The 136334-nt window shown below is 46.3% G+C and overlaps 3 protein-coding genes and 1 long non-coding RNA gene across 6 annotated transcripts; 1 reads left to right on the forward strand and 3 right to left on the reverse strand.

Annotated features, from left to right (window-relative positions):
* Positions 1–22472: 22472 nt before the first annotated feature.
* On the reverse strand, positions 22473–27495 carry CD24 (CD24 molecule). Its single transcript, XM_072738207.1, has 3 exons — positions 27421–27495; positions 26569–26768; positions 22473–24158 (listed from the first exon to the last, which is right to left on the reverse strand). The coding sequence occupies exons 2-3, from the start codon at positions 26635–26637 to the stop codon at positions 23991–23993; spliced, it is 237 nt and encodes a 78-aa protein (XP_072594308.1). The 5' UTR covers positions 26638–26768; positions 27421–27495; the 3' UTR covers positions 22473–23990.
* A 10657-nt stretch (positions 27496–38152) lies between these two features.
* On the reverse strand, positions 38153–59563 carry LOC140595599 (uncharacterized). Of its 2 annotated transcripts, none has more exons than XR_011997312.1 (3): positions 59397–59563; positions 57134–57231; positions 38153–42536 (listed from the first exon to the last, which is right to left on the reverse strand). It is a non-coding gene; the product is annotated as an uncharacterized lncRNA (long non-coding RNA). The 2 variants fall into 2 exon arrangements; XR_011997315.1 differs by lacking the exon at positions 38153–42536 and adding an exon at positions 52426–52802.
* Positions 59564–59748: 185 nt separating this feature from the next.
* Positions 59749–75275, forward strand: MTRES1 (mitochondrial transcription rescue factor 1). Of its 2 annotated transcripts, none has more exons than XM_072738225.1 (4): positions 59749–60008; positions 68081–68559; positions 70394–70466; positions 74750–75275. In XM_072738225.1, exons 2-4 carry the CDS (start codon positions 68093–68095, stop codon positions 74927–74929), a joined length of 720 nt encoding a protein of 239 aa, XP_072594326.1. In that variant the 5' UTR covers positions 59749–60008; positions 68081–68092; the 3' UTR covers positions 74930–75275. The 2 variants fall into 2 exon arrangements, with proteins under 2 accessions (XP_072594326.1, XP_072594331.1); XM_072738230.1 differs by having other exon boundaries at positions 59749–59972.
* Positions 75276–86363: 11088 nt separating this feature from the next.
* BEND3 (BEN domain containing 3) lies at positions 86364–120856 on the reverse strand. Its single transcript, XM_072738218.1, has 4 exons — positions 120590–120856; positions 104157–104204; positions 103449–103651; positions 86364–89974 (listed from the first exon to the last, which is right to left on the reverse strand). Exons 2-4 carry the CDS (start codon positions 104191–104193, stop codon positions 87719–87721), a joined length of 2496 nt encoding a protein of 831 aa, XP_072594319.1. The 5' UTR covers positions 104194–104204; positions 120590–120856; the 3' UTR covers positions 86364–87718.
* Between the last annotated feature and the right edge of the window lie 15478 nt (positions 120857–136334).

The raw sequence follows: 136334 nt of genomic DNA on the forward strand, positions 1-136334 counted from the left end.
TCTTGATTTCATCTCAGGTCATGATCTCAGGGTCATGAGATCAAGCCCCAAGTCGGGCTCCACATTGAGTATGGAGCCTGCTTAGGATTCTCTCTCTCCCTCTGCCTTTGCCCTTCCTTCTCACCCCCTGCTCATACTCTCTCTAAAGAAATGAAAAATAGAAAATAAAATAAATAAAAATAAAAATTTCACAGCAATTGCCAATTTAAAACCAAAGTTTATAAAATATCAATACAGGGGCATGTGGGTGGCTCAGTGATTGAGTGCCTGCCTTTGGCTCAGCGTGTGATTCCAGAGTCCTAGGATCGAATCCCACATCAGGCTCCCCACAGGGAGCCTGCTTCTCCCTCTGCCTATGTCTCTGCTTCCCTCTCTGTGTCTCTCATGAAAAAATAAATAGAATCTTTAAAATAAAATAAAATAGCAATAGAAAGGTGTTCTAAACATGACAAATTATGTATTTATTGTAGTGTGACATTTAATATTAATATATAAGAATCATTTCCATAAATATAATGAATAAGGCAAAATGCTCTATTATTTAATCTTGTAAAAGTTCTGGCTAAAATAATTAGAAAAGAGAAAAAAGAGGTATAAACTATTGGAAATAAAGAGACAAGGCTGTCATTTTCAGATGATGTCATTTTCAGAAAATATGACAGACTTGTTAGTATCATTAGGTGTTAGAATCATTAGAGAGTTGTATTAAGTGGTCAGGTTCACATAAAAACAAAGCTTTCTCAATTATACCTCAATAAAGCTGAATTTAAAGAAAAAAACACAAAACTTCTTATATGCTGACAACAACCAAGTAAAAAATAAAGGAAAAAAGATACATAAAACAGAAAGAAGCTAAATAAATAATCTGCAAATTAAATAAAAACTATAAAACACCAAGGAGCACAGAAGATATAAATAAATGAAGAGAAACACCTCGCTCACGCATGTGTACTGCACATCCATTGTGTCCTCATAATTGTTACCAACTCCCCCATCCCAATCCATGCCCATGTTCTAGAACAGCTACTGAGTCCCTTTCTCTGGGTTTCCTGCTCATTGTGTGCATTTTTCTTGAGACTATCACCCAAAGTGTCCTGCCCATCTCTAGCCACAGGATAGCAAGCTAGCCAAGCAAGGATCATTACATTCTCTTTCAGAATCTAAAACTTGAGCAAAATGCCTCAAAGATAGCTGGTGGAGCTAAGGGCTGTGAATGAAGTTGCATCAGGCTGGCGTCAGGTACCTGTAGCTGCTTCTTTTCATCCCCAAATCTACTCCTTTGGCTTCCCTTCACATCTGTGAGCCACCTCAAATCCTTTCAGAAATTCCTTTATTTTATCTTTTTCTCTGAGGCAGCCAAAGTCTGTTTCTGATTTTTTCAACCAAAGCAACTGTAACTGAATCAAATAGAAAGACATAGTATCATAAAGATACCAACTACCTCCAAATTAATCTATAATGCAATACAATACAGATCAAAACAATAAGAGAAATGGAACAAAATAATTTTCAAGTTCATTTCGTAACGTGGTACTCAACTTTGGCTCCACATTAGAATCATTTAGGGAGGTTTACAGCTCTGTGTTCCAGACTGCACCCCAGAACAATTAAACCGGGACCCCTGGGAGTAGGATGGTGTTATCAATGTTTATGAAATTTCTCTTTTAAAAAAATTATATTTATTTATTCATTAAAGACACAGAAAGAGAGGCAGAGACAGGCAGAGGGAGAAGTAGGCTCCTCATGGGGAGCCTGTGGGAAGCTTGATCCCAGGACCCCGGGATCACCACCTGAACCAAAGCCAGATGCTCAACCACTGAGCTAGCCAGGTGACTCTATGAAATCTCTTTCAGTGATTATGATGTGCTGTCAAGATTGAGAGCTACTTCTCTAGAAGAATAAACATGTAAGAATAGCAAGAAATTTCTGGGAAAAAGAAAAGAAAAACAAGATGGTTTGTCCTATCACAAACTGAAATACATTATCAAGCTATAGTAATTAAAACAGTATAGTACTAGCACAGAACTGAGAGACAGATCAACAGAACAAAACACATACTCCAAAAAAGAGTCAAGTATATACAATTTAAAAATATAATAAAGGTAGGGATGCCTGGGTGGCTCCGTGGTTGAGCATCTGCCTTTGGCGCAGGTCCTGATCCCAGGGTCCTAGGATCGAGTCCTGCATCCAGCTCCCTGTGAGGAGCCTGCTTCTCCCTCTGCCTGTGTCTCTGCCTCTCTTTCTGTGTCTCTCATGAATAAATAAATAAAATTTTAAAAAATAAAATAAAATTGGTGGAGAAAAGATGGACTACTCCATTAATAATGTGTGACAACTAGTTAACCATTTGAAAAAATTTTAACTATTAAAATAGATTCTAGATTAATCAAATATGAAAATGCAAAAAGTAAAACCATAAAAATATGTTTGGCTATATAGTATATACTTATCATTTTGGTAATGAGGCTGAAGATTTGGGGTGGGGGGAACCACTCATCTGCAATTTTCAATCCATTGGAATGGGAGTTAAAATAAAAAGATAGGGCAGCCCTGGTGGTGCAGCGGTTTAGTGCCGCCTGCAGCCCAAGGTGTGATCCTGGAGACCAGAGATCAAGTCCCACATCGGGCTTCCTACATGGAGCCTGCTTCTCCCTCTGCCTGAGTCTCTGACTCTCTCTCTCATTCTCTCTCTCTCTCTCTCTCTCATGAATAAATAAAAAAATAAAATCTTTTAAAAAATAATAAAATAAAATAAAAAGATAAAAATATATTAACCCTCCCTAGAAACTAAATAATATAATAAAAACAATGAGATATCACTTGTGGACCATCATATTGGCAAAGTAAAAATGTTTCTTGGCGATATCTGCTCTTAGCCTTAGTGTGTGGAGGTTAGACACTCTCAGAGTACGCATGGAAGGAAACATGGTAAACGTATAGACCCTTAATCCAGCAACTCAACTTTTGATAATATAATACAAGCTTATAATCAGCCACAACCACAAAGAGGTACACACAAAAATTTAATTGATGATAGTTTTGCTTCCATGGTGAAAAACTAAAAAGAAACTAAATGAGTGTCCTTTGAGAGGGTAAGATCTCTAAACATGTGTTGACATTAGAGATTTCCATGACTCTTTGTCTTCAGTAGGATGGCCATTATTGAACACACGCACACATACACACAGAGGTGTTGGCAAGGACGTGGAAAAACTGGAACCTTACTATGTACTGTCGACAGAAGTATAAAATGATGCAGCCACCTTGGAAAATGCTAAGGCATAGAACTATCACATGATCCAGTATTTCTACTTCCTCTTTGAGTATATACCCATAATAACCAAAAGCAGTAACAGATCTTTGTATTGCCACATTCATAACAGCAGTATTTACAAGGGGCAAAAGATAGTAGCATCTCAATTGTCCATCAGTGAGTAAATAAATAAGCAAAATGTGGTGTATACGTACAATGGAGTATTTATTATTCAGACTTCGAAAGAGAGGATATTCTGACACATGTACCACATGGGTGTCCCTTGAAATAAGCCAATCACAAATGAACAGTTTTTGTATGATTCCATTTATATGAGGTGCTTAGAATAGTCAAATTCATAAACGCAGAAAATGGAATGGTGGTTTGCCCAGGGCTGGGGGAAGAGAGTCAGGAATAAGGAGTTATTGGTTTATGGGTAGTTTCAGTTTTGCTAGATGAAAGAGTTCTGGAGATGGATGGTGGTGATGGTTGCAGAACGATATAAATGTTCTTAATGCCATAGAACTGTACCGTTAAAAATGCCTAAGATGGCAAATTTTATGTTGTGCCTATTTCACTACAGTAAAAAAAAAAAAAAAAGAGAGAGAAGCTTTCCTTATTTATTTTGATTTCCTCAAAGTTTCTCTTTATCATTATTGGCTGGGAAATTTGCTCCTAGGTTGAGTCACTCAAGAATGGCTCTGAAACACATCTCGCCAATATGCGGGAAAGTTTCCTAAATGTCATTCTTCATGGTTGCTTTTATAGTTTGTGATCATCAATCCTTTTTATGTGTAATCATTGTTTATAAAATAGGAAAAGCCCCCTCAAAAAAAGAGCAAAGCCTTTAAAAAACATCAAAGAAGATCCTGACACCAGGTCAATCACAAATGCAATTATGAAAAACCAGGTGGTGACATCATATCTTAGTTTACAAGTCACTTCTTTGTGGGGTAATTTTCCATACGGGAATTTTGTTTCACATTTTCTCAGCAGTTCCATTTCATTCCCAGAAGCTAGCTGCTCATAAAGAAACTAGTGGCCCAATCATGCATGCCAGGGACCCAAAATCTGAAAAGATTCACTTGGCTAGCCAAGAACACTTAACTAGAGGCGATCTGGTTTCTTTCTCAGGGCTGGAACCAAACAGCGAAAATATTTCCACTCAAAATAGAAAATGCAATCTAAAAGAAATCCTGTTCCTTCTCTTTTAAAACACGAACATAAGCGGAAACATGGAATGGAACTTTGGATTGCCTGACGTCGTGGTTTAAGACAGCAACTGCAGCATGTGTAAAACAAAATCTTAACCTGGCACTAGACCATATGACAAATACTTCATTTGAAATCTGTATCTACCAAAAAAAAAAAAAAAAGAAAGAAAGAAAAGAAAAGAAAACTGTATCTAGTGCAGCTGCTTAGTATAGAAGGGAAATAATGCCAACTTCTTGTCAGAAAATCAAAACACTGAGCCATCTGAAAGCAGATCAAATACCTTCCCTTAATGTCCATTTAAATATGTACTGAGGTTTTTAGACACAAAAGGACCATTGTAAACACAGGATAGGGCCATATGTAATCTGATCCCAGGGACTAGCTGACTTTGATAAAGGTCCCTGCTTGCAGCCACACTCAGCAAAGTTGTTCAAAAGCAATACCAGAAAAACAAGAAAATTCCTGGTACTAAAACCAGTTATGACGGTCTCCTCTCTGACACGTTGTGTGTCATTCTAATACAAAGTCTGTCTTCCTGAGGACGTCACATCCTCTCTTGCTGAGGTTCATGTGGACTAGTTTTGGTGATTTCCTGCCAAAGCTGTTTAACTCTGTTTGCTTAACTCTGATATTTGGGGAGAGATTTCCCAAATAAAGGGACATGATACATTCATATTTCTGAGATTTTAAAGCTATTTTCAAATATGACACCGAAGTACTACATCACAAAAATACTAGCCGAGGTCTGCTCTACTCTCATTCTTGCAGATGATTATAAATTATTCATTCTAGTCATTCCGCTGTACATGAGCATGTATTTAGAACTGGAGTAGCACACTGACTCTAACAAATGCCAGTCCTTGCTAAGAAACCTTAAAAATCCATCCAACAGCAATCTGGAGCTCAGTGAAGGCAATGCCAATAAATCAGTTGACTAAAATAATCAATTCTTGCTAATCTAGTAGCTGAAAAGGAGTGTACCTTCACAACCCAGCACCTCTGTAACTAGGAATAAACTCTGAATAATAAATGCACAAGGAGACATGTACTAGAATGTTCACTGCAATAATGTTTGTAGTAGCATAACTGGGAAAACCCTAAAAGTCCACCAGCAAGAAATTGGATGTATAAATTATTAAGTAATTATATAACAGAATACTCTTGAAGTTAATTACCATTTTTGCTAACTTAGACAGCTCTTAAACACATAATTTTAGTGGCTAAAAGCAAGTTGCAGAATATTTCAGTCAGTATCTTATCATATATATAAATTTTAAGGACATATAGGCAAAACAATCAAAATCTAGAAATAAACTTATTGTCCATAAAGAGAGGACTGGATAAATCAAAACAATATATTCATACAATGAACAGTATTGTTTAAATGATAGGATAAAGCTCTACTGTAAACAATGAAAAGGTCAACAATATTGATGTTATTTTCTTCATTTTGCTAAGGGAAAAAAGCAATATGTATATGATCAGCTGATTTTTGTTTTCAGAGAAATTGTGTGCATATACCTAAAAATTAACTCTGGCTATTTCTAGTTAGCAGGATAACTGATAGGCTTTATTTTCTTCCTTAAACTTTTCCACATTTTTCTGATTTTTTTTTCAATTAGTATTACTTTTACAATCAGGAAAAAAATTGCTACAAAAAAGTAAGAACAAGAGCACCATATGACAGATTTTATTTCCAAAGATGGCTGCACCAATGTACATTTTCCTCCCTTTGGACATTGACGCTGCTCCACAAAGACGAGCCCGGGGTTCCTGCCCCCTGAATATGGGCCGGCCTTTGTGACTTGCTTCTAACTAATAGAAATGCAAAATGCCTACATTCTTTCCAAGGGTGGTGCTTAAAAGATGATACAGCTTCTGCCGGCTTGTTCTCTTTTCTCATTTTCTCTCTCATTCTCACTCTCCAACCCCCCCACCCCCTTGGAACCCAGCCACCATGCCATGAATTAGCCTAGGCCCCATGGAGGGGTTTCACAGAGATGGTTTGGCCAACAGCCCAGCAAAGAGCTCAGCCAAGAGCCAGGATCAACCAGCATCACCAGATATGGGGATTGAGTCCACCCCAGCTTTGAGTCTTCCAGCCATGGCCCCAGACACCTCCATGAGCATAATAAACAGTTGTTTTGTGCTACTGTATTTTGACATAATTTGCTACGCAGTCCTAGAAGCTGGAACACACACAACAAGCAATATTACACATTGCTAAAGGCTACCTATGTGGTAAGAGCAAATCAGCTGCCTACAATAACCAGTTCTTGCTATCTAGTATAGCTGAAGATGAGCATGTCCCTGAGACCCAGCAACTCCATGTCTACATATAAACCCTGAAAAAATAAATGTGCAATGAGATATGTATGAGGATGTTCACTGCAACACGATAGTAGGATCATTTGAAAAAACCTAAAAGTCCATTGACAAGAAATTAGATACACAAACTACGATGTAATTGTATAATAGAATACTCATAGAAGGTAAAATAAGCAAATTATTCTATATATGAATATAGTGTGGATTAGAATCACCAAATTCTTTATAATAATTGCTTCTGGGAACATGGGAGGAGAATGGGACCAGAGACAGAGGGCCCCATGGGATTTTAGTGATGTGTGGTATTTTAATAGTGAAAGGTAAAAAGAAAAATAAATTTTTTTAAAAATGGAAAAATAAATTTTTTAAAAAATATATTGTTTTGAGGCACATATGATAAAACAGTAACACTTATTTATTCTGATTATGAAAACTCAAGCGATCATAATTGCCCATGTATTTTCCTGTATTTACTTTCTCCCCACCACACCAAAAATAAATCTAGTATTTAAATTTTAGCGGGTTTTTGGGTTGGTCTTTCTTTCTTTCTTTCTTTCTTTTTTTTTTTTTTTTGTTGTTGTTGTTGTTGTTGCTGTTTCCCTTTCTGTTAGAAACAACAACATATGTCCTTATTAAAAATTCTTCTAGGAAAAAAAAAATTCTTCTAGGGAAACCTGTGTGGCTTAGTTGGTTAAGCATCTGCCTTCAGCTCAGGTTATGATCTCAGGGTCTTAGGATGGAGTTGCAAGTTGGGCTCCCTGCTCAGTGAGAAGTCTGCCCCTCCCACCGCTTCTGCTTGCCCTCTTACTCACTCACTCTCTCAAAAAACTAAATAAAATATTTTTTAAAATTTAAAAAAAATAGGGCAGCCCCAGTGGCTCAGCAGTTTAGCGCCGCCTTCAGCCCAGGGCCTGATCCTGGAGACCTGGGATCGAGTCCTACGCCGGGCTCCCTGCATGGAGCCTGCTTCTCCCTCAGCCTGTGTCTCTGCCTCTCTCTCTCTGTGTGTCTCTCATGAATAAATAAATAAAATCCTTTAAAAAAATTTTTTTTAATAAAAAAGATTCTTCCACACAAAACTAATCATTTAAGAGTCCTGCTTAAAATCCTTGACAATTTTAAAATCTTGACAATCCTTGAAAGCTTTTTATTTGAAGAGGATTGGCTAGGAAAGTCACTTTAAGAACTCAAGGTATAGGGACATCTGGCTAGCTCAGTTGATGGAGCATGCAACTCTCAGTCTCCGAGTTGTGAGTTCAAGCTCCATATTGGGTGTAGAGATCACTTAAAAATAGAATCTTTAAAAAAAATTTTAAGTCCAGGTGTAAATTGATACTATAATTATTTGTAAAGATCTTTCTGGATAATAATAAATCAAATTCATTTAAAAGCAACCAAGTTTTTAAATTTCTTCTATGATAAATTGAAAGTCTACTTCTCCAGTCCGTATTCCATATGAGGAACCAGTGAGCTTTAGGACAGTTTATTTCACTGTAGACCATGGTTTTGTGTGTATCATCCTGGGGAGAAATCCACCAGGTGTTTCATGAGGTACTCAGTACAGCCTACTGAGGCTCCCTGGAAGCCTGTCCCCAAACGTGCCTCCATTCAGGACCACTGGAGTCCTTCCGCAAATCAAGAGAAGGACCAGATATTGTGAGAGGGTAAATTCGGGTGTCATGGAGGGTTCACTACCTTTATCTTTACCTTTAATCTTCCATATGAACCAAATGCACAATTCTCTGTAACAGGCAGGGCCCTAAACACGGATGGCACACAGAAAGGGTGTAACTGAGCTGGACCTAATGAAGGAATTATTTGCAAAAACAATGGCAGGGTCAAGGGAACCAAAGAAGGAAGGTGATGCACACAGTCCAGCAACAAGAAGAAGCCCGGACTTCCACGAGGCTTCGGGTGTCACTTAAGCAGGCAAAGGCCACATGGAAGAGAGGCACCTCACAGGGACTGTACACAGGGAGGCAGTCACTACAGTAGAAAAGCCTGAGTTCTGAGGAGGTAAACACCTCAACCCTCTCCTCCTACCTTCCATTCTCCTGCCAGTGCTTCCCAATAACTGACCCAACCAGCAGCCCGCAGCCAAGGGCATCAGGGGCTGCACCCCATACAGGGCAACACGCCGGACACAGAGTAGGGCAGAGAAAGGCAGAGAAGGAATCCGGGGGCCAGAAGATTAACCATCACGTTTTCCCCTCAGAGGAAACGGAAAGATGAGGTTATCCTAGATGCTAAGAGCATAGTTGGATTGCCAAAAAAAGTATAAGTGGCAGAGAATATGAGTGAAGATCAAATATCTTAAACCCCTAAACTTCATGTTTTGTAGATGCTAACAAATACAGACCAGTTCGTGTCTAGGAAAACCTGGTAACTTAGGAAAACATTTGAAATAATGTTTGAAGTAAACTGTAAGTTAAATCACTTAATGTTTGGGCATTCTTTGGATCATAGTTCTATTAATTATTCTGTGTGTTGATTGATGACAGATGCATAGATACACAGAGATAAGGACACTGGGACATATATATAGATACATAGAATGTATCCTACAAATAGAGAATATATAGGATTATATATTTTATATATGTATATATGGAGAAAACATCATATGTATGTGTGTGTATATATATGTATACATATTTCTATAGATCAAAATATTAATGGCTATAGATGAGTAATTGCTAACTTCTGTGTCACAAAATTTCCAAGCTAAAATTACTGCATGCTGGTGGGAAAATAAATCGATATGACCTTTCCAGCAGACATTGAGACAATATATCATCAAAAGCCTTAAAAATGTGCAGAGCAAAATTTTTAAAAATTGATAATGCCCAATGCAGGTACTCTTACAGGCTGTTAAAGGAAGTGTAAATTGGTACAACTTCCTTGGATGTCAATTTGGCAGTACCTGTTAAAATTTTTCAGGCAAATAAATAAATAAATAAATAAAATGAAATTTTTCAGGCATATACACTTTGTTTTAATTTTTTTTTGGCATATACACTTTGAACTATTAACTTCATTCTTAAGGAATTTAATATATATACAAAATACATGTATATGAAGAATGCTTATTACATAGAAGAATGCTTATAATATCACTAAATGTATGTATATACATGTATATATATACATATAAATATATTTGATATTTAAATATCCATCAGTAAAAGAATGGTTGAGAACCTTATCCCATTTCAGAGATCACCATCCATTCACTCACGCACCCTGGAAACCTAGTAAACAACCGGCCCCCCTCAGTGTCTAGAAGAGAGAGTTGGCTGGCACAAAGTACTTGATCAACAAATATTTTTTAATGACTCCTCCCTCACACAGCATCTCCAATCCATTACAGAGGTGTGTTGATTTTATTTTCTAAATATCTCTCAAATCCATCCACTTCTTTTCTCTGCTGCTAGGAGTGGAGTCTATTTTTCACCCAGATTGTAAAACAGCCTTCTATTTAGTGTCTCTGCATCTACTCTGGCCACCTTCCAATCAATACTCAGCTGCAGTCAGGCCATCTTTCCAAAATAAAGATCTGATCCTATCACTCACCCCCAATCCTTCAGTGGCTTTCTATTTGTGTTAGTTTGCTAGGTTGCCATAAGAAAATACCACCAGCAGAGTGACTTAGACAACAGAATTTTTTTTTTCATAGTTCTGGAGGCTACAAGTCCAAGATCAAAGCATCGACAGGGTTAACTGCTTCTAAGGCCTCTCCCATCTCTCTAGACGGCTCCCTTCTCTCTGTCTTCACATGGCCTTTCCTCTGTGAATGCCTATGTCCTAATCACTTCTTATAAGGACACAAGTCATATTGAATTAGGGCCTACCCATATGACTTCATTGTACGTTAATTATTTTTTTAAAGGCCCTATCTCCAAGTATAGTAACATTCTGATGTCCTAGAGATTAGGACTTGAACATATGAATTTTCAGGGTACACAAGTCAGCCCATATCACCATTGCTCTTAAAATGAAACTAGGCCCGTGCCTGTGCTGGAGATCTTTGGTTTGTCCCTCCACACCCATGCTTCATTTGGCTTTACCCTGTCTGCCGTGCTCCTGGAGGCTTATCTATATGAGCAGCATGGGCTCCTGTGCTCTCCACTTCCAGGAGGGCTGGGCAAATGGGAGGCACTAGTAGATCTGGAGAGTGGAAGGGGGATAAAGTTGAGGATTCTTTCCCCCTGGCTTCCTCTCTACCAGGTCCCCTCAGTAGACCTCTCCACACAATGACCGAGTGGATTCTAGTACCTGTTCTTTCAAGCTTTGGTGGTTAAGGGCTCCTTGCTGGTGCTAGAGTCAAGATGATGTTTATCCTTAGTAGTCTTTACTGCCCACATCTTTGTAAAGTCTCTTCATTAAATTGTCCTCAGATTACCCAATTGGATGTGTCATCTGCTCCCTGCTATGCCCCTAATGCAGCAGTTTACAAAATTTTTGCAAAGTTCTCTGCTCTCATCTTACACTTCTCACTCTCTCTGCTACAACCATCTAGACTTCTTTCAATTCTTCAGATAGGCCCAGCAATTTGAAATATTAACAAGCATATGTTCCTGTTATTTTAAAACTATTTAAAATTACATAAAAATGTATGTCACATTTTGTCTTACATCAAGTTCCCAGGGAAGCAGATGCTGAGAGGAGATTTGTGTGCAGGAAATTTATTGGGGAGTGCCATGGAGATCGACACCTGTGGGGCAGGGAGAGAAGCAGGACTGGACAGAAGGAAACATGGGGCTGGGACACATTGCTAATGAAGGCCTCACCTGATCCTGTGGGAGCTGGAGCTGAGAGGACCCTTCTAAACTAACCAGGATGGTTCCTGGATGAAGACCAGGAGGCTAGGCCTTTGGACCTTCACATCAGCAATCACTGGAAGTGAACTGCTTCTGGGAGGGGACATTACCTTAGGCAAGGCGACTTCCGCCAGCCAACAGTGGTCCTATGAAGAGAATCACTTATAAGCTGCCAATCGTCAAGACCCTCTGAAGCAGGGAAATGAGTCCCCAGGTCCTGAAGGGAGGATCTAGGTGGCATACCACAATATCCACCAAGAAATCCTACTCCTGAGAATTCATTAAAAGGAAATACAGGTGGAAGCAAAGAGCTAGGTACAAAGACGCTTATTAAAATATTACTTATTAAAAAAATAAAATATTACTTATTTATAATTTGGAGAAGATTAGATACAATCTAAATATTTAATAACAGTATGTTGAATAGAGTTTAAATAAAAAATGGGGGAAAGAAAAGAATCCAATAATAGGAAAATAAATATACTATTTCTGAAGAATGTAACACCATGTAATGATTTAAAAGCCCTTTTGCTGATGTGATTAATCATGTGATACATTATTAAATAAAAAAGGAGGTTATAAAACAACTTTGTTGAAGTATATATGCTTGCATATACATATATCTGTAACCATGCATTGGAGAAAGAGACTGGAAAAGACATCAAAATGCAAATTGTAGTCATTGACAGCAGTAGGTCTATAGGTAACTTGTAATTTCTTATTTGTATTTCTTTTTCCATATTTTTAGCAATGAATATATATTGCTTACATAATCAGAAGGAAACAATAAATTTGGGGATTTAAAAAATTATTGTGGTTGTAATGGCAAATAAGAGTAATTTTTTAATTTGTTTTGCCTTGTCATTTTTTGCTTAATTAAAATTTAAATGTAAGCCCCCAAAGGGAAGCATCACCATGGAAGTGTTCTGCTTGGGAGAGGGGAAGATGGGGGAAGACAAGAAAGAGCTGTGGGGCACAGTCTGTTTGTCTCCTTCACCATCTACCCCACCCCATATGCCTTTGTTGGGTCCTTCCATATCCTCCTTGAAAATCGTAGGCCTCTGTGGCCTGCGTCATGGATTTGTTTGACACCCCAGTTGGATATGCCATGGCTGATATCCAGCCCAGAGCAGGCTCCTTTATTTTCATGACATGATGTCCACTTTACTGTATGTTTAAATGTCAAAACGTATGCATTTGCTCTTAAACAGCTAATGGAAAAGCTATACTCTGTGATCCTGTCAGAGAAGATAACCCCAGACTCCGAGAGAGACTGTGATGGTGCAGTTGGCAGAAAGCGAGGGGTCACATGGCATGGGTCAGATACCAGTCTACTACAGGGAGACCTTGGGCAAATTACTAAACATCTTTCTATTTTGGTTTCCTCATCTGTAAAAGGTGATGATGCTACTGGTAGCATTGATGATATAGAAATGCCTTAAGTATTAAATGGATATGGGAGGCCTGGGTGGCTCAGTCGGTTAAGCATCTGCCTTCAGCTCAGGTCATGATCCTGGGGTCCTGGGATTGAGCCCTGTGTTGAGCCCTCTGTAGTGCTCCCTGCTCAGTGGAGATTCTGTTTCTCCCTCTCCTTCTCCTCCTCCTGCCTGCCACTTCCCCTGCTTGTACTCTCTCTCTCTCTCTGACAAATAAATAAATAAAATCTCTTTTAAATAAATACATAAATACATAAATGAAAGGATATATGTATAAGCATTTAGAGTGATTGGTACATGGTGTTTGCCATTATTTTCTGCTCAACTCATATCAAAATCTCAGCTACAAGAAATAATATTCATGGAGAATGTTGTCTATATATTCTTCTAAACATTCAGGGGTTTTTTTTCCCCTACAAATATTCAATTATAGAGCTCCATATTTGGCTAACACCATTTTACCTGCTAGTAAAATTATAGTTGACCCTTGAACAACACAGGTTTGAGCTGTGTGATTCCACTTACACACAGATTTTTTTTATATAAATATTGTATGGTAAATGTATTTTCTTTTCCTTATGATTTTTTAAAGAAAATTTTTTCTCTAGCTTCCTATAAGAGTACAGTATATAATACATATAACATAGAAGGTATGCATTAATCAACCATTTTATGTAATCAGTAAGGCTTCCAGTCCACAATAGGCTAATAGTTGAGGGGATTTTTTTTTTCTAATTTAATTCAGTTTACTATATATATTTTTAATGACGTATAGTCAACATACAATGTTACATTGATTTCAGGTGTACAACATAGTGATTTCACAAGTTTATGCATTACACTATGCTAACAAGTGTAGCTCCCATCTGTCACCATACAGTGCAGTTACAATCCCATTTACTATATTCTCTATGCTGTACCTTTTATCCTTCTGACTTATTCATTCCATAACTGGAAGTCTGTATCTTCCATTCCCCTTCACCCATTTTTCCTATCCCCCCTCACACCCTTCCCTCTGGCAACCATTAGCTTTTCTCTGTATTTATGGATCTAGTAGTTTTGTTTGGGGCGGGGGGAAGGGGGTGGTCAAAAGTTATACACAGATTTTCAACTTCATGGGGCGGGGATAGGAGCCCTAAATTCCCTTGTTATTCAAGGGTCAACTGTACTTATGCTAAAGTATGCTTTGTTGTGTCACTTGTCTTTATGAAAATGCTAAGAAATAGGGGCGCCTGGGTGACTCACTCGATTAAGCATCTGCCTTCGGCCCAGATCATAGTCCCTGGGTCCTGGGATCAAGCCCTACATGCTACCTGCTTGGCAAGGAGCTTGCTTCTCCCTCTCCAGCTCCCACTCCCTCTGCTTGTGCTCGTGCTCTCTCTCGCTCTCTCTCTCTCTGTCAAATAAATAAGTAAAATCTTAAAAAAAGAGAGAGAGAAAGAAAAAGAAAAAAGAAAAGAAGAGAAAAAGAAAATGTTAAGAAATAGACATAAGAAACTTGTTGTCCTGCTCATCACAGGGATGGTGTTAATGATGTTGACCATATTCAACTTGAAGGTGCTTCCAAAGGACCCATACCAAAATCTTTCCTCAGACCTCAGGCCTTCTTGTTTACTCACGTGTTTTAAATGCACAAGCGATTTAACTTCTGTTTCTAATCACGGCCCCTTCCTTCAATTGACCATAGTAACTATTCTGAACCTCATGACAAGCATTCTTGAATCCTGTCCATGAATTCATGGGTTTTTTTCTACCCTTCTTTATCCTCTACTTCAAATTCCCCATGTATTTGTAACCTAGTGTATCATGCATATTTCTAGAAGCTAACTCAAAATCTTTTCTTTTATTAGAATGAGACGGAGACTAAGTAAATAAACAAGTAATAAATGTGTACTGATAAAGACGGTGTTAATGATGAGGCTACAAAGGGAAACTCTGTTTCCTGATTGCATTCACACCCAAGTCTCAGCCAGGGTTGTGTCACTGGTTGAGTTTCACAACCCTTGTCAAACAGTTCGAAGTTGTTGCAACCTCTTTCAAGAAAAACAACAACTATCAGTTAGCCGGTACCAATCTGTCATTAAGAGAAACCTTTTCAGAGTCCTGAAAAAAAGTGGTAGGCTGCAGAATGACAACTAAATAACAGAGCAAATGTATATAAATGCCCAGTGTCTTCTGGAGTAATGACAATGAATTTGCATGAATTGTTGTAGGCTCAGCATGGAGTATTAAGCCTAATTTCTCATGGATGGGAGAGCAAGTTCACAAAAGCTCACAGGAAAGAAAATGACAATACCATTCTGAATCACGGAATTTTTTAAGTTGGATGGAATCTTAGTATTCTAAAACTGTAAAGCATTACCAAAAAGTCCAGCCCTCTTGAAGCCCACAGAGGCTTACAGGGGCCACGTAGCAAGTTTCCAGATGCAGGACTGGGCTCCGGATCTGCTGATGACAGTGTCTCCGGCACTAGGCACTAGGCCCAGATGACTCTAGCATAAATCCACGTGTCCTTTTGGATTTGTGTAGAAATCCAAATGATAGGCTAGAGGAAAGTCACCCTACTTGTCTCCAAGCACGAGCCCCTGTGTGAACACCTTTGCCAGGCACAACGATTTGAAGCCACGGGTCAGGACCAGGTCTGACTCCGGCCCCTGCCAGCCAGCAGGTCTGAGAGCAGAGCTGCCCCAACCCACTCTCAGCCCCGTGCTTCTCAATGAGGCTGGGCTTTAGAATCACCTGCGGACCTTTTAAAAAATACAGATGACCAAACAACATCCAGACCAATTAAGATTTAAGATTTTATTTTTAAGTAATCACAACACCCAACAGGGGACTCAAACTCACAACCCTGAGATCAAGAGTCACATGCTCTCCGGTCTGAGCCAGCCAGGTGTCCCCCCACCCCCCGGGACATCATTATTTTTTTTTAAAAAAGCTTCCCCCAAAAAATAAAAATAAAATAAAAAATAAAAAGCTTCCCAAATGATGCTAATATGCAGTCAGAGTTGAGAACCATTGTTATAAATAAATAAGCAGCTTGCCTATCTGATGAAAACCGAGCAGCCCTGAGACCAGCCGGTTTAGAAATAGTCCTAACCACCTTGTCATGCTTCCCCCATGACCTAATATAGTATCAAAGGTCTGTCCCTCTCCCCAGGTACTCTGGTACTACACTATTGCTGCTGACTCTTACTCACTCAACATTAATTGAGCATCTACTCCCAGTCACATATCAGGATCAGGAGATGATCATGGCACAGTTCCTGCCTTCAGGGAGCTCACAGACAGGTCAACACAACATTCACAGATGAATGGAAGAGAATACTGGCCAATGTTTATCAAAGACATACCAGCAACATACCAGACTCAGCTCCAAAGCTGTGTGTGTGTTGACTCACTTAACTTTCCCAACAGCCTGAGGAGATAGGTACCATTACTATCAAGCCCATTTACAGACAAGACCTGTGGGCCATGGAGAGAATGCTTGTGGTTACCCAAGCTCTTTAGCCAGTCACAGAGAGGCTTGGAGGCAAACTGAGGCAGCCTGGCTTTAGCATCCACACCTTTAGCCGCCACACTGAGTTGCATGAGTGGATATATTCAAAGCCATGGAGACATGAAAAGACATTGACATTGTTCATTCAGAGAGTGGGGAACAATCCATGTGATTGAAAAGTTGGCTTGGGGCCAGACTGTGAAAAGCCTATGCACTGTGAATGGGGGGGTCTCTATTTTCCCTTCTATAGGCCAAGGGTAGCCAGCCAAACTTTTAAAGTGAGGAACACAATGATCAGATCCACATTTTACTTTCCTTTTTTCAAGAATGTATTTATTTAACAGAGAGAGAGAGAGAGGAAAGCACAAGCAGTGGGAGTGGAAGGCAGAGGGAGAGGGAGAAGCAGGCTCCCCGCTGAGCAGGGACCCTGGGATCACGACCTGAGCTGAAGGCAGATGCTTAACCATCTGAGCCACCTAGGCGCCCCCAGATCTGCATTTTAGAGAAGAGGCATGGGGTGGAAAGACTAAAAATGAAGGACAGAGAGGCAGGAGGATGGAGAAAAGAAGCAGGTCACCTAGACATTTCTGACTTAGAAGTGACAGGATTCTGTGGCTGATTGGAGATGGAGAGAGAAGAAGAAGCTCCCAGGCTTGTAATGAGAGAGACTTGGCAGGCAGGTGCTCTGAATAGAAAAGCAGTGGGTCTGTGGAGGCCAGGTAATGAGTTCAGCTTTGGACATGTTCGGTTTCTGCACACCTTAGCACCTGCCAGTTGCTGAGAGGCGTGACAGCAAAGCCACGTCAGACCCTTTGGGCTCACAGAGATATTTCTTTGCAAAATCATAAATATGGAAACTTCCTCAAGGTTCTCAAAAAAAACTGATTTTCAAATTTGGATGTCATTTGAAGAGACACTGAAAAGCCCACCGTGATGGGGACTTCATTGCTTCCAAAGGTGCCATCCAACCAAAATGAGAAAAAAAAAATTCTCTTTATAGTTATGGAAGGAATCAAAAATAATCAAGCCAGCCCCAAATGAAGTTTATGAGAAGTAAAAAGCACATACTTTTCAGCTACCTAAATATTTGAGCTCTGGGTTTTTTGGGGGGGTTATTTGTTTTTTTGTTTTTGAGTTCTGTTTTAAGGACAATGGTGGCACTGGGTGTGTGTGTTTAGAATGCTTAGTTCTAAATAGATTTTTCTCCTCCTAATTTTATGGCATAGTTTATATTCATCTTCTTGTCTCTAAACTGTTTGCTTTTGGAGCACCTGAGTCGCTCAGTCAGTTAAGCGTCTGCCTTCAGCTTAGGTCATGACCCCAGAGTACTGGGATTGAGCCCTGCATCAAGCCCTGTGTCAGGCTCCCTGCTCAGTGTGGAACCTTCTTCTCTTTCCTCTGCCTGCCATTCCCCTCTCTGTTAAATAAACAAAATCTGAAAAAAAAAAAACAAAAACAAAAACAAAAACAAAACAACAAAAAAACCTGTTTGCTTTTATCTACTTTGTTCAAGGGACACCTATAAAATGAATGTTCATTAGACAATTTAGCCATAAGTTATGACTAGTATTTACATGTGAATTTTTAAAGTATAATCCCCAAATACAATTTAGAGTAATTCTCTGATAAATATAACAGCCTAGATTAGTTTGAAATCATTTTCAAAGAATAGTTGGAAAAGTAATTCTATTTCTTCTTCCATAAGCATTAATAATTACTTTTCAAAAGATCTACCCAAATTTTGGATTGCTTTTCTATAAACTTATATTAGATCAAGGGTTGGTGTGATGGTCACTTTTAGGATTTCAGAGGAAAGCCCTGCCATCCTCTGCAGACAGGAACTCTTCCTTGAGAAACAAGCTTTGACTTATCACTGGGCTTTAGTAAAAACTAAATGCTAACCACAGACCACGATGCACACTGAGCTGCCCTTCATGAATTGGGTGTGGTCTAACCCACCAAAACCATAAAGTTGGGTCTACACAGCAACACTCCACTGTCAAATTAAAGTGGCATACATGACATTGGGCTTGAGCAGTCCCTGAAACAACTTACGTGAAGAAGTGGCCCAAATGCCCATGGCCCCTATTCCTGAGACATTACCTTCTCTCTCCCAGCCTGCACCTATGGCTTCATGGGGAGTTCCCTATGACCAGTGGACTAAGGAAGAGAAAATCTGATCCTGGTTTACAGGTTCTGCATATTATGCAGGCACCACCTCAAAGTAGACAACTCTAAAACTCCCTCCTGGGACGTTGCTGAAGGACAGTAAGAAAGGGGAATACTCCAGTGGACAGAATCACAAGAGCACTACAGCTGGTTGTTTATTTTGCTGGAAAGAAATAGCCTTTCAGAGGTGTTGCTCTATACCAATTTATTTGTGGACAACAGCTTGGAAGGAACATGATTGGAAAATTGGTGACAAGGAAGGCCAGGAAAGAGGTCTATAGAGAGACATTTTTTTAATAATAAATTTATTGGGGATCCCTGGGTGGCGCAGCAGTTTAGCGCCTGCCTTTGCGCCCAGGGCGCGATCCTGGAGACCCGGGATCGAATCCCACGTCGGGCTCCCGGTGCATGGAGCCTGCTTCTCCCTCTGCCTGTGTCTCTGCCTCTCTCTCTCTCTCTTTCTCTCTCTCTCTCTCTGTGACTATCATAAATAAATTTTAAAAAATTTTTAATAATAATAATAATAAATTTATTTTTTTATTGGTGTTCAATTTGCCAACATACAGAATAACACCCAGTGCTCATCCCATCAAGTGCCCCCCTCAGTGCCCACCCCCCAGTCACCCCCACCCCCCAGGAGTTATCTCTGAATGGGAAGAGACTGTTAAGATATTTGTGTCCCGGGGTGCCTGGGTGGCACAGTTGGTTAGGCGTTGGACTCTTGGTTTCAGCTTAGGTCATGATCTCAGGGTCATAAGATCAAGTCCTGCAGTGGTCTCCATGCTCAGCAAGGAGTCTGTTTGAATTTCTCTCTCCTCCTCCTCTGCCCCTCCTGCTCATACTCTTTCTTTCAAATAAATCTTAAAAATAAAATAAAATAAAATAAAATAAAATAAAATAAAATAAAATAAAATAAAATAAAATAAAATAAAATAAAAAGATATGTGTGTCCCTTGTGAATATTCACCAAAAGATGACCTCAGCAGATGAGTGTTTTAAAAAAACATAAGTAGATGAGATGGCCCGTTCTTCGTACACCAATCAGCTTCTTTCCCTGGCCATCCCTGTCATCACTCAATGGGTTTATGAACAAAGTGGCCATGGTGGCAGGGATGGAGGTTATGCATAGCCCCAGAAACATGGACTTGTACTAAGGCTGACCTGGCTACAGCCACTGCTAAGTGCCGTCACTGCTGCAGCAGTGAGTTTCCCATATGGCACCATTTCTTGATCAGCCAGGTGGACTGTTGATTACATTGAACCACTTCCATCATTTTGTTCCTCCTGAACAGACACTCATTCTGGATGTGGATTTGCCTTCCCTGCATATGTTTCTGCCCAAACATCTGTGAACTTACAGATACTTTATCCACCATCATGGTGATCCACATACTATTGTTTCTGATGAAGGAACTTGGCCAGTGACGTGTGGGCCCACGTCAGTGTCATTCACTGGTCTTACCATTTTCCCCACCATCCTGAAGGAATGTATTGATAGAATGTATTGATAGCCTTTTGAAAACTCCAGTTACAACTCCCAGCTGGGTGGCAATATCTTCAGGGCTAGGACTTTGAATTCCAGGAAGCTTTATATGCTCCAACTATGGTGTTGTTTCTCCCATAGCCACAATTTGCAAATCCAGGAAACCAAGGGGTGAAGATGGGGGTGGCACCACTCACTATTATCTCTAATATGTGATTCACCAGCAAAATGTATACTTCCTATCCTTGAGATCTTCTGCTCTGCTGGCCCAGAGATCTTAATTCTAAAGGAAGGAAAGCTTCCACCAGTAGACACAGTGGTCAGTCCACTGAACCAGAAGTTGAGACAGTCACCCAACCACTTTGAGCTCCACAAATCTCTGAATCAACAAAGGGAGTTACTGTGTTGTTTGGATTGATCCTGACCCAAGGGAAATTTTGGTTGCTACTACACAATGAAGTTTAGGGAAGAGGATGTCTGGAATAACAGATCTGTTGGGGCATCTCTTAGTACTATATATCCTGTGTTTCAAGTCAGTAGGAAACTACAACCAAATTCAGGCAAAGGTTTAGGTCACCTCTCCAGGTTGAGAACTATGACCAGCTGAAGTGCATGCTGAGGGCAAAGGAAATTATGAAATGGATGATGGAAGGCAGCTATAAATACCAGGTATAGCCATGTAACTGGTTGCTGAAATGAGGACTAAGTTAAGTTCTTCCTTATGTTTGTATATGTACGTACACACACATATATATACACACAGAAATAGAAAATTTGTTTTCTTCCCTCATCGCGTATCATTACGTACTAACGACAGTAAACTTCATATTACATTACTTATGTAGGTCATCAAGAAGAGTGAGCGTGACTCAGCGTTTGCATCCTCTTCTAGGGAGAAGTTTGTTCAGGGTCATATGCAGGAATAGTGCTATCACATCAGATATAGGACCTTGTTAGTGTCCATATTTGTTGATTAAGTATGGTTCAAAGTGGAGTGTGAGTGCCAGGTTGACAAGAGGTGGACTGTATAACCATCAGTTCATGTGTCAACTTGGGTAGTCCTCTTGCTCAGCCAAACACTAATCTAGGTGTTGCTATGAAGTCTTTTGTAAATGTTTTTCATGTGTTATCTGTTGACTTGGATGCTCCTCCTCTGGGTGGCCTAATCCCATCAGCTCAAAGGCCTTAATAGAACTGGTTTCTTGAAGAAATTGTCACCTGTGGACTAGCTCTCACTCATTCCCAAGTTCCATCCTGTCTTTTCTGATAGTCCCTGACCAGCAAAAAAGATGTTAGAGATAGAGTCCAGGAATACACTAGAAGGGTCAAAGAACTCTAGAGTGTGGAAGGAGCAGATGGAAGCCATAGCTTAGGAAACCAAATGACTTGTGGACCATAGTGCAGATGTGAAAATAGTGCCAGTAATTAAAGACTCAGGGACTTACACATGTTCCCTCCATCAGAAATGATCCCCCAGATCTCCGCTCAAGTGCCCAAGACCATAATCACTCAGTCCATGGCCTGTGACTCACCACTCTGGCCACTTTTCCTCACAGCACTAGGTGACAGGATATACTGCTTTATCTGTCATCAGGTGCATGCTCTTTCCCAACCAAAGTAACTTGCCCGGCAAGTTCAGCATTCAATCTTCAGTACCCTGGAATTTAGCTGGCATCCAAGAGCTGTTGAATAACTAGGGGTACTCCCTTCCTTCAGAGCTTAAAGATGACAACTTCCAAATTAACTCTTTAAATAAAACCTCCTGCTAATTGGCAATGCAAAACAGCTGAACTGTAATGTTTTAGTTGATAAGAAAATGTTGATAAGCTCTTAATAGTTTAAATAGACTCCTACAATCATGATAAGCCACAAAGTATTTGCTGCATCAGAAAAAATTTAAAATCTGGGGCACTTGGGTGGCTCACTCAGTTAAGCAGCTGCCTTTGGCTCAGGTCATGATCCTGGGGTCCTGGGATTGAGCCCCACATGGCACTCCCTACTCAGTAGAGAGTCTCCTCTCTCTCACACACAAATAAAATAAAATAAAGTAAGAAAAACTTAAAATTCAGTAGGGGCGCCTGGGTGGCTCAGTTGGTTAAGCATCCAACTCTTGGTTTTGGCTCAGATGGTGATCTCAGGGTCAGGAGGTGAAGCCCTGCACTGGGCTCAGAGCTGGACATGGAGCCTGCTGAAAATCCTCTCCCTCTGCAACTACCCGACTTAAAAAAAAAAAAAAAGAAAAAGAAAAAAAAACTTAAAATTCAATAGATTGCTCTTTCAGCCATTTCTTTTTATTTACAGTTTGTGTTCAATGCAAATCAATTCCATAACATGAGAAGTTACTATGAATCAAAGCATAAATACACAAACACAATATACAATCCAAAACTGATGTACAGCATTCAGGGATGAAACAAAACGTAATGTTCATTCACACACACAGTAGCTTGAGATCTGTTGGATATTGTTGTTCTGGTGTAGGTTCCTAAAGATGGGAAAAATGACTTTGGTTATCAAGACTACTGTGGCCATATTAGATACTGGAACATCTAAGCATCAGTGTGTGACCATGCGAACAAAAGACCTTAGAGTGTCTATTTTTAAAAAGCTTTCTGTGCATCGAGGCAGTTGTGAAAAGATTTACTTTCCAGAATCAAGCCCACTTTAGGCTTAGGACCAGGTTCTAACTATCTAAAAATATTGACTAACAGAAAGTGTTCCAAATGTGGCTATTCTGATTCAGAGGTTTTTTTTTTTTTTTAAAAAAAAGTATTTACAGAAAAAGTATAAAAGTTTTTCCGAATTTAATGTAAGCAAGCTTCCAGTCTTCACTTCCCAAATACTTGATTTATGATTTTTGGCTCCCGCACATATTTTGCCTTTTTTAATTTCAAGATTTGTCGATTTTACCTTCAAAACAGATCATTTTTTAAACTGTTAGAAGTACTCCACCTATGCAGAAATAAGCATTTTGAAATTAGTTGAAGTCAACGTACTTCCACTCTTTGGAATCAGTTTAGCTAAATGAATCTGGCACCCTTGTTCAATAGGAATAAGTGATAAGTATTTAAGCAAAATTTATTCGTTATGCTTCACAATCGGGGGTAGATTCCAATCCATCATTGCCCTGGCACATGTCAATTACTATATAAAAAAATCAAATGCAATGTCAAACCCAAAGCCTCAGAGGAAAGAGTTCAGTTCCCAAGAAACAGTGATAGCTTAACAATGTAAAACTTTTATCTAGAGTACATAGGCATTAAATTAGTACTGCTGAAACAATGCATTGAGGATTTACAGTAACACCTGGAAGTTCCTTCTAATGTACATATAAATAGAATCATTGGGAGCTTTTTGTATATTAACCGTTTTATGGCCTTAAAGATTTAATGAACCGAATGAAAACTGAATCTGTTCACATCCCATCTTTTACATCTCGGTAAGAGAAAATCTATTCTCATTTTCAAGGTAGAATTTTACATGTCCATACTTCTTAAGCCACATTTAAAGAAATTATCTCTTATCTAATCTTGGATGTGGTCTCTTCATCTTGTACATGAAACTCCAGTAGATTTAATAGACATTCATCATCTAGTCAAACCCTTCACATGTTCTTCAAACCAATCAAATTTGGGATCCTCAACATTTTGTGTCAATAAAATAAGGTGTGGAATTAGCAGATTCAATGAAGACCTGTTTATTTTTCCTTGTCACACTGGATGTCTAGACGCCATTTGGATTGGGTTTAGAAGATGGGGAAGTATAGACGTTTCTTGGCCTGAGTCTTTTAACAGTAGAGATGTAGAAGGGAGAACGAGATCACGAAGAGACTGGCTGTTGACAGCAGAGCACCGCCAGTTGGTGTGGTGGTGGTATTTGCTGGATTTGGGGCAGTCGAGGTACTCTGGGAGGAGTTACTTGAAAGTGTTACAACAGTTGTTTGATTTGAATAAATCTAAAATATATAAAAAAGTTACACTGATAAATTTCCACACGTCACAGCTGCCTCCCTGTACACCTACTATGCAATTAGATAGAGGACATGTTCCTAAATTGCTCTTCTCCCATTATTTCCTTACCCCCGCCCTTTTAATTCTGAATTCTTGCTTAGCCCCAGTAAATCATTCTTTCAGTTTCAACACAAACTACCTACAGATGCCTAAATTACTACAAGTGGCAGCAACCAAAACTGTTCCTCGGTAACTGTAACTCTCAAGAGTGTGACTTTATTTTTAATTCTTTTTTGAAGAAATAAAGGACCAAATTAACTAATCTAGTTTTTGTGACCATATTGACTTACTGGCATCACAGAAAGATTTACTCTATTCTCCCAGGAAGTGGAAGATTTTACAGTTGCATGACTCACTGGGATTCTAAAATACTGTACAATTTGTGAATTTGTAAAACGGTCTATCCTGGATTTGCTAGGTAACTTTCCCATACCCACTTAACACAGCCTTGCATTTAATTGAAGGGGACATGGGATACCCTATCTGCTCCCTGAAATCTTGAAATTCTATAGATATATACGGTCCCCGAAATGGCTACAATATGGGTTTTGAAGTGAAAGATTTGAAGCAAAAGACTTCTCCTCCAAACAAAGATTTGAAGCAAAAGACTTCTCCTCCAAACAACAGGAAGTCAGAATGACTTCACAAAAGACACCAAGGAGGTTTGGTGTTGAGTTTTCACCAGTGGCAGCGTCCCTGCCTGGTCATTAAGCCCAGCGCTGTGGCCAAAAACCAGGGTTCCCCCAGTGTCCCGCTGCCTGAGTGGCATCATTCCCCACACTGATTTTTCAAGTCACGAAATGCACAGTCCAGCGGGGCACGTGATAATCTCTCCTTTGTCACAGAACAAAGGCAGATGGGAGATCTCAGCTCTCCCTGCGAGGGAGGGTTTACAAGGGCTTCTGATTACAGGCAGGAGGGAGGATGTGGCAAGGGAGCAGGTCTGGGCCACATGCACATTTCGCTGCCTAGGATCCCAAGACAAATCCATCCTGTAGCACCATCAGCTCCCTTTGTTGTAAAACCCATCATTAGGCAAATATGGGCTTAAAATATGTAAACCCTACCCGCCACCACCACCCCCCCCCCAAAAAAAAAAACTAAAGAAAAATGTCGATCAAGTCAAACATCTTTACTGGGCACCTACTGTGTGCAAGATTCAGCTTGTCCTACCAGGAAATAGCACTCCCACTGAAGGAAAGCATGAATGATGCGGGTAATTATTTAAAGCGGGGCGCCGTTTGGGGACAATACCTGGTTTGGGATGCCCGGGTTATCTGCTCTCATTTATACAAAGACCCCATAGTGCGCAGGTGACCTTGGTCACAGAGCCCAGTGCACCCAATTGGAGAATCTAAAGGTCCTGCTCCACTAACAAAAGAAACTAATGTGAATCTAGGAAATGGGGACATCAGACAGCAATTTCCCCACCCAAACTAGAGGTGCCTCACTAGAGCCTCCCTCTTTGAAATTTCGGGGGTGTGGGGGGGGTGGGAAATCTGGTCGGAGGAGATGGGGTGCGGGTGCGGGTCGGGGTGCGGGTGGGGGTGGGGGGAGCAGCCCGGTTCCCTGCGGCGCGCCCCTCCCCCACCGGGGAACCGCGGAAGGCTCGGGAGCGCAGCCCACCCGCCAGACAATAGGGCGCGGCTGCCCGGCCCGCGGAGGGGAAACTGAGGAGCGGTCCCCGGGGCCGGCGGCGGCTGGACCCCCGGGCGGTCGCGCCCAGCGTGGAGGAAAAGCCCGGGAGACGCTCGTCCCCGGGCCCCACGTCCCCACGTCCCCACCCCGGCCCCCCGGGTCGGACCCTCCTCGCCGCCCCCCGCCCCCTCGGGTCCCCCAGGCCCGGCTGTCCCGGAGCCTCCGCCCTCGGGGCCGCCCCCACCCCCCGCGGGGCAGCGCAGCTCGGACGCGAGGTCGGGTCCCGCAGAACCAGCCGGGCAGGGGGCGGCGGCGGCGGCGGGGACAAAGCCTGGCGGGGGGAGGGGGCTCGGGCCGAAGCGTCCCCCGCCGCCCGCCCGGGGGCACCGAGCGGAGCGGCCGCGGGGCCCGAGGGGGCACGGGGTGGGGCGCGCACCGTAAGGCGGTCCCCGGGGGCGCGGGCCGGGCGGAGGAGCGCGGGCAGCTGCGCCCCGAAGGGCTCGTCCCTTTGTGTGCGGTGCGCGCGGCCGCCCCGGGACCCCGCGAGGTCTCCGCTCCCCCCCACGCGCGGGGGCGCCTCGTCCCCGGGCCGCACGCTGCGGGGCTGCGCGTCCGCGCCCCAGTCGGCGGCCGCGGGGGGGCGGCAGGCCGGGCCCCGGGGCGGCTCCGCCCCCGCCCCCCCAGCGCGGACCCCGAGCCCCGGCGCGCGGGCTTCACCTGCGTGGGTAGGAGCAGCGCCAGGAGCAGCAGCCCCAGTCCGAGCCTGGCCACCATCGCTCTGCCCATGTCCGCTCCGTCGGCGTCGGCGTCGGCGTCGGTGCGCGGCGCGTGTCCCTGGCTGCGGGGCGAGTGCAGGGCGCGGGCGCGGGCGCGGGCTCGGGCGGGCGCAGGCGAGGTGGGGAGCGCGGCGGCGGCACCTTATATACCGCGACGGCCACAATAGCCGTGACGTGAGCCGCCCGCCCACCCGCGCTCCCCCCGCCCCCCCGCCGGGCTCGGGCGCCCCCTCCCCGGCCCCTCCCCTCCCCGGCCCCTCCCCTCCCCCCCTCCTCCCTCCCCCCTCCCGTCCCCGAGCCCCCGGGGGCCGGGCCGCGGCAGGTGGGCGGCGGGGCGCCGGCGCACGCTGCTTTGTGCTCCCGGAGCCGGCTGCGCGCGGGCTGGCACAGGCGCCCGGAGACTCCCACACGGGACCCGGGGCGAACTCGCGAGCCACACACGCCGCTCCCGGGCCCGGCCCAAGTTCCCTTTGTTCCCCGGACCTGCCATCTTCCCCGCCCCGCCCCCCCCCCAGGAGACGTCGGGCCCCCGCGCGGCGAGCCCCCTCGGTCCCGGGCCGGGGCGCACGGGGAGGGGCGCTCGGCTTGGGCTCTCCCAGACCCGCGCCCCAGGGCGGGGCCCCCAGGACGCGTGCGCTCGGGCCCCGCTTTGTGCTCCGAGCCCTGCGCCGGCCTCGCCGCGGAGCCCCGGACCCGCCCCCCAGCCTGGGCCCCGCTCGGCTCCCCGCGCCCCTGTCTGCGGCCGCCCCTCCCCCTCCAGCCCCCGCCCCGCCCCGCCCCGGGGACCCCCCACCTCTCTGGCGGCCCCTCCGGGGTTCCTGGAGGACACACGCCTTGGGGCTCCGTTGCAAAGCACTTGGGCGTCGTCCGCTCAAAGCCTGAGCTTTTGGGGACGGGCCTTGACTTTTCCGTCGCTGCCATTAGGCAATTTAATGAACTGGCGCAAATAGGAAGATTAGTCATTCTGCAGGTTTGAGTGGAAAATATTTTCCAGCCGTTCTACTGCAAAAACTTTAGAGCATCCAGCAGAAGGGGAAGTCGTTTCACCAGTGGAATATTTTTCGGTGTGAATTTTTGTTGCAGGATTTAAGCCTCTCAAAGTTGGCAGGAGCGTCTGAGGGTCGTTAAAGGAGGACAGCAGAGACCCAAGCTAGGAGGGGCGTGGATTTGTTGGGATCTCACCTTTCCCCAGCAGTCCCGTGCCAGTGGGCTCCACCGTGGTGGGTCTTTGGCCCGATGGCTCCGTGCCTCAGTGGTCAGCCTCTAACTCAGTAACTTTCCACATTCGGTATGTGCTTGGGAACACAGGAATTTCTGTCCTGCACCAGGGCTCTCCCATTGTAGAGACATAACCTGTTCGGCTTCTCCACGCCTCCTGCGGTGTGGACGGACCGGGGCTCGGGGAGTGCCTACTTCCAAGGCAGGGCTCCGAGCAGGTGCTCCAGGAGCAGCTTATTGTACTAAGGGGTGGTACTCATAGCATGCCTTTATTTTTATTGATCCCCCCCACCTCCTCCCTCCTCTTATTAATTTAAGGAGCTGGACTAATGGAATGGTTAAGAATACAGACTCTCAAGTTCAAATCCGACTTGTGCCAGAGAAAGCCTCAGTTTCCTCATCTGTAAAATGGAGGTACTAGAACCACTATTAATTGGCTATTAAAGAGTTACTGTAAAAAAAAAAAAAAATAAAGAGTTACTGTGTATAAAGTGTTAGAACAGTGCCTGTCTGATGCCGGAGCTCTCAGGTGGTGTTTGCTCTTGCCCGGAAGGTCCCAGGAACTGGAAAACGACTTAACCTTCTTGGCAGCTGTGACTTGTGAAAGAAATAACAAGCTTCAAAGAGTACCCCAAATTGGTAAGGGACTTGGGATCTCTGCTTTGTGAGCCACTTCATCACCAGCTAATGAGACTGCATAATTCACAAAGCAAGGCCCTTCACATCTGCTTAGCAGTTCCCCTGGGCATCCTATACAGGGTGTGGCCCAGAGCGTTGGCAATTCCCCATTCTGGAGGCTTAGCCCTCCTGGAAAAAGCCCTCTTGACAAATGCCCATTTCACCGGCCCGAACCTTTCCCCTGGGATTCTTTTTTGTCGATGATTTCTTCTTCATGTTTATCTGCTCCTGGTTTCCTGTACTCATTTGTCTGCTTTTCCCCTTAGCCAATAATAACTCACGCTACTAAATTGTGAATCTCATCAGTTCTAGAATTTTTCTTAAGACACATGTCCAATTTCCTTTTTTTTTTTTTTTTAAGTAGGTTTCACATGCAATGTGGGGCTTGAACTCACAACGCTGGGATTAAGAGTCGCATGCTCTGGAGACTGAGCCAGCCAGGTACCCCTCCAATTTCCATTTTTACAGAGAAATTATTTCACGGAATGATCTTAAAACCAGTTGATTCAATAAATTGAGGAATATGTGGAAAGGCATAACTTTATATTTTACTATTTTTTCATGAGATGGCATGTGACCTAACTTTTTGATACTAGTTCTCTTATTAGTAAAACTAAGGGAGCAATACCTACAATTTCTTTTTTTTTTTTTTAAGATTTTATTTATTTATTCATGAGAGACACAGAGAGAGGCAGAGACCCAGGCAGAGGGAGAAGCAGCTTCCCTGCGGGGAGCCCGATGTAGGACTCGATCCCAGGACTCCGGGATCACACCCTGAGCCAAAGGCAGACGCTCAAACACTGAGCCACCCAGGCATCCCATTACCTACAATTTCTAAGTTCAGAACTGTGAGGAATAGTACAGAACCAGACTGGCACACCTTACAGTAGACTCCAGAGTCAGACCTGTATTTGAATCCTGCCTCACCACTCTTTAACAGTCCACCCTACACCCATGAATTCCTCACCTGGCAAATTTTACCCGCTTCACAGGATTATGCACTTAACTGAGATAAGGTGCATGTTTAGCAGTGTCCACCACATAGTAAGAACTCACTAAGATGCCACTTCTGTTGCTATAGGGCATATTCATTATGGGTTGTTTTTTTTTTTTTTTAATATTTCATTTGTATAGCATTTGCTCTTTTTTTCAAGCATCTTTGCATGTGGCATTTTATATGTGCAGCGATGAGATCAGTGAGGTCAGTGACCTTAGTTTCATTTACATTTCTGAGGCAGGAGAAGTAACTTGTGTAAGGCCCCTTAGCCAGTTATGGTGCCTCACCTTGAAGCTAGAGCCACAGCTTCCTGACCCAGGTCCCAGGTATTCTCTACTTCGCCAGCAAGAGCAGAGGCCCTGTCTTCTCCACCTCATAGCCTCTGCACCTAGCATTCAATCAGTATTTGCTGCTTGAATGGACTCACATTAAGGGAGCAGGTTAATTTGCTTTTTAAGGCGAACTAATAAATCCTATTTCTAGGGCAGTAGAAGATATTATTTGACATTTTTAGCACTTCTCAGAAAAATGGATGTGAAATATATTAAAATCCAATCAAAGATATTCCTTCTGTGCTTTATACCAGAAATGGTGGCTGGAATAATCAAATATTTCATTTAAATTCTATTCTACAATATGGTGCTATTCTTATTTATGTTCACAATATTCTTCCCCCTTATTTCATGCCACCCTAGATTTGGCTGGCATTTAATATTTTAATTTATCCTGATTTTTTAGCTAAGCCTTGTTCTGTACTCAGGAACTCCAGTGTGGTTTCAACTGTGAGTTGACAGTGAAGGTAACAAAGTGAATTAGCGCTTCTGACTGAATAGGTTCTGAGTCCCGTGCTGGAGCTGGTTCAATCCGCTGGTGGAGGCTCCCCCTGACTCTGTGGGTACATGCTGCCCCCTGCTGGCCATAAGGACCCCCCTCAGCTCTAACTCCAATAAAACAATAAAAACTCCTTTGTGTTGATTTTAAAAACCCTGAATTTTTGAAGCCCTATAAAGCTAATAAACCACGGTGAACTTCTTTAACTTTTGGTTCTTTTTTTCCCTGCAGAGTCTCTCAAAGAAATTCTCTCAGGTCTTAAGCTCCATCCAAATAAGAAAACAAATGTAAAGTGAAAGAATTATGTGCACAGAATTGCATTTTCAGATGTAAATTGGGTAGTAGGATGCCTACCTCTAAGCATCCGGGGATTTTTTTTCTTAAGGAAATGAAAAAAAAGAAGCAGCAGCACCAACAACTCTTAATCTCCTTGGCCAGATTTTAAATTCAATGTCCCCATTGTGTTAGCAAGGATGTGAGAAAGCAGGCCCTCTCTTCAATGCTGATGGGATTATGGAAAGAAATTTGACATCTATCAGTATTAAAAATACTTTTGCAGAAATCTAAAAGGATATATGTTCAGAGATTTGTTGCAGCACTGTTTATAACCACAAAGGATTGGAAATCAAGTATCAAAGACCCGAGGCCCAGCTATAGAAGTGACAGTATTTTAAGTCATTTAATAGAAAAAAAAAAAAAGAGTACTTATGTACTACAAAGAAAAAGCTCCAAGATAAATTCTTAAGTGAAAAAAAAGAATTTCTGTACATACAGAACAGTACGTACAGTATATTATCTGTGATTAAAAAAAAAAAACTAGACAGAAAAAGACTATTTTCACAAATATACAGAAGAAATTGAGAGCTTGCCACCAAGGAGGGGACCTGGCTGGCCAGGGCAGAAACGTTAAGACCCATTTTTCATTACATACTGGTTTGTACTTTCTGAATTTTGTAACATTATTCATTCACAAAATATTTAAATAAAATTATTTAAATAAATTAATAACCCAATACATTCTAGGGCCTTCCTTCCCAGACTCCCAGAAAACACGCAACTGGAAAGCCCACCTCTGTAGCCCTAGTGGCCTTGGGATGTCCCGCCCCCTCCAGGAGCCCTCCTTCCTTCCATCATTCACAGGCTGTGCGTTTTTTTTTTTTTTAAGATTTTATTTATGTATTCATGAGAGACACAGAGAAAGAGAGAGAGAGGCAGAAACACACAGGCAGGGGGAGAAGCAGGCTCCACGCAGGGAACCTGACGTGGGGCTCGATCCCCGATCTCCGATCTCCAATCTCCAGGATCACACCCTGGGCTGAAGGCAGCGCTAAACCTCTGAGCCACCCAGGCTGCCCCACAGGCTCCTTAACAAAAATTACAGTATTGCCTCATTTCATCCATCCTATGACAAGTGACACCAGTTCTCTCAGGTCCAGGTGACACATGCAAAAAAGCTCTCAGGAAAAATAAAGAACCAAGCTGTAGGAAAAAAAAAAAAAAATGAAAAATCCCCTGGCGAAGCTTCAGTCTCCTTATTTTATCCTCTCTACAGAGCAACCAATTCGGGAGTCTGAAGGGGAAGAAAAGCTTGGGTTTGGGCCTTACTTTTGCCAGGGGAAGGCCTGAGCTGGGTAGGCTCATTCCCTGTAAGGGATCTTTTTAAAATTCCCATTCCGCTCCTGGACAGGAGATGGAGTCAAGGCCTCATAGGGTCATTAAATTCTAGGGTAAATCATTGAAATCTCACTTCTGCCTCACAGAAGAGAATCTCCAGGCCATAAAATGATGCTATACATCATTTGCCATTTGTGTGTGAACCCTCAATGATCCTTTGCATGAAAATAATGCAATTGGAAGAGTGGGAAATATGTGTATTTTTCATACCTAGATGACTTTCCATCGTATTTCCATGTCTCTTTGTTTTTCCTGGTCTTTCACTTTATGTTAGGTTTAAAGCAAGCGGGCCTCTCATGCTCTAAGAGATGACTAAACTTTTAAGTGGCCGGGATAATTGGATTAAAGATTTTTATTAACCAAAAGAATGTTGTAACATATAACACAATGGTATAGTTAATGAAACGTTACTCAACAATCTCGAAAGCAGATGCTGCTTGCGTCTTACCCAACAGAGTTTTAAGATGTCACTCCAAAGAAGAAGCATTCTGTAATAGTAAGCCATTAAAATAAAGCCAGATGAATTTAATTTAATTAGCTAGACTGAAGAGAGATTTCTCTATTGAGAGCCATATATTTGGATCTAGATCTTGGAGTTTTTTTAAAAAAGTTCAGGGATCCCTGGGTGGCACAGCGGTTTGGTGCCTGCCTTTGGCCCAGGGTGTGATCCTGGAGACCTGGGATCAAATCCCACGTTGGGCTCCTGGTGCATGGAGCCTGCACCCTCTGCCTGTGTCTCTGCCCCTCTCTCTCTGTGTGACTATCATAAATAAATAAAAATTTTAAAAATAAAAAAAAATATTAAAAAGTTCAAAAAAACTTTAAGATTTTCTTTTCTTTTTTTTTTTAAGATTTTATTTATTTATTCATGAGAGACACACAGAGAGGCAGAGACACAGACAGAGGGAGAAACAGGTTCCATGCAGGAAGCCTGATGTGGGACTTGATCCTAGGATTCCAGGATCACGCCCTGGGCCAAAGGCAGGTGCTAAACCACTAAGCTACCCAGGGATCCCCCAAGATTTTCTTTTTAAGTAATCTCTACACCCAGCGTGGGGCTTGAATTTACAACCCTGAGAGCAGCAGTCACATGCTCTACTTCACATGCTCTACTGACTGAGCCAGCCAGGCAACCCTCCTCTCAATAATCTTTTATATATTTTTTTCAGATTTTATTTATTTATTTTTAAGATTTTAATTTATTTATTCATGACAGACACACAGAGAGAGAGGCAGAGACACAGGAAGAGGGAGAATCAGGCCCCATGCAGGGAGCCGGATGTGGGACTCGATCCCAGGACTCCAGGATCACACTCTGGTCCAAAGGCAAGCGCTAAACCACTGGCCCCCCAGGGATCCCTTTTTTTCAGATTTTAAAGTAATACATGTCCAAAATACAGGAAAGTATAATAAAGAATATCATCATATTGTACAGCTGAAACTCATATAACACTGAATTTAAAGGAAGGATATTAACATTACCGACAGCTCACTAATCCAAAGTAACCACTAATACATTTTTTAATATTTTATTTTTGCTTCCATCTATCTGTATATTTAGTTTGTTTCTTTGTCTTGCTGAATTATGAGCAAATGTGCATAAGATTTTCTTTTTTTTTTTTTTAAGATTTGATTTATTTATTCATGAGAGACACAGAGAGAGAGAGAGGCAGAGACACAGGCAGAGGGAGAAGCAGGCTCCATGCAGGGAGCCCGATGCGAGACTCAATCCCAGGACTCCAGGATCAGGCCCTGGGCCAAAGGCAGACGCTCAACCACTGAGCCACCCAGGCGTCCCAACTGTACAATATTCTAATTGGACATTTGTTTCTATTATACATAACATTATAAACATCCTTATGCATGTGTTCTGTTTTCATTTCTGCGTGTTTTCTTACGCTATGTTCCTAAAAGTGGAAGTTTGGGTCTTGAAAATAAACTGCCAACTTGTCCTCTAGAAATTTATACTCACAACACTAGTGAGAGTGCCTGATTCACAAACCTTTGCTAAATGTGAGAATTATAGTGTCAACGATATTTTTAAATTTCATCGGAAAAAGATGTTATTTTTATTTGCATTTTCACTGTCAGTGAGATTAAGCTTTTTTTCCAGCTACTTATTAACCACTTGGATTTTTCTTTTTTTTTTCTTTAAGATTTTATTTATTTATTCATGAGAGACACAGAGAGAGGGAGAGAGATGCAGAGACACAGGCAGAGGGAGAAGCAGGCTCCATGCAGGAAGCCCAACATGGGACTCAATCCCGGGTCTCCAGGATCACGCCCTGGGCCAAAGGTGGCCCTAAACTGCTGGGCCACTGGGGCTGTCTGGAATTTTCTTTTTTTTTAAGATTTATTCATTTATTATCTTAGAGAGAGAGTCGGGGAGGAAGGGGCAGAGGAAGAGAGAGATTCTGAAGCAGACTCCATACCCAGTCAGGGGCCCAATGCAGGGCTCGACCTCACAACCCTGAGATCATGACCTGAGCCCAAATCACGAGTTGGATGCTTAACTGACTAAGCCATCTAGGTGCCCCTGCAATTCTCCTTTTACGAATTGTTCTTCGTACATTTTGCCTGTCCACAGAAGTGACATGTCAAGAGTGAGCTCAGGCTGAGGAGACGCTGTATTAGATGTGACTTGATTAGATCAAATACGGTCCATTATTGAAAGGATACAGAAGCAAGTTAGCACAGTCAGGCTTCAAAGCAGAGAACAACCATATTTTCCAGGATAGTTAGAACGTGTTCCTAGCTCCTGAAATCCTCCATGGGGGTGCATAATTACAGATGAAAAAAATCTAGGTGAATGTGGTTGAAATTAGACCTTCAAGAAGCTTAGTGGTCTCTCTCAACACCCAGACTTACATACATAAGGCTAACACAGTTCTGCTCATAAACTCCTCTGAACATGTAGTAGAGGCCACCTCCACTGGTCCTGGAGTTATCTCTTCAATCTCACATTACACTACGCACAGTATGATTATAAGATATGGTACCCGGAGGCATGAACTTGGTTTCCTAAGTCACCTTCAGCCTCAACAGGAAAACACATCCTCGTTCAAGTACATTTGAAATTAGAACATTTATGATAGGTGTCATTTTTCCACATACCCTTGGGCATCAAGCTAGTAAGCCCTTGACTCTGCTCAAAGGCTCATCCTGTTTTGTTCTCATTTTATTGTCAGAGCTTTTTATTTGTTTTTACTTTTTAAAGATTTTATTTATTAATTCATGAGAGACACAGAGAGGCAGAGACATAGGCAGAGGGAGAAGCAGGCTCCCTGCAGGGAGCCCGATGTGGGACTCAATCCCAGAACCCCAGGATCTCATGACCTGAGCCAAAGGCAGACGCTCAACCACTGAGCCACCCAGGCACCCAGAACTTTTTATATATTAAAACAAAACAAAACATTTGCAGGGGCACCTGGGTGGCTCGGCCAGCTAAACCTCTTGATTTCAGCTCAGGTCATGAGCTCAGGGTCATGAGATGGAGCCCCATGTCCAGCACTACACTGGAGGGTGGAACCTGCTTAAGGCTCTCTCTCTCTCTCCCCCTCCCTCTTCCCTTCCCCTCACATCTCAAAAAAAAAAAAAAACAAAAAACAAAAAACATTTGCTCACTAGAGATTCATTTGAGTGAGGTTCTTACATGTATGCATATGACTGACCAGAATCAAATTAAGGATAGGACTGCCAAACAGTACCAAGTAACCAATCTACAAAGAACTCTACAGGATCACAAAAAGTAAAATGAGAAAGACAATGTTTTATTTATTGATTTGTTTCTTTATTTATTAAAGATTTTATTTGTTTGAGAGAGAGAGAGCATGAGCAGGGGGAAGGGGCCGAGGGAGAGGGAGAAGATTCCCCACTGAGCAGGGAGCCCAATGCAGGGTTTGATCCCAGGACCCCAAGACCACGACCTAAACCCAAGGCAGATGATTAACCAACTGAGCCACCCAAGTGCCCCAGAACGTGCTTTACTTAAAACTCTCCTCTCTAGAGAATTTTATATGCGGTTTGAAGAAATATTTGATAGATACTTGAATGAAATAATATCAAAACTTTTAGCCTGTTTTGTTGTTTGTTTTGCTGGTTAATTGGCTTGAGATAGTAGAGGACGTGTTGAGTGGCACTGCCACAGAGAGTTCTTCCTTCTTCCCGAAATTTCTCAAACTCTCCTCTACAGGAAGGTACAAATATTTTAAACTAATATGGTTAAAGGTATACCAATTAGTTGCTCTACCCAGGGCACCCAAATGTCTTGGTTACCTTTTAGCCATGCTCAGCAACCTCCTTTTCTTTGTCCCAGCACCCTGGAGGGTTAGAACAACCTAATAGCTCAATAGCTCTGGACAGCAACAATTCCCTGGGGAGTTGCATGGGCGCACATGCCTGGAGGAAATCAGACCCTTCAGAGGGGGTATGGTTTGCAAGAGTCTCCTAGGGGCACCCAGCTAGCTCAGTGGTTCAGTGTCTGCCTTTGGTTCAGTTCGTGATCCTGGGGTTCTGCAGGGAGCCTGCTTCTCCCTCTGCCTATGTCTCTGCCTCTCCTTCTCTGTCTCATGAATAAATAAAATCTTAAAAAAAAAAAAAAAAAGTCTCCTAAAATAACTAGCTACAGCATTTTAGCTTTTTTTTTTTTTTTTTTTTTTTTTAAGTAGGCTCTATATCTAATGTGGGGCTTGAACTCATAATCCTGAGATCAAGAGTCACATGGTCTACTGGCTGAGCGAGCCAGGCACCCTGCATTTTAGCTTTATTAATTAGCAATAAAAGAGGTAGCATAAGTTGTAAAGCATTAATCAGTAAATGGCACACATATGACACAATGAGTAAACAAATAATTCAAAATAATTAGCATTTATTCCCTGAATGTGTAGCTGCCATTGCAAATAAGTTTTAAAAATCGTGCTTGATTTGCAATTGTTTTTTTCCCTTTAATTGCATCTGCCACCTGCTCTTAATTTGAAACAAATTAAACCCTGAAGGCAGCATCCAAAAGTAAGAAGACTAAGCAGATTTCACCTTGGGGCAAAAATTATACAACAGTTTCCCCCATCTCCAAAAAAGAGTGAATCATTCTTTTCCAGAAGTGATAGATTATTTTCCATTTCAACAGCATACCCCGGTAAGTGACAGGGTGATGCTAAGGATGTAACAACCGGCTCTCTCCAGCATGCTGGACTGCATAAACTACATGAAATTCTCTCTTTGGAGTTCTATGCCAGTGCTGTCCCACATAAATATAATGCAAGCCACATATTTTAGTTTTTCAGTTTTCTTTTTTTTTAATATTTTATTTATTTATTCATAGAGACACACAGAGAGAGGGGCAGAGGCACAGGGAGAAGCAGGCTCCATGCAGGGAGCCTGACGTGGGACTCGATTCAGGGTCCCCCAGGATCAAACCCCGGGCTGCAGGCGGCGCTAAACCACTGTGCCACGGGGGCTGCCCAATTTTTCAGTTTTCTAGTAGCCATGTTTAAAAAGTGTTTTTAAAGAAAAGGTAAAATTCTGTCTCTGTCTCTCTCTCTGTGTCTCATGAATAAATAAATAATCTTAAAAAAAAAAAAAAAGGGCAGCCCGGGTGGCTCAACGGTTTGGGGTTGCCTTCAGCCCAGGGCGTGACCCTGCAGACCCAGGATCAATTCTCACGTCAGGCTCCCTACATGAAGCCTGCTCCTCCCTCTGCCTGTGTCTCTGTCTCTGTCTCTCTGTCTCTCATAAATAAATAAATAAATAAATAAATAAATAAATAAATAAATCTTTTAAAATAAATTTTAAATAAATTTTTAGAAATTTAAAAAGGTAAAATTAATTTTGGTAAAATATTTTATTTAACCTAATATATCCAAAATACTATCATTTTAACATATAGTCAATATTAAGCTATTATTGGAGTGCCTGAGTGGCTCAATTGGTTACGTGTCTGACTCTTGATTTAGCCTCAGGTCATGATCTCAGGGTCATGAAATGGAGTCTGGTGTCAGGCTCTGCACACCAGGTGTGGAGCCTACTTAAGATTCTCTCTCTCCCTCTCCCCCTCTCTGCCCCAATCTTTCTCTCTCACTCTCAAAAAAAAAAAAAAATTACACAATTATTAATGAGATAGTAGACGATCTTTTTTGGTTCAGTAGTCATCTATTGTAGCATTATAAATCACTACAAACAGCAGCTTACAAGAACATATTATCTCGTAGTTTCTGTGGGTCAAGAATCTGGACATAACTTAGTGCACCCTCTGTTTCAGGGTCTCTCAGGAGGCTGCAGTCCAGGTGTGAGCCAAGGCTGGGATTTCCCCTGAGGCTCAAATGGAGGAGTATCCACTTCCAAGCTCATAGAGTTATTGGCAGGATTCAGTTCTTTGTGGGCTACCAGACTAAGGGACTCATCTTGTTGCTGGCTGCCAGCTGGAGGCTTCCCTTAGTTCTCTGGGGTGGGTTACTTCATCAAAACCACCAAAGAAGTCAACAGAAGGAATCTGCTAGCAAGATAGAAGTCACAGTCTATGTAATGTAATTGTGGAAATGACACCCCATCACTTTTGCCATATTGTGTTAGAAGCAAGTCACAGGTTCACCCATATACAAAGGGGAGGAGATTCCATACAAGTGTGAAACAAAGATTTTTGAGTGCTCAGAATCTGTCCACCACATGTACTAAAACTTTGAGATCCACTGGGTGTTTTATATTTATAATACACCTCAAGTCAGACCATGATTCAGGTTCTCAGTGGCAGTTGACCAGTGGCTACCATATTGGACAGCACTTTTCTGTAACAACTAAACACCGAGATACTAGAATTACAGGATGTCCAAATACCGGTGTAAGGCATCATGTGTTTGTATAGAGAATTCAAAGTCAAAAGAATTGGAAGCATAAAAACACAGATTGAAAATATTTCGTTGTTCTTAATAGGTAAAGAGCTTAGTACTATCATTTAAATCTGGATCCTCAAAGCAAGGACAGGCTAGACAATAAGTTTTGCATTTGTTTTTACAACTTCACATTTGCCCTGGCTGATTGGGAAAGTCCTATAGGCTGAGAGAAAGAATGAAAGGCAATTTGCAGGAGGGCTAGGTGACCATAATCCCAGAGGGCTCCCAGGAAGATATCTTGGTAAGTTATCTTATACTCTTCCCCGCAGTTCTTAGCAGGAAACCACGTTAGCCAGTCAACACAAAGATTCAGTCTTCTCCTTGCATGACACTTTGCCAGAGCAGGAGGCTCGAAGGAGGGTGGAAGATGGGAGTATTTTCCAAGAAATTCTCCAGTTTCCCACTGACTGCTATGTGAAGAGAATCTGTTCCCTCTTAAATTAATTAAACAGGAGGCCATTACACTGAGGTGGCTCTAATGCCTTGGCAGCCTACATATGCAAACCAGAACCTAAGCCTATACATGCCTCAAGGTTATGAAATTGAAATCTAAAGACAACCAATCACAGACAGCCAACTAGTCTTTTCCCAAATAAGAGAACTGCTTAAGCTATAGCCCATCGAATGATTTCCTTGCTTTGCTTCCACATGAGTCTTGCCCCTACCTCCTCTCAGTGGGGTGCTCTTAATCACTTCCCATTTGGGGTTGCCCAACTGGAATGGATGTTTGCCCAAATAAATGCTTCATCATCTTAATGTGCCTCAGTTTATCTCATCACACCCCTGAGTGTGAGCTGGAGTCCAAAGAGGAGTGCGCAGATGGACTGTTTGCTTCACTAAAGCCTGAGTATCCCACGTACAAGCCAAGGGGCCCACTCCAGCTCCTCCCCGCTTTCTGTGCTACACAGCACTCAGTTCAAACATCAATTATATATGCAAATGTGCACTTGCTTCAGTTGTTCATGTGTTACGTTCATGCATCTGTTCTCAGGCCTTCCCCTTGCCACCCAAGAGCAGCCCCAAGCCCATCCTGACTTTTGGCTGAAATTTCTAGTCCCATCTCCCCAAACGCCTCCTGGAAGTTTCTTTCTGAATATTACCCTTTTATCTTCAATTCAACCTATCTAATAACAAATGTTAAGTGCTGGGCCAGGGGCTAGTAGGCCTGACCAGGGGCTGGGGGCATTTGGTGGAGCAGAAGCCAGGGATGTCAAAGGCAAGTCCCGTGCAGATGCACCGCCCAAGTCAGGATTGTTTCCACACAGTAGAGTGGACCCTGTGAACCTGAAAGAGGTGGTTTAATCTTCTCAGATCCAAATGAATTATCTTGACTCTGGTAAGCAGGGGGGACTTCCATTAGGATGTCTCAGGCAGCCCAAGGTACCCCCTCCCCACCTCTGCCATTTCACAGCAAGACTCCAGGGACATCCCCAGTCCTGCTGAAATGGAACAAAGAAGCTCCCAAGTAATGGTTCCCCTGGTGACCGTAGCGGATAGTATGAAAATCGTGTCCTAAATCTACATCTGTGACTCACAGACGAAATGTAAGATTCATAAAATATATATTGGAACCAGGGTGGAGAAATGATAGTGCCTAATGTGATTTTATGTCAAGTTAGGTAGTGGGAAGGACGATGTACTTACAAAAATGTCCTCATTCATTAAGTTCTCGTAGTAGAAAGAGTGACATCATTTTTAAAATCGTGTGACACCGAGTATCACGCTGTTATGACACCATCATTCTCCCCCACTCACTCATCTTTTACAAACAATTCTAAGAGGCTACGGTTTCATTTATCACCTAGATCTGAGGTAATATATTGGTAATAAATAAAATTCCAGGCCAGGAAGTTATAGACTGAATGTGTCTCCCTCAAAATTCATATTGTAGGAAAGGATAAAATTTCTTTTGAGGTTTTTGCCTAGGGCCCTTGTAACAAAAGGCAGATTAACAAGAGAAAAACCAAAAAAAAAGTTTTGTTTTGTTTTGTTTTTTAAGATTTGATTTATTTATTCATGAGAGACACAGAGAGAGAGAGAGGCAGAGACACAGGCAGAGGGAGAAGCAGGCTCCATGCAGGGAGCCCAACGTGGGACTCAATCCCGGGTCTCCAGGGTCACGCCCTGGGCCGAAGGCGGACACTTTTAACTGCTGAGCCACCCAGGGATCCCAAAGATGTTTGTTTGTTTGTTTGTTTGTTTGTTTGTTTGAACATGGATACTTCATGGATATATGGGAGACTCTCAGGGAAAAATCAGTAACTCTCAAGGAGGTAGCTTCAAATTCAGGCTTAAATACCATCTTCAGCTACATTAAAAAAAAAAAAGAAGAAGAAGAAGAAAGAAAAGAAAGGGTGTTGGGGAGGCCAGTTACAGGGCACCTTCTCCAACTGGTCAGTCTCTTGTGATTTAGAGACAACCTTCTCTTCCTGGTGCAGAGAGGGAGTCACCCTCACAATTGGGATTTCCTGTATAAATGTAAGTTTCCCTTACAAAAGTCTAATTTCTGCTCCATTTTTAGAGCTTCTCCTGTGTCTGCCGTTTCTTAAAATAATCACCTCAAAATAATCCTTATGCCTAAGAGGCATATTTTGGGGTGGAATATCCTGTCATTCTTCCGTAAACTGAAACCTAATCCCCAATTTGATGGTATTTGGAGGTAGGGCCTCTGGGAGGGGATCAGGAGAGGAGGGACTCGTTTCTTTACAAAAGACTTTCCAGGAGCACCTGGGTGGCTCAGTCGGTTGGACATATGCCTTCAGCTCAGGTCATGATCCTGGAGTTCCAGGATCAAGTCCTGCATCAGGGTCCCTGCTCAGCAGGAGTCGGCCCCTCCCTCTCCCATTGCCCCTCACCCTGCTCCTACTGTCTCTCTCTCTCTCTCTCTCTCTCTCTCTCTCTTTCTCTCACTCACTCTGTGTCTCTCAATGAATAAAATCTCTAGGGAAAAAGAAAAAGGGCTTTCCAGAACTCTCTCACCCCCTCTACCATGTGAGGATGCAGTGAGAGGGCTGTCTGTACATTAGGAAGCAATCTTCACTAGACACTGAATCTGCATGTCACTGAATTTCCTAATCCTGAAATTCCTAGCCTATAAAACTATGAGAAATACATTTGTTGATGAGTCACCCAGTCTGTCATATTCTAACAACCAAGACCCAAACAGACCAAGACACAGGGTGTAGACATATCTAGGCCTGGCCTTAGACCCAGGTTAGGGAGGTCCCTGGGACCTTGTGCTACTTGTGCTACTGGGATGCATCTCCTCTGTGACCAGCACTGATCAAGCCCTCAGAAAATGCTTCTCTAACATCTCTTGCCCTTTGCACTCAAGACAAAAGGCACCTGAGTACAAATACCAGGAGAGTTAGTGGGTTGTGCCATGGCCAAAGGCAAAGACAGACATTGTTTCAGGTTGTGGAAAGCATATGAATGGCACACTTAGGTAAGAGAAAAACAAAACAAATTAACTTGTCAATTCTTCCTCTGACATATCGTGAGTGCAGCAGGTTCTTGCATTTCCCAGGGGATGCTGAAGGTCCATTTTCTTGCTTCTCTTCATGTTCTAATTCATGGTTCTGGAGGTTCTGATGACAGGGTGGTATTCAACACAATTGCCTATAACTGCTAAAGAACATTTTGTGATATTAAATATAAATTTGCATACTCATAAATTTGCTGTAATAGGCAGGATACATGATATCCATTTCTTACACTGGACACCAAACACAAGAGTTTAAATGCTTTGTTTTTACTGAATTATTCAATAGCTTTTACTAAATTTTCAAAGAAGATATTTAAAATGTCAGATTTATGGGGCATGTGGGTAGCTCAGTGGGTTGAGCATCTGACTCTTGGTTTTGGCTTTGGTGGTGATCTCAGGATTGTGAGGCTGAGCCTGCATAGGGCTCCGTGCCCAACAGCACCTGTTTGTCCTTCTAACTTCCACCCACTGGCAAGCATAGGCACATGCTTTCTCTCTCTCTTTCAAAATAAATTAAATAAAATCTTAAAATAAATAAATACATAAAATGTCATGTGTATTTACTTTTATTAAAATGTTGATATTGGTTAATAATTTGCTCTTCTTAGTAATTTTGAATATTTTAGAAGAAAATATTTAATATATGTATTTCAAAACGTTACTTTTTTAAAAAAGATTTTATTTATTTATTCATGATAGACATAGAAAGAGAGAGAGGGGGGCAGAGACACAGGCGGAAGGAGAAGCAGGCTCCATGCCGGAAGCCTGACGTGGGACTCGATCCCGGGTCTCCAGGATCACGCCCTGGGCCAAAGGCAGGCCACCCAGGGATCCCCCTTTTTTTTTTTTAAAGATTTTATTTATTCAAGAGAGACACAAAGAGAGAGGCAGAAAAAAAAGAGAGAGAAAGAGGCAGAGACACAGGCAGAGGGAGAAGCAGGCTCCCTGTGGGGAGCCTGATGTGAGACTTGATCCCAGGACCCCAGGACCCCAGGACCTGAACCAAAGGCAGATGCTACTCACCCAGGTGCCCCTCAAAAAGTTACTTAATTTTTCTATGTTTTGTACTTATTTTAATATACACTTGAATGTAAACCTATTCAAACAATATTTGAACACAATTATATTTCTTTTTTAATCCTTTAGATCATTGCCAAAAATCTTGATAACATAGTGATTTTGCTGAAGTAGAAGTAAAAAAACAGATTTGTAGAAATATTTATAAATCATGTGTCTTTCTGGGTCTTCCCAAAAATCAGTAGCTCATTAAAAGGACATTCAGACATGTGCAATAGTCATTAGACTTAGTCATAATTCACCAACTGTCATAGAAAAGCTATTGCTTCAAGCATGTTTTATTTTTGCCATTATGAGGGTTTATTTATCAATGTGGGAAGATAAAGAAGATTTTATTTATTTGTTAGCTTGCTTTATAGTTTTTAAATACTTTGACACTTGGGACGCACCTCTCTGTGTATGCTTTCCCTGCATGTTAGTGACCTAGCATGAATTAGGTGCCTATTACTAATTCCTCAGAATTAAGAGCAGCATTTGCCTGGCACATTTACTCACAGCAGAAATCCCTGCAGTCATTCGGATACAAGAGATGCCCTTTTAAAAATGAAGCTATTCCTGAAAATTCTCCATTTATAATGCTGATAGGATGTCACGGACATCCTTTGTAAAGTTCTATACAGAAAGGTCATATATCATAAAGGAAAGAGAAAAACTTAGCAAGAGAAAGAAAGCAGATAAATTGAAGTAGACATTTTAACTGTTGTTGGAAGGACCATATCAATGAGCCCCTAATAGATAGGAGGATGAGATGTTGTTAAACTTAACAGCCAGGAAAATGTGGGGCACCGGGTGGCTCAGTTGATTGAGCAACCAACTCTTGATTTCAGCTCAGGTCAGATCTCAGGGTTGTGAGATTGAACCCCAGTGGGGCTCCAGGCTGGGTCGAGCCTACTTAAGATTCTTTCTCTCTCTCAGGACGCCTGGGTGGCTCAGCGTTTGAGTATCTGCCTTCAGCTCAGGGCGTGATCCCAGGGTTCTGGGATCGAGTCCCACATCAGGCTCCCCACAGGAGCCTGCTTCTCCCTCTGCCTGTGTCTCTGCCTCTCTCTCTCTGTGTCTCTCATGAATAAATAAAATCTTTTTTAAAAAATCTGTATGAAGAAGACTACCTGAAATGACTGCTAACGCTTAGGGGGCAAAGTTCCCCTCTTGTGCCTACCTGTGCCCACCTGGCCCTGGCACAGCAGCCATTTCATCTCTGTGCTTTGGCATATGCTTTGATGGTGCCTTAGTCCACAGGCAGACTCCTACCCATCCTTGAAGACCTCAGCTCAAATATAACCCTCTCTGAGAAGTCTTGACAAATTCTCCCAGGCCCAGCATGTTTATTTCCTCTTTCTGCTTCCTTAAGGCCCTTCATATCATGACACATATTAAAACATACCATGTTGCATGACAATAGTCTTTCCTTTTGTCTGTCTCCTCTGGACAGTAGGTTCTTAAGGGCAGGGCAATATCCTAGCACCTGTACTATGTCTAGAACATAGTAGGGATGTAATAAAGGCACAATGGCTGAGAGAATAATTAAGTGAACATATATACACGGGTACTATTTACCAGACAATGACATGTGAACAACAGACAGGTAGGCAATTAGTGTGTATCTTGCTTTATACCTCAGTGTATCTTATTTATGTGTTAGTTCAGTCTGCTGGAGACCTGAGCATTATGCTCCGTTTCTTGGCAATATCTTTGAGACACATCAGACAAGTGAATGATTCAAATGACTTTTTTCTTTTTCTAAGATTTTATTTATTCACGAGAGATACAGAGAGAGAGGCAGAGACACAGGCAGAGGGAGAAGCAGGCTCCATGCAGGGAGCCCGATGTGGGACTCGATCCTGGGACTCTGGGATTGCGCCCTGGGCCAGAGGCAGACGCTCAACCACTGAGCCACCCAGGGATCCCGATTCAAATGACTTCTGTATGACACGTGTCAGCTTATAAGATGACAACAATCACTTTAGACCAGTGCATCCGATAGAGCATTCTGCAGTGATGGAAATATTCTGTATCTTCACCCCTTAGAAAGTGGTAAGTGCAAATGATGAACTGAACTTTTAATTTTTTTTTAAAGATTTTATTTATTTATTCATGAAAGACAGAGAGAGAGAGAGAGAGAGAAAGACACAGGGAGAGGGAGAAGCAGGCTCCATGCAGGGAGCCTGACATAGGACTCGATCCCAGGACTCCAGGACCATGCCCTGGGCTAAAGGCAAACGCTAAACCACTGAGCCACCCAGGGATTCCCTGAACTTTTTTTTTTTTTTTTTTTTTATGATAGCCACACAGAGATCCCTGAACTTTTAATTGATTTAAGATACCTGGATGTGATAGTAGCTACAATATTGGACACCATAGCTTTAGACAATCGCTAACCCACAAAACAGTAGGTAAGTTCTACCTCAATATAATTATTCTGTATAATAAAACAAAAACCTGCCACTAACAAGCTGGGTAATCAAGAACCTTCCTTAACCCTTCTTGTCTCACTTTATTCATCTGTAAACCCAACAAGAGGAACTAGTGGATAGAAGACTGACAGCTCAAAACTCCATGAATGCACCTGTGGACTCAGTTCTCTTTCTGCCACCGCAAGCCCTCTGGAAGGGCAGCTGAAGGGAACAGCCCCTCCCACCCTTCCCGAAGTGGGAGGGCAGCCAAATGCTTCTGCGCCCATCCAAGTGGCTTCAGGGGTTTCCGCCAGAGAGTTATAGATGATAGGTTCACTCCAATCTGGGTCAGAAGATCGCACAGAAAACACCTAAGGTCTCTGGGGGAAATCCTAAATGCTAAATCTTACAGAAGAATGGAAAAAGCTCTCATTGGTGCAACGTGATGCCCTTTCAGTTCTTCGGCTGGGGCAGGCCGGGGTAGCTTCCTTCATCAGGGATACGCCACTCAGCTTCTTTCCCTTAGGTCTTTTTGTGCCTGGAGAGTTTGGTTTTGTAAATCCTGCTGTGTTTATAATCCGGTTTACTAAGCCTGATTATCTAATTTTCACCTGCAGAAAGAAAGCATTTTGGAATCTCTCATCTCCAAGGAGAGAAAAAGCCAAATCCCCTCCCCAGGTTCTCTGAGACAATGGGGCTCACGTGGGCATAACAGCTTGGAAAGACCTCAACAGCCCTTCTCTTTCTCTTAAAAGGGATGGTGGTGGGGGGTGGGGGAGAGTTGGCAACAACCACAACACCACCACCACAACACCAACAGCGTGAGGACAGGCAACCCGGGATGGAGAGAAATAGAGGCGGGGGTGGGACAGGAGAGGACAGCTGCTGTAGCTCTAGGCCTGTGCTTCTCAAACTTGACTATCATAATACCGCCCCCCCCCCCCCCGCCCCCAAGGCTTGTTAAAGGATTACTGGGCTCTACTCCAGAGCTTCTGACTTACTACTAGGTCAGGGGCAGGACCCTAGACTGTACACTTCTAAGTCCCTAAGTGATGCTAATGCAGATAATGATCCCACTATCACACTTTGAGAACCATGCTCAAAGTCACTGCTTCAGCCTCCAGCTGTTTTTCTTGCAGTCCCTTACAGGGTTCCAGTCAGTTCCTCAGAATGAGAATATGTGTAGTGTGTGTGCTGATGGGGGGGGGGAGCGGGCTGAGTTCTACTCTTCCCCACTGTCCGCCCCTCACCCCTCACCCACCCTCCACTTCTGTCCAGACCCAAGTGCAACAAGCCCGACTGCATGCATGGTGGCTCTGCCAGTAAGGGGATGGGTGGGAATGTCTGGAAGACCTTTCCATCATCTGTCTCCTTGGGATGGTCATGTGGCCAGCACCCTTGGCTGGAGAGCGTGCTGGCCAAGAGCACACCTATGCACAGAGGGACAGACTTCTCAGAGTATCACAGCGTCCCAGCAGGACACTTGTCAAAGAAAGAACATTCCTAACCGTATTAAGGGCTTTTGACAAAGGTCTGCCTTGGCCATGTGTGAGAGGAAGTTCAGATTTTCACAGAGAAGCCATAGGGAAGGATGACTCAACTCTCTAGTTCATTGAAGGGTGTTAGAGAGACACCCTGTCTGTGAGCAACAATCTGGAGCGCATCTTTTTCTTTCTTTTTTTTTTCTTTTTTAACATTTATAGATTACTTACCAACATGCCATGCACTGTCCTAAATACTTCACATATATTAACTCATTTAATTCTCAGGGTCCTTTAAGATAGATATAGGTTTGTTTGTTTTTTAAGATTTTCTTTATTTATTCATGAGAGACACGGAGAGAGAGGCAGAGACAAAGGCAGAGGGAGAAGCAGGCTCCCTGTGAAGAGCCCAATGTGGGACTCAATCCCTGAGCCAGGATCACACCCTGAGCCAAGGGCAGACACTCAACCGAGGAGCCACCCAGCTGTCCCATACAATAGATATAGTTTTATGCCCATTTTACAGTTAAGGAAACTGAGGCATGAGGTTAAATGATAAGGTCAAAGTCACACTGCTAATTAGTAGAACCAAGATCTGAATCCAAGATATCTGGCTTCAGAATCCATGCTCATAACCATTCTAGAGAATTCTATTTTCTGTTCATCCATTTATTCATTTGTCTTGAGGAAGATTACTGACAAGAATAGAATACTTGTGTGGCCAGCATACACAGTTCCCAAGAGGAAAATCTAGTTGAGGAACAGCCTCAAGATTATCTGTTGCTGGGTAAAAATGGAATCAAGATAAAGTGGGACGCCCGGGTGGCTCAGGAGGTTGAGTGTCTGCCTTTGGCTTAGGGCGTGATCCTGGGGTCCTGGGATCGAGTCCCACATCGTGCTTCCTGAGAGGAGCCTGCTTCTCTCTCTGCCTGTGTCTCTGCCTCTCTGTCTTTCATGAATAAATAAAATCTTAAAAAAAAAAAAAGATAAAAGTGAACTGGAAGATGTCAATGGATCCTGACAACCAGATTCATGCCCCAAGCTCCTCTTGCTAACTGGACAGGAAGATTTGTGTTGACCAGCCAGCCAGTGCTGAAGACATGGCCAACTTTTAAACCAGACTCTTACCTGAATTTCTTTCTTTTCTTAAGATTATATTTATTTACTCATGAGAGACACACAGAGAGAAAGGTAGAGGGATTCCTGGGTGGCGCAGCGGTTTGGCGCCTGCCTTTGGCCCAGGGCGCGATCCTGGAGACCCGGGATCGAATCCCACATCAGGCTCCCGGAGCATGGAGCCTGCTTCTCCCTCCGCCTGTGTCTCTGCCTCTCTCTCTCTGTGACTATCATAAAAAAAAAAAAAAAAAGAGAGAGAGAGAAAGGTAGAGAGATAGGCAGAGGGAGAAGCAGGCTCCCTACAGGAGCCTGATGCAGGACTTGATCCCTAGGACCCCGAGGTCACGACCTGTGCCAAAGGCAGATGCTCTACCACTGAGCCACCCACGTGCCCCTATATTGCTATTTTATAAACCTTGGTTTTAAATTGGCAATCGTTCTGAAATTTTTTTATTATTTTTTTAAATAAATGATTAGAGGGATGCCTGGGTGGGTCAATGGTTGAGCATCTGCCTCTGGCTCAGGTCGTGATCCTGGAGACCTGGGATCGAGTCCCACATCGGGCTCCCTGCATGGAGCCTGCTTCTCCCTCTGCCTGTGTCTCTGCCTTTCTCTCTGTGTGTTGTTCATGAATAAATAAATAAAATTTATTTTTTAAAAAAATAAACGATTAGAGTACTACAAGTTAACAACAAAGCTGTTCTAGAGGACAGATGGCATTTACTGCATTGTAAATTTATACTCTGGAATATCTTAGTTTGAGATTCTTCAAACAGCAATAGTCTTGTTTCTTCATATGACAGTTAAGACTGCCTGACAGTGAATAAGTGAATTTGGCCTGGTTCTTTGTGCTGTTGATCCTTTCAGCTCTGTCTCTGACTCCCCCCAGCATTTTCCCTCAGGTGTTAAAAAGAAGACAAAGCCCATTTAATAGTGTGCCAAAGCATTGGAAGCACCACTGACCTTCCCCCTTCAGACTCCAAGCAAAGGCTTTTTACCTGATCAGACTTGAATGGTTTATCAAAAGTTCAACATTAAGTTAGTTAGTGGCATTGAATTTTAAGGTTACTAAGATAAGACACAACTACCTATGATGGCTCTTTTATTTTCCCCAATTTTTTTCCCTTAGCAGAAAAAGGAGTTTTATGACCATGCCATAGATCTGCTTCTATTCAAACTCTAATTATAAAAGATTGAGCCATTTAAAATTGCTACCTTGTTGGTTAAAAACGATCAAATATCAGCAATCTCATATGGTTCAACCTAATATAAATACACATGGTAATACCTGCCATTTGCAACAATATGGATGAACCTGGAGGACATTATACTAAATGAAATAAGGCAGACACAGAAGGAAAAAAATTGCATGATCTCACTTATATTTGGAATCTAAAAGGTCAAATACACAGAAGCACAGAGTACAACAGTGGTTACCAGGAACAGGAAGGAGGGGAAATGGGGAGATACTGGAACAAAGTTGCAGTTATGTACAGTAAGTCCATGAGAGCATGATGACTATAGTTAATAATACTGCTCTGAGGGCAGACTGGGTGGCTCAGCGGTTTAGTGCCGCCTTCAGTCCAGGGCCTGAACCTGGAGACCTGGGATCAAGTCCTGCATCGGGCTCCCTGCATGGAGCCTGCTTCTCCCTCTGCCTGTGTCTCTGCCCCTCTCTCCCTCTCTCTCCCTCTCCCTCTCCCTCTCCCTCTCTCTCTCTCTCTCTCTCTCTCTCTCTCGCTCTCATGAATAAATAAATAAAATCTTTAAAATAAGAAAAAAAATACACTGAATAAGGGAAATTTACTGCGAGTAGATTTCAATAAATAAAATCTTAAAAAAGAAAAAAAAAAAAAAAGGGATCCCTGGATGGCTCAGTGGTTAAGCGTCTGCCTTCGGCTCAGGGCATGATCCTGGAGTCCCGGGATCGAGTCCCCCATCTGGCTCCCTGCATGGAGCCTGCTTCTCCCTCTGCCTGTGTCTCTGCCTACCCCCCCACCCCAATCCCCGGCTCTGTCTTTCATGAATAAATAAAATCTTTTAAAAAAAAAAAGATTTCAGGTGCCTTCATCACACACAGGAAAATAGTAACCATATGAAATGATATGTTAATTAGCTTGACTAGCAATCATTTCACTCTGTATTATGTGTATCACATCATGGTGTTGTTCACTTCATTTTTATGTGTGTTGTATACTTTAAATACAATTTTTATTTAAAAATAAAATTTTAAAAATACACATGTTATTTTTTTAAAGATTAAAAAATAAACGATATATATAGTTATATATATATAGTTATATAGTTGAGAAACAGCCTCAACTGTATAAGGATCATCCTGGTCCTTGTAACAATAATAACAAAAGATTTTCTAAAGGTTCCTAGTTACCTATACAATATGTACCCAATATAGACCTTAGAAATTGTTGGATACCAGAGAATAAATGGTGGCAAGGGAGTGTTCATGGAAAATTAGAACAAATTATAGATTCAGAGCTTGAACATAATTACACAAAACATGAAAAGCTGCCCCTGAGGTTATTCCACAACACATGGTTCAAAGAACTGAAGATACTCCTGGCTAAGGAACTTTTCCTTTTTTACTTTACTAGTAAGCTATAATTTTTGGTTTGTCCTTCAGGCTAGGGTAGAGAACAAGTAAAAAGCACATTTATTTAAAAAAAAAACTGAAGCATCAGTACCTAAATATATTTGCAGAGGGCTGAAAGAATTTCTCATTTCATATTTTGGATCACTCGCTTCCTTGCATGTTATTGCATTGTCATCCCTATTGACTCTAAGATCCTTTTCACAGTGAACATTATTAGGTTTGTGCAACTTTGAGGGAGTAAGTCATAACTAAAATATGCAATAGATTTACTTTATGTTATGGGTAGAAGGAAAGAAGCCAGCAGTATCTGCTGCAGGTTTTTTCATATCCTAAGGCAATTACTATAGAAATCTATATTTAGATTTTTAGTAAGTGTTCAACAAATTTAGTTTATTCATGATAAATCAATCTAGACCAGTGATCCCAACTGTGATCCAAAGAATGCTACTGAAAATACTTGTGGGATACAGTTAAGCTAGTCCTTAGAGGAAAATGTATACCTCTAAATGCCTGTATGAGAAAATAAAAGAGGCTAAAAGTTGTTGAGCTAAGCATCTAGCTAAAGAAATTAGAAAAAATACAAGGGATGCCTGGGTGGCTCAGTGGTTGAGTGTCTGCCTTTGGCTCAGGGCGTGATCCCGGAGGCCCCAGGCCAGGATCAAGTCTGCACATCTGGGCTTCCTGCATGGAGCCTGCTTCTCCCTCTGCCGATGTCTCTGCCTCTCTCTCTCTCTCTCTATCTCTCATGAGTAAATAAATAAAATCTTAAAAAAAAAAAAAAGAAAAAGAAAAAATACAACAAAATAAACAGAAAGTAAAAGGAAGGCAATGATAAGGAAAAAATAGACCAATTAACTAGAAAACACAAATATCATCAAAGAAATTTCTTAAAAGCCAAAAGTTGGGTATTTAAAAACACTATTAAAACTGACAACCTCTGGAAAGATGGATTAAGAAAAAATAAAGAGGATGTAAATAAGTTAAAATGATAATACATTATCATTTTAAAAAAAAGTATTATTAACAATTTTAAGCCATTTAATTGGGAAACAATGAAATAATTCATGGAAAATTTAACTTAAAACTAATTCAAAAAGAAATAGAAAGTTTGAGTAGTCCTGTTTTTTTTTTTTTTGTTTTTTTTTTTATTCATGAGAAACAGGCAGAGACATAGGCAGAGGGAGAAGCAGGCTCCCTGTGGGACGCCCAGTGTGGGACTCAATCCCAGAATCCTGGGATCATGACCTGAGCCCAAGGCAGACACTCAACCACTGAGCCTCCCAGGCACCCTGCGTAGTCTTATTAAAAAAAAAAAAAAAAAAAATAGGGCAGCCCGGGTGGCTCAGAGGTTTAGCACCTTCCTTCAGCCCAGGGTATGATCCTGGAGACTCGGGATCAAGTCCCACATCTGGCTCCCTGCATGGAGCCTGCTTCTCCCTCTGCCTGTGTCTCTGCCTGCTTCTCTCTCTCTCTCTCTCTCTCTCTCTCTCTCTCTGTGTGCCTCTCATGAATAAATAAATAAAAAATCTTTAAAATAATAATAATAATTTAAGAGCACCCAGGTGGCTCAGTTGGTTGAGCATCCAACTCTTTGTTTCCACTTGGGTCATGATCTTGGGGTCCTAGGATCAAGGCTCATGTTGGGCTCTTCACTCAGCAAGGAGTCTTCTTGAGGATTCTCTCCTTCTCCTTCTGCCCCTCCTCCTCCTTGAACAAGCTCTCTCTCCCCCTCTAAAATAAATACATCTTTTTAAAATAAATAAAAGTAAATAAAAATTATTTAATCAGTAGATTAAAAAATCTTAACACACACAAACCAAGACATACAGATATAATCTGCCAAACTTTAAAGAGCTAACTAAGATTATTCCAATCTTGTACAAATTCTTCCAGATATAAAAAGAGAGGTAACATTCCTTTAACCATTCAATGAGGCTGATATAATTGAAATTCTAAAGCTCTACAAGGACAGTTAAAGAAAGGAAAAAGCCTAATTTTGCCCATAAACATAAATATGAAAATCCTAAGCAAAACATTAGCAAACATGGGGCATCTGGGTGGCTCTGTGGTTGAGCATCTGCCTTCAGCTCAGGGTGTGATCCCGGGGTCCTGGTATCAAGTCCCGTATTAGGCTCCCTGCATGGAGCCTGCTTCTCCCTCTACCTACGTCTCTGCCTCTCTCTCTGTGTGTCTCTCATGAATAAACAAATAAAATCTTTTTTAAAAATAAAAATAAATAAAATAGCCTCTCTCTTCCATTAGTTCCCCCCCATATTTATCTTCCTGCAGTTTACCAACTCCAGAAGCCCAAACCATTTTCCTTTGTCTTGCTACTTCTCCACTTTACATTGCCCTTTTTTTTTAATTTATTTATTTTTTATTTATTATTATTTATGATAGTCACACAGAGAGAGAGAGAGAGAGAGAGAGAGAGGCAGAGACATAGGCAGAGGGAGAAGCAGGCTCCATGCACCGGGAACCCCACGTGGGATTCGATCCCGGGTCTCCAGGATCGCGCCCTGGGCCAAAGGCAGGCGCTAAACCGCTGCGCCACCCAGGGATCCCTACATTGCCCTTTGTTAAGATGATATATGATCCCCTAATTCTAGCCACCCCTTTGAGGTGCTCATCATTGAGTTCTCCTGTGCATATACTTTGCACACATAAACTTTGCAAAAGAAGAAAAAAAAAAAAACCTCTGGGTTTTTTTCTCCTGTTAATCTGTCTTTTCTCAGTTTAACTTGCAAGATCCCAGTTATTGAACATATCAGGATGAAGGAAAAGGCTTTTTCCCTCCCCTATAATTACATTAAAATAAGAAATTGGGATGCTCAGGTGGCTCAGCGGTTGAGTGTCTGCCTTTGGCCCAGGGCGTGATCCCAGGATCCGGGATCGAGTCCCACATAGGGCTCTTTGCAGGGAGTCTGCTTCTCCTTCAGTCTATGTCTCTGCTTCTCTCTCTCTCACTGTGTCACTCATGAATGAATGAATGAATGAATGAATCTTTGAAAATAAATAAATAAAATAAATAAAAATAAAATAAGAAGTCACTGGGGTACCTGATTGGCTCGTTGGAGGGAGCATGTGATTCTTGATCTCAAGGTTAGAAATGTGAGCCCCACATTGGGTGTAGAGATTACTTAAAAATAAAACCTTTAGGGGCATCTGGGTGGCTCAGCCTGTTGAGCATCTGACTCTTGATTTTGGCTCAGGTCATGATCTCAGGGTCATGGGATCGAGCCCCTTTTGGTTCTCTGAGCTCAGCACAGAGTTGGCTTTTCTCCCTCTCCCTCTGCGCCCTGCCCCCTCGCCCTGCTAGCATGTGTTCTGTCTCTCTTAAATAAATAAATCTTTAAAAATAAAAATTTTTTATTTTGTCCAATAAAATTGGACAAAACAGATGAAGAAACAAAAATTGCTAACAAGCAAATGAAAAGATGCTCAACTTCATGAGTAATCAGAGAAATGCAAATTAAGAGCACAATGAGATAGCATTCCACACCCACTAAATTAACAAAAATTAAGAAGCATGACAGTGTAAAGCTGCACTTGCTAGAAAGAATGTGAACCAAATGGAAAGTCTCACATTCTGCTTGGTCAGGTAATAATCATTTTGGAAAATAGTATGGCTTATCTTAGAAGGCTGAACATATGCATACTCAAAATTCCAGTCTTTTTACTCCCAAATTGACACTCTGAAAATTTTGGCTTAAATATATTTGAAAAATGGTTCATGGATACATTTTCCAATATCATAGAAAAAAAAATAGAAAGTAGCCGTAGTCCATCATCAGAAGAATAAAAAATAAATGATGGTGAAGGGATGATGGGAAGTAGGAGACATAGGCTTCCAGTTCTAGAATACATAAGTCACAGGGATTAAAGGTACAGCACAGGGAATATAGTCATGGAATTGTAACAGTGTTGTATGGTGACAGATGGGAGTTACACTTGTGGTGAGCACAGCATAACATATACAGAAGTTGAATCACTATATTAGACACCTGAAATTAGCATAGCATGTGTATCAACTGTACTTTTTTTTTTTTTTAAGATTTTATTTATTCATTCATGAGAGACAGAGAGAGAGAGAGAGAGAGAGGCAGAGGGAGAAGCAGGCTTCATGGAGGGAGCCCAACGTGGGACTCGATCCCGGGACTCCAGGATCACGCCCTGGGCTGAAGGCAGGCGCTAAACCGCTGAGCCAGCCAGGGATCCCCTCAACTGTACTTTGATTAAAAAAAACATACTGGCAGTTCAGCTGCACGTTTTGAAGGTGCCACCCAATGGAAAAAGTGATTCAGGGGAAGGGGAAGCAGCAGTGGCAGTTCTGACAAAAAGGCTCAGGATTCCAAAGGTGGTGGCAATGCAGGAAAGGCCAGACACATTCCATGTGAAAAACAAGGGGAAATCATGGGAGCCATGAAAAAGCTAAAGTCTGTAAAGAGATTCAATGAATGGGGCACCTGGGTGGCTCAGTGGTTGAGCTTCAGTGTTGATGTGAAATAGTCCCATCCTAAAGTTAGTGGAAGAAAACCTTTAAAAAAAAAATTGGATTAATAATTAAATTGTAGACCTCATGGAATATTATGTTGGATTTTTAATTCTTTCCTTTGAATCTATGCAAATAAATACATAACTGATTAAAAAAAAATCACAAGCCCTTTGACTCAGGGCATGATCCTGGGGTCCTCGGATTGAGTTCTGCATCAGGCGCCCTTGCAGGGAGCCTCCTTCTCCCTCTACCTATGTCTCTGCCTCTCTGTGTCTTTCATGAATAAATAAAATATTTTTTTAAAAAAAGAATTCAATGAAGTGGCCGCACAGTATTGTGAAAATAAAGCCAGGCAAAGGGATGACATGGATTGGATGACCAGACATTCCATGGTGGGACCTTTTCAAGAAGCAGTATTTGCCTTGCCTATAAGTGGGCTGGATAAGCCCATGTTTACAGACCCTCCAGTTAAAATAAAATTTGGATATCATATTATTAGGACTGAAGAGAGGAAATAAAATTCTACAAAAGACTGAAAAAAATATATATTGACAAAAACATGGAAAAAAAACATTTTTCTTGTTTCTGAAAAAAACAAAAACAAAAATAATAAATTATGGTAAACTTATGCTATGGAATATTATAAGCAGAAAAAAATGGATGAACTAAAAAAAAGAGAGATGGATGAACTATATAACTCGGAGACAACAGACAAGTGAATCAATCTTAGAACTCTAATATTGAGTGAAAGCACAAGTCATCAACAGATAGTGTATCATGTGTGACCTATAATACATCATTTATGTACATTTCAAGAACAAAACTAATCAATATATTGTTTGGGGAAACGTGCATGTGATTTTTTTTTTTTAAGCTTTTCTTTTTCTTTATTTTTTTTTAAGATTTTTTATTTATTTATTCATGAGAGACACACAGAGAGAGGCAGAGACACAGGCAGAGGGAGAAGCAGGCTCCATGCAGGGAGCCCGATGTGGGACTCGATCCCCGGGACCCCAGGATCACGACCTGAGCCAAAGGCAGACGCTTTAACTGCTGAGCCACCTAAGTGTTCCTTTTTTAAAGATTTTATTTATTTATTTATTCATGAGAGACGCACAGAGAAAGAGAGGCAGAGACACAGGCAGAGGGAGAAGCAGGCTCCCTGTGGGGAACCTCATGTGAGACTCCATCCCTACCCCCCCCCCCCCACCTGGGATCAGGCAGATGCTCAACCCCACTGAGCCACCCAGGCATTCCCCAAATGTATATATAAACACAGAATTAATCTCAAAAATAAAGTGGAAAAAAAAAGTATATCTATTCAATTTTTTAAATTAAATAACATATCTCTCACTTTGTGAGATAACTAGAACACGGTACTTGTTTATATTGCTTGTATGTGGGCCGGAATGATCTGAAAGAGTGAGAAAGATTGATGATTCAGGAAGGGGCAGACAGAGCCAAAAGAATGAGCTCCTTAAGAAGGTGAGAGGAGATGGGGTGCAGAGTGGAGGGATGGGGCTTTGTAATGAATCCATTCTTAAGATATTGTTGGTGATTAGCTAACCTTGAGGCTTGGGATGAGCAAGGTGAGGCAGTAGAAAGGAACTTTCTTCTCTGGGTTAGTTTTTATCCTCTTAAAGAAATAGATAAGCAGTAAATAAACTGTAAGAGAAAATATAAGAAAATAAAAGCCTGTTACAAGGTTCAGAGTATTGACAGTGAAGCTGCTCCTCCTGCATTAAAAAACAACTTTATTTTATTTTTTATTTTTTAAAATTTTATTATTCTTTCATGAGAGACAGAGAGGCAGAGACATTGAGGGAGAAGCAGGCTTCCTGCGAGGAGCCTGATGTGGGACTTGATCCCAGGACCCCAGGATGAGGACCTGAGCCAAACGCAGAGGTTCAACCACTGAACCACCCAGGTGCCCCCAAAAAATAACTTTAAATTTATCCACAGGCCCCAACCAAAGGCACCATCTGATTTATTCAACTCTTTGTGTAATATTAAATATTTGAGCTAAATTAAAATTCTCATCTTGTGGGCAGCCCGGGTGGCTCAGCAGTTTAGCGTCGCCTTCCGCCCAGGGCCTGATCCTGGGGTTTCCTGGGATCGAGCCCCACGTTGGGTTCCCTGCACAGAGCCTGCTTCTCCCTCTGCCTGGGTCTCTGCCTCTCTCTCTCTCTCTCTCTCTCTGTCTCTCATGAATAAATAAATAAAATATTAAAAAAAATTATCATCTTGTGATCTGATGTAGTGTAGCCCTGTTGACTGAAATGGAAATTAGGTCCACTAGGTGGTCTAAATTTGCAAAAACTGCTATCCCCCAAAATGCACTGCAGCAGGAGCTACTGCCCAGGGGAGAATGGGATGTTTCTTTTCTTTCTTTAAAAGTAGGCTCCACACCCAGCATGGGGCTTGAACTCATGACCCAGAGATCAAGAGTCATAGGCCCTACCAACTAAATCATCCAGGCACCCAAGAAAGGGGTTTCTGTGAAAAAAATTACAAATCACAGATATGTGTAACCCCCCCCCCCCCCCCCCCCGCATACTACTTGTTAATCTCACAGCAGTTTTTAGTATTAATTAGCATTTTAAGTTAAAAACTAATTTGGTTTGGGGCACCTGGGTGGCTCAGTCCGCGAAGCCTCTGCCTTCAGCTCTGGTCACATCCCTGATTCCTAGGATCCAGCCCGCAGGGGGCTCCTTACTCAGAGAGGAACCTGCTTCTCCCTCTCCTGGGGGCTGCCCCTGCTTGTGTACCAGCTCTCTCTGTCAAATAAATAAATAAATCTTAGACCAAAAAAAAAAAAAGAACTCAATTCATCTAATGAAATGTTATTGATCGATCGATTGATTGATTGAAAGGTTTCTTTTTTTAATTTTTTTATTTTTATTTATTTTTTTGGTTTCTTTTTTTTAAAGGCCAGTGACCACGTTGCGTCTATGTAGCCTATTATCACTGTATCCTTTTATCTCCTCCTGTAATCTTGCATCATCATACAGTACATTTTGTCAGTCTGTCATACTGATAAACCCCTATTAGTGGCAGGTTTAACAACGTATCCGTAACCTCCTACAAATGACTTAAACTAGTAAATACAACTGCGTATCACCCAATATGTCAACAGTATAAACTAAGTTGACAGTCGTACGAAGTTGTATCATGTCAACATCTGAAACAATTTCTAACTGCTCAATTTCTTATTGTTCAAAATGCAACCCAAGAGCCACTCTGTGGAGCGGCGAGGAAGACTTGGAAAATAAAGTGTGGGAAACTACACACTAGTGGTGGGAAGGTGGGGGGGGGGAGGAGGAAGGAGGAAGGAGGATGCTCTGATAACAAAGAGGATCACATCCCTATTTTTAATTTAACAGAGCGTGTATCCCCATTGGTATTACAGGTTGTCCCTTGGAATTTCTGTCTTTGTAGTTCTTTTTATTTCTTTTATTTTTATTTTTTTTAAATATTCTATTTATTTATTCATGAGACACACAGAGAGAGAGAGAGAGAGAGGCAGAGACTCAGGCACAGGGAGAAGCGGGGAGCCCGACGCAGGACTCGATCCCAGGACCCGGGGTCACGACCTGGGCCCAAGGCAGGTGCTCAACCGCGGGGCCTCCAGGTGCCCCTCTGGTTCATCTTTCCAACGTGGCAAGAGGGCTGTTCCCACAGGTCCCCGCGAGCCCGTCTTTTCGGACGGTCTCGGCCCTCGAGTCCCCGGTGCAGGACCCCTACGACCCTTTCATTGGCTCCTACGACCCTTTCATTGACCCCTACGACCTTTCATTGGCTCCATTCTGGAAAGGATGCTGTGAACTTACCTTACCTCTTACCAGTGAATTCTGGCGGGTGCGGACGCTTTTCTGGAGATAACGTTGTGACTCTCAGAGATGCTCCGAAGGCTTCGTGACCCCGTTAACCCCAGCACGCCGCCTTAAGGTAAGACTCCTTCGGCCACGTGGAAAGGCGCGGCGCGGGCCTCCGGGCAGCCCCCCCCCCCGCCCCCCGCCCCCCGCCCTCCCGCGCAGTCCTCCGGGGCGCGGCCTCCAGCAGGGGTCGCTGCGCCGCCGGCACCGCGCCCGTGCGCCCCGCGCGGCCCGCTCTCCCCGCGGCGGCGCTGACGGAAGGGGCGGGGCCTGGGGGCGGGGCCTCGGCGGGCGGGGGCGGGGCGTCGTTCCGCGCGGCCCCGGGAGGGACTCGGGAGAGGGCGGCGGCCGTCCGTGGTTCGCGGCGCGCACGCGTGAAGCCGGGGCGCGCCGAGCGCCTCCGCCCTGCGTGCGCTGCTGCCCGGGCTCCGCGGGAGCGGCCCGCGTCCTGCCCCGAGCGCGGCCGGCCTCGGGGCGCCCGCCCGGCCGCCACGGCTGGCCCCGAACGCGGCCCGGCGCTCGAGGACGCAGGTGCCCAGCTTCCTTTGACCTTGAAGACCCGGGAAGGTGCGCGGCCCGCGGGGGGGGCGCGGGGGGGCCACGCGGGAGGCCTCCGCGAGGGGCGGCCCCGCCGCCGTCGGCCCCGCAGCAGCCGCCCGGGTCCTCTAGCGCAGGGGACAGGCTCGCGGCCGGCAGCGGCGCCCGGCGGGAGCCCCGCGGGTCAAGGGCCGCCCTCCTGCCCTCCGGCCGTCGCTGTGCTCACGTCTCTGGCCTCCCGAGGATCTCGCCGCAGACCTCCGGGCTTGCAGCCGTCTTCATCTCCGCTGCCCGGCGCACGCCGCTGTCGGGGCACTTCCGTGATGCACGTGCTCGGGGCCAAGTCCAGACCTTGAGGGCAGGGCCTCCGGAGAGCCAGCCTCTTGCCCTGCAGGCCGGCTCCAGCTCGGGGGGATCTTTTCTGGGTTCATTCTGATGCTCCATTTCTCTTGATCTTTTTTTTTTTTTTTAAAGATGTGATTTATTTATTCATGAGAGACACAGAGAGAGGCAGAGACACAGGCAGAGGGAGAAGCAGGCTCCATGCAGGGAGCCCGACGTGGGACTCGATCCCGGGGTCACGACCTGGGTCCCAGGGTCATGACCTGAGCCGAAGGCAGATGCTCAACTCGATCCCGGGGTCACGACCTGAGCCAAAGGCAGATGCTCACCTCGACCCCAGGGTCATGACCTGAGCCGAAGGCAGATGCTCAACTCGATCCCGGGGTCACGACCTGGGTTCCGGGGTTAAGAACTGAGCTGAAGGCAGAGGCTCAACCGCCGAGCCTCCCCGGCGTCCCCATTTCTCTTGGTCTTTACTTTCATTCCACGGCGGCTAGTTAAGCACTCACCTTGTGCCAGGCACTGTTCTGGGCAGTTGGGATTCAGCAGAGGAAAACATACAGGTGAAGAGTCCTGCCCTTTTGGTGTTTATATTCTATTAGGGGAGACGGTCCAAAAAGAAAAAAAAAAAAGTAAACTGATAGGTGAGAGTGCTATGGCCGAAAAAAAGTAGAGCAGAGTAAGGGGAGATTGGGAGGGCAAGATGCTCATTAAATAAAATGGGATGTTGGCTCAGTGGTTGAGCGTCTCCCTTCCACTCAGGCGGTGACCCTCGGGGGTCCCAGGATCAAGTCCCACTTCAGGCTCCCCACATGGAGCCTGACTCTCCCTCTGTGTCTCTGCCTCTCTCTCTGGGTCTCTCATGAATAAATTTTTAAAAAAATAAAATTGGAATGAGCAGACAGCGTTGAGGTGACCTTTGAGTTGAGTTGAAGAAAATGAGTTCCCTATGCTGTTATCTGGGGTAAGCGTCTTCTAGGTGCAGCTGGGACAAAGACCTTACCCAGTATGTGAGGAGCATCAGGAAAGCCAGTGTAGGGGATCCCTAGGTGGCTCAGCGGTTTGGCACCTGCCTTTGGCCCAGGGCATGATCCTGGAGTCCCGGGATTGAGTCCGGCATCAGGCTCCCAGGATGGAGCCTGCTTCTCCCTCTGCCTGTGTCTCTGCCCCGCTTTCTCTCTTATGTCTATCATGAATAAATAAATAAAATCTTTAAAAAAAAAAAAAAAAGAAAGAAAGCCAGTGTGACTGGACCAGAGGGAGCAGAGGTGGAGAGTGGCAAGAGATAAGGTCAGAGAGGAAATGGGGAGACCAGATCACGTAGAGCCGGTAACCTTTTCTCAGTGCTTTTGTAGGAGTGATCCGGTCAGTGTCAATGACTTTTTGAAAGAATCAACTGCTCTGTGGGAAGTAGACTCTAATGGAGCCTTTGTAGTATTACTGTCATCATGTATCATGGTGACCTAAGTCTGTGGTAGCAGTGGAAGTGGTGAGAGGTGATGGGATATGGGACAGGTTTTGAAGATAGAGCCAACATAATTGCCTGATGGTGGATGTGGCTATGAAGGAGAGTCAAGAAAGACTGGAAACTTTTGTTCTTAGCACCTACGAGGGTGGAGTTCTCATTCACTGAGATGAGGAAGGCTGTATAGCAGGAACAGATTTAGGGTTGGGGACATGTCAGGGGACCAATAAAGCTTGAGGTACCTGTTACACATCCACATGGAGGTATCAGGCATTTGCATATTGTGTCAGGAGTCCCCAGGACCACCCCTAGGCTCATGGATTCATTAGGAAGATTCAACAGGACTTGGCTCTGGCTCATGGCTGTGATTTATCACAGCAAAAAGATACAAAGCACACTCAGCAAAGGGAAAAGATGCACAGGACAAAGTGTGCAGGAAACGTCGTGGTCTCCCAAGAGTCCTCTCCCAGTGGACTCTCCTAGGACGTGCTTAAGTCCCCAGCGACAAGTTGTGCTCCCTGGCATGTGCCGAGCTGGTTGGGGATGGAGATGGGAAGGAGGCCCAGTTCCTGCCCTGAAATATCTATCAGGGAGGCTATTAGACTCTTCCTGGGGTGTTGATTGGCTTTAGTCACATAGGCACTGTCTGCCTAGCATGTACCAAAATTCAGGACTCCCAGAAGGAAAGCAGGTACTCAGCCTAAGAAATTGTACAAACAGTTTAGGTGCAGTGAGCGACTCCTGTCCGTTCTGAGAATGGTGCGCATCCTGAAATCCAAGTTTCCAGATGCCAGCCAAAGGCCCACCTTTGCAAGCAGGCCCTTCTAAGGATAGTCTCAAGCCTGCTATGTTAACTCTTTTCTGCACAGATAAACATGTCTGGGATTTGGGAGAAAGGTCTGGAATGGGGCTATAGCTTGGGGATTAGTTGGCAGATGGGCAGTATTTAAAGCCACAGAAGTGATTAGCGTCTTGATACGCATTTGTCAAAGCCGATTGATAAAGTGAATGTAGACAAGAAAGAAGCAGGCCAGAAATTGAGCCCAGGGGCCCTCCAACATTAAGGTATCTGGGAGAAGAGACGGAACAGCAGGTAAAGTGGGAGGAAAACCAAGGGCAAGATGTCCTGGAAACCAAGTGAAGAGGAGGGGAGTGATCGGTTATTTCAGATGCTGCTGAGAAGTCCAACAAGATAGGACTAACAAGTGACCTTTTGGATTTAGAAAATGAGAGACATCAAGGAGAATAGAGACAACACTTTCTGAGGAGTTTTGTTGTAAAGAGGAACAAACAAGGAAAGTTGTAGCTGGTATTTAATGGGATTAAGAGAAGATTGGTTGGTTATTCAGTGAGAGAAATCACAGCATGCTAATGAGAACGGTCCGTTAGGAACTGAAAATCACAGTTATAACTTGCTGCTTCCCCAAGGTTCTGTTTGAGGCCACCTTTGCCATTAGAACTCTTCTCAGGCATCCCTGCTCCAGGCTTTTAGCCTGTGCTAAATCCAGCCTCCTTTGGACGTCAGCTTTCACTTCGGTCCCTGACAGCCAGTTTACTTGCCCCCATTGCCCTCAAATAGCAGTTCCTTGAGGGCAAGAACTGTATGTTTTATACGCAGGCCTCAGCTACCTGGCTGCTTGGTGTATGCAGGCGAATGAGTGAAGGAGGGTCGGATGCAGTGATGGTTAGGATGCCCACTTCATTTCTGGAAAACGAATCTGCAAGTATTCACTGGCTTCTATATGTGCCGAGCTGGTTGGGGAATGGGAATGAGGAAGGAGGCCCAGTTCCTGCCCGGTCACTACCCTTAGAGTTTGGGAGATGAGAATAGTGCAAAAGACACTAGCATTGGTGCAACAGAACTTTGGAAAAGGGCAGTGGAGGGCTGGGAGGGGTTATTGGGTCCTGTGTGAAGCCCGGAAGACAGAGAAGCTGTGCTAAAAGGACAGATACATTTTTTTTTTCCAGTAATAGAATCCTTTCTTCAAATGGACTATAAGGAACCCCAGTATTTGCCAGCACTGCTCTTCTAGTCCAGGAGGGGGTTGAGGCCTGGTGAGCCCTCTCCTCCAACACTCCCCGCTCTGTGGTAGAACCTTGGTTCTCAGACTCTGCCCCGTGGCCCTGGGTGTCCACTGCTACAGATGGTCATCATCTCCAGCAAAAATTAGGTTAACGTGTTTTCTCAATTTTATGTTCATAAATTTTATCTAAACTTCAGCCTGTACCAACGTTTGCCTGCTAGAGAGTGAAGCAGATCACAAAGAGGGAGTAGCTAATAAACGGAAATAATGCAGGGCTTGACATTTTGGTTATGTTAATTCTTTCCATGTGAGTATGATTTTAAATAGTTATTTTGTGCCAGTAAAAGTTTCCTCGCGTAGGTAAATGTGATGTGTTTGTGATACATACAAAGAGCAATATGATGATATCGGGGCATTCCTCACAAAAGGTAACAGTGTGGTATAAAGGCAGGACTTGGGGAAGGAAGTGAGGGGTTCCAGAGACTGCCCTAGGATGGGACAGGACTTCCCCCTCCTAAGGTGTCTCCCTTAGGACTTCTACGTCAGGGCAACGGTTCCTTCCACTCTTCTGCTGCTGAAACTGCCCGTTCTCTCTGGTATTGCAGTTGGTGAAAGTTGGTTTTTGTTCAAGAGAAAAAGAGACCTAAATTTCATGGTGCAGCAGAAGGAACAGAAGACTGGCAGGCAGTTGAGCACGGTGCTGAAGAGCCCTGCCTTAGCCAGGGAGCCTGGGGTTGAATCCACTTAGTATTTGTGTGACCCTGTAACTGAGAAGAGCTGGTTGGAAGGAATAAGTGAATTAACAGGCAGGACCTGACCCATCGTAAACAATGAGCGTTAAGACGACTTGTCATTGAATCCTGGCTGTTCGTACAGATTGTTAAATTGCTCCAAGTCTCCTTTGTGGCCCTCTGTAAAGTGAGGGCCCTGTACAGAGTCCTCCCTGGAGAGGCTGCCCCTTTCATCTCTGTAGATACTTAAGGTTCTGGGAGTGTTGTTAGTTGGGTGGGAACGTGCAGCCAGGTTCTCGGCTCCCAGGCATACCTATGGCCTTTGGCATTATACCTGATAGCAAAGCACAATTTGCTGAAGTCCTTAGACCAGTGTTTTCAAACTTTTTTTTACTGCTATCTACATACACATTTTCCATGGTGACCCAGGGTATATGTGTATATCCTTATATATGTGTATGTGTATTTTTTTTTAAGATTTTATTTATTTATTCAAGAAAGATACAGAGAGGGAGGCAGAGACACAGGCAGAGGGAGAAGGAGGCTCCCTGCAGGGAGCCCAATGCGGCACTTGATCCCAGGACCCCCGGACCACAACCTGAGCCAAAAGCAGATGCTTAACGACTGAGCTACCCACATGCCCCTGATGTACTGTAATATTTTCTATACTTTGCAGTTTTAGTTTAGTTTTGTTTTTTTTTTTAAGATGTATTTGTTTGACAGGGAAAATGTGAGAGAGCATAAGCAGAGGGAGAGGGGGAAGCAGACTCCCCACTAAGGAGGGAACCCAACACAGGGACTTGATTCCAGGACCCCAGGATCATGACCTGAGCTGAAGGCAGTTGCTTAAGCAACTGAGACACTCTGGTGCCTTTAGTTTTAGTTCTAAAAAAAGTAAAAATTTTAATGGCTTATGACCCACAGTTTTAAAAACACCTAAAGATAGGCAAATTATCATCCTCAATGCCAGCCTTTACCTTCCGTGTTACAAGAGCATCTTATTAACCAGTCTGGTCTAGGCCCACCAGTAAGTGGTGATTTCAGCCAGGGCTGTCTTGGCCCATAACTTGGACATCAGCTGGGTAAATTCTAATGAGTCTAGAACTTAGGACCAACACAGAATTTCTGAGGCTGATAGTAGAGAGCTCTGACCGCCTATGGTTAACTTTCCTATGTATTTTGGGAGTGTGGGAAGGTATGAAAGGCTCTGCTTATGAGAGAATTACTTTTCTGAAAATTTTACACTGTGAAGAACATATGTTAAAATGTTAACAATGGTTGTTGTAGAATGGATTTCGGTGGTTTGAATTTTCTTTATATCTTTTTCAAATTTTCTACCATGAAAATATGTTTCACAAATAATCATTGAAATCTTCTTTAATTATGATGAGAAGAGTAGCAACTGCTACTTTATTTATTTACTTTTTAAGATTCTTTTACTCGGGATCCCTGGGTGGCTTAGCAGTTTAGCGCCGCCTTCAGCCCAGGGCGTGATCGTGGAGTCCCGGGATTGAGTCCCACATCAGGCTCCCAGTGCATGGAGCCTGCTTCTCCCTCTGCCTGTGTCTCTGCCTCTCTCTTGTCTCTCATAAATAAAAAAAATCTTTAAAAAAAAGAAAGAAAGAAAGATTCTATTTACTTAGTTGAGAGAGTGCATGCACACGTGGTGGAGAGAGAAGCAGAGGGAGCGAGCAGCAGACTCCCTACTGAGCAGGAAGCCCAATGAGGCTGGATCCCAGGATCATGACCTGAGTTGAAGGCAGACGCTTAGCCACCTGAGCCACCCAGGCACCTCAGCAATTACTACTTTAAAAAAAATTTACATGGCAAAACATCCACCATTAGGCAACGTTTTTGTTTGTTTGTTTGTTTGTTTTTTTGCGGGGTGGGGGTGGTTCTTAAGATTTTATTTAAGTTATCTCTACACCCAGTGTGGGGCTTGAACCCACAACCCCAAGGTCAAGAGTCGCATGCTCCACCAACTAAGCCGGCTAGACGCCCCTTAATTTTTGATTGTCGTGATCCATGAAATACAAAGTCTAGGAACTACTGAAATATTCTGTTTTCTTCCTTAATCCCTGCTTCTATAAAATTTAAGGTTTTTTTTTCTATGCGCAGTTATTATTCATTCTCTATTAGAATATGTATAAAAATTATTTCTCTTTAAGGTGCTTCAAAAAATAATAATAATAAGGTGCTTCAAATAGTTTCCAGTCAGTACGTTAGAGTACTCTGGATTTCATGGCATTTAAAAATTATTTCAAGTTATAGTTATGTTAAAAAAACAACCCTTAAGTTGTGCCTGCTTTATTTCTCAGTTAAATGCAGATTGGGGTCCCAAGAGCAGTGAGATCCAGAGTTGAGCTTGTCTTGTCTGCCTTGTTCATGCCAACAAAAATAAGGCCCCAAATGTTAACAAATATAACTTGGAAGTAGCTAGCTATGTGCTTTTGAGTGGGCTTACAGGTAATTGCTATTGTCAGCTTTGTAATGAATGGAAAGTAGGAAGGAAAAATCATTGAAGCCATCATCAAAGAAATCTGTCTGAAAGTATAGCCTTGGCACCATGGAAAGTCATTCACAGACTCAAGGTATGAAGATACTGACCATATGGCAGCGGTTCTCAAATTACTAAATCGTGGTCTCTAAAGCCATCTTGATGTACTTGGGAAGGTTTGCTACCAATCATAAGATGGTTTCTGCCGCCTTTGAGGTAACATAGGAATTGACTACTCTCTGGCACGTCAGCACCTCAATGCCTCAGGAAACAATTACCTAGTTTGTGGGTCTCCTGGCCCCTTCCTTCTCTGCTAGCTAATGCCTCTGTTAAACAGTAGGAGGAAGATGGAAAAGGAGGTAAAATCCAGGTCTGTCTAAGCTGCTCATTGCTAGCTCTGATTTGCTGGGCTTTGGGGTTGAAATTAAAAGATTCTCGCTGAGTTTTGCGAAGTTGTGACTTGGTGTCCTTCCTTGTCAAAGTCAATATTGTGAGAAGGTAAAGTATGTCAACAAACAAGTCTTTCTCTCCATGAGATGTTTTTCTTTTTTTTAGAACTATTGTTAGGGACGCCTGGGTGGCTCAGCAGTTAAGCGTCTGCCTTTGGCTCAGGGCCTGATCCTGGTGTCCCGGGATCGAGTCCCACGTCGGGCTTCCTGCATGGAGCCTGCTTCTCCCTCTGCCTGTGTCTCTAATGAATAAATAAATTAAAAATCTTTTTTTAAAAAAAAGAACTATTGTTAATATTTTTCAGTAACAATCAGTATCCAAGCTAATTTGGGGGCTAGAGAAGAGGAGAACCAGTGTTTTCATAGATACTAGTATTTAGTTCCACCTTTAGGGCCACCCTATGAGGTGAGCACAGCCGGCAGACTCACCATGGCATATAGTTCACAGCCCTGCGTCCATGCAGACCAATATGGTCTTTTGTAGGGGAGAATAAGTATAGTACTGACAAAGTGTTCAAGGTATGTATGGTTTATGTTGTCAGAATTCCAAGACACTTCGCTTGTGAAATACAACTGAATTATTGTCTGTTTCAGGTTATATGCACCATGGCTATGACTAGTGTCAGATTGCCTGCCAGTGTTTTGAGAAAGCCAGATGCCTGGATTGGACTTTGGGGAGCGCTACAAGGGACACCTCCATATAAACTCTGTGCTTCCTGGAATCGATACTTATATTTTTCTAGTACCCAGTTAAACACATCAAATTGTAAAACATTTTTCCATAACGTTTTCTCACTGAGACTCCCAGGGCTTTTAATATCTCCAGAATATATTTTTCCATTTTCCATAAGACTTAAAAGTAATATAAGCTCTAAAAAATCCACTAAGAAGACTCAGCAAAAGGCCGAAGAGGAAGAGGACTCTGATGAAGAGAGTGATCGTGAGATGAGTGAGCGGGAAGAGGAGCTCGAGGATGACCCCAGTGTGGTCAAAGACTATAAAGACCTGGAAAAAGTAGTGCAGTCTTTCCGGTATGATGTTATCCTAAAGACAGGCCTAGATGTTGGAAGAAAGTAAGTATGATGTGCATTTTATTACAGAATCCTTAGTCTTTTTGTCATTTTAATGCAGTATTTCCGATCACTCAGCCCATATTTTGGTGAGGAGCAGCCACAGATATGAGAGGACCTTCCAGGTCACCTGTTTTCAGTTATTTCCTTCTACAGATGAAAACACTCCGCAGGAAGTCAGGTGATTGCCTGCACATCCCATGTGCCATATTTCCCTGATTCTAAGACACAGTCGACTCTAAGATGAACCACCAATTTAATACCAGCTTCTTGAGGAAAGTAATGACCATGTTAGAGGTAGATAGCGACAGAAAACCACGCCTGGATTTCACAAATGCCACTGTGTAAGAAGGTACCTTTTAGAAGCAACAGAAGCAGTGTGATGTGGTGGTAAAGAATGCAGGCTCTACAGCTAGACCCCTTGTGCCCCGAGTGAGCATGGGCAAGTTCCTTGAATTTCCTAAACTTCAGTTTCCTCATTTGTAAAATGTAAAATAGCACTTACTTTAGAAGTTGGTGCTCCTCTGTCTAAAGCATTTAGTAGATGGAACTAGAGGATATAATGCTAAGCGAAATAGGTCAGAGAAAGACAAATATATGATTTCACTCATATGTGGAATTTAAGAAACAAAACAAGATCATAAGGGAAGGGAGGGGGAAAAGAAGACAAAAATCAGAGAGGGAGACAAACCATAGAGATTCTTAGTCATAGGAAACAAACTGCGGGTCCCTGCAGGGGAGATGGGGGGCGGCTGGGCATTAAGGAGGACACGTGATGAGCACTGGGTGTTATGTGCAACTGGTGAATCACCAACCTCTATCTCTGAAACTAATAATACACTATGTTAATTAAATTGGATTTAAATTTCAAAAATAATAAAGCATTTTAACAGGACCTTATACATAGTAGGTACTCGATACATGTTAGCTATTATGAAGAAAATGCTATGTGTGTTCATACATAGTGCATGAAGACAAGTGGAACTTTCAAGATTTCTTGAGTATTCTTGTTCTCTCTGCTAGGCTAATTATATAAGAATAGTGACCCCCATTGTTCATTCATTCCTTTAGCAGTCATTGTGTGCGTACTGCATGCAAGGTAAGAATCATGGTATAGATAATATATTCAGAAAGATTTCCATGTGTAATTTATACCTTTATGACCTAATTTAATGGCATAGTTTAATTTTTTAAATCCATGAAGCTTAAGGACTCATAAAGGTGACTGAGCCTATAAGCATCCTTGTTGGGATTTACCGAATGTTCTCTAAAATCTGGCAAACTTGGGGGGGGGGGGGCTCTCTCTTCCCCAGAGAAGTAGCTGCTGCTGTTATTATTAAGCAGAACCCCAGATGTTAATCACCTGGAGTCAGAACAGCAAGAGAAGTGCGTACTGATTTTTGTCAGCATCCTCTCCTGGTCTAGTTGCCCTAGCAATTACATTAAGATCAGCAGCTGCTGGATTGGAATTTCCCCAACCTCAGACTAGCAGAGGATTTTTTAATGGCCTCACCGTACGTGTGGTGCCTGGTTTTTCTCTCAGAGCCCAGAGCCCTTTGGTGGTCATGAATCACGGGAGCCCTCGCTTTGCCTGGGGGCGCCGCGGGAGTCAGGTGGAGTACCCCAGGCCCTGACAAAGCTTACCTGCCTGATGATACCAGCAGATCTTTGCAGCGGTTCAGCACGCGCACCGAGCATGGAGATTTTGTGGACAGGCTGGTCACTGTCAGAATAAGCATTAATGGCAGGTGTTTTTCTCAAGCTTGTATATAATTGTTCTGAATATATTTCTATTTCAAAGCATTTGACTCTTTTTTTTTTTTTTTTTTTTTTTAAGCAAAGTGGAAGATGCATTCTACAAAGGTGAACTCAGGCTGAATGGGGAAAAATTATGGAAGAAAAGCAGAACGGTGAGCCATTATGACAGCCAGATATTTTTGTCCGTTGCTGTGCCAGTACTCAGTGCCACCCGAGTTTCCCCTCAGGCTGCTTACATGGGGGCATCAGTGGCTCCTTGTGTGTATCTGTGTTACCCCCTGGGCAACTCCCCATGGGCCTGGTCAAGCCGGTGAGAATCACCAGCCAACTTCAGTCACACAAACCACTTGCTCTTTTGCAGCTTTAATGACTTGAAGATAAAGCTTTCCCTTTTTCTTTAAAATTATAAGATAGGCCACTATCACAACTGGTAAAAATCCATCTAACTTCCAAGTCATTAGCCCCATGAAATGCTAATAATGAGACTGAAAAGAAACAGTTGGTCCATGTAGAAGTTTCTGGACTGCTGTTACCTGAGCAGATGTGTGATTCTATTCAGTTCAGCAGTCCCCACCGCACCCCCCGCCCCCGCATTTGCTATGTGCCCTGCTCTGTGTGCCGAGCAGCTATCAAAAAAGAGATTCCCCATTTTCTGACAGGCCCATAGTAAGACTGTTGTTAAGCGAAAGAAATCAGATACAAGAAAATGTATTTCCAGTATCCAGTGTTGTTACAATAAGTCATACATATATGGTATATGTATATATGTATCATATGTATGTATATATGCGTATATACACTGTTAAAATTACATGTTTTGTCAAATAAGTTGCATATATACATGCATCTAGTATTTTTCTCTGGGGCATCTTATGGGTTATATTTCCTTCATTCTTTGTGTTTTCTGAATTTTTTACAAGTATAAATTACTTTTATAATTGGAAAAATAATAACGATAGTAAAAGTTAAAAGCACAATAAAAAAGCGTATGACAGAGACTCTTAGAAAGTTTGGAAGACACAGACACAGGAGGCATTAGCAGCAGACACAGTCTCTTAGCGTCTAGGGAACAAATGTTCCAGGGAAGTTAGACACACTTGTGGAGATTGCTTTTAAGCTTGTTTCATATTTCACAACCCTGGGGCTGGAGGGCTTGAACTATACATCCTTTTGCCCTGGGACAGGGGGGGAATCTGAGCTGGTGGCCACAGATCCCGGGGAGCACCGAGGCTTTTCAGAGCCCTCGATCTCTGGGATCATACAGGTTTTTCGGGCTAAATGGACAGGAGGGGTTGGGGAACCCGCCAGTTCCTGGCTCACGGTGGAGTCCAAGGTCCACAATCTGGGATGGCACCTGAGCTAGCAGGTTCGGCTTGCCAGTCATTGCTCCTGGGAGCTGCAGGAAATCAGGCACTGATTTCCACACCTGCCTCTGGAGATCAGGCTCTTCTCCGCCCAGAAGTGCTTTTTCCGGGTTGCAGCCCTGCCCCCTCTCCTCAGGCGAGGTGTTCCTAAGACGAGCCCTGCTCTCCATGCACCATACCTCTGTGCCGGGGCCTCATTTACAAACACCACGAATCTATTTTTCGCCCTCTGCTTTGAGATATTGTTAACTACAGTCTAATTGCTGCTGCTTCATTCTGCCTTGGGTGTTCCGTTGTCTCGGCTGCCTTCCAGATTTCTCCTGAGGGTCAGCAGAGGAAGGGGCCAGTGTTAACACTCGACTGCCTTGTTACTAGGAGGCCTGTAGCCATAGTAACTGCAGCTAAGGGGAGATTTGAAATGTAGATATTTGGAACAGCCCGTAATCCCAGCCAGTTTTGCTTTGTGTCTGCTGTGCCGTCTCCCACAGCAGAAAGGACAGGCCCTTGCAGGGAATAAAGGACGCCTCCCCTTCCGTGGCCTGCTGCACGGGGCTGTGCCTCGCTGCTGGCGCTACAGGGTCAGGCAGTTTTCTGATGCCCCGGCTCTAACCCCCCTCCTGTAGCAGAGCAGAGCTTCTCTGTAAGCTGTGAACCAGGTGCTGGGTCTCTGCTGACTTAGACAAAGGGTATGTAGAGCCCGAGTGTGGGGACTGAAGCTTCCTACACTCTTCTCTCCCTGGGATTGACTAGCTAGAGGAGAAACATTCCTTTCCTTTTCTCTGCCTTAGAAGTAAGCTACCAAAGGGATCTGCTGCTCAGCTACACGCTAGCCTGCTTTTTTAAGGGACAGATATTACTCACACAGTACATCTGTGAAGGGATATGAAGGGTTGTGAAGAAGGGTTCCCTTTTCTCTGTGTATCCTTTTGTAACTTTTATATTTTGTATCACAAGCATTTGTTACTTATTAAAAAGTGAATTTTAATGAAATAAAGTCATGCTGATGGGCAGCCCTGGTGGCTCAGCAGTTTAGCGGTTTAGCGCCGCCTTTAGCCCAGGGCGTGATCCTGGAGACCCGGCATCGAGTCCCACGTTGGGCTCCCTGCATGGAGCCTGCTTCCCTTCTGCCTGTGTCTCTGCCTCTCTCTCTCTCATGAATAAATAAATAAAATCTTAAAAATAAATAAAGTCATGCTGAAAAATATAAAGCAGAGTTCTCAAGCCTTGTATTTCTGTATATCTGGACATCGATTGTAAATGTCCACACACGTTGGGCCAAATGGTCATTTTTTTTGTTGTTGAACTCTTAAGAACTACAGGAGGACAGCGCCCCTAGATGATGCCTGGGTCAGCCCATGCCTCAGACCCTGGGGGAGAAGCAGTCTGCATGCCTCCTAGTGGAGTGAGCCTTTCTGCTTCTCAGCCCAAAGGGAGAAAGTTAACGGTTTTTTTGTTTTGTTTTGTTTTGTTTTGCTTTTTAAGTTAACAGTTTATAATCAGCTGCTGCGTGAGTTTCACGTCTAGCTGCTCTAAGCTGCCTGGGTTGACCAGTATGGCATTGTGGCAGACGTGTGTATTCCCATGTCGTGGACGACTGAATATTGAGCCCTTGAATGGGTGACAGAACGAGTATGAGAATGAGCTTGCCCTGGTGAGGTCAGGATGTTTTTTAACAGCATGAGTTTGGGATTGCCTCAGAGAGCATTAATTAGAAAATAAGGTAAAAATGGCACCATACTTCTTAAACAGAAACCCTCCAGTAGGCTTTTTAAATGGCCTTGTGTGCCCACTTAGGGTCTTTGGCCCACACGTGGGGTGGCTTCCCGCCTCGTTGGAAGCAGTGTTGAGTGGTCTGAGATGGCCCCAGTCATTCCTGGCTTGTGTTCTAGTAGAAGCTGCATATGGCATCTCCATCCATTTAGCCCCTTCCTGAGTCACTGGGCAGATCCCCTAGAATCCTGAGCTGTCAGGACCAGGTCTCCACCATGGGCTGTCCCTGCCAGTACTGGTATGACCGCCCTAGGACATATCCCACACTGCTCAGCCCAAGGCTCCTATCTGGGCAAGAATGGGTTTGACCCTAGCCCTTTGAACCCACTAAGTAAGTCAGCATCCAACTTGATCCTCTTTTCTGTGACATTCCACCTTTGTGAATTAAGTCCTGTCTACTTAATGATGTGGCATCACTGGGGTTAATCAGTGTGGAAGAGAAGTTTCTTTACCATTTCTCTAAGAGATACAGCCAAGCGTTATTCCACAGGGACTAATTTTAAACAAACTGCCCCATCCCCAATTATGTAGCTCATCTGGGATGAAATCAATGAAAAGTCATACTGGAAATGGTTGTCTCAGTGCTGGTAATCATTACTATGCACATACTCTAGATTGTGTCCTGTTTGTCTCTTGTCATTGTTACCAAAACAAGTGCCTCCGTGTGTTTCCTTCAATCACCCCGTAGCGGTATTTGAGCCACACCTCACAGGAGCTGCCCATATAGCAGCCAGCTGTCTAGGTCTGATGGAAGGACACAGATGCTACTGGGCAAGGGTGTTGGAGGCATCCTGAGTGAGGCCCTTTCACCTGGAGGCGCTAAGGAGAAGGGACGCCTTCAGAGGAGTTACTGCCTTTTCTCACTTGCTCCTCTGGGTAATGATGGTCCCCTGATAAAAAAAATCAAAGTAAAAGTGTTTAAAAAAAAAAATAAATAAAAGGGTTTGCAGGCCACCTGGCGTGCTCAGTCAGTGAAGCATGCGACTCTTGATCTCAGGGCCATGAGTTTGAGCCCCACGTTGGGTGTAGAGATTACTAAAAAAGTAAACTTAGGGCAGCCTGGGTGGCTCAGCGGTTTAGCACCGCCTTCAGCCCAGGGCCTGAACCTGGAGACCCAGGATCGAGCCCCACGTCAGGCTCCCTGCATGGAGCCTGCTTCTCCCTCTGCCTGTGTTTCTGCCTCTCTCTCTCTCTCTCTCATGAATAAATAAATAAAATCTTAAAAAATAGACTTAAGTATATTTGCATTGGCCTGCGTTTCCCAAGATGCAACAAAGGCTGACTTTTCTTTTAATTTTCAGGTGAAAGTGGGAGATACATTGGATCTTCTAATTGGAGAGGATAAAGAAGCTGAAACAGAGACAGTCATGAGAGTTCTCCTGAAAAAAGTGTTGGAGGAGAAAACGGAAAGTGAAAAGTACAGAGTGGTCCTACGCCGGTGGAAAAAGTTAAAGTTGCCTAAAAAGAGTATGTCTAAATAAATGGATTGCTTTTTACAGATAAGGCTGCTTTCTAGTGATGGGAGAAAGGGCCGGCTTCAAGAGGACATTTTTATCAAAATAAAGTTCTCTTACCTTCACTGGAATCTGCTGAGCTGTTTTAGGGAAATTGGGATCCATAGCTTGGAGACACTGCCCATGGCCTGGATTCTTCTCCAGGGCTTGATTTGTGCTCATTTTGACCTCGTTTTGGCCTCGTGAGCGTGAATGAGATGTGTGCTGAATGAACTAACCCCAGAGAGGGTTTTAATGACTAGCCTGCTGTTTCCCACATTAACTACCTCGGGAGTCTGTGTAAAATAAACTGGCCTTGTTGTCTGTGCTTTCATTTCAGTTTTATCCCTGTTGATCAGCTTCCCTGGGTTCGGGCTTCTTAAGGCAAAACCAAGCAAAGTCAGGGTCACCCGCTGGAAGACTCCTTTCTCCACCAGCCCTTCCGAATTACCAGCACGTGAGCTTCAGTTCCCTTCAGTTTGTCTTCAGAAGTATGGATAAGTAAAGTTGTTCCAACTCATTCCAAGTGGGTTAGTTAGGGCCCATTTAAAATTAATTGCTGAAAGCATTGTTAAAAAAAGGAAGGAATATATGACACAGGCCTTCCATAGCCCACAAAACCTGAAATATTTACTATCTGCCCTTTTACGGAAAAGAATGCGATGACCCCTCCCCCTTGCCCCAGTTTAGGGTAATAAGCTAAGAGTTTAATTTTCAGGTGAAAGATTTTAGTAGTAGATTGCAAGGGAAACAGATTTTATCAATGAAGAGAACAAAGACCAATTCTAATTCTCAAAGTGTTACAAAAAAAAAAAGGCGAGGGGGACACAGCCTAAAAAAATACAGTATTAGGGGATCCCTGGGTGGCTCAGCAGTTTAGCACCTGCCTTCGGCCCAGGGCGTGATCCTGGAGACCTGGGATCGAGTCCTACGTCAGGCTCCCTGCATGGAGCCTACTTCTCCCTCTGCCTGTGTCTCTGCCTCTCTCTCTCTCTCTCTCTCTCATAAATAAATAAATAAAATCTTTTTTTTTTTTTTTAAATGGCACATCATCTAAGAAAAGGGCTTCTGCAGAAATAAATTGGTTTGTAGGAACAGTCTCCTAGCACGAGAAGGGTCAGCTCAAATAGAGACCTGTTAGATAGATGGTGTCATGGAAGAAAGACCGGCAGTGTCCGGGTCCTTTTATTTGCCTTCCGGGAATTCTTGCAAATTCAGGTTAACTGACAGTGAAGGGAGACTTGTGTGGCCCCAAGCACCGGGATGTCTGGGCCCGTGAGTCTGGAAGTCTTTAACACCTTGGATTTCAGAAGACTCCAGAAAATCGATTTTTATTTGAAAGCTTAAGTAAGGTCTCAGGAAGAAATACTACACACAGTGCAGAGCAACAGAGGGAATTTTTCTGTTTTACCGCTTGTTAATTGGGCTTTAGCAGTAAAAACAATATGTTTCGTTTTAACATGAGACAGTTATGAATTATAATGTAGGAGATTCACGTCCTTCCTTTTTCTCATTTCCTTTACTTCTCTGTCCCCGTCTCCCACTGTCTCTCCTTCCCTCCCTCCCTCTTTTCTCTTGACTTCTCTTCGGAAACTTCCAGAAAGCCACGAAGTCCTGTGTGGTGAGGGGCAGTAGGATCTCGTGAGGGCTCAGGGCTCCTGGTTTTCAGGCTCTGTGTTGCCATTAGGAAGTTGGGTTACCTTGGTGACGGTTTGACCTCAATCTCTCGGAGCTTCAGCTTCCTCGTTGGTCAAATGGGGACAAGGGTCCTAATTGCCTTACCTTGTCGAGCGTTCAGAGGAAGGACAAAATCAAAATGCGTTGTGTGAGGTAAGAGGAGTCCTTGCTAGCTACGAAGCAGAAAAAAGCCACTTGAAAGGCTTCTCAAAAGTCTCTGGGTAATCCGTACCTCCGCCCGCTGCTTGCAGTGTTTGGTGGCTCACTCCAAGGCCTCTCTAAGAAATCAAACTAAGGAAAAACACATTTAATGGAGAATGTTGGTTTGGTGACAGCCCGTGCAAAAACACGTCTCAGTTGTCTACAGTGTGAGGGACTTGGTACATATTTATGAAATAGAAACAAAAGCAATTCCTGAAGATTCGTGAAACTCTCGCAAATCACTCATTACTTGACCCGAATGACAATGTCTTTGTAATGTCACCGTGGCGAGGCCTCCTCAGTGGAAATCAAAGAAAATTTGAGAAGATTATGATGAAAAGATTAAAGACGTGCATATTTCTAATGCAGTGGTCCTCAACCAGGGGTGACTTCACCCCCCAACCCCAGGGGACATTTGGCAATGTCCGGAGACATTTTGGTCGTCACGAGGGACAGGGAGACGGGCATGGAATGGATAGGGACCAGTGGTGCCTCTGAACCCCCGCAGTGGCCAGGATGCCCCCACCACAGAGCTCTCTGGCCCCGGATGTCCGGAGGGGACGAAGCTGAGACACCCTGCTCTAAGGCAATGACGAGGTGTTTGTTTGTTTTTTTTCAAGTTCTGACTATTTTGGTAGAGGCTGATCTGGTCCTTCCACCAGCGATGATGGTTAATTCTTTCAAAGAACTAGCTCCCCTCGAGGAAATAGGATGCTAATTGCCTTTCTCTGCCAAACAGCACTTACTGCCTTCCCTGGAAAAATATATAGATGGCCAGGCAACCGTTCCATTACCTTCTTTTTAACATTCTGTAGAGAAAAGTAGACATCTGGGGAATATATCTTAAGTCAGAGTTTATTTGGTCAGCAAGACTGGGGAGATGGAAACCTAACTAGCACTTTCTAAGAAGCTGGAAAGAAATCTAAGATTTCTCGCACATCTAAGATTCCTGCCGGGGTGCTGGCTACAGTCTGAGCCTTCTGAAGGGTGCAGGGGATGTCCGGCAAGTAGAAGGACACTGTCCTGTCATCCTGCCTTATCTTGGTCACCCATATTTTGGCTTTCAAAAAGCTACTGTCACGTTATCAGCCAGCTCACCGACAGTCCCCGGGGAGCCCACTCCAGAGAGCAGAAAGCGCATCCCCCAGGCTGCTTTCAGCGAGTCACACAGGGAGCCCGAAATCCCCCACGGTAGGGTTTTTCACCTTGGAAATCGCAATCGCCACAACTCAGCATTTTATTTTCCCCTTGGAGAGTCATTTGTTAAACATTTACCAGCACACCAGGGGGCGGGGTGGGTAGGGATACACACCCGTCAGGTTTTCCACTGGGAAATGCCCGGGCACAGTAACCCACCCGCCACGTTATTTTTTCTCGTCTTCTGTTCTGTGGTTCTGTGTCCTCCTCCCATACTTGGACCAACCGTGCCAACGCATCTCACTGTGTCTTTCTGTCTGCATGCGTTCTTAAAAAATGTGTTAGGCCGTTCCATGCACACTTTTTTTTTTTTTTTAAGATTTTATTTGGAAAAAAGAAAAAAGAAAAAAAAAGATTTTATTTATTTGGGCAGCCCTAGTGGCTCAGTGGTTTAGCACTGCCTTCAGTCCAGGGCCTGATCCTGGAGACCTGGGATCGAGTCCCACATCGGGCTCCCTGCATGGAGCCTGCTTCTGTCTCTGCCTCTCTCTCAATCTCTGTCTCTCATGAATAAATAAATAAAATCTTAATAAAAAAAAAAAAGATTTTATGTATTTATTTTTTTAAGATTTACTTATTTATTTATTTATTCATGAGAGACATAGGCAGAGGGAGAAGCAGGCCCCATGCAGGGAGCCCAATGTGGGATTCGATCCTGGGACTCCAGGATCACGCCCCAGAAGGAAGGCAGCGCTAAACCGCTGAGCTACCCGGGCTGCCCTGTGCACATGTTTTATTCTTTATTTATTTTGTTTTATTTGTGTGTGTGTGTGTGCACGTTTTAAATGTCATGCCTTGGGCAGCCCCAGTGATCCTGGAGACCCAGGATCGAGTCCCATGTCGGGCTCCCTGCCTGGGGCCTGCTTCTCCCTCTGCCCCTCTCTGTGTCTCTCATTAATTAATAAATAAATAAAATCTTTTTAAAACATTAAAAAAATAAATGTCATGCGTGGCGTGACTATAGAGCTCATTTTGCATCTTGATTTTTTCACTCAGTGGTTAAGACCCACGGACGGCACATCTAAGCGGCGGCTTCTCGCTGCTGCGGAAGGCCTGCGCGTCCCCCACGCCAGGCCTGCCCGTGCCCCGGGCGACCTGCTCCCCGCGCCCGGATGCCCGTGCTGCTCCGGCTCCAGGACAGCGGCAACACACGGAAGGGCCTGGGGACGGAGCCTCGTCCAGCCCCAGCAGCAGCCAGCTCGCTTGCTTTGGCCAGTTGAACAGGTGCGGGATCCGGCTCCAATCCTCTTGGCCTGCTGCTTCGGCCTTTGGTAGCTGCTGCTACGGGACCATGTAGTGCCTGGAATTTCCCTGAAGGTCCTGAAACGGGATGCAGCTTTCTGAGACTGCCCCTGTCCTGTTCCTCTCAAAGGCCGGCTTGTTTGTAAAGGGCTTTTCTTTTGTTGTCCATCATTGGCCAGCAGACCAGGCACATCAAAAGCAGGCTGGTGAAAGTGGGATTTCGCAAGGTCTTAGGGACAGGGATCCCTCACGGTGCACTGGACTCTGCGATAGAGATGTCAATTGTACCCAACGGGCCTTCTATCCTGGTACTTTATGTTTTGGGGGAGAGAGAGAGAGAGAGAGAGAGAGAAAGAGAGAGGTGGGGCAAGCCTTAAGCACACTCCACCACCAGCAGGGAGCCTGGCACGGGGCTTGATCTCATGCCCCTGAGATCATGACCTGAGCCAAAGCCAAGAGCCAAAGCCAAGAGTGGAATGCTTAACTGACTGAACCACCCCAGCGTCTCTCCTGGGACTTTATTCTTTTTTTTTTTTTTAAGATTTTATTTATTTATTCATGATAGACACACACACACACAGAGAGAGAGAGAGAGAGGCAGAGACACAGGCAGAGGGAGAAGCAGGCTCCATGCAGGGAGCCCGATGTGGGCCTCGATCCAGGGTCTCCAGGATCACACCCTGGGCTGCAGGCAGCACTAAACTGCTGAGCCACCCAGGGACCCATGGGACTTTATTCTTGAAGCTGGTGAGGCCCTCCCCAAAGGCAGATAGGTGAAGCCCCAGAAAGTGCAGTCGGGGTGGATGAGCAAGTGTCCAAGGGGGGCAAGTGCTGTTTAGCGGCCTGGACCGCTGTACCCCTTCCTAGAGCCCCGCTCCCAGGGTTACTGTTAGATGCCTCCCTCCCCACACAATACATACCGTTTTGTTTAGGGTTGTAGGGGAGACCCTTGCCCTCTAGATTCCAAGGCAGATGTGCCCAAGGAGAGGCCACGATGACAGCAGCGGTGCCACCTTCAAGCCGCACGGCCGTCAGCCTGAAGAGAGGAGGCTGGTCACTGGGGGTCCTGCCCGCCAGGGGCCCAAGCCCCCCGCGCCCGGGCCGCGCCCGCGCTGAGCCTTCTGCTCCGAACCAAGGAGACGTGGGCTCCACACCGCGTGTCAGGAGCAGCAGGAGGGGTCACCGGGGACCCATGCTGCGGGGCTCTGCGGCCAGCACGCCCAGCCTCTCCCTGTCCGCTTCGGTCTGGAATTCAGCTTCCAGGGAGGGACGGTGGTGTTGAGGGGTTGGCCACCAGAACCTTCTGTCCAAGGCCTCTTCACTACCGACGGATGAGCTTGGGCTTGCTGAGTCAGGGAACGGGGCCCAGGAGCTACCCGGGCTGGCACAGGCATTTTTGCGGAGCCAATGAGCTTCCTTTGGAGGCAGAGAGATGCTTACCGTAGCCTGTTCTGGATCCTGCATCGAAAGGTCTCCCAGGCCATTGGCTCCCGCGGCAGGTCCAGAAGCTCGGGCCGGCCAGTCAGCAAAACCCCAAGCTTTCTAGGCAGAAAGACGGTGGAATTCACCGCAGCCAGCCACCCACGAGGCAGCCCTGAAACCAGGAGCACGGACTCTGGGGTCAGCCTGGCCCCTGCCAGCTGGGACCTGGAGCAAGGCACTCCACCCCTACGAGCACCCCCAGATGTAAAGTGGGGGGTACAAACCGGGTTTCTGTGATAATTAACGCGCATCCAGTCCCTAGAACATTCCTTTTTTTTTTTTTTTTAAAGATTTTATTTATTTATTCATAGACGAGAGAGAGGCAGAGACACAGGCAGAGGGCAAGGGAGAAGCAGGCTCCATGCAGGAAGCCCGATGTGGGACTCGATCCCAGGTCTCCAGGATCACACCCCAGGCTGCAGGCGGCACCAAACTGCTGCGCCAGCAGGGCTGCCCCCTAGCACATTCCTAAGGCATCTCCGGGCTCAGAAAATGGGGATCTTACAAAGACCTGAGCTCCCTGTAATTTAAGGGCCCACTGTCACTTCTGACTACACGGCTGTCACACTCTAGGAGCTTCTGGGTGAGCTGTGGCATTATATGCCCTCAGCCTCTGGCAAGGACACAGTTCACCCTCTGGACTACAAACTTGATTTAGAAGAATGAATGACTTCCTACTCCTTAAATAAAACCAATGTGGGACGCCTGGGTGGCTCAGCGGTTGAGCACCTGCCTTTGGCCCAGGGCGTGATCCTGGGGTCCAGGGATTGGTCCCGCATCTGGCTTCCGGCATGGAGCCTGCTTCTCCCTCTGCCTCTATGTGTCTCTCATGAATAAGTAAATAAAAATGTTAATATATATATATAAATAAATTGATTGCTTAAAAATAAAATAAAATCAATGAACAGGCTTCCCCCTGCAGAAACGCTCGGGCAAAGCCACCACGTTTGGCCGGTGCTCCTCAGCCATGATGCATTAGTGTTTGTAAACCCGCTTCTTCCCACTGACCTGAAAAGCTAAGATCTAGTTTGTTGCTAGTTAAGAAGCAGTTTTATTTGACCACAACGGGAATCCACTTATTTCAGCCCAGATCTATTTTGAATAATCAGAAAAGCACTAAGGCTTCAGTTTTCTGTGATCTACGCAGCCTATTTTGTGAAGTCACGAGTGTGGCCGTGGACCAGCAGCACCTGGCAACTTACTGGAAATGCCAATTCTTGGGCCCCATCCAGGCCTCCTGAAGCCGACTCTGGGGATAGGGCCACTGGTCTGACTTAACGTGGGCTCCGGTGGTCCTGACCCCAGCGGATGCGGATGGAGTCTTCCCCAGGTCCCCTTCACCAGAGCATCCACTCCCTAGCTGCTGAGGGCCAGCTCACCGCTCACAGCAGCCCTTCTGGTGCTCAGCCCTTGGCCATCCGGCCAGGAGAGCTGCCCTTTCCCTGGGGAAGACCTCTGACGAGGACCAACCAGCTCCTCTGCCTCACCTGGGCCTAATTCTGCCAAACAACCCATATTTTAGAACTTTCCAGTATGGGGAATGGAGCTAGGCTGCAGTGGAGACCCTCACCCTAGCTCCTGGCCTTCCTGGCCCTGCTGCCTCCCCGCCCCGCCCCTTCTCCTGAGAGCAAGCCTATAACCTCTCTCTGGCCCCTGCTGCACCCCCTGCCCCCCTTCTCCTGTGAGCAAGCCTACAACCTGCCTCAGGCTCTGCCCCTAGGGAATCTGACCCATGGCAGTTGCTTCCACAAACTCTTCCCACATTTGCTATTCCCAGAACAGGACTACCACAATCACCAGGGAGCTCACACACGGCAATTCTAAAACCAGCACACGCATACCTGAGGCCCGACAAGTTGGAGCTTAGAGGGTGTGGGTACTAAGGGACACCACTGACTTGTGCGTGGCTGTGGCTCTGACTCTGAGTCACGGCTCAGGGGACGTTCAGCACTTGGGATGGCGCGGGCTGTCGAACCAGGCAGGTCTAGACCCTGACACGGCCACCTGGCAGCTGTGCGAACTGGAGCGGGAGGCTACCTGTGGGCGTCCTTACCCCAAAACAAGGAATAAAGGTTCCAAGACACGGAGGTTATAGGAGAATCTGATAGATGGTCTATTCACCACTCAAGGCCGAACCGTACTTCTTTTAATAGGGACAATTATGGGACTTACCTCACAGGGTTTCGGGACGATTATAAGGTAGAGCTCTCAGCAGTGTGGCCGGCGCCCAGCCGCTGCTCCAAGAACGTGGGGTGCCATTCCGGCCACTGGGCGGGGAGTGTTCATCCCTTTCCCACCATTGGTGGTGATGGGGGGTTACACCGACTTAGCAGCTCCCTCTGGAGTCCACGGCACCCCCCCATTCCAGCGATCATTCTAACTAATTTAGCGTGTGGTACTTATCTCCAAGAACTCGATTTTAGAAGTAAGCTCACGTGTGTTGAAATTCTCGGTGACGTACCCACAGCCAGAATTAGAGAATTGAGTCTTCCCTCCAGTCTTGCTCAAACTTGTCCCTCCAGCCCCTGACCAGCCCCAACCTGCTGACGAGGCTTACACACAGAGGTGTCAGGATTCACAACTAAGCAAAGGGTCACTGGGGAAAGGTGTTCCAGTCACAAGCCGCAAGTTTATGTCTTTGGGACCGTTGGCCAAAAACAACGTTTCTCTGCCAGCTGGAGATATTTTTACTACGAGTATCAAGTAATTTATAATTAGCCAAAGGGAAGAAGAAAAAACATGCATCCTTTTGTTATCGGCTAATAATATGTTAGCTTTGAGGAACTAAATCCCATTTGATCCCAAGTGAGGAGGGAAAAAGAAAAATGAGTGAAATGAAGCTCTGCTCGCTTGGCAGAGGGCTGGCCTGGCACCTAACCAGGAAAGGTATGAGAAGGTCAAATGCACCTCCCACTACGTGGCCAGGAAGTGGTTTGTGTAGAAAAGGGCTAGGATTTATTTGGCGACTTCTCAGTCATTCAGCTGTGGCCAACTGAAATCCTGTGAGCGGTGCCCCCGACACCCAGGGTGTGGAAGCCTGAGAGGCCGAGAAGCACCCCCCACCCCGACCCCCCACATTCACATCCTCCCCTGGGAGGCGCTGAGGAGGCCACAGGGAAAGACACGTAGACCAGCGCAGGTTCCGAGAGCCCTGGGCCCTAAGAAAACAAGAGGTTACGAAGACCGTCTTTTTTTTCTATTTTTATAACATTTTATATAACTCATAAAACAGTGCTTGTATAAAAATTCACACAAAGTTGCTAGAGAGCATACAATTTCCAAAAATGTCCTGGGTTTGTTTTGTTTTGTTTTTTTGTTACATTCAGTTTTCTAAGGATGCACTCAAATCAATGGTAAGATGCAGACATTATGCGGTATTTCATTATCTTTGGTAAAACTATGCTCATTATTTTGTCTCCTCACAGTATTAACTCTGATATCCACTTTGTGCAGGGTCTGCTTTCACTAGGATGTCAGAAGAACATTAAGGCTGGATCTACACGAGGCAAGTATTTCCAAATGGCATTAACAGCCCCTCGGCCCCCACCTCCACTCCTACTGCTAGCCACACAGCCGGGCAGGGGGAGAGATCGCAAGGACCTCCAAACGGGGCTCTCAGGACCCCACTGCAATCAGACAAGAAGCAAACATCTGGGGGGGAAGGTGGAAACTGAGGCCATCTCTAGAGGAACCCCAGTGGCCATGCTGCGGCGAGGTCAGGCCAGTGACTTACCATTTAAAGGGCGAAGCCTTTCACCGCTAAGTAGATCCCATTGGTTGGTTGATGATTGCTGCCGACGGTTACCCCCTCCACCCAAACTTAAAAAAAAAGGAAGATCTGGGGCCAACGCTGAAGGGGGAGGGGCACACTAACGCCCATGACACTAGACACAACTTTATTCCCTGTCAAACATTTGTTGTCATGTAGACACAGCCAAAGTGAACTGAAGCAGGATTAGAACACTTAGTACATTCATGACTACCTTCATACATTCTTTTAAGACTTACTAACGGAGAAAACGAGGGTCACTACCACCTATTGTGACTTGCTATTTTACTTAACATCAGAATGTGTCTGTGCTAATTCTTTAGTCCTCTGGATACAAAGGGGAAAAAAAATAATCCAAAAACAAGCAAGTAAAACCCAGAGTTTAGATGGGGAGGAGGATGGGGTTTACCAACACATTTTATGGAAAATAGTAAATTTTGAAAACAAAAGTTAAGTATCTTGTTACTTCTATTGCTTCACATAAAAAACTGCCCTGGAGCCCACCTGTATGGCTGGAGAACTGAGGACACCATACAGACGGACGCAGGAGCTGCAGGTGTTTCCTGATGAGACGGTCCAGAGGGACAGGAAACAACTCCCAGAGTGTGTCCACCTCTCTTCACTGAAAGGGACTCTAAGATTTGGGCCCGGGGAGGGGGGGGGGTGGTAAGTGTGGGGGAGTAGGTGGGGTGAGAGGTGGGTGGGCAGGAGGAGGCAAGGGGCAGGGCGGGGGGGGGGGGGGGGGGGGCGGGGCGGGGTAGCCCTACACAGGAAAGGTATTAAGGAAACCACCAAAATGCAGTTTCCAAAAACTGAACATGCTCTAGGTTGTGAAGAAACACATTTCATTCCTAGAACTTGTTGATTTCTCTGACGTGGGTAGATAGGACTTTTTATTATTAATAAATGATTGTGCTTCTGAAGTTGTAGGGTCATAGTCCACCCTCTAGAAAGCAGGGCAATTTTCACATGGCTTGGAATCCTCTCGGACACATCCTAGAGACCAGGACAAATTCCACGGCACTCTCCAACCACGACAGGGCTGGCGGGCGAGAGTGCCACTGCCGTCTTTGGGTAGGGCGTGTGCACGCACGCGCAAGTGTGTGTTGGAGAGACTAAGGCATAGAGAAAGGCCCAAGTGGGGGTAGGGGGGGAGTTTCCTGGCTGCTCTAGTCCCTTCTTTCCAGGCACAGAGAGGCTGAGCTCGTTATTCATGTAGGTCCCCTTCGTCCCACTTAAGTTTTTTTAGTAAGAAGAAATGTGTGTGCACGTGTGGGTGGGTGTGGGTGTGTGTGTGTGTGTGTGAGAGAGTCATTAAGTCCCTGTGCATTTCTAAATTTCAATAATTTAGGTCTGCAGTTTCAACAGAAATAATCTGTAAATGACATTTAAAAGCAAATTTACTAAAGTCAGATTGGCAACTTTACATTGCTCAAAATCCTGTCATTAAAAAAGAAAGAAAGAAAGAAAGAAAGAAAGAAAGAAAGAAAGAAAGAAAGAAAGAAAGAAGGAAAAAGGCCCTCTGGGTGCAGGCAAAATTCACAGATTGTTTCTATTATTTCTGCATTTTAAGGTAGCAAAACATTAAGCCACTAGGTTATTAAATCTGCAACATTCCACAAGGATTTCAGGATGACCCTGTGTGGTTCAGTTCATATTCTAAGTTTCTGGTATGAAGTGTTCAGTTTGAGTTACACGGCTTCCTTTCCCTCTTAGGGAGCTGGACCCCAAGGTCAGGTAGGTAAAAAGTACTGTTTCTCAGGACTTGACCTGCTGGGGAATTTGCTGACGGGATGTCCTGGAGAGTACGCCACTGGCCTGGAGCAGTCTGACCTTCCCCAGCAGTGAGGAAAGAAGAGAGGTCTGACTCCGAGGCCACGGGACCGGCCAGATGTAGGGCAGCAGAGCTTGGTGGGGGGGGGGGGGTTGTGAGGGGACAGCTGAGTGGACCCTGGGAAGGGACAGGGGAGCCCCATTTGAATGACCTGTGACCTTCCAATGCCAGGTATCCCCAAGAGGGCCCAAGGCCTGGGCTTGCCCTGAGGAACAAGGATGTGCTATTGACGGGAGGGGCCAACACTGAGGCGTGGTGAAGCCACCAGACAGCTCCCAGAACCCGGGTGTTGCACAAATACACACACGGAAAGTAAACAGCTCTGGAGAGCCCAGAGGGGCCCCTCCTTCAAACAAGAAGCCAAATATTCACACACACACTGTTTTTCAAGGAAATGTGTCCGCCCCGCCAAACAGCATCCTTGTGTAGAGAGGGAAGGGGGCAGTGGAAGGACACAGCTCAGAATGACATCGTGTACGTGTTTCCACGTCTATCTACATTCATGTCATCATCATCATCATCATCATCATCATCATCATCATCCAGTGTTCTCGTCTACAGAGAGTGAGCACAACATTCTACCGACGTGGCAACTAGGAATAGGCCAGGTCGCGTGAGTGGGCCCCTTCCTCAGCACCACAGCGGAAGGGAGAATGCAACCATGGTGGGAAAGGACGTCACACTATTCCATCCCCTCTACTGCCATCCAAGGGGCATTTTGACTCTTCCAAAGTCGGATGTAAAAGACAAGGTCAGAAATCGGTCTCTATGCCACCTGGAGCTATTATTAGCCATCATGCAGGAACATGGCATTTCTAAAAATTTCATAAATCTGAAACCATCTTTAAAAAAAAAAAAAAAGAATCCCAGCAACTGAAGTCATCTTACAGTACTTCATCTCCAATATTTAAGAGATAATTTTTCTAAGTAAAGCGGCCCCCAAAGAGCCCACTGATTTCTTTTTTCCCCTTAAAAAGGGTTTCTTTTTAATTAAAAAAAAAATTTTTTTTAATAAAAATGGAAGATGTAAAATGTGGGAAGAGGAACGGGAGAGAGGAGAGCTGCTGAATATGCATTTGAAATCGCAGGGGGCGGGGGACGCCGCCAAGGGGAGAACCCTACTCCTGAGGCCCCTCTACTCTCCGGGCTCAGCGCCCTCCCCGGCTGCGGCTGCCCCGCGGGGACACAGGACAGGAGTCGGGAGGGGGAGAGACCAAGCGCAGGGCCTCGCCCGCCTGTGGCTGGGTGGTGTTCACGTGTGCAAATGGACTAAGCCGCTCCCCACGGACATAAGGTGCGCGTCTGTGGACACCGTCCTCGTGCTCTAAAAGAACCGCCGGTCCCCGGGGTGGGGGTGGGGGGGCCCCCCCGCCGGTCACTTCTCCACTTTCTTGGCTTTCTTGAGGATGTCGCATTTCTTCCTGTTGGGGCGGCGGCACCGCTCGTCGATGCTGGGGATGCACTCGTAGTGCCACACCTCCTCCATCTTCTCCACCGGGTACACGGCCTCCACGTAGTGGCGGATGAGCCGCAGGCGCGTGGGGTCCAGCTGCTTCTTGTTGCAGGCGCCCGAGTGGTTGTACTGCAGCCGCAGGTTCTCGGCCGTGAAGAGTTCGGGGAAGAGCCTGACCAGGAGCCGCGCGGCGAAGTTGCCCACGGAGAGGCTCTGCTGCACGATCTCGCGCACCTCCTTGTCCGACAGCAGGTACGGCGAAGGCACCGGGAAGTCGGGCGAGGGAACCACCAGCTCGTCCAGGGGGATCTTGCAGAAGTCCTTGCTGCTTCTCTCGGGGGGCAGCGGGGGCCCCTCGAACTCCTCTCGGAACCTCTCGGGGTTGATTGCATAGCTCGCCAGGTCCCTGCACTCGGGGCCCGGCACGTGGACCTTGCGCTGCTGCTGGTAGGAGCGCCGCTGCTCCGTGTCCCGGCGCCGGCAGCGCTCGTCCAGCTTGCCCACGAACTCCAGCGTCCAGACGCGGTCGTTCTTGGCGCGCGGGTACAGCAGCTGCACGTAGTGGCGGATGAGCTTGATGCGGGACGGGTCCAGCTGCTTCTTGCCCAGGGAGCCGCTGCAGTTGTACTGTTTGCGCAGGTTCTCGTGCGTGAAGAGCTCGGGGAAGAGGTGCACCAGCAGGCGCGACGCGAAGTTGCCGATGGACAGGCTGCTCTCGTAGATGCTGCGCAGCTGCTCCTTGCTGAGCAGGCGCTCGGCGCCCGGCACCTCGAAGTCGGGCTGCGGGATCTCCAGCTTGTCGAAGTCGATGGGCACCAGCCAGATCTTCTTGGACCGCCGGCCGGGCCGCTCGCCCTCGAAGCTGTCCTCCACCTTGACCACGGAGATGTCATCGGGCAGGCTGGAGGAGTCGTAGCAGTCGTCGCGGGCCGCCTCGCCCTCGCTGCCGCCGTCCAGCGCCAGGCCCTCGAGCTCGTCGTTGAGGCGCTGGGCGCACTGCTGCAGCCAGGCGTCCTCCTCCTGCATGTCGGGGAAGTAGATCTCCGTGTAGTTGCGGATGATCTGCAGCCGCTGCGGGTCCAGCTCCTGCTTGCCGCCGTCCCCGTAGCAGCTGAACTGCTCGCCCAGCTTGCGGTGGTCGAAGAGCTCCGGGAAGAGCCGGTGCAGAAGGAACACGGCGAACTCGCCGGGCGACGAGGCTTCGTCCAGGAACTCGGTCAGGTCCTGCGTGTCCACCACGTGGTCCGAGGCGATGGTGCTGCTCCGCTCCAGGGACAGGGCCTCCTCCTGGTCCTTGCTGTCCAGGAAGTGGCCCGCGTCCACCTGCTCGGCCTCGAAGAAGCCGGCGACCTGGCCGCCGGGCTGACTGTCCTCCATTTCCCGCTGGGCCCAGAAGCGGCTGAAGAAGTCGTTGAGCTGCGGCAGGCACTCGGCCTGCCACACGGCCGTGTCCTTCACCGACGGGTAGTAGACCTCCACGTAGTTGCGGATGAGCTGCAGGTGCAGCGACTCCAGCTTGCGCTTGGCCGCGAAGCCGCACGCACTGCAGCCGCGGGAGAAGTCCACGTCGCTGAAGAGCTCCGGGAAGAGCTGCACCAGCAGGCGGCAGGCCAGGTCGCCGCCCGACAGGCTCTGGTCCACGATCTGCTTGAGCTCCGCCGCCGTGAGCTGGTACTCGGGGGGCGGCTGGAACTTGGCCACCATCTCGCTGGGGCTCACCTGCTTCTTGATGCGGCTCACCTCCAGCGACAGCAGGTCCACCTTGCTGTGCAGCTGGGACATGTTGGAAGAGAGCGTGTTGAGCATATAGAACATCTTCTGGATCAGAAAGTAGATGTTGGGGTCCCCGTCGCTGGCCGCCGCCGCCCCCCCGCCGCCCCCGCAGTCCCGCTTCTGGGGCTCATTCAGGAGCCGCAGCGGGGACGGGCTGTTGCTGGCGTTCGCCTTTTCAAAGAGCTCGTAGGTGCTGAGCCCGTCCCCGGCCGGGGGGTTCTTCTTCTCCATGATCTTGTGCGAGATGCCGTACAGAGGCTTCTTGTAGGACGGGGCAGTCGCGTCGTTGCAGGGCTCCTCGTCGCCGGGCCACCCCACGCCCGGGGCCTTGCCCCTGCCCGCCGGCTCCCCGTTGCCCTGGCAGGGCGAGCTGTTCTCCCGGTTGCGCATGCCCGCGAGGAGCGCCTGCAAAACAAACGGGGTGTTAGGCCGCGTGTCAGGCCGCCCTGAGGTCCTACCTGGCCCAGGGCCCAGGCCCAGAACGGGGGCCCCCGCCTGCAAGCGTGCAGCCTCGGCCCCGGCTCCTTCTGCAGCGCCAGGGCTGCACAGCCCACAGCAACCGCCGCCCCCCCAGTTCGCCCCTGGGGTTCCTGGGGACCCGAAGGCTTCAGCTTCCTGTGGCTTCTCCGACCTGGGCTCCGCGGCTGGCTCTCAGGTGGGGACCGTGAGCCCTGCCTGCAGCAGCTCCGGAAAGGACAGCTCCTGAGGTACCCGGCGGGGAGCACAGGCCCACCCCAGCGCTGCCCGCAGGGACACCTGCGACTGGAACACAGCTGGCCTGGATCGTCCTAGAGCCCGCGCAGCTGTGGAGCGCATGAGGCGACTGGGTCCCCAGGCTTCTAGGTGGCTGTCTGCAGCTGGTCTGGCAGCCACTCTCCAGGGGAGCCCCAGCGTCTTAGGGCAGCCACTGTAGGTAATGAATTAGTGCCTCTCCTGTGCCTCTCCAGGGGTCCTGGCCGGGTACTAGCCAGCCTTGATCAGCAAAGGATGGTGAGAAAACTAAACTCCACAAAACTGAGTTCGGGGACTACCTCCTCAGCTCACCCCAGCACCGCTGGCACACTCTGCAAGTCCACTCCTGCTGGACTCCAGGGCACCCCCAAAATCCCCTTTAAAGACCTCAAAGCTTGAGTCCAAGCTCCAGCACCAGCTAGCAAATCACCTTGGCCCTTTGAGAACCCAGAGTTCTCGTTGCTTTCACCAGTGGTTTCCCCTGTTGCCAGCCCCCACCCCCAACATTTTAAGAGGCTTATTTACGTATATATGGAAAAGTGCTGTTCCACACACGCCCAAAGGCAACTCAATGGAGAAAAGATAATCTTTTCAACAAATGATGCTGAACAATTAGATATTTATATGCAAAAACAAAAACTTCCATCATACGCATACCATATAAAGAAATTAACCCAAAATGGATTGTGGACGGGGGCATCTGGGTGGTTAAGCCTTTGCCTTTGGCTCAGGTCATGATCCTGGGGTCCTAGAATCGAGCCCTGAATCAGGCTCCCTAACCAGCGGGGAAGTCGGCTTCTCTCTCTCCCTTTGTACTCCCACCTCCATGTGCTCTCTCTCTGTCCTTCTCTCTCAAATAAGAAAAATCTTTATTAAATTTTTTTTTTTAAGATTTTGTTTATTTATTCATGACAAGACAGTGAGAGAGAGAGAGGCAGAGACACAGGCAGAGGGAAGAGCAGGTTCCACACAAGAAGCCCGATGTGGGATTTGATCCTGGGACTCTGCAATCACGCCCTGAGCCAAAGGCAGACACTCAACTGCTGAGCCACCCAGGCGTCCCTAAAAAAATTTTTTTAAACCAGAATACAGGGCAGCCCCGGTGGCGCAGCGGTTTGGCGCCGCCTGCAGCCCAGGGCATGATCCTGGAGACCAGGGATCGAGTCCCACATCGGGCTCCCTGCATGGAGCCTGCTGCTCCCTCTGCCTGTGTCTCTGCCTCTCTCTCTCTCTGTGTCGCTCATGAATAAATAAATAAATAAAATCTTAAAAAAAAAGTCTTAATAAATAAATAAATAAATAAAATAAAGAACTCTCAAACTCAATATTGACATACAACCCAATTAATGACTTCAATAACCACTTCAAAGGACATATATAAGTAGCAAATAAACATATAAAGATTATTAAGATATTAATAAGTTGCATGCAAATTAAAACCCACTGGGAGATCCCTCATCATCCCTACCAGAATGGAGACAAACAAAAAGACAACACCCAGTGTCGGAGATGTGAAGGAACTAAAAGTCTCATACACTGCTGGTGGGGACATAAAATTGTATGACCACTTTGGAAAACAGCTGGTAGTTTCTTAAAAAGTTAAATATACACGGACCATATAATCTGGTATTCCATTCCTAGATATTCATTTACCAAGCAAACAGAAAACACATGATCATACAAAGACTTGTACACAAATGCTCCCGGTAGCCCTATCTGTAAACACCCAAAAGCTGGAAACCCAGAATTTTATCAATACACAGATAAACAAACAGTGTTTCATTCATGTAATGGAATACTACTCAGCAGCAGAACTGATACAGTACTCACGAGGACTCTAAAAATAATTACGCTAAAGGAAGCCAAACAAAAGAGGCCATACTGCAGGATTCCATTCATGTAAAATTTTAGAAAATAAAAACCTACCAATACTGTTGGAAAGCAGATTAGGGCTTCCTGGGGGTGGAGGAAGGACGTAAAGGAGCCTATGGAAACTTAATCGTAGTTCGTGATTCATGTTTATTATCTTGATCATGGTGATGGGCTCACACGTCAGAATTTATCAAATGCTACACTTTAAGTATCGTGCCATTCACTGTATTTCAGTCCTGACTTAATAAGACAGCTTAGTAAAGCTGTTTTTGACAGATGTTAAACTTGACCCAAAAACTTACTGGAAGGTGTTTTTGAGGCTTTAATTAAGAAGAGCTAACTGGCGAGCAGCGGTGGGTGCAGGGGAATGACCACACAGGGCTGAAGCACAAAGTGTTTGCTTTCACGGACAGGTGTGTGTGCCGGGCAACTGCAAAATTGATAAAGAACAAAGTGCATCCTTTGGATGTTTCCACACCCAGGGAAAAATGTGGTTGGAAAAACGGTGGCCAAGGCTAGTGCTTCTGAAACCCTAATATACCTATGAATCTCAACTGGAATCTTGCTACAATGCAGATTCTGGTCCCTAGGCCTGCATTTCTTTCTTCTTCTTTTTTTAATTTTATTAATTTTTTTAGTAATCTGAACAACCAACACGGGGCTCGAAGTCCCGACCCTGAGATCAACAGTTGCATGCTCTTCTGATTGAGCAGGCAGGCGTCCCTGGGCCTGCCTTTCTAAAGAGCTCTCTGGCGCTGTGGGCCCTCTCTGAGTAGCCAAGTCCTGGAAGACAGTGTCTGCTCTCACTCTGTCTCATCCAGGCAGATTCAATGTCATGTCTAAGTCTTCGGGGAACTAATGCCAGCACAAAACAGTACGTGACGTGTTTTTTTCTTGTGGCCTAAAAAGGGTAGGGAGGAGAGACAGTCCCAAGAGGCTAGATTTATAATGGCAGGTGAGCAAGACAGTGGTGCCAAGGTCCATCTTGGAAGGCCTTTCTAAAGAGCTCCCCTCCATTCGCAGGTCTAGATGAAAACAGAGACCGAGGCCACATAAACATGTAGGACTTTGATCTCTCTCAACCACCCACATGTTCTATTTCACTTTGTATTTTAAATTAATGAACTACTTCCTGGTCCCTTTTTTTTTCCCCCAGTCTTTTAGATAATGGAATAATCTGACTCACACAGAGACAGGCTGATTTTTCTCCTGCCTCTCTGTTGATAACAACCATGCAAAAAAGAAAAGCTACTTCACTCTGTAAGAACCTGAAGATAGAGGAATTTTAATTATGCCATGGAGCTGGCCAATACTTTCCCTAGGGTTTGTTTGTATAAGCAAATGAGGGTTCAGAGGCACCTGGCCCTCCTACATCCTTCCTCCTTCTCAAGGACAGAGGACCAGGGGCCTGCTGGGGCGGGGGTGGGGGTGGGTGGGGGGGGGGGTGGGGGGGTGGCGGGAGAAGCCTACCCGTGAATGGCCTGCCCTGCCGCCCGAGCCTCTCCCACCTGGGGTCTCCTCACCCCACTGCCTGCAACCTCATCGCACTGTGTGACTGCTGACGTGATGGGAGCAGGCCATTCCCCAGCCCTTCCCCACCCAGCACCTAGCGAAGTGCCTGGGACACAGAATTGCTCGGAACGTTTGTCAGCCACATGCACGGATGGCTAAAGCAGGCCAAGGTGTTCTATCATTCTCACATCCAAGAAAAGGGAGCTGTTCGGATAGGCCACGAGCCTTATGAAGAACACATCTGTAGAGAGGCATAAATAAAAGTGTGGGTGAGATCTCAGCTCCGGAGGTCCTCTGTGACCTGGGCCAAATCAAATGATTTTTTTGTGCCTCGGCTTCTAGACATTCAGGCATAAAGGACAGGAGGTCTCCCGGGGTAGTTATGAAGACGCAATGAGATCAAGCACGGAAAGCCCTGCCTGAATCAGAGTAAGTGCTTAATAAATATTCACTGTTAAAATATAATTATTACTAAGCAATGCTACTCCTGAGCCAGAGCAGAGGTAACACACAGGGCCTTTTATTAAACTAGTTGTAAAGATTACCCTCAGCCAGTACACAAAAGGACTTGCCTACCAGTACAAGGCATCAGGGTAAGTCACTCATAAAAGGCACTTCTCGGGGATCTGTTTGCCCCAAAGGCTGGGGGGAGGGGACGAGTACTGGACACTGAATGAAGGTGGGGTTTTAAGCTCTTTACATATCTTTTGTCCTGCCTTTTTGTCTGCCTTCCTGCAGAAGACAGAGGATTATGAAGGGAGGAAGACACACACACACACACACACACACACACACACACACACACACACCAGAAACCTGGAGAAAGGGAGGGATGGAGATAAAAATCTTTACCCCAAACACAGTATGTCTGGAACGATGGATGGATCGTGACCCATGAGATGAAGTTGATTTGTTGGTTCATAACCAGGAGAAGAAAGAAAGAAAGAAGGAAAAAGGCAGGGAGGAGGAAAAAAAAAAAAGAGAACAGAATTGAAAATACCAGGGTGCACAGCATATAGTAAGAAAACGAGGGAAAGTTCTATTTCGTTTCTGTCTGTGTATTTACGTACAAACCCACGTATGTGAGCTGTATTCCTCTATCAGAATCTGTGACTGTGGGGTCACAAAAGCAGGGCCCTGAGAGTTCAAAGTGCCTTGCTTGCTAATTCCCGTAGGCCGTAAATTAAATGTGAGCAACTTAGTCACCATTAAGTTCAATTACACCAAAGTAATTTTGGAAGTCCTGTGGCTCGTGAGATTACCATGAGGTTTTACCAATATAGAGGAATTTGAGTTTCTAATGGCAATCACTAAAAAAAATCATAAATACATTATGAGTCGTTTTAGAAAAAGGGTCTTCGCTTTACAAGTGATCCCACTAATACATTTAAAATGAGATTCTGGGGACACCCGGGTGGCTCAGCGGTTGAGCACCTGCCTTCAGCTCAGGGTGTGATTCCAGGATCTGGGATCGAGTCCCACATCAGGCTCCTTGCGGGAAGCCTGCTTCTCCCTCTGCCTGTGTCTCTGCCTCTCTCTCTCTCTCTCTCTCTCTGTGTGTGTGTGTGTCTCTCATGAATGAATAAATAAAATCTTTAAAAATAAGTGAATAAATAAAATAAGATTCTGTGCAGAGGTCACCAGAAACATCCAACGCAGCAAAAGTGCCACATTCTAGACAGAGGTCTGCCCCAATTAATATCCAGTAAGGAGAATAAGTACAGGGAAAATTTTCTGGGTGAATGGTCGGAATGCCAATAACAAAGAGAAGTCACCGCTCTCCCCCACGTTCCTACAGCGGGCAGAAGGCCAAAGTGTATCAGAACTGGAAATCCCCTCTAAAACTCTCACTGTTCAGGATCATTAATAAAAATATTTCAGTTTCTACTAAGCATGTTAGAAACACTGCCATCAACTAGAAACATTGTTGGCTAACTTGCTTGAATAAAATATTAAGTTAGAGTCCCAGTAGAGGGCAACATTCCTCACTCCCAGAGACCTTAGATACACAATTCCACACAAAACACAACGGAAGCACCAAAGAGAAGGTTCTTAGATATCCCGGCGCTGGTGTCCTGTCAACTCAGTGTTCCAATTAATTCCGCAAACGCTGCCAAGGCGACAACGGGCTGGCTGCATTTGCTGCTGATGATAAAATCTCTGCTCAGCTGTCTAGGAGTATCAAGAAATCTTTAAATCTGTGCTACTTGGCACTGGGTGTCTGGCTGACACCATTCCCAATTCTCCGAGGCTCATCTTCCAGCCATATGGGAACTCTGCAGCAGAGCTCAGGCTCTGCGGTGCCAGCATCTCTCCTGGGTTGGGCCAGGGCATTTCATTCTACTGCTAGCACCCACCCTCAGGCTCAAGAGGGGATGATGCCCAAATTCCCTCTGCTGGGGAATATGGACAAAAAGAGAGCTTGTTGGGCTCCAAGTGAGGGTAAAGAGGCCACTTAGGGGAGAGTCCATGCGTCCCTGCCCAGCTACATCCCAGGGACTGGGTCACCAGGGAGACGCTCCAAGCATTAAACATCTTGCCTCGTGACTCCAAATCCAAGCCAGTCACTGAATTCAGCTCGACAAATGAGGAGTGGCTAAATGGTGCCCAGAGAGTCGGCAAACTGGAACACCAAGAAAGCAGCACGTCTTCCAGAGAGTACGCAGTAGAGAATTCATGTGGCATCAAGGGCCAACCAAGTGAATGGGCTCCTGGGGGGGTTGGCATACCTCTGCCCCACCCTCCCAGCTCCCACATGAATGAATAACCAAGGCAGAGGTGGTGCTTACCTTTTTCACTTTCAAGAGAATTTTTCTCTTCACTATTACCATCATCAAACGACCAGACACAGTTAGCAATAAGGCCTGGAAAGCTCTCTACCTGCCAGAGCCAGAAAACAAATACGAAGTGCCCAACATCTGGCAGGCACTGTGCAAGGCTCCGGGGACACGGAGGACAAGCCAGACAGTCCCTGACCTCATGGCATTTACCCTGTGGGTCACCCTTATACTGTTAACAGATGAAGAAATTGCCCTGATGCCTGAAGAAATACAAATCTGGGAGATAAAGCAATTACAGTGGAGAAGAGACAGGCCAGGAGTGGAGCAAACCGTCAGGCCAGGACACCTTCAGGGACTTCTCCCCACATCTTACAAACACTGCGCAGCCCTGGGGGCCACCAGCACGGGGTGGAACTGCCCAGTGTGAAACCAAGCAGGCTCGCGAGCACTAACTTTTCTGAGCCTCGAGAAAATGGGAATGGCACAGCACCTCTCTGCTGCGGTTACAGAAATTATTTTGCATCTCCAGCTGGTAGCAGAGCCACTGACGCTTAGGAGGTATTCGCTTAGGAGGTATTCGGTATGTTTGCACTGAATGAGTGAGATGACATTTCCATTCTCCAGTTGGAAAAACAAAACACAGTGACACTCTAGCATTAAAAACAAACAAAGAAATGAAAAACCCCAGGAGAACAAAGCTAACTCCTGCCTGGCGTGCAGCTCTTGACGATTGCCCCCACTTCCGTGAACAAAAAGATGATTACCAATAAAAATGTTGGCTACTCACCTCCCACATCTGCTGTATTTGGCCATGAAGCCTTTTCCAGTGGAGGTGCCAAGTAAGTCTTTATACAGCCTTTTGTTAGGTTTTTTGAGGGAGGTTTTATGTTTCTTCGAAGTATTGTGCTAAATGTCACTCTGAACAAGTCGTCAGCACTGACAGGAATCTGACTGTGATGTACCTTTGGCATCAAGGTGACCACTCAAATCCTACCCTCCACCCTTCATCCTCTTCCCTATTCCTCGGGCTCGGGGGAGAAGATGGAAGGTGGTCTATGTCCTGACGTGGCTGGGGTTCGGAATCAAGGGCACCAAGCCTGGGGTGTCCTAAAGGGTGTCAGATGGTCTCCCTTGGCAATTCCATGCCATTTTGGTTCTGGTAAGTGTGGAGGGAGGCAGGTGAATGCTGACACAAGGGGGAGGGGGAGGCTGGAGATGGGGACTGCGAGGAGGTTCTGAAGGCTGAGCTGGGGCAGGCCCTGTGCTGGGCTCCCTCACACACAAGAAACCAATGTGAGGTAACTACGGACTCTTCGTACAGGCTGGCCCAGAGGAGGTGGGGCTCGCCTCCCCAGGCACAGGGAGTGAGTGATCCCAATCACTCCTGATACTTCGCACCAGGAACAAGGCTGCCCCACTGGATCCTGGCACTTTAATTTCTATGCCTGACTTGTCGCATCTGTCTGGTAGAGCTATTACTTCTCTCATCACTGGTTTGTCTTTTGGATTAAACAAGGAATGGTGCCATTTGTCAAGAAGGCACTCGGTCACTGGTCATAAACTTCTCTTCCACTTTTTTGGGTTATCGCTTGTTTCAGCCTCCTGGATCCTCTTGTTTCACTCCAGTAAAAAAGCCACATACGTTGCCCCCAACCACCACCTGCATCCTGCCACCTTATATGTAAGAAGGATCAGAGAAGATTCGGGGGGAGAAGGATCAAGGGCTATTCACTGTGAATTAGAACTAGTGCCATTTTGAAAAATCAACATATACTAGAATTTCATAAAACTGATGGGATTGTTCTAAAATCCCAAGGGTTCTGAGGCTATTGATTTACTGACACATCAACTCACACAGACTTTTAAAAGGAAATACTGCCTTGAATTTGCATGACACCTTTCTACAAGGACCTCAAGAATTTCAAAAGGTTTGTACTTACATATATTCTTTTTGCAGAACAGGAAGGAGTGCGTGGATATCCACTTTACCTTACGTATAGTAGGGAGAATAAACAAAACTAGTGAAACCCTCAAAATAAAATCCAGACTTAACATGTCTTTTCCAATCTAAAATCTAACAGGTTAGACCTGCCTGCTATATCCAATCTATTGAAAAGTAAACATAAATGCCCAACTAGAATATGTAAATTGGACGAGTGATACTAGAAATATTCAAATACAGTTTGGTTCCCTTTTCTCCAAAAGTGTCAGAGTTCCAGGATGATGCCTGAAGTCCCAGCTGAACCTTGCTGCTTCACCAAACTGACAGGCCTCTGAAACTTTCCCATCGTTTATGCGATGCTCAGGGAAATCCCTCCACCTCAATTGGGTTCCAGCCCAATGCTTCACATACTGAAGGAGTCAACTAAAATACATTATCAGAAGAAGCTTCTCCTTCCCTCTCTGCCCACTCCGTCCCCTGTGATGCCATTCCAACAAAACCATACTGAAGGACAGGATAAAAAGGGCTCCATTGTGCAAGGAGACAATGGGACCACCTCAGACGGTCCACAGAGGCCACACTCCAGCCTCTACACGGTCAGAATCCCTTCCTGGGGTGCTTGTTGTTTCTTACTGTGGTGAACTTTTATAAAAATGACAAGAGCTGGGCAGCCTGGGTGGCTCAGTGGTTTAGCGCCGCCTTCAGTCCAGGGTGTGATCCTGGAGACCCAGGATCAAGTCCCACATCGGGCTTCCTGTATGGAGCCTGCTTCTCCCTCTGTGTCTCTGTCTCTCTCTCTCTCTCTCTCTGTCTCTCATGAATAAATACATAAAATCTTAAAAAAAAAAAAAATGACAAGAGCTACCCTAGCCTTGTGTGAGAGCCTCTCTGCAATATGAGTTTGTTGTTCCTACCGTCGTGGGTGGGGGGAGCCTGTTCTTAGGCCCTCTGTGTCCAGGCTGGCCCACGGGACTTGCTCTGACCAGTGGAACATCAGCACACGTAGTGATGCAAGCAGAGGTGTGAAGAGCATCTGTGCTCTGGAGCCTGGCCTCTCTTGCTCTTACAACTCTTGCATGGTACATGAACAAGCCTGGACTAGCCTCAGGGGACCCGGGGGATGGAGAACATGCAGGAAGGGAAGCTGCAGCAGGCCGAGCAGAGACCCCAGACACGACAGTGGGGCCATTCCAGATCGCCCAGCCCCAGCTGTGTCAGACCAAATCAGGAACTATCAGCCGACCCACAGAACTACAAATATAAGCGTAGTTATTTTAAGCTGCCAAGATTTGGGGTGGTTTGTCACATGGCAAAAGTGAGCCAATACACTCAACTTTGTGTTCCATTTCTTGAACTCTGGCTTTACTTGCAAACTTGAAGGAGTCTACAGAATTGGTCCTAAGTAGAAATGTAATGTGACACACAGAAGAAGACGTTTTCAGGAGTTTCTTTAGGAACCTAACCTAGTGCTTTTCAAACTAACTCGACACTTGCAGGATAACCTCGAGGCATCAAACCCATAGAAAGACTACAGAGGACACTAGGTTTATGTATATGGACAGTCGGTGCGGCACTGCTTACAGTAACACGGGAGTGGGAGACATCTATGTAGCAATTGTTAGGAGAAAGGATAATCAATTATGCTGTAATAAGGACGCCTGGGTGGCTCAGCGGTTGAGTGTCTGCCTTCGGCCCAGAGCGTAATCCGGGAGTCCTGGGATCCAGTCCCACATTGGGCTCCCTGCATGGGGCCTGCTTCTCCCTCTGCCTGTGTCTCTGCCTCTCTCTCTGTCTCTCATGAATAAATAAATAAAATCTTTAAATAAATTAATAAATAAATAAATCATGCTGTGATATAAAACATAAGAAAAAATGGTTACCTGTTTCTCTTTTTTCTTTTAAAGGCTTTATTTGAGAGAGATGAGTGAGAGAAAGAGAGCACACGAGCTGCTGGCAGTGGCGGGGGGGAGCTGAGCAGGAGCCCAACATAGGGCTCGATCCCAGGACCCTGAGATCATGACCTGAGCCAAAGGCAGACATCTAACCCACTGAACCACCCAGGTGCCCTGGTTACATGTTTTTCAAACAAGCTATTCTACTAACCATCTTAGAGCTCTCATTCTACCCGTATGCATCTCACTCTGCCGTCAGGAGTCTGAGATTTCATCTGCAATCAACACTCACTGCACTGAAACCTGCTGTCCACACATAAAACTGTCCCCAGAGTCACAAGTCACACAGCAAGTGGCTGGTGTGGGCAACCAGAGTCAAGGGTGGGATATCCACAATTAATTTACTTAAAATGCTCATATAGTTATAAAAAATTTCAACTTTTTTTTCCTAGGTGGGCATTACTGATTTTTTAAAATGTACTGTTGGAATATGAGTCATGGTTGTTTTGTTTTGTTTTTATTTTATTTATTTATTTTATTTATTTATTCGTAAGAGATACAGAGAGAGAGGCAGAGACACAGGCAGAGGGAGAAGCAGGCTCCATGCAGGAAGCCCGATGTGGGACTTGATCCCGGGACTGCAGGATCACGACCTGAGCCCAAAGCAGATGCTCAATCACTGAGCCACCCAGGCGTCCCTGAGTCACGGTTGTAAGTCAAAACAACCAAAATGTCTTATCAACTGACAAATGGATGAACAAAATGTGGCATATTTACGATGGAGTATTATTTGGCCATGAAAAAGAAATGAAGAATTCATCCAGATGATCCTTGAAAATGTTATGCTGAACCTTGAAAATGTTATGCTAAGTGAAAGACATAAAAGGCCACATATTCTATGATTCCATTTGTATGGAACATCCAGAATAGACAAATCCAGAGGGACAACGTAGACTAGTACTTGCCAGGCACTGAAGGAGAGGAATGGGGAGCGACTGCTACTGGGTACAGGGGTTCTCTGCAGGGTGATGAAAATATTCTAAAACATTATTATAGTAATAGTTGTAAAACTCTGTGAATATACACAAAAAAACCCACTGAACTGCACAACTTAAATTAGTGAATTGCATCGTATGTGAGTTATATCTCAAATAATTGAGGGGGTGGCACCCAGGTGGTGCAGTCAGTTGGGGGTCCAACTCCTGGTTTTGGCTCAGGCTGTGATCCTGGGGTTATGAGACTGAGCCGGACATCAGGCTCTGGAGTCTGGGAATCCCTCTTCCTCTGCGCCTCTCCATCCCTGCTCACTCACTCTCTCAAATAAATAAATAAAATAGATCTTTAAGGGGGAAAAAAAAGCTGTTTGGGGGAAAAAAACCTCAAATAAATAAAGGTATCCCTCAATGATCCATAATATAGAATGTAGGCTGATGCTCATTATAATATAAACATGCATATTTAAATCCTGGTGAGAATCTTAATCTCATTTTGCTTATTATAGTAAATGACAGTTTTACTTATTGAAGACTCACTCACTAAATCTCTAAAATCCATGTACTTCCAATTTATTTGGATTTGCCCTAGCATCTAATAGTTTTTTGGTTGTTTTTTTTTAAGATTTTATTTATTTTTTCATGAGAGACACAGAGAAAGAGAAGCAGAGACCCAGGCAGAGGGAAAACCAGGCTCCTTGCAGGGAGCCCGATGTGGGACTCAATCCCGGGACTCTAAGATCACACCCTGACCCAAAGGCAGACACTCAACCTCCGCTGAGCCACCCAGGTGTCCCTTATAGTTTTAATTCTTTAAAACAAACCAGTAACAACCCAAAGAGTCCCAGGCTGATGCTCCATGGTGTTCTGGCTAATGATAATGAGATTGAAAATATGGGCTCTCTTGGACAGTCAGACAGCAGTTGAATTCCTCTCTGGGTCTCTCAAAGAGCCTGTGAATCTATGTTGGAGAGCTTGGGAAAATGTCCTTCTAAGAGTTTAAGGTGTAGACTGCTGGTCCATGGGGAGGTGCAGAGGTGAAGCATCCTAGGCCAGAACCCCGATACCCCAAGGCTGCCTCTCTCTCCTTGGTCTTAACTGTTCTGTGTATGTGTCTTGTCTCCCACCTGGACTGCTGGTTGCTAGAGGGGGCCACCATGTCCAGTTCTGTTGTCTTTCTCTCTCTTAGAATTTAGCCAAGTTCAGGGTGGTGCAGTTGGTTAAGTGTCCAACTTCCGGTTTCAGCTCAGGCTCATGAGATCGGGACCTGCATGAGGCTCCATGCTCAGCTTAGGATTCTCTCTCCCCTTTCCTCTATCCTTCCTGCTCGTGCATGCAAGCGCACATGCTCTCTCTCTCAAATAAATAAATCGTTTTCTTTTTTAAAAAAGAAATTTAGTCAAGTTCAATGTAACCAGCAGGTGATGAGAAAAATAAAGTGAATTCATACATAAAATCATAGGCTAGAAAAAAAAAAAATCATAGGCTAGGGAGTAACAGGTATGTTACAAAAGAATTCTGCTGGGCAGCCCGGGTGGCTCAGCGGTTTAGCACCACCTTCAGTCCAGGGCGTGATCCTGGAGACCCGGGATCGAGTCCCACATGGGGCTCCCTGCATGCAGCCTGCTTCTCCCTCTGCCTGTGTCTCTGCCTCTCTCTCTCTCTCTCTCTCTCTCTCTCTGTTTCTCATGAATAAATAAATAAAATCTTTAAAGAAAAAAAAAGAATTCTGTTTACAAAAAGATTCTCTGAACAAGTTCTCCTAATATAAGAGATGGGCTTAATTCGGGAAAAGACCTCCCAACCCTCAACTATTCCAGGAATCTGTGTACAGTGTGTACTATGTAAAATGCAGTAGGCTTTTCTTAACGGTCCTTCCTAGCAAGTGGAGCAAAGCAAAACAAAGAACTCAAAAGCAGGTTACACTGTGCAGACTCCCCTAGCCCCATAATGAATCCAGACATATATAAGAATTCTAGCTAGAAAAGACACCTTCTAGAAATTTAAGCCAAGGATGGGACAGCTGAAATGAAAGCTTTCTCGTGCCCAAGGGTTTAGCAGTCGCCTAGATGCCCACAAGTAGAGAGAGAGAGAGAGAGAGAGAGAGCATCTGAGGGTCAGAGCCCAAGCAAACGGCGGAAGGGGCTGGGCCCTCACCTCGGGAATCAGCCGCCGCCTCTTCACGCTGGGGACAGAGTCAGGCTGGCCATCGCCACCCGGCTGCTTTCGCTTGCTGGAATCCTGGAGGGCAGTGAAGACGCTGTCCAGAGGGTGCTTCTCAGAAGACCTGGAACTCACTGAGCAGTCCAGGGCAGCATCTTCGGCCTCTGTCTCCACTTTCACAGTGTTATTTTTTAGAACTGTGGCAGAGAAGAAATAGGGCTCAGTGGGAAAGACCACTGGGCCGCTCGGAGATTAGCAGGGTTCCTGGAGCGGGGGGTACTGGCGGGCTGCCCTGTGACACTCTCACTCAGAAAATAGAGTCTAGTCACATTACAACTGCACTTTCCAACCTAGCGATGTTTATCTTACCGTGTTAGTGCTAGACAGTAAAATGACCCTGCAAGAACTTTTTGGTCAAAACTGGTTTTAAGGTCTTTTTTGGGGGAAAGACAGGAGATGGAGAGAAAGAAACAAATACTATCTTTTAAATGATACTTTAAAAAAAGTAACTCTGGAAAGATACATAAGACATTTACAGCAGGTAAGTACGGGCACAGGGGGATGGGAAGCAAGCGTGAGAGGAGGCTTTCTATTGATTTTTCACTCCGTAACTTTTTATATTTTTGAACCATATCGTGTATGACCTAATAAAAAATATTAAATTAAAATTACTTTTTAAAAAGAAGCTTTTTTTTTTTTTACCTTCTTCTACATCTTCACTGAATTCAGTTGAGTTCATCTTCTATTCCACTAAATGAAAAGACAAAGACAAAGTCTTGATTTATTGCTTGATTTATTTCTTAATTTTCCATACCCATAAGAAATTCCCTTTCCCTCCCAACCCTGGCTCTGGGTAATGGAAGGTTAAGCTGATACTGTTCCCTCACATCATGGAAAACTGCATCCTCTCAGTGTTTGCCTGCAGTCGCTCAGAAGCAGCCAGGCCTCCCGAACACCCTCTGGGGGGACTTCTCCGGAACTTCACGCAGAATGCGTCTTAAAGCATCAACAGAGTCACTTCCAGACCAAGGGGGGAATGTTATTTGAGAAAATCAAGTCTTACAAAAGACCCAAGTTCGGGTGATCTCCTGTGGGTCCCTGCTCTCTGAATTCCAGCCACAGAATGAAAAGGCTGGCTGAGGATGTAGGCCGAGGCTCCTCTGGACACGAGCGGGTCATGAGACTCCAGGTGTTCCAGAAAGACCCACGCCGCCCCTGATGGCAGCCAACAGTCACATGGCTACTGAGGACTGGAAGTGTGGCCAGCCCAAATGAAGATGTGCTCTAAGTATAAAAGTACACTCTGGATTTCAAAGATGTAGCAGAACAACAACAACAAAAAAAAGTAAAATATCTAATCATTTTTTATGCTGATTATATGTTGAAACGATAATGTCAGATTTATTGGGCTAAATAAAACTTTATTATTAAAATTAATTTCACCTTTTCTTGTAATGTAGCTACTGGTGATTTTAAAATTACATAAGTGGCTTACATTCTATTTTTATTGGATGGTACTGGTCTAGCCCTTCCTTCCAAAGCAACAAGAAGAGTCAGTGTGGGTTTTTAAAACTCTCGAGCTCCACATAATCTGGTCCAAACCCTTCTTCTTACCGATGAGGGAATGAGACAGGAAAGGGGCAGGGGCGCCACAAGAGAGCGAGGGGCACTGTAGGGGCTCCAGGGTCCAGTGCAGAGGCAGCCCTGACTCCCACTCCCACTGCCCCAGCCAGAATGGAACGGACACCATGATCACAAGTGGCATTAAGTCTCTGATATTCCCCAAATTACATAACAGCATCCATAAATAGTATAAGGAGTAAATGAGGTAGTGACGTTGGAAAACACGGACAGCCTGCACTATTGCCATTGAGTTGCGGTTCCCACAACTGATTAAGCTGCCTGCAGATACTAAGTTCCCATTTTGCTTAAGCATCAGAGGAGAGCAGGACTAAGAAGTAGCTTTTAAGAAATTTCTAGAAGGAAGAGGGATGCTATCTACAAAGTCCAGTAAACTATTTACCAAATACCCAAAAAATGGTGTGTGGTCCCTTGTTCTAGATGGATGAATGAGGGGGTGGGGTGCAAGAGACAGTGACCGAGTCTAGGTGATCTATGCACGCAATAACAACTTCAAAATTCACTAACAGCAACACACATATAGTGCTTATGATGTGACGTGCTATCCTCAGAATGTCACAATGACCTTATGACAGGCATCGCTACAGGACTAATTTTCAGAGACACAAGTAAGAAAATAGAAGATTTATTTGAAAGTGCGATTACACTGAAAATAATTCCTTTTTTTTTTTTAAAGATTTTATTTATTTATTCATGAGAGACACAGAGAGAAGCAGACACAGGCAGAGGGAGAAGCAGGCTCCATGCACCGGGAGCCCGACGTGGGATTCGATCCCGGGTCTCCAGGATCACGCCCTGGGCCAAAGGCAGGCACTAAACCGCTGCGCCACCCAGGGATCCCACTGAAAATAATTCCTATTTACCAAATTATCTGCTATCTGAAAAATGTAACACACAAGATGATGTTGAGAGAAAACAGTAAGTCAGATTCAAGGGTCTGAGAGCTATTTTACCAACAGTGAATCTTAGCAAATACAATTTCCATTAAATTCAAGGAAAAAAACTTGACATCTTCCCCCAGGGCAGGGGTGGGGTGGGGTATCCATGGGGGGGGGGCACAGGCAGGTAGGCAAAGTGTAGTCTGCAGACAGGAAGGTGGCCAATGCCAGGGAGAAGTTCAAGTGTCCGGAGCCGCAGCCCAGACAGGAGGCTTCCCAAGGGAACACACTTAGGGCCTCACCTGCCTGCCAACCGCCCTTGGAAACCCTGCCACCCGGCCCAGACCCCACTCCCTGAAATCAAGAGCAGAGGTGAGACGCAGCAGAGCAGATGGGCAGGACCCAGTGCGGCTTCTCAGACAGGGTTCGTACAAAACAAATTATTCCCTGGGGAGAAGTGGTGGGAAAGGGAGGAGAAGGCGGACGGCTTATTTGGGGGAAAGAAAGGGTCAAGGTGAAAGAAACCACAAAGACTCGGCTAAGCAGACAGCATTAAAAGGACAAGCAAATCCTGGAGGAAAACAGGTGTCGATGAAAAAACCACAGCACGAGAACCAGAGTGCTGAGCAAGGCCAGCGTGGCCACCTAGTATTTTATCTACCCCACTGCGTTTTCCCAGCGAGCCCCAGGAGCTGGGGCTGGGGCTGGGGCTGGGGCTGCGGGGGGGCAGGAAGGGTATTCTCCAACCCACAGCACGCAACACAGCACCTGCCTTCTGACCATCCCGTGTCAGAAACTGGTGAAGGAAGAGCACACGTCTGAGCCACCCGTGGGTGGGCAGAAAGCCAGAAGGGGAGCTGGCAAGGCTCCCAGTGGCCAGCTTCCTGGGCAATCAAGACACCCAGAGGGCAACTGCTTTGGGGCCGGAGTCACCTTAGACCAGTGACCGATGCTAGGTTAGCCCAGAGGTAACCCAGACCACACAGCACGGGGACCCCTTCCCACCCAGCCAGCAAAAGCAGCCCAGCTCCTCGGGAAGCTGGGGAACCTCCCACTGGCTAAGCCTGAAGAACCCACAACGCATCTGATCGTGTGGCGGGGACAGGAGCGAGGGTCCTCGGTGACACCAGCTGCCCACAAACCGTAAGCCAGACGCGTCGGCCACTTCACGGACGCTGCCCTCTCACCCAGAGCTATTTTAATCCCAATTTTACCAAGAGAGAAACCAAGGGCATACCCCTTAAATACAGACAATGCTTATGTGTCAACTATACCCCAATGAAAACAGAAAAAGTTATTTTTAAATTATCATTTTGGGGTCCCCTGGGTGGCTCAGTGGTTGAGCATCTGCCTTGGGCTCAGGCTGTGACCTCGGGGTCCTGGGATTGGGTCCTGCATGGGACCCGCGGGGAGCCTGCTTCTCCCTCTGCCTGTGTCTCTGCCTCTCTCATGAATAAGGAAAATCTTAATAAAAAATAAACAAAATATCATTTTGATTATGAAAATATACTATTCGAATATCGAAGGGGCAGAGGGGACACAAGGTAGGTGACTTGTCCAGTGTCACCAAGCTGCTAAGTGGCAGGAGGAGGGTTCAAAAAGAATCTACGTGCATCTCCACTCAGCCACCTGCAGTGGAAATCACGAATCCTCCCCCTTCTGTTAAGGGTCTTCCGATGAGGGATCCCTGGGGGGCTCGGCGGTTTGGCGCCTGCCTAGGGCCTGATCCTGGAGACACGGGATCGAGTCCCATGTCGGGCTCCCTGCAGGGAGCCTGCTTCTCTCTCTCTGCCTATGTCTCTGCCTCTCTGTGTGTCTCTCATTAATAAATAAATAAAATCTTTTTTTCTTTTTTTAAAGGCTCTTCTGATGGGCGCTGGCGCCCGTTTCCAACCGTGGATCCCTCTGCCCAGCGGCAGCGGAACACCCAGACCTGCCTTCGCTCGCAGGCAGCTACCTGGAAAACCAGCCCGTCCCATGCAGCGCACAGACTGTACCCCACCGTACAGAAGGGGTGCTCCGGGAGGGGCGTGTGGGCACTTCCCGGCGTCCCGGAGCAGCAGGCACAGTGGCCGTGTTGGCGTCCCGCTGGGTGGACTGGAGAGGGCCGCACACCGCTACCTCCGCACGTGGCCACCTGCCCAGACGATGGTGACAAGGCTGCTCAGGCCGCGTGGACGCCGGGCCTGCCGCAGAAGTTCCGTTTCTCCCATAAGCCCAGGTAACGCAGGAGCCACCGGGCCGCTGGGACTGTGATCCGCCCGGCCTGCGGGGCGCTGTCGCGGGCACACCCTCTCCTTTCCAGGATGCTCTTATTTGTCTCACCACGTCTCACAAACTGCAGCCTTAACGACGCATCTGCACATCCCGGAGAATCAGCTTTCGCCCCCAGTGGGTGGCTGTCCCCTGCCGCGAAAACCCCTGGCCAAACCCAAAGGGACAAGTGTCAGTGGCAGCCAGCTGCCACCTGTGGCTAAAATACCACAGGTTCTAAGGCGTCCATGACCTCTTGGGGGGGGGACTCTCAAACGGAGCCAGTCTCCAGGGGTTAATTTAATTACTGAAAATGTTCATTTCTTTCTCTCTTTTTTTAAACCAAGCAGCCTAGGAAGCCTCAGGCTAAGTGACTGTCATGGGTACAGAAAGGTTTCAATGTTGCACAGCTCGGAAGAGTGTATGTGATTTTATTAAAATGCCTCAGAGCCTCTGCTCTCCTGTCCGGAGCCAGACAGGCAGTGTTCGACTTTGGGGGGCGGGGGGGGGGGCATGACCCCGGCAGAGAAGCCTCCCGTTCACAAGAAGCACAAAAAGGGAGGGTAATTCCCCAAATGTTGAGAAATAACAACACAAAATAAATAAATAAATAAATAACAAGACACTTTAGCCACTGGAATATCAAATTACAAAGGCAAAGTTGCTCAGATTGGCCACATCGATGCACTACACGGACAGGGCCTCTGCAGCTCCTGGGGGGGTGGGGGACAAGAGGGTCTGCGAGGACAGGCAGGGTCTGGGGGGGCGACAAGCGGGAACCAGCACCCCCGGGACAGAACGATTCCAGGAGATGCCACAGAGAAATGCAAACGGGGAGAAGGTTCACGAATTACAGGTCGTCGATGCCCATTTGGGGAGCGCACCTTAAGAAGGGAAGACGCTTGAAGTCCTTTTTTTTTCCCCTCCAAAGACTGGAGAACCGCAGGCACCGGAAACAAAATCCCGAAGTACAAAAGGACATGCGGCTTAAAAGCCCACTGTCCCCGGGTCCCCGGGAGCCTCTGGGCAAGCACGGCCGGTGCTGGGGTGCTGGGGTGCTGGGGTGCTTGGGGCTGCGGTCCTGCTGCAGGGGGGCCGGTCGGCGCCCGCACCTGGGCTGCAGCTGCAGCCTTGACACCACGGACATTGGACATTTTGAAAATCAGCTTGGTCTTTTCTTTTTTTTTTTTTTCTTTTTGGAGAGCCAGTTTACGAGTATATTCAAGACCCTTGGAAGGGTTCCGTGAGATGAGAACTGTTTTTATACCCACTGCGCTCTCGCTGCCCCTTTCCTCTCCCGCGGAGGAGAGCTTTCCAGAGGCTGCAGGACGTGGTATTTTGCAAAAGACTGACCTCCGAGGCCGACAGGCAAATTCAGCTGTCTTCTATCAGGTCCGGTATTAAAGAGAGTTGCCAAGCACGTAAACAGCACAGGGGCGCCTGGCTCAGTGTAGAGATGACTTCAAAAATAAATTTTCTTTTTTTAAGATTTTATCTTTATGAGAGACACACAGAGAGAGAGAGAGAGAGAGAGAGAGAGAGAAGCAGAGACACAGGCAGAGGGAGAAGCAGGCTCCATGCAGGGAGCCCGACATGGGACTCGATCCCAGGTCTCCAGGATTAGGCCCTGGGCTGAAGGCGGTGCTAAACCGCTGAGCCACCTGGGCTGCCCAAAATAAAATCTTTATTTATTTTTTTTTAATTTTTATTTATTTATGATAGTCACAGAAAGAGAGAGAGAGAGGCAGAGACAGGCAGAGGGAGAAGCAGGCTCCATGCACCGGGAGCCCGATGTGGGATTCGATCCCGGGTCTCCAGGATCGCGCCCTGGGCCAAAGACAGGCGCTAAACTGCTGCGCCACCCAGGGATCCCAAAATAAAATCTTTAAAAAAAAAAAGAATATAAACAATACCAATCTTTTCACTAAGTTTTTTTTTGGAGGGGAAGAATAGTTACCTTTCATTAAAATATTAATGTCACCTTTCATAAATTAGGCGCTAAACTGCTGCGCCACCCAGGGATCCCAAAATAAAATCTTTAAAAAAAAAAAGAATATAAACAATACCAATCTTTTCACTAAGTTTTTTTTTGGAGGGGAAGAATAGTTACCTTTCATTAAAATATTAATGTCACCTTTCATAAATTAATAATAGTTACCTTTCATAAAATATTGATCCGTTAAAATAATATTTTATTATTGACACTACCTTTTAATATTATGGTTTTTAAATGATTTTTTAAAAGATTTTATTTATTCATGAGACGCAGAGAGAGAGAGAGGCAGAGACATAGGCAGATGGAGAAGCAGGCTCCATGCAGGGAGCCCGATGTGGGACTCGATCCCAGAACTCCAGGGTGACGCCCTGGGCCAAAGGAAGGCGGTAAGCTGCTGAGCCACCCAGGAGTCCCTGTTTTTAAATGATTTAACAAATATTTAAACACTTCTCCATTTTAATTTCTTTAAAAAAATTTTTTAAAGACTTTCATTTATTCATTTATTTAGAGAGAGAGAGAGAGAAAGCATGCAAGCAGGGGGGAGACGCAGAGGGAGAGAGAGAATCCCAAACAGACTCCGAACTAAGCACGGAGCCCGACATGGGGCTCAATGCCACGACCCCGAGATCACGACCTGAGCGAAAACCATGACTCGGATGCCCAACCGACTGAGCCACCCAGGCGCCCCCCCATTTTACTTCCAGCACAGTAAATATTGACAGATATAACCCATATAGGCCAAGGCTCTTGGGGTCTTCAGTGATTTTTTCAGCATATAAAGAGATGCTGGAACTGGAAGGTTTAGGATCCTGTTCCTTGTTTTTCCACTTAATGTATCATGGAAACTCCTCTATCACTGCCTTTTTCTAGTTCAAACTAGAAACTTCGAACTAGTTTCTAGAAACTAGAAACTGCTTCCCCCCCCCCGGAAGCAGACTGGGTGACAAGGACCCAGAGTGAGTAGCTTCTCTGGGAGGGGACGGTGAGGGCCACGGTAGTGTGCTTCTGTGGGGAAGGAGCGCCCCGTGTACAGGCAGGGCTGAGGGCACTAGAGGGGCGGCCCCCTGTGCCCATCGGGGCCAGCTCCTGGGGTGCAGGCGCACTATGCCATTCCCTGGGACCCCTCTCCCCGCTGCCCGGGGCCCTGCATGCTCAGAGGAGAATCCATACTTTACACTGTGTAGAAGATGCCGCGTGGAAAAAACTTTACAGTAAACTAACTTCTCTAACAATCCTATGAGGTAGGGACTCCTGTTGGTCTCATTTTACACGTTTGGAAACTGAGGCACGCTTTTAGAGACAAAAAGGACCTTGGAGACGATCTCGTTTCCCACGTCTGGGATCCCAGGCTCAGGAAGGCTGGGCACATGCTCAAGCCTCCCTGCCCGGGGCTCCGGGGAGCACACCCCCCACTGTGTGCCAGCGGGGGCACTGTCCTCTGCAGGGGACGACGGACCGCACAGCTTCTCTACAGGGACTGATCGCAAGCAATCCAAGTAGAGACAGAGGGTCTGGATAAGGAAGATGGGACTCTGGGAACCTCTGTCAGAGGGGAGGATGGGTGAACACTGTAAGATAAAAGTAACAGGAAGGAAAGAGCACTGAGAACCCCAAGGTTCGGAGATATTACATTAGGGTTTCCATAACAACCATAACTCACTCAAATCTAGTAAACACGGGCCGCCTGCCACAGCTGTGCAGCCCACCGATGCTCACCGTTTTGCGACCTGGATACAAATAATTTCCAGCTCTGACATACACTTACCAGACTTTTCTCTTTTGCGGGGTGGTAGAGGAGAGAAATAACATTAAAGCAAATTCTAGGGGGAGAAAATCTACTTTGAAAATAACTTTGTGGGGATCCCTGGGTGGCGCAGCGGTTTGGCGCCTGCCTTTGGCCCAGGGCGCGATCCTGGAGACCCGGGATCGAATCCCACATTGGGCTCCCGGTGCACGGAGTCTGCTTCTCCCTCTGCCTGTGTCTCTGCCTCTCTCTCTCTCTCTCTTTGTGTGACTATCATAAATAAATAAATTTAAAAAAAAAAAGAAAGAAAGAAAGAAAATAACTTTGTAAGGGACGCCTGGGTGGCTCCGCCGTTGAGCATCTGCCTTTGGCCCAGGGCGTGACCCCAGGGTCCCGGGATCGAGTCCCACCTCGGGCTCCTGCATGAAGCCTACTTCTCCCTCTGCCTGTGTCTCTGCCTCTCCCTCTCTCTCTGTGTGTGTGTCTCATGAATAGGTGAATAAAATCTTTAAAAAAAAAAGAAAAGAAAAGAAAAAACTTTGTCAATGTTTAGCTGGGCAAATCTTGATCTTTGTCATTACTTTCTGCTTATAAGGGCCTATACCCAAATCCTTCTGTCACCTGCGGAGCCTCAGGCACTTGGAAGTTCTGATGTCCAGCGGCCACACTGAGGAAGGCAGAGGATCTCAGGCCAAGCGCAGGCAGGAATGAGTGTTAGCCTGAGGGTGGAAATCCTGGTGCAGAAGCCCTCCACAGCCATCAGCTGTTATTATTTACTGATAAACACAAAAGTTGCAGAGAAAGTGGGAGAGACAACAAACTGAATGTGACCTGGAATGAGATTCCCCACGGATCACCATTGTTATTGCCGTTATACAAAGTTAGGAAGCCAACTTCCACACATTTTCTCAACACACGAATTCGACATCTCAACTGACAGAAGAGCTGAGCATTAAATTATGTGTAAAGATTCAAAATCAATTGTTCATTACAGGGCCAACCCAGTCAATAATAACATACTTCAAAGTTCGCTGGGGATATGTCAACTGCGTAATTAAAAACTGCCATAAAGCAGCTGGAAGGAAATATGCCAAAATGTTAATCACCTCCAATTAGGAGATTATGGATGATTTTTTTCGTAATATTTCCTTCTATTTTCCAAATGTTCTACAGTGGGCATCCAGTTCTTTGAAAGTGAAAAGGAAACTTTCAAAAATGAAAAAATAAGAAGTATTACAATATGAAAACAGCACAGGGCCAGGCTATATTCTAACTTAGGCCTACAAACAACTAGATGCTAGTTATGTAAGATCAAATCATTTCAACTTTTAAACATTTAAAATGCTGATAATCTAAGAAATGAGAGAACTGACAAATCAGGAAAAACCTTTCATTTCATAACTGTCTCTGAATTATTGCCTCTGAAGGTAGAAAATGCTCCTCAGTGTAGGGAGGAGAAATCAGGAAAAAGTCTCAGCTCATAAACCTGGGTGTGAATAAGAAGGTGAAGAGATCAGTTCTGAACCATAAGGAAATGTCATTTCCTAGCGGGTACATTATAGGCTCTGAGATTTGCCCGATACTTGAAGGGTTTTCAAAATAAGGCCAATTTTATGGGAAGAAAAAAAAAAAAAAACGCAACAAGACCAGAAAACCAGAGCACGGTCTTCTGAATCAGGGATGGAAGGCAGGTCACTGGAGGGTTCGTGGCTGGCTGGGGAAACCAGTGGACCGGCCGGAAGCTTAGCAAGTTCGCCAGGGCAGGGGCCTCCCTTTCGCGGTTTCTGTGCTCCGCATGACAACTGTTAAACGTGGCCCTTTCTTCAGCCTGTTCTCTGGCGTCCGAGAGATGTTCAGACCCGCCTCTGGGACCCTCCTCCCGACTCCTCAAAACTGGCCCCAACTGGGCAAGCAGAGGCCTGCTCTGAGGGGCCTGGCTGCAGGGACAAGCAGCGGGACGTAGAGGGGAGAGGGCAGGTCGGGAGGTCTGCAGAGCTGAGGGGCGGCTGAGCCAAAGGGAAGGTGTGCGGAGGGCACTGGTTCAGGGGGGTAATGAGGACCTGACTTGGGGAATCCTTGTTGAGAGCTGAACACAAGCCACAGCAGGGAGAGCGGGGGTGACCTGGGGTGGGGACTCCGTGCCAAAGCCCCACTGCCTTGACAGGGGCACGGTCTCCTCCCTGAGTGTCCCACAGGTGTGCAAAGGACAACGCGCTCCCGTGCTGCTCAGCCGGGGCTCGGAGTGGCCAGGGGTCCTCTCCAGCACGTTCCTCCCAGAGAATCTGGGCCGTGGGAGCAGGGAGGCGCCGGGCTTGTGGCCCCCAGGGCTCGCACAGGACCAGCGGAGGCCCAGAAATGGGAAGTACTTGGGCTTCCTGAAACCCCGAGGTTCAGGGCGCAGCCAGCTGACTCGGGACTCCGGCCCTCTCCCTCGGAAACGGCCGCAGCAGCGCTGGCCCCGGGCTGAGGCGTGGTCCGGGAAGACCAGGCCCCTGGGGCCCCGACCTCGGATCCTCCGCACCTCCCAAGTCCCGTTTCCAGAGAAGTGAGGCCAACTCTCCCCATCGGAAGGGCTGCTTGAGGGATCCCTGGGTGGCGCAGCGGTTTGGCGCCTGCCTTTGGCCCAGGGCGCGATCCTGGAGACCCGGGATCGAATCCCACGTCGGGCTCCCTGCATGGAGCCTGCTTCTCCCTCTGCCTGGGTCTCTGCCTCTGTGTGTGTGTGTGTGTGTGTGTGTGTGACTATCATAAATAAATTTAAAAAAAAATTAAAAAAAAAAAAAAAGAGAACGTGAGGCCCAGAAGAGCCCTGGGCTGGGAGCCGGACACCCCGCGGCCGGTGGCTCAACAGTCTCGCCTCACACCAAGGCTAAAGCCGAGAAAATACGCTCGGATCCGTTTCGAGGTATCATGCGGAAGACATACTCAGGACTTAAAAAAAGTTTATGACCTAACAAAAACTCACCTCATCCTTTTCACAGCCGTCACAACTGATCTGACTTTGTGACACCCGTCATAGTGATTTTATTTATTTTTTAAGTGTATGTATTTCTTTTTAAGATTTTATTTATTTGTTCCTGAGAGACACAGAGACAGAGAGGCAGAGACAGGCAGAGGGAGAAGCAGGCTCCCTGTGGGAAGCCTGACGCGGGATTCGATCCCGGGACCCTGGGATCACACCCTGAGCCAAAGGCAGATGCTAAACCGCTGAGCCACCCAGGGATCCCCCAAGTGTATGTATTTGAGAGAGAGAGAGCGAGAGGGAGCAGAGCAAGCGAGAACATGAGTGGGGGGGGTGGGGGCAGAGGGAGCGGGAGAAGCAGACTCCCTGCAGGGCAGGGAGCCCCAGGTGGGGGCTCGATCCCAGGATCCTGGGATCAATGACCTGAGCCAAAGGTCACTGACTGAGCCACCCAGGCGCCCCTGTCAAATCGACTTTAAAAATTAAGCACAGGAAAGGAGGACAACAGCTCACATTCCGCGGTGCTGGCTCCTCGGTCTGTTTTACATATTAACCCACGGAATCCTCACAAGAGCCCTCTGATTTTGCAGGTGGAGAAGCAGGGAGAGCAGCGGAGAAGGCATTAGAGAAAGCAAAAAGAGGGAAGGGAGCAGGGTGGACTCAGGCTCCTCATTGGAGCCTTCCAGAAAGAGCCGGACCAAGTGGGGCAGGACCATCCCACACTCTGCCTCCTGCCTTCCCACTGAGCGCCTGTTTGCAGGCTGCGCTCTGATGCTGAGCAAGCCACCTGGCCAGAAGGGCCCTTGGACCACCAGAGTAGGGACAAGTGCAGCTGGTCCCGAAGAAAAGGGAATTCCCTACTGAACTCTAGGGTTAGAAAGATTCGGGTTAAAACCCCGGCTCCGCCTCTGTTCACCTTATTAACACCCGGGACAAGTTGCTTACCAGGCCCTGGTTCTTTCTTCTGTAAAATGGAGCTCAACACACTACCCTACCCCGAGAATTTTTGCAAAAACTACAAAGGAGAAAATGACTGGCACATTGCATTTAGTGAATGTTATCCGATATAAACCTTTAAAAAAAAAAAAAAAAGAAAAGATTTTCAGAGTCATCTTAACAGTGGATATTTTTTAAAGCTGCAAAATTAATATGGCTCAAAGCTTTTAAAAGTTTAGTAACTTAAAATAAAAGTTTAGTAATTTTTCTTTTAAATGAAAGGCACAGCAAAACTAACTGGAAGGGGATGAAATCAAAACGCTCTCCCTAAGGACAGAAGGAATGTTCCCATGCCATCTGCTCTTGCGGGGCTCGGGTCTCTGCGTTTACAGGACCGGCTGGGAGTCCTGGGGCTCTCAGAACCCGGCCCTCTTGGCAGTGGCATCCTGCCCCTGGGACTTGCAGGACATGTTTGCAATTTGTTTTTATTTTTAGACACATCTGCAAATGCAGTCTGAAAAATACCAGTCCTCGCAAAAACCAGGGCAATTTCCCCCGAGTGTTCTAAAGCTGTAATTGTTGCTGCCTTCCTTAGAGCACAACCACGTCTTCCAGCATGCCTGCCTGCGGTCCGGCCTGAGCGTGACTGCGTGTGACGCCCTCCTCGGCTAGGCCATGGCTAGGCCGTTACCGTTAGCACCTTCGTGGGGCCCAGGAGGGGCCCCTTCCTCAGACATCAACCTGTAAGAGGCGCCAGACTTACAACTTTAACCTTGGCACCCAGAAGCCAGGGCTCAAGGAGGAAAAGAGGGCCAGCACACCCCAGCAGTCACCCATGTGACTGACTGTACAGTGGTGACTAATTTTCCTAGGAGGTACAAGCTGAGTTTCCTCTGTACTTCCCACTTTTTCGAGTGCACGGTCTTGTGACCACATGAGCTAATTAGAGGTGGGGCAGAGTCTGGTGTAAATACCCCCCCAAGCCCAAGCCTCCGGCCTTCCATTCACCAGCTTCCATGCTCAAACCCACGGCCCCTGGCCGGCTCCACTGGAGGAGCAGGTGACTCTCCAGCTCCGGGGTGTGAGCTTGAGCCCCATGTTGGGTGGAGACATGACTCCTATAAATAAAAACTTAAAAATTAACCAATAAGTAATTTATTCAAATTGAGCAATCAGTGCCCTTATAGATACTGATGCAACTGCGTTTCACTGCCCACTGATACTGAAAATGAGAGGAGCGGGGCCACTGGTAGAGAACAAAAAACTAAGAGGGCTGACTTCAAAACCCGTGTTTCAAGCTGGATTGAAAATGAGGGGTGGGCAGGTTACCAGGTGAGCTGCTGAGAAAAACTCAGCGCTAAAACAATCATTCGGGGGTGGCTGGGGGCTCAGTCAGTTAAGCGTCTGCCTTCGGCCCAGGTCATGATCCCAGGGTCCTGGGACCGAGCCCCATGTCAGGCTCCCTACCCGGCCAGGAGTCTGCTTCTCCCTCTCTCTCCCCCTCTCCCTCTCCCTGCCACTCCCCCTGCTTGTGCGCGCTCTCTCAATCAATTAAATAAATAAAATCTTTTAAAAAATTAGTAAGTAAAACAAAAGTAAAAGGTCCAATCACTTAGTGACTAACACGCCAGGCATGAACCACCACTCCAAGTAAAATAGCACCTCTCCTGTTTGACATATGGAAGGCCCGATGCCAGCACGGAGCACTCTTAGCATGGCATGTGGGGGTCATGTGTGGCAGCTAGTTCCAGAAACCACATGAGCTGAGCTGAAATAATGTTGCAAGAAATACTGGGGAAGGGGGTGGGGGGGCAAGAACAACTGTCCAATCTGAAGGGGGAAAGAAAAAACAAGACCAAAGTGATGCTCACAAAGCACATAAAATGCCCCATTTGAGGGGGCGTGTGTTTTTATGTGACATTAAATCTTATTAAGGGGCACCTGGGTGACTCAGTTGATCAAGCATCTGCCTTTGGCTCAGGTCACGATCCCAGGGCCCCGGGATCAAGTTCCACATCGCATCTGGCTCTCTGCTCAGCGAGGTGCCTACTTCTCCTTCTCCCTCTTCCTCTGTGCCCTCTCTCTCAAATCAATAAAATCTTTAAAAAACAAAAATATTGGGGCACATGGGTGGCTCAGCTGGTTGGGCATCTTCCTTCAGCTTGGGTCATGATTCCAGGGTCTTGGGATGGAGTCCCACATTGGGCTCCCTGCTCAGTGGGGAGTCTGCTTCTCCATCTGCCTCTCCCCCTGCTTGTGTTCTCTCTCCTTTTCAAATAAATAAGTAAAATCATATATATATATATATATATATATATATATATATATATATATATATATATATATATATCATACACTAAGATTTCCTCTCTGGGAGGAGGGGTGCACAGTTCTGTGAAAGATAACCACATATATACATCCCTGTGACCACCAGCAAGGGGAGGATACAAAGTCCCATCAACCAGAAGATCAATTCTACAAATAATTCCCCAAACTTCCTTTAGCCGGCAAGGAGCACAATGAATAATAAGGGGAGCAACTAAAATTCACCACCTGTCATCACAATCAGGTGCCAGGAAAAAAATGCTACACCCCAACCTCCCGTACACTAAACACCAAGTTATTTTTGCTGGTTGGCTAGCAACCTTCTTGTGTTTCTCCATTATAAAATTCTGAAGTATTTAAAAGACACATCCCCAGATTTTTCATCGTGGTGTCAATTCAATTCATAAAAGCTTCTTGTTTCCTTCCTCATTGCTTCAGGGGTTTTTTTTTTTTTTTTCTTTTTTAAAGTCAGTTCTAAAAAGCGGCAGGTGGGACATGCTGCAGAGATTACATTTTCACCTAATCAAATCTGTCAGGGTTGATTCTAATTTTTCTCTTCGTAATTATTACACACTCTGCAATTCCTCCGCTCCCGCGAAGGATGCTTAGGAACCTGGAAGTGACCAAAAGGGGGACGGTATTAATAAACGGGGCAACGTGGTACAGCCATCAACAGGTTATGGGGAGGATCATCCTGTCTACTAGGTCCTAACTGGTCCCTCTTCTTTGCTGTAACTAAAGGGAAGGTCATAAAACTTTTGTGTTACATTACTTCATGGAGGGAATAGGTGTCTCCAGTAAAATAAATAAATAAGTAAATAAATAATAATAATAATAATAAAACACCCACATTCAGTGGTGGAGTTTTTACGTGACCGATATTAAAAGCTCTGGTTTGACCCGTGAATCTCATTTTCAAGGGCCACGCGGACCCCAGGGGACCCCCCCTCCAGCCCCAGTCCCCTTGTGGAACCCAAGAGGCTCTCCACTCTGGCAAGTGTTTATTGAGCACCTACTGCACCATCAGGCACCGGGTTAGTGGCTGGGGAGGCAACGCGGGGGGGACGCAGGAGTGTGCAGGCGCCTCTGCAGGGAGGGCGCGCGGGCCTGGCGGGGTCCTCCAGGGTGATAGGAAACCGTGAGCTGCGGACGGATGATTAACCAAAACAGGACAAAAACCGAGGGGGTGGGGGTGCGGACAACCAAAGAACCTCCACCTCCACCCAAGCCGGCCCGAGAGCTCGCTCCCTTGCCTCAGTTTCCCGCAGCCACAGCTCCCCGGCGCGGCGGCCCGTCACAAGTCCCTTTGGGAAGTTGAACATTAGCAGCCGCGCCCCGTGCACCTCGCCCGGGAGCCGGTGCGGGATGGGGGGGGGGGGGGGGCCGTGTCCCAGCCGGGCCACCGGGGCCGCCGCCCTCACCCCCGTAAAAACGAAAAACAGCAGAGCCTACGCCGCGGCCCCGAGGCCCCCGGGGGAGCTGCAGCCCAGCTCGCGGCAAGGCGAGGGCGAAGCCTGCGTGGGAAGCCGCGTCTGCAGCGAGGGGGAAGGGGGCGGCGGGCGGCGGCGGCGGCGGGCGCCCGGGCTGCAGCCCCGCGGGCCCGGGAAGGCCTCGCGCCAGGCCGGGTGCGCACACCCAGGGCGCCGGGCCCGCCTCCAGCTCCCGGGCAGCGGGAAGCGCGAACCGCGCCGTGGACGGCCCGGGGCGGGGGGGGGGGGGGGGGCTGCGCCCCCTGGCGGCGGGGCCCGTGCCCGCCCGCTCCCGGCCGCCGCCGCCGCCGCCGCCGCCGCCGCCGGCCCAGCTCCATTTGCAGACTCGGAGGCAGCGTCCCTGCGAACGGGGGCTCCTCCGGCCTCCCGCTCCCCGCTCGGCGGCGCCCTCCAGTCCCCGCCCCCTGCGCCCGCCCCGACACCCCCTCGCACACGCCGAGCCGCGAGCCGCGAGCCGCGAGCCCCGCCGCAGCCCGGCCGAGCCCAGTGCCGGCTCCGCCGAGCCTTCCGGCCGCCGCGGCCGCTCCATCGCGGCGCCGGGCGGGGGTGCGGGGCCCGCGCACGGCGCGAGTGGGGCGGCGGCGGCGGCGGCGGCGGCGCGGACCGTTCCACTCCGCGTCCCCCCGCCCGCGCGGCGCGCGCTGCCCGAACGCCATGGAGCCGCCGCGCTCCGCGCTCCGAGCGGGCACAAAGGGGCGCGCGGCACAATGGGCGCGGCGAGCCCGTGGGGCTCCGGCGGCCCGGCCCGGCCCGGGGGGGGGGGGGCGCTCCCGGCGGGCGCGCTCCGGGCGGCCCCCTGCGCGCCCCCTGCCCTGCCCGGGCTCCGGCCGCGGCCGCGGCCCCCGCTCCCGCCCCCGCCCCCGCCCCGCCGCGGCACGGGCGCCGCAGCCCCGGTCCGCGCCGCACTCACCTGGGGCGCGAGTTGTGCACTTCGCCGAGCGGGCCCGCGCCGCGTCCGGGCGCCACGTGGGGGTGGGGGCGCGGGGCCGGGGCCGGGGCCGGGGCGGGGGCGGCGCGGGCGGGCGGCGCTGGGGCGGCGGGAGGGCGCCGTGTATTTTCCCCTTTGTGTGTGTCCGTGCGCTGCGCTCTCGCGTGACGTGACGGGACTCCGTGTGTCATTTCCGCACAAGGACACAGGAGCCCCCGCTGCAGTGGAACCACAACCCCTCCGCCCCCACCCCGCCCGCCCCTCCCCTCCCCCTCAGCGGGGCACACGCGGGACCGGCGGCGGCGGCGGCGGGGGGCTGGGGCTGGGCCGGGCTGGGCCGGGGCGCGCGCCCCGGGGACCCGGGCGGCCCCGCGCGCTCGTCGGGCGCCGCTGCACGTGGGCCCGCGCGGGGCGGGGGCGGGGCGGGGCGGGGGCCGCGGACCCACGGCGCGCCCCGGGGCAGCGCCGCCGGCAACGTGCCTGCGCGCCGCGTGGCCGCCCCCCGCGAGCCATGGCTCCCGGCGCGGTGGCTCAGCCCCGAGGAGTTGGACCTGAAAAGCCTCTTTTTCCACTTTTTTTTTTTTTTTTTTTTTTTGCCCCTCCGCGGGACGGCGACTGTGCGAGGCGTCTCCTCCCCTCGCGCCCGCGTCCCTGCCCGGTGGGCGTCCCGGCCGCGGCCCTCCCCTCCCCTCCCCTCCCCTCCGGGCGGGGGTTCCCGCGCCGCGAGGCGCACAAAGACCTGGGGGCGCCGGGACCCCGCACCCCACCCCCGGGGGGCCCGGCCCGGCCCGCCTGCAGCCCGGAGGGGGCGCGGGAGGGCGACCCCGGCGCGGGGAGACGCCGGCCCTGGCCCCTCCCCCGGGCAGGGCAGGGGGCCGCCCCCTGGCGGGGAGCCCGAGCCGAGCCGAGCCTCGCAGCCCCAAAGTTTCGGGGCGTTTGAGGCGGACGCGGCCCGAGGCGCCGGAGCGCGCGCTCGCAGCCCCGAGCACGGGGCGGCCGCGGGTGTCGGCGGACACGCGCCCCCTCGCTCGCTGGGGCCGAGCCTCCCCTCCTGCTCCGGGCGCCGTGGGTCGCTCGTTGGCCGCCCCGAAACCTACCCCTCGGGCATTCTCCGAAGTCCCGGGGACTCGCGGGGGGTGTGGCGTGTGAAGGTCAGGGAAGCCCGGTCCAGCAGTCGAAACCACGTTTACGTGTTAGGCAAACAATGAGGATGTAGGTGTGTGTGCGTGTGCGTGGTTTTTTTTTTTTTTTTTTTTTTCCCTTTTTTTCTTAACTCTTTTAATTTGCCGGTCGGAGTAAAAAAATATAAAAAGGAAAATGCAAATGGTCCCATCTGCTGCTCACAGCTGACTGGCTGCAAGGGAGGGCCATGTGGCCCAGCCCCGCGCGGCCACCGAAGGTAGTAGAAGGGATTTTAACAGAAGGCGGAGGCCGGCTCGGTGCAGCCCGGCGGCGGGGACGCCCTGAATGCCGCAGCCTGCGGGGTTACCGACTCCTCCTCCCGACCACTCCCGGAGGGGATTCGGTCATTATGCAAGTTTCCTCCCTCCGGGGTGGAAATCAAAAGACACGCGGTTATCTGAGACCTTGGAGGAACTCCGTGGAACCTTCTGGAGCTGCATTTGGAGTCAGGACTAATTGCTATGCAAAATTAGCAAGCCTCCGGGAGCAGCCGAGCTCTGCGTCCAGGGGGTGCTTTTATAAAAGAATCTATACGTGCTCAGTGTCATTCAAAACAGGATGATGAAAAGAATGGGGCCGAGATAGCAGCCCTTCAAATTCAAAAGGCTCGAGACGCCCTATCTACATTTAAAATAGGGCGGGGGGAGGAAGGGAGGAGGACCGCTCGGGGGTGAATGGTTAATTTATACATTCCCAGAGGACGGAATGGAGGCGCTTCGATTTCTGCCGGGAACTTGACTTTTTTGCACTCGCACATTAAATAACACGTATGATCCGCTGCCTCGCTTGGCTCGCTTAACAGATACAGCAGTTTTAGTCTCACCTTCGATGTAATGTGACAGTTATAATTAGAATTTAAAGAGTATAAATTGCATTTCATTAGTTCGGTTTTCTAGGATTTCCCAGTAGAAGAGTTAGGAAGACTTAAGAGCGGCGTTTAAGCCCACTTTGCATTTTTAAACCGCTCTGCAGCAGTGGTTTGAAAATGTAAAATGACCTTGTTACATTTTTACAAAGGGGATTAGATGAGATATGCGTGGTGAAGAGCTGTGTCTTTGGCCAGCCCTTCCCGGTAGCAAGTGAGGTGTTTAAAGATAAATAATACAACAGTAGAAATAAAATAATAGAAACCAACAGTTCTTTTGTGCATATTTGAAACCAAGGATTTTTTTTTTTTCAAGTGCAGTAATTGTCTTAATAAGTAGCATCCAAGGCGAGCAGAGGGCTTACCTTAGGGCTGACTTTTTAAAGCATCTCTCTTAGGAAAGGACAAAGTGACCTTGAGTGTTATTGTAAATTACGTATCTTAATTTGCATAACTCGGCCGCTCTACTTAACAAAGTAAACTGTTCACTCCAAATGAGTTATTAACTGAAATGGATATCATTGCCATCTAGGAAAGGAAATCGCCCACCTTCAAAGGGTTTTGTAGGAGTTTTGTCCTGTTTTGTTTCCTATGGGAAAATCGTACACGAAGGTGAAAACAGCAGCTGCACTGGAATAGTTGTATCACACTTATTTTGGAGGCTTTAAAAAATAATAGGTCTAAAAAAATTAATAGGTCTGAAAGTGCGAGTGGATGAAAGTGATGCCTTCTGAAAAAATAAGAATGAACATGGAGTAAGATGGGGAGAAGAATGAGGCATGAAAAACCATTCCTGCCCAACACAACCCTAAGAAGTCAGTAGGGGTGACGGTTCCTGGTTGGTGGGGATGTGTATAAAGACCTGAAAAGAAAAAAAAAAAAAAAAACCTGAATTTTAGATATCTGCCTGATTGGAAATTTCTTAATTATAAATGCATTTTTCAAGTTTTCAAATTAGAGTTGCTGCAGTTGATCTAATGAGCTCATTTCCAATTTTACCTGAGTCAAATGCAGCAGGGGGGAATCAGCTACTTGGCCATATAAGGATTCACATAAAACAGTGTAACAACTCAAAAGGAAAATTATTGCACAGCATTTAATGAAGAATGGGATATATATAATGTAAATATATATATTTGAGAGTGGCAGACAGATAGGCATTAGGTTTCAGATATCTTTTAACTGCTATTCTAAAGGTTCTATCATCGCTAAAATATATTTATAGTTGCCAAGACAATATTTAGTAGGGCTTTCTTTTTTCTTCCTCGGTAGTTAAGTCTTAAAACAACGCAACAGATTTCACTGTTACTTGTGAGACATTTCCACTTTATTTCTTGCCTGCTGGATGTATAATTTTGCCAACTTTTCCACTTCAAACACAAGTAGTTGACAGATCCAGTTCCATGAATACTGACAACAGAAAAGTAAGAAGGATAAAAAGTGGGACCACGTATTAACTTTTACTAAATAGAATTTATGGAAAGACACACCTTGAAAAATAACTTGCAAAACTGGCTTTTGTTCGGGGAAATTAGGCTCTGGGAGTTCAGCTTAACCCCTAGTGTGCTGGGGAAGAGGGAAAACTACCCTCCGTGGAATCCAGGGCCGGTAAACGACCCCAATATGGGGGGGAGGGGGGAGCTTAAGTTTTGAATGAAAAAGCTGCAGAGATTTCGTGCTGGGCAGTTCTTCTTCTGTGTTGAAGGACTATTTAATAATTCATAGCAGGTTTGAGATTTTAAGCACCCAACATAGCCATTAAGATCTGATTTTAGTTGAATTTCTGGCTTGCACAGTAGGATTCTGCAGAAAGAAATGTTAGGAAGAGCGAAAATTGCTGTAATCCCGCTCTCGATTTCAAGCCCTTGAGAAAACAAATGCCAATCTGAACTGTAGCTCATTCTCAACCCCGAGTGCTGGCTGGAGGCGGTGCAGCCACCAGGGCCCGCACACCCAGAGGGGCGCCCAAGGGCCTGCAGTCAGGAGTCCCCGCGAGGATCACACAGCTGCGACTGGCAGGAAGCAGGGAGCAAGAGGAGGCTGCTTTCCCAGCCAATCAGAGTCCATCAAAAAAAAAAAAAAAAAGAAGAAGAAAAAGTAGACAAAACTATTCTAGTAACTATTCTAGTGCCAATTTTCAAGAAATTATTTCATGCTCTGGGTCAAGAGTCCTTAAATGAAATGGTGTATATACATAGATACACGCACATATTGGGTCTTATTTGACCTAAAATGTTTTCTGTACAATGAAACACCTCCTAGAAATGAACCCGAAATCCAGTGAGTCTACTTCTAGGAATCCAACCTGGAGAAATACCCAACCAAAGCTACATCTACAAGGATGTTCATTGCAGGATCATACTTAGCACAAAAAAAAAAAAGAGAGAGAATTTGAAAAATTGTTAAATAAATGACATGCTATGACATACTGTGTAGGCTTTAGAAAGAAAAGCACTCTTTTTTTATGGATACAGAAGCGTAGTCTATGCCGTATTATTGAAAAAAGGAAATTTGGAGATCTGTTTGAAAGAGTTTGAATGGGCGGCCTCCATTTTGACCTCAAACTTTCCAGAGGGTTCTTTTTTCTAGTTTGTCTCTTAGCTCAGGGGGAAGACCCTGAGGGCAGAGCATCCCTTGCTGGGAGCCAGAACTATGCCCTGAAGCCATAAGGACCACCCAGAGCCTACAGAGAATTGACTCCAGGACAAGGATCCATTTGACCTTCACTGCCTGCCTGCAGGTGCCCGCCCACTTCTGCCCCACATTTCCCATATATAAACCTTATATAAGGAGTTCTGGCCCTTTGGAGACAGTCTTGGAGAGGCTAGTCCACTTTCTTCCCGCTTTTGGCCTCATTGAAATAAATCCCTTTCTTGTTCAGGGCCCCTGGCTGGCCCAGTGGGAAGACCATGCAACTCTTGATGCTGGGTCATGAGTTTGGACCCCATGTTGGGTGTAGAGATTGCTAAAAAAAAAAATTAAAAAATAATCTTTTCTTGTTCCACCACCACTTGTTTCTCTGCCTTTGGGTTTTGTCAGTGGCAACTGGCTCAGCCTGGCCTGTTTGGGACCCTGGAGCCAGTGCGCTCACATCCCGGTGTGCCAGGCTACATATGTATTATATATTAAAAATTTTTAAAAATATATATATTATATTTCAGTGTAATTGAAAAGATCTGGAAAACATGGGGAGCCCCGGTTTCCCCTGAGGTGCAGGATGGTAGGGAGAAAAGAGGGATGTTTGCTTGTTCGCATTATACCTTTGTGTAATGTTGGATTTCGGATTTTATCCCCCCCCCCTCCCCTGCCCCCCCCACCCCCGCATCCATTGCTTTTACAGCCCTTTACCGCCTCCCGCAGATTAAAGCCTGAGTCGTCACCATGGCCTACAGGGCAAAAGTCACCCTGGAGTAGCTAAAAGTCCTGCAGAGCTGGTGTGAGAGTCTGGATTTACTCCTGTCACCAGGGTCCCCTTTATCTACATGTTCTTATGACTTTGAGGGAAAAAAAAAAAAAGAGAGAGATCTTAATAATAATGCTCCAATAAATAGGGCATTTGGCTACAGAATCCATAGCTCCCTTTCCCCAAGCTTCTGAATTGTCAATCCAGGTGGTTTTGTTTTGTTTTGTTTTGTTTTGTTTTTTTTAAGATTTTATTTAGGGGCACCTGGGTGGCTCAGTAGTGGAGTGTCTGCCTTTGGCTCAGGGCATGATCTCGGGGTCCTGGGATCGAGTCCTGCATTGGGTTCCCTGCACGGAGCCTGCTTCTCCCTCTGCCTATGTCTCTGCCTCTCTGTGTCTCTCATGAATAAATAAGTAAAATTTTTTTTAAAAGATTTTATTTATTTATTAGAGAGAGAGAGAACGAGTTGGGGGAAGGACAGAGGGAGAGGGGGAAACAGACTCCCCATTGAGCAGGGAGCCCAACAGGAGACCCAGGGCTGGATCCCAGGACCCTGGGATCATGACCTGAGCCTAAGGCAGATACTTAACTGAGCCACCTAGGCGCCCTCAACCCAGTATTTTAGAGAAGTAACTGTGAATATATCTAAGGATTTCCCTAGAATCATGGCACATTAAGGTCTGAGAAATAATAAATGCCAACTTCTTGATTATACCAATAAGGAACCTGAGGCAAAAAAGGAGAGGTGGCTTGCCTGAGGCACGTTGGTTTCTGGAACCATGTTTTTGGGTTCCTCTTTCTGACTCCTACCAAAGGCCAAACAGATTTAAAAAAAAATCAGAGGCCACAAAAAAGTGAAATATCCAAGGTTTGTGCTTCACGGAGTATATTTATTCAGAACAGCAGCCCCTGCTTCCAGCCTCATCCTTCCATTAGCAACTTGGATCTCTTCCTCGAGGGGCCTCGCCAATCCAGGTCCAGCCAAAAGGCCCCTGCTCTCTCCTTCCATGGTGCCTTTTCTTGCCCTGTCATAGCAACTGACTCTGATCTCCCCCCCAAATCCATGTGTTGAAGTCCTAACCCCCAATATACTTCAGAAAGTGACTGGATTCCGAGAGAGAATCTCAGAGAGGTAGCTAATGTTAGACGAGATCACATGGGTGTGCCCGGGTCCAGGGACTGGTCTTCTCAAAAGCAGAGGGAGAGTCACCAGCCATTCACATGGAGAAAAGGCCATGAGGGGACAGGAAGGGAAGGTGGCAATCTGTTAGCCAGAGAGGGGCCTCAGGAGAAACCCAACCCTGCTGGTACCCTGATCTTGGACTTCCGGCATCCAGGATTATGAGAAACAAAGGTCTGTGGTTTGGGCCTCTGGGTCTGTGATGGTTTGTTAGGTAGGGCAGCCTGAGCTAAGAGGGACACCTGTGCACAGAGAGCTCTAAGTGCCTTTCTGTGGCTCCTGGAGGGCAAGGAGGGCAAGACCATGTCCCAACACCCCGTCTCCCGGCGTCTGGCTCTGTGCCTGGGCCAGTCGATTCTCAACACAAGGATCTGCTAAAAGGATAAATGAATTGCTGTTAGAGACCATGTTCCATTCCTCATCCTTTCTTTTTTCTTTTCTTTTTTTTTTTTTTTTTTAAAGTTTTGATTTATTTATTTGAGAGAGAGACAACCACGAGCAGGGGCAGGGGCAGAGGGAAAGGGAAGAGCAGACTCCCTGCTGGGCAGGGAGCCTGGATGATGTGAGGCTCCATCCCACAAGTCCAGGATCATGACCTGAGCTGAAGACAGATGCTTAACTGCGCCACTAAGTCATTCCTTTTTTTTTTTTTTTTTCCCACCACATCCTTTTTTTAATAGATGAAGAAACAAAGGGTCAAGCATTAGGAACAGGATGAGTCCTACAGGGTCTATATGAATGGTGCCTCCTGGAAATGTTGCTGTACCTTCTATGGTGTTCTAAGGCAAGCAGCTGGTTCACAGTAGGATCTCCACCACAGGTCTGAACCCAGCCCCCAGCCCCAACCCAGAGCTCCGTGAGGCTCATGGTCATACGGTTCTTCCCGTTGTTGCCTCGGTCTGCTCAGGCCGCCACAGCAAAATACTAGGGGCCCTAGGGCCACTAGGGGCCCTCGATGACACATGTTTATTTTCACCCATTTCTGGAGGCCGGAAGCCTGCGATCGGAGTGCCAGCCTGGCTGGGCTCTGGGGACAGCTGTCTTCCCGGTTTGCAGACGGCTAGCTACCTTCCTGCTGTGTCCTCACCCGGTGGACAGGCAAAGAGCAAACTCCCTGGGTAGTTGTTCTTAGAAGCGCAGGGGTCCCCTCACGAGGGCCCCACCCTTAGGACCTCATCTCAGCCTCATCACCTCCCAAAGGCCCCATCTTCAAACAGCATTACACCGGGGGTTAGGGCTCCAGCATAGGACGGAGGGACACAGTTAGTTCATAGCAATAGGAGTGGAACAGGTATATCGCCTCCTCCCAACTCTTCCCAGGTTTTTTTTGTTTGTTTGTTTGTTTGCTTGTTTGTTTGTTTTAAAGATTTCACCTATTTATTCAGGAGAGAGAAAGAAGCAGAAACATGGGCAGAGGGAGAAGCAGGCTCCCTGCGGGACTCGATCCCAGGACCCCGGGATTACGACCTGAGCCAAAGGCAGACGCTCAACCACTGAGCTACCCAGGTGCCCCAATTCTTCCCGTCTTTTTTTTTTTTTTTTAATTTTATTTATTTATTCATGAGACAGACAGACAGACACACACACACACACACAGAGGCAGAGACACAAGCAGAGGGAGAAGCAGGCTCCATGCAGGGAACCCGATGCAGGACTCAATCCTGGGACCCGGGGTCACGCCCTGGGCCGAAGGCGGCGCTAAACCGCTGGGCCACCTGGGCTGCCCAATTCCTCCCTTCTTTAAACAGATTTTTTAAAAAAATGTCCATAGAGATTACATGGTTTGTAACTCATTCTTTCATGTAACAAATAATTATTGCAGACCTAGGTTGCGCCAGGCTCTAGGTGCATGGGTAGCAACTGGCACAACCTGCATTACATCCTAAGTGCTAATTCTTCTGCTGTTTTCCAATTAAGACTAGTCATCTCCCAGTTGAATGATGCCCACCAAAAATAGTGTTGAGTAGCTTAGAATTTAATATTTTCCTTTCAGAAAATTCCATTCCACTCTAAGGCACATAGGAGTGCTAGGGCACCCCCTTCCTGCTCAGGCTGGGCATTTCTACCTCCTCTGCTGGTGCTTTTTTTTTTTTTTTTTTTAAAGATCTTATTTAGGGGGATCCCTGGGTGGCGCAGCGGTTTGGCGCCTGCCTTTGGCCCAGGGCGCGATCCTGGAGACCCGGGATCGAATCCCACATCGGGCTCCCGGTGCATGGAGCCTGCTTCTCCCTCTGCCTGTGTCTCTCTGCTTCTCTCTCTCTGTGACTATCATAAATAAATAAAAATTAAAAAAAAAAAAAAAAAAGATCTTATTTAGGGATCCCTGGGTGGCTTAGCGGTTTGGCGCCTGCCATTGGCCCAGGGCACGATCCTGGAGTCCCAGGATCGAGTCCCACGTCCGGCTCCCGGCATGGAGTCTGCTTCTCCCTCCTCCTGTGTCTCTGCACCTCTCTGTCTCTCTCTATGTCTATCATAAATAAATAAATCTTTAAAAAAATTTTTAGAAAAATAATAAATAAATAAATACAGATCTTATTTATTCATTAGAGACACAGAGACACAGGCAGAGAGAGAAGCAGGCTCCACACAGGGAGCTAGACGTGGGACTTGATCCCAGGGCCTCTTTGATCATACCCTGGGCCGAAGGCAGGCGCTAAACCACTGAGCCACCCAGGGATCCCCCTGCTGGTGCTTTTGAGGCTTCTGTAGTCCCCTGGCAGTGCCTGTTCTTCCTTCAAAGCTTCCTCTGTTGTGTTTTCACCACCCTCTTCCCTGCCAGAGGTAGTAGCACCCAGGTCTATGCTCCCACCTAGGCCTCATTTGCAGACAGCCCTTATCTCAGCCTAACTGGTCGTACTTGGTTGTACTGTTATTCACGCCTTCCATGCCACGCTTGTACTGGACTCCACGCTGCTTTAGAATGTGTGTCACACCTTCCGTGGCCTTCCACAGTAGCTATCGCAGGTGGCTCTTCCCGGCTGTGACCCTGACACAGGCACTGGATATTCCGGCTGACTGGACTGGGGGCGAAGGTTCGAAATGTGAGTTCAAGGCTGCATGGGGATGATGACGCCAGGCCTTCCTGGGGGCCCCAGACCTGCTCAAGAGGAGGACTCTGAAGTGCATGATGACAAAGCCTCACAGCCGATTCTTCTCTTTTAAAAAGTATGCAGAGGGGGCGCCTGGGTGGTTCAGTGGTTGAGCATCTGCCTTCAGCCCAGGGTGTGATCCCAGGGGCCCAGGATCAAGTCCCGCATTGGGCTCCCTGCGTGGAGCCTGCTTCTCCCTCTGCCTGTGTCTCTTCCCCTCTCTCTCTCTCTCTCTGGGTCTCTCATGAATAAATAAATAAAATCCTAAAACAAAACAAAACCGAAAAACCCAGCAGTGCAAGTGATCTGGTGAGTAACCCTTGGTGGCCATGTAGGGACAAGGCAGGGCCTGGGGGGCCTCTGACAAATTCGAGGCTTCGGCCCCCAGCGAAGGCAGGCAGCTGCCTGGTGCCACTCAGGACTGCACCCAGGAGACCAAATGCGCCAAGGATTTTAGAGAAACCCCAAACCTGGGACTTCATGTGACGTTGCCCAATTGCTTGATGTGAATGACTGAAATCCTTGGTCGAGCCAAGTGGGATCCGGCCCACAGGCCTCCAGCCCGTGGCCATGGCTCAGGGGCATCTCCTCGGGCCGGGCCTGCCCCCAGCCACCTTCTGGAAAGCTCCCCCAGCCCCGCTCCTGCCCGCTGCCCCTGCCCCGGAGCCTTCTGCTTCCACCCCAGATATTTTGCCCATGGCTCATATCATCCCCTTGCGGGGGGCTCCTGCCTTGGGGAACAAAAGCTTGGGGGCGATTTCAGCTTTCTGTTCCATCTCCCTCCTGCCCCAAGACGACAAACCCAGATGGGAACTTCTGCTGGGAGGCGGGGAAGAGAAAGGGGGGAGACAATAGGAGAATAAAAACAGAGATTAATCTCTCAAAAATACAGTCTTGCTCAACATTCTGATTTGAGGTTATTGATAAAGCGGTTTCAGAATTTCTGTGGCTTCTAAGGAAGCGCTAGGAAGGTCTCCTAGGAAGGAAATCCCAATTCAGCCAATTAGATTCCATTTTTTCACAGTAAAATATCAGTATCGAACAGTGTCTTATTTTATTTTTTTAAAGATCAATATATAACTGACCACATTTCTTTCTTTCCTTTTTTTAAGATTTATTTATTTATTTATTTATTTATTTATTTATTTATTTATTTATTTATTTATGAGAGACACAGAGATAGAGGCAGAGACACAGGCAGAGGGAGAAGCAGGTCCCACACAGGGGACCTGACTGGGACTCGATCCCGGGTCTCCAGGATCACGCCCTGGGCCGAAGGCAGACGCTCAACTGCTGAGCCACCCAGGCGTCCCCAGTGTCTTCTTTATAATACTATAATTAACATTTACTAGTATAGTACCTTGTTTTCCTGATTCTGCCATTGGCAATTTCTGAACTCAATAATACTTTTTTTTTTTTTTTTAAGATTTCATTTATTTATCCATGAGCGACACACACAGAGCGAGAGGCAGAGACACAGGCAGAGGGAGAAGAAGGCTCCATGCAGGGAGCCCGATGTGGGACTCGATCCCGGGTCTCTAGGATCAGGTCCTGGGCCCAAGGCAGTGCTAAACCGCTGAGCCCCCTGGGCTGCCCAATAATAAGTTTTTTGGAAAAAAAAAAAATATATATATATATATATATGTAGTATCTTGAAGGTTTAGCCATTGAGTTAATGTAAACACCCGAGACTAGTTATTACTGAGCTGTCGTTGGTTTAAAGGACTAACGTTATTACTGAGCCATTACTGGCTTAAAAGACTAAAGCAATACAACCCTTGTTCTCTGGGAAGATGATAAATTTGGGGGCAGAAAGTTCAGACTCAAATCACCTTTGTTTCATCATTTTCTTGGGTGGTAGGAGAGAGATGCTGGTCTCACTGTGATACTGATTTGAGTGGGCAGGAGTGGGGCAGGAATATTAGAAATACGCCAGATGAAAATCCTTCACATAAACGAACTTATTACCCTCCTGACCTATATAATCAGCATGGAGCAAAGAGGAATCATTGCCCTCTGGAACTCGCATGTGTGAATTTGAGGGGAAAGGGACCAGAGGAATCCGATAAGCTACATTACCTGCTTCCCTCTGAACATCTCATAGTAGAAATCAGAGAGGCATGAGGTTACTTTTCTTTAATAAAATTAAAAACAGGTTTTTTGTTTTTTTTTTTAAGAAGGAAAGTATTAGCACCAGTAGAAATGTAGAAATAAGTGGCATATGCACGGTGGCAGGGAAACTCATAACAAGTTTTGGGACAGATAGGGCACTTATGTTGTGATTCTCTAAGACTCAAACATTTGGTGTTTCCTGAATCCTCTTTCCGGAGATACTGAAGTTTTCAAACGGTATCTATCACAAAATATGTTGCATCCAAGTTGATACCCAATGGTTTAATAACATTTAAAATGTTAAGAAATTAAGACACACCAGAGGTACAGCTTCTGTGGCCATGCAAAATCTCTGTATGATGCTTGTTGCAACCCCAGCTTTGAGCAAGTAAACTTTGTACTTGTGGCAACTGCCATTTATTCGGCCTTGACATTAGGTAAGTAAATTATTTCCGTGCCAAAGGGATCTCTCGTCTAGGCTGGAGTAAGTGAATGTGTTTTCCCAATGGCTACGTTCCCAGAGAATTTTTGCAGGGACAGAATTTGGCTGATATCGATTGTGGAGAGAGGTAGGGGAGGCCATTTAGTACCTAAATTAGGGTTGCACACCCATGCAGTTGGCAGGAGGTGAGAACTCTTTGGAAGGTGGCCCGACTGGTTTCAATGTGACAAAAGCATTCAAAATTCGACAGATGTTTATTGAACACCTACACCTGCAAAGCTTTGAGTCCTCTGGGGAATTAAAAAATGGATAAGTCAAGCCCCTGCCCTCACAGAGATTTCAGTCTACCCAACGAATCGACGGGGGGACCTTGAGAACTATAATACAGAGCAGCCCAGAGGGAGACTCCGGGGATGGATGGGTGAGGAGGAGCAGGCCCAGGAAGGTTCCCTGAAGGACAGGCTGGCCAGAGAGGCTGCAGGACGGCGGAGGGTGGTTGTGACCCAGGCGGGCCCAAGTGAGAGAAGCGTGGGCAGCAGCGCAGCAGGGCACAGCAGGCCGGATTTGGGAAACTAGAAATAGCCTTTTTGAGCAAAACACAGAGAGCTGGAAGTTCGAGTCCAGGCAGAGGTAACCGGGGAGGCCTGAACCACAGGTAGCGGGCAGGTGGAGGCCTGCGCTGGTGCGCACCACCAACCTTCGGGGGCCCCACGCCCAGCTCGGTGCTGGACAGTTTCATCAATGACACAAGTGACCCCTGGCAGCCACAGGCCAAGAAGAGCCTGATCTCCAGCAGCTAGCTCAGCTGCTCTGGGCGGCGTCGGGCTCTGACTCGGGGCTAGTGACCCAGCCGAAGGATGCCAGGAAGAGTGCCGGGGACACAAACAGAAACAACCGGTAAGGGACCACCACCCCTTTACCGACTTGCACCTCCACAAAGATTTTTTTAATCAATTTTTAAAAATATTTTATTTATTTATTCATGAGAGACACACACAGAGAGAGGCAGACACACAGGCAGAGCGAGAAGCAGGCTCCATACAGGGAGCCCGGTAAGGGACTCGATCCCAGGACCCCGGGATCATGCCCTGAACCAAGGGCAGACGCTCAACCACTCAGCCACCCAGGCGTCCCCTCCACGCAGATTCTGAGAAGCCAGTTTGTGTTTTCAGGGGGCACATCTATAATACTGGAACAGGGCCACATGTTTCTATAAGGAAAGGCTGCCCACCCCCCACCCCAACCTGAGAAATTTAACAAAGACATAACCAAAGTAAGTTCTGAACCTGTTGGGTAACTAAGAGATCATCGACAAAAGGCAACCATAAATTTAAATTTTCATGGCATACGTATAATAGGGTTAATATTCTCCAGATGAAAATTTCTCCCTTTGCAGGTCTTCCTTTTTTTTTTTTTCCCCCTGCTTGAATTTCAATTAGTCTCAACCTAATAAAGGCTTTTTATAGCCAACCAGAAACACTTGCGGTAATCAAAGGCTTTAAAGAACATAGTGCTACTATGCTGTAAGCATTCAGGGGATCCTTCATAAGCACAGTAAAACCCCGTGATAATGCACTCAGCAAAAGCATAATTTTAGATATAACACAGAATTGGCAACTGGCTCCTATTCTGGGCTGAGCGAGCGCCAGTTTGAGAACAGGACAAGGATAAGAGTCAGGGGTGGGGGTTAAAGTTGTATGCGGGGGTGGGGGTGGGGGAAATAGGGGTCTTGGAGTGGACGCCAAGGTCATGAAGGTGAAGGAAAGGCATGCAGACTTGTTTCAGAAAAAGAGGTGAAGAGCGAGTCTCTGGTCCTCAGTATTCTCCAAGGTAAATCTCTGAATCTGGTCAACTACCTGGGACCTTTCTGGAATCCCTGATGCTATCCTGCTGCCTCTGGACTCAGAATTGTCCCCAACGATGTTTAAATTGGAGCCAACCACCACCACCAGGTGGCACCAAATCACAGCTTTGTCTGGATGAATTTAGCTATGGCAGCTGGACTCCCAGAATTCCTCACCAGCTAGCTCCACACTGGTCGTTTTGTTGTTAACCTCACAAAACACTGTGACCTGACTTTCACATTTTTGAATTCTTTGGCTCTCACTTATCCAATTACAGTAGGGTTTTACTGAATTAATTCATGATAACCAATAATCAGGGCAGGTACTCTCTTAATAGACTGCAGATCAAAGGAGACTACGTTAGACATTGCACTGGTGTTTTACATACATTAGCTAATTTAATCCCCTCAGCAACCTGTGACATTTGAGTAATATGAAACCACCACACCTATGGGCCAAAAGTTGTCAACTCTGTACATCTTCACATAGTTTAATCTGATAGTTATTATTAAAGTATTCCTTGAGTGCTGAGTTCTATATATCTCATAGCTTGAGCTTATTAACTGCATTATTTTTTTAAAAAGATTTTATTTATTTATGACACACACACACACACACACACACACACACAGAGGCAGAGACACAGGCAGAGGGAGAAGCAGGCTCCACACAGGGAGCCCGATGCAGGACTCGATCCAAGGTCTCCAGGATCACGCCCTGGGCTGAAGGCAGCGCTAAACCACTGAGCCACCCAGGCTGCCCTATTTACTGCATTATTAAAGAGTTTCAATAAGTTTATATGCCTGATCTATCAATTTCTGAAATGTGTGGCTAAAATCTTTTAACTATAAGATTTATCCATTTTTCCCAGAATGTTTAAAAAGTTGTTTCTTTGTATATTTTGAGGTTGTATTGTTAGGTGCATACATGTTTTTGATGTTCATAGTTTCTTGCTTTATTCCTTTAATCAGCATATAACATCCTTCTTTGTCTATTTTTCCTAATATTCTAAATTGTCAGCTATTAATATTTTTTTCTCTTTTTTCTTTTGGTTCATATTTTTTTCCATCTCTTATTTCAAACTTTTTGTGTCTTTTAAGTTTCTCTTTAGACAATTTATTATTGGATTTTACCTTTTAACCTAATCTGAGTGTTTCTGTTTTTAAGATTTATTTATCTATTTGAGAGAGGGAGAAAGAGAGCGTGCAAACACAAGCAGGGTTGGGGGCAGAGAGGAAGGAGAGAGAATCCCTAAGCAGACTCTCTGCTGAGTGTGGAGCCTGACACAGGGCTCGATCCCAGGACACTGATGTCACAACCTGCGCTGAAATCAAGAGTTGGACACCTAATCGACTGAACCACCCAGGTGCCCCCCTAGGTCTATTTTTTAATTAGTCAATTTCATTAAAAAAAATTAATTCTAGTGTAGTTAATGTACAGTGTTTGGTCAATTTAATTAATGTATATTTATTATAATTCACTGCAATATAAGTACTTATTTCTGCCATTTTATTTTATTTTTTAAAGATTTTATTTATTTATTTATTCTTGAGAGACAGAGAGAGAGAGAGGCAGAGACAGAGGCAGAGGGAGAAGCAGGCCCCATGCAG

Source organism: Vulpes vulpes, chromosome 1 (genome assembly GCF_048418805.1).
Source record: "Vulpes vulpes isolate BD-2025 chromosome 1, VulVul3, whole genome shotgun sequence".
NCBI classification, from domain to species: domain Eukaryota; kingdom Metazoa; phylum Chordata; class Mammalia; order Carnivora; family Canidae; genus Vulpes; species Vulpes vulpes.

Coding starts and splice junctions, on each gene's coding strand:
- CD24 (XM_072738207.1), bottom strand. CDS start 26,637: ATGGGCAGAGCGATGGTGGCCAGGCTCGGACTGGGGCTGCTGCTCCTG. Junction 24,159..26,568: donor CGCTGCTCCTACCCACGCAG/GTGAAGCCCGCG, acceptor TATATATTTTAG/ATTTATTCAAATCAAACAAC.
- MTRES1 (XM_072738225.1), top strand. CDS start 68,093: ATGGCTATGACTAGTGTCAGATTGCCTGCCAGTGTTTTGAGAAAGCCA. Junction 68,560..70,393: donor GGCCTAGATGTTGGAAGAAA/GTAAGTATGATG, acceptor TTTTTTTTTAAG/CAAAGTGGAAGATGCATTCT. Junction 70,467..74,749: donor TATGGAAGAAAAGCAGAACG/GTGAGCCATTAT, acceptor TTTAATTTTCAG/GTGAAAGTGGGAGATACATT.
- BEND3 (XM_072738218.1), bottom strand. CDS start 104,193: ATGAACTCAACTGAATTCAGTGAAGATGTAGAAGAAG. Junction 103,652..104,156: donor CAGTGAAGATGTAGAAGAAG/GTAAAAAAAAAA, acceptor TCTCTGCCACAG/TTCTAAAAAATAACACTGTG. Junction 89,975..103,448: donor GGCGGCGGCTGATTCCCGAG/GTGAGGGCCCAG, acceptor TTTGTTTTGCAG/GCGCTCCTCGCGGGCATGCG.